At 40.9% G+C, this 144,179-nt stretch overlaps 2 protein-coding genes and 1 long non-coding RNA gene across 8 annotated transcripts; 2 read left to right on the top strand and 1 right to left on the bottom strand.

Moving 5' to 3' along the window:
* Nucleotides 1-54,589: 54,589 nt before the first annotated feature.
* LOC109700883 (N-acetyllactosaminide beta-1,6-N-acetylglucosaminyl-transferase-like) lies at nt 54,590-66,786 on the top strand. Its single transcript, XM_020186229.2, is given in 4 exon segments — nt 54,590-54,655; nt 54,711-54,894; nt 57,165-57,983; nt 66,644-66,786. Coding segments are annotated over 4 exon segments (1,212 nt in total).
* On the top strand, nt 66,570-139,510 carry Gcnt2 (glucosaminyl (N-acetyl) transferase 2 (I blood group)). 6 transcript variants are annotated; one of them, XM_074082910.1, is made up of 4 exons: nt 67,841-67,976; nt 110,888-111,867; nt 135,336-135,428; nt 138,237-139,510. In XM_074082910.1, exons 2-4 carry the CDS (start codon nt 110,943-110,945, stop codon nt 138,425-138,427), a joined length of 1,209 nt encoding a protein of 402 aa, XP_073939011.1. In that variant the 5' UTR covers nt 67,841-67,976; nt 110,888-110,942; the 3' UTR covers nt 138,428-139,510. The 6 variants fall into 6 exon arrangements, with proteins under 6 accessions (XP_073939013.1, XP_073939014.1, XP_020041815.1 ...); XM_074082911.1 differs by lacking the exons at nt 67,841-67,976; nt 110,888-111,867 and adding exons at nt 79,992-87,136; nt 87,388-91,302 and having other exon boundaries at nt 138,237-139,509; XM_074082912.1 differs by lacking the exons at nt 110,888-111,867; nt 138,237-139,510 and adding an exon at nt 69,308-69,408 and having other exon boundaries at nt 66,570-67,976; nt 135,336-135,396.
* Nucleotides 74,823-79,954, bottom strand: LOC141425696 (uncharacterized). Its single transcript, XR_012450744.1, has 3 exons — nt 79,896-79,954; nt 77,828-77,963; nt 74,823-76,698 (listed from the first exon to the last, which is right to left on the bottom strand). It is a non-coding gene; the product is annotated as an uncharacterized lncRNA (long non-coding RNA).
* Nucleotides 139,511-144,179: the final 4,669 nt, after the last annotated feature.

Below are 144,179 nucleotides of genomic sequence, written 5' to 3'. Positions count from 1 at the left end.
GTTGTCGGAATCAACAACAGGTGGTCCTCAGGTGACAGGACTTGAGAGAGCCACGCATTATACACAGTTCCTGCTAAATTCACCTGAGAATATGAATTAATTGTCTTAATACAAAGGAAAAACAAATTTCTCCTTAAGACAGGAGGTAGTGTTGCAACTAGTTAGCTCCCAACCTCCCATAGCAAGTGGGTGGCAGATTAAAAACAATGGGCCAACTGAGCTGCACCTCAGCACCTCCCTGCTTAGTTATGGTAGGAGAGGTGGTGAGACTGAGGTCACAGAGACTTTCCAAGGATGTCTCTACTGTGAACTGCTAATCCACGTGAAAGAAGAATTGCAGAGGCACATGTTCACCTGGGACTTAGCTAGCTCTTCAGTCCCCCTAGCATCTTGACATTATAGACATTCTTTCTTCAGTTTTCTGCAGAACCAGCTTAGTGAGCTTGGGCAGGCTGTTAGGATAACTGTCTCTCAGGTCAGAGATGTGTTTCCCCGAGCACTTCTTTCTCTGTGTCTGTGGTCAGGACATTCTTGTAACACAGAAAAGCTGTGTGTGTGTTGAGGACAGGGTGTCTTTGTGATGCAGAGTGTGCCAAGGGTGAGTGCAAAGCCAGTGAGCACAAGCAGGAGATAAAAGAGTGAGGAGAGGTTACTGGCAGTACACTGGAGACAAGTCTAAAAGCAGCAGCTCCCAGGATGAGAGTAAGGGGTTTTAATTGGGGAAACTTAGAGTCATACAGGAAAGACTCACCATGGTGAAGCAGGATAGATAGAAAGAGTGACAGGAAAATTTAAAATAATAAAAAAATATATATTTAAATGGCCAGATTCTAGAATTAAAAACGAACCAGGAAGTAAAGGCCAAAAATTATCCATGCAGTGAGCCTCCCCTCCCCCTTCCCCTTCTTTCAGTTGCAGTCTCCTTGAGTAGTTGGAGACGCTGAAAAGAAGCCTGTCTGGCCAATGGATGTCCTAAATGTCATATATTACGTCCATGTTTTGAATAATAACATGCTCATCTAGACCCTTGTCTCTATGTTTTGAGTAATAATAAAAATCTTAGCCAGGTTTTAGGTAACAGACCCACCCTAAATCCATTGTCTCTAAGCTCGGAAGCCTAGTACAATGTTTAGAGGTTCCCAGGGGACATGACAATGTGTCTAGAAGGGCACTCAGGATGGAGCCCCCTGCTCAGAAAGTATAAATACTCCTACAGCAAAGACCGCCATTTTGAGTTTCTCTGCTCCCACCTTCTTTCCCTTCTCTGTTTCTCCCAACTTTATCTTCTTTTGCTAAATAAACCTTTGCTAAGCTTCCTCTTTTGTAAAACCCCTCAAAATGTTTTTTGTCATGGATTTCAAAGACTGTGATTTGCATGGAAATTGGGAAGCTGAGGGACCCCACACACACTTTGTCCTTTCCCTTCTCCCAGAACAATCACATAAACTGGCCCAGTTTGAGGTCATGCTTCTTTGTACATTGCATGTTCCAATATGACAGACAAATTGCCTCTGGGGGCGGTGGGGGTGGGGGTGGACAGAATTTATTATTATAACAAACAAAATTTCCTCTAGGTCCCCTAAAAGGAGTGACTCTGTGATTTTGGCTGGTTCCTTGTTAAGTTTTTCTGGAGGGCCTTATCTGAAACAAGCAAATAAGAAACTACTTTGAGGGAGCATTAAAGTAATTTAAGGGGACACCAACTCCCCCTCCCCCTCCCCACAAGCTTAAGCGTTTGTCCCTAAAACTGTGTGCCTAGCAGCTAACGTCTTCTGAAATAAGGAAAATTTGAGCAGGGACATCTTGTGACAGAGACAGGCAGGGGGACGTCTGGCAGGGGAGGGGGTGAGTAGCAAGCTCCCTGTTGCCTATCTGCCTAGAGTTCCCAATGGGCCAGGGCAGGTGTGCCTTGTCCCTATGTATGACTTGTTGAACAGTCCTCCAGGTCCAAGGCCAAAGGGGAACCTAGACACCTGTCTGACACCGTCCCCTCTTCCACTCTCTCATCCTGCTTCCTTCAAGCTTGTCATCCTTGAGCCAGAAGACCAGGCTCTGCTGCTGCCCATTCTTCCTCATCCCAGTCTTCCTCCTTCCTGACTCCAATGTCAAGGTTATTTTCTGTGCATGTTGAGAAGAGTCTGAAATTACACTTCTCTAGACTTAGCCCTTATTATACTAAGTGGGAACCAAAGAGGTTTGGAATAATCTCCCCTCATGTAACACCTGGCTTACAAGTTTATTGTTTTGCTGCAAAACCCCAAAAGCTAGAAAATTCCTCACTATAGATGATCTCTAACTTATGATCCCTCAACTTTGCCATGACGTAAAAGTGACATGCATCCAGTAAAAACTATGCTTTGAAGTTTGTATTTGGATCTTCCCTGGCCTTGCAACTCTGGGCAGCACCAATGATACAAGGCCTAGCTCATTATTTCTTTTTCCAACCCCTCAGTAACAAAGGTTAATCCACTTCTAGAAAATGGGTACATAGAGTTAATGAAAGAAAAGTTACCTGCATAGAAAAACAGGAAGAAGAGGACAAAGAGGAAGAAGAGGAGTGAGAGAGGGAGGAGGAAGAGAAAAGAAAATATATTTATAATCTCCTAAGCATTATCCTTATTACAAGGATGTGAAGATTATTATATTAACTGGGTATTCAGTTAATTATTTTTAGCATTAGGAAATTAGCATTAGAAAAGTTGATATCAAGTGCTTCTCACTGTCCCTCTGACTTTAATCTGTTTTTTTTTTTGTGGTACTAGGATTTGAACTCAAGGCCTCACACTCGCTAAGCAAGTGCTCTATCACTTGAGCCACATCTCCAACCCTTTTTTTTGTGTTGGATATTTTTGAGATAGGGTCTCAGCTATTTGCCTCAGCTGGCTCCAACTTCAATCCTCCTGATCTCTGTCTCCTGAGTAGCCCCTCCTGCCTTTAATCTGGCATCTCTTTGCTCTGTATATTACAAATTTTAGTGACTTTCCTAAAAATGTGACTGAATAATCAAGGATTATCAGATATTTGAGAAAAACCTTTAACACAAAGACAGACATAAATCCAAACATACCTACCTACCCAAAGGGAAAAACTCATAGGAAACAGAAAAAAAATACAGGAAACACAATAATTAGTATTCTTGAAACTGTGAAAAAAAAATGAATGCTCGAATCACACAGTTCATTGTTAAGAGCCACACACATGGTGGCATTCCCACTGAGTCTGCACAGAACCATCCTGCCCTTCAAATTTTCTTTCCCATACAATGTCCAAGTCATTCTTCCTCCATTCAGGGGCTCATGGCCCACAGTGGTTAAGCTGTGGCCCCAGCAGTGAGTCTGAGGACACAGCTGGCCCTCTGAGCTAACTCAGCTCCACCCATGGGGTCAGCCACAGAAAGTTTTCCTCTTCTCTGCTACTTGAGGGGCTTCCTATTTCTGTCTCTCCTGTTCATTTTTCTCCTTGGACTTTCAGTCTCGTTCCTGTCTTCTCAACTTCTTAGTTAGTGGGAGAGGAAAAGCTAGCTTTGCAAATATACATGTGAAAATTTTTATGCAATACTTGAGCCAGTGCTTCCTTCACCTTTTGGTTTCTGATTTGAAGTAGAGAAAGACCTGTCTCCCTAATACCAGGAAGAGAAAGAAAGGAGATTACACAGAAATAACCAAGTTAATTCCTTGAGATATAGCCCTGTCGGAAAGCTACACACTTGTCACAGATTTTGAGAAGGATGTAGTGATTGATGAGCACATAAAAAGTTAAGTAAATGAGCTAAACATGATGGCACACACCTGTTATCCCCACACTAGTAAGGCTGAGGCAAGAGGGTCCTGGGACCCAGGCTAGCCTGTTTCAAAACAAAGAAAACAAACACAAGAAAAAAGGGCAGGAAGGGAGGGAGGGAGGGAAGGAGCTACTGGGGTTTAAATTCAGGACCTTGCACTTGCTAGGCAAGTGCTCTACCATTTGATCTATGCCCCCCAGCCAGAAAGAAAGTTTTAAGTAAATGAAAAAAGCAAGGCAATTATGAACTCTTGGAAAAACAAAAGTTATACAAATTAATCATAGTATACACCACATGGTTCAGCTATGCATTACATCTATATGGTAATTATTAAGCCAATATTGAATAACAAGTCAATCAGAAACTAATATAATTTTAGTGGGAAGAAAGGAAAGGTGTGTGTGTGTGTGTGTGTGTGTGTGTGTGTGTGTGTTTATGGGGGGGTGGAAGAGAACTAAATTATCAACTTACATAAAAAAGCCCATAAATAATGTCTTTATACAAAAAAGGCATGTAAGAATATTAGTCAGAAACATGAGAATAAATAAATATTATCAGAAATAACTAAAATAATTACCTGAGATGGGGAGACCAGAATTTTCATTATATGTCCTAAAGCATTTTCTACTTTTAAAATTATGTGCACACATTATATTGATAAAATAACATTTTTAAATGATAAAATAACATTTTTTAAATGAACAGCAAATGTCCCCTCTTGCCATCCCCTCTCCCGATACCAGAGTGCTTCAGGCATGGTTTGATCTGGGCTTCAACTCTATTTTTTTGCTACTCTTTCTCAAAACCATAACCATCTAAAATTTACAAACCAACAGTATGAAAATGTTAGATTTTTTTTTTTGGCTCAATTCCTATTTGAAACTGCCATACCACATGAACAAAAGGCCTATAAAAAGTCCCGGGTGAGGATTGCAAACCTGTATCAAAAAGCCCTGAAACAGGAAGTGCCATTATTTTTCTAGCTGGGACCTGCTGCTGCTTCTGCTACCTGCTGCTCAAGCCCGAGGTGAGGACATGTCTTAAAGATGGAGAATGCTGGGGCCGCCTGGAGTGGTGTGACTGTCTTGGGTGGAGGGGGCACTGGAAGGTAGAAAGAAACAGAGAAATGAGACTGCAGAAAGAGGAAGTTCTAGAATCATTTTGATGCCTTGGGATCCACTGGCTCATGCAATCTCTTTACGTGAAGGTGATATGTATTGAATCTGGAGCTTGGTTGATGTGTCCGGAAAGTTCTAATTTCTATGGCCATTACATGGCACTTTGCTTCATCTGTCAACAGTAGAACCATGGACTTTCTAGACTACCGAAGATTCTTTAAACCTGAAAAGTTTTCATTTTAATTCCTTGATACAACTTTTCTATATCACCCGAATCAATCCCATCCACCCCAGTTTTTAAATGGAAACACCTTTGAAATTTGGATCTGTGTCCAGGTTTCAAGCCCCACTGGTTGATTGTCCTGTGCTGGAAGCCCTGGTTTCTATTCTATTCCACTAGCACAAGAACTCTGTCTCTCTGATAGAATGAGGAAGAATAAAAATTTATTCAGCAGTTAGTTGGAATTGTTAAAAGACTACTCTCTTTTCTTTGCCTCCTTTAAATTAAAACAGAGTGGGCTGGGCTCAGTTAAGCTTTCTGAGCAACACGGGTGTTTTTTGAGCTGAGTATCTATTGCTGTTTCTTTTCTCATCTGGGCTGTGAGAAGTCAGCAATGAGCCTTAGTCCCTTCTCAGGCCCCTGGAATTTCCTGAATGATCTTTTTGTCTTTCTAGTCGTAGTGAGCCCCTTTCAATCACACCTGAGTTTGTGCTGTTGAGGTGACTTTTGTCCTTCCTCCATCCTCCCCCAGCTTCCAAATAAGACTGATGGTGAGAGGAGCCAAGGTAATCTGAGGGTTGGAATTTTCAGCTCATCCGGACTTCCAAGAAAGAGAGAGGGGTTGGAGATTGAGTGCAATTATAATGGCCAACGATTTAATCAGCCATGTCTACATAACTGAACCTCCACTAAAAAACCCCAAATGACAGGTTTGGGGAGCTTCTGGGCTGGCAGAGGCATTCATGTCCTGGGAGGGTGGTGCACCCCAACTCCATAGGAACAGAAGCTCCTGTGCTCACAATCCTTTCAGACCTTGCCCTGTCCACCGTTGTATCCCTTACAATTAAGGGAAGTGTTTTCTGGAGTTTGGGGAGCTGTTCTAGCAAATTATTAAACATGAAAGGTGAAGGGTTTTGGGAGTCACTCACCCTCAACTTTGCAGACAAATCAAACAGAACTGTGGGTAACCTGGGGACCCCCATGCTTGGGACTGAGCCCTTAATCTATGAAGTGTGCACTAACTTTGGGCAGTTAGTGTCTGAACTGAATTGCAAGAGACTCCATTGGTGTCTGGTGAGTTGGAAAATTAGCTGGTCTGAGGGGAAAAAAAACACCTTTGATGTCAGAATTATAACACGGTAAGAAAATGCAAAATAATCAGAAGCACACTAAAGGTCATCCCTTACATTTTGATGCCTGTCATAGCTAAAATGAAAGGAAGTATTGAATCTGGACCAAGTTCAGTGTTTGGTCCATCTGAGCTTTGACCACTAGCTTCAAAGGTGCCTGCCAAAGAGAAAAATTATTCAGGGATAACAGCACTTCTAAAGCCTCTGCTCACCAGGAAGATCATCAGTGCAGGGAGGAGGGCAAAACAAGAAAGTACTGAAACCAGGACTATGATATGAAGGAGTTTTCTCATTTTGTAGGTTGGTATCATTGGCTCCCCAAAAATTTGTGAGAGTGACTAATTTAGGGGCCATATTGCTTTGGGCCGAAAGTTTGTGTTCCCTCAAAACTCACCTATTGGCCAGGTGCAGTGACTCACAACTATAATCCCAGAAACTCAGGAGGCAGAGATTGGGAGGATTGCAGTTTGAGGTCTGCCTGGGCAAAATGTTTAGGGAGACTCCATCTCAACAAATAAGCTGGGCGTCATCATACGAATCTGTAATCGCAGCTGTGCAGGAGGCCATAGGTAGGAAGATCTGAGGCTGGTGGTAACCAAAAATGCAAGACCCTATCTGAAAAATTACTAAAGCAAAAAAAAAAAAAGCAAAGCAGGGAGGTGGTTCAAATGGTAGAGTGCCTGCTTAGCAAGTACAAGGGTCCTGAGTTCAAACCCCAGTACCACAAACACACACGCACACACACAGGTGAAAAAAAATCAAAAACCTTGTATGTTCAAATCTAACATGATGTAATGAAGAGGCCAGGCCTTAAGGGTGATTTTGTTATAAGGACTCTGACATTGTTGCCTTTATAACAGACGACAAAAGGAGGTCGTTCACCCGTTCCACCATGTGAGGACACATGGAAAAGACGCCATCTCTGAGGCAGAGAGTGAGCCTTGCCATGACTGTTTATAAATCATCCAGTCTAAGGTGTTTTGTTACAGCAGCCCAAATGGACTAAGACAAGTGTCTTCGTGCCATTGCATGGAAGAGCTCACTTGGGTTGATGCAGGACCCACAGCTCACTATGGACGGCCATAGATGGCTGTCTGTGTTCCAGACACAGAGGAGCTTATCCCCAAGACAGTGTCCAGCCTGCAGGCTAGATGAAGCCACTGTGAAGTGTCCTTACCTGAGCAGGGGGACAGCCCTGCTCAACTCTATGAATGCCAGTGGAACACCCCAGAGGCAGAAAGCAATATGCTTGGGTGTTCAAGCCATGTCAGATGGCTTTCTAATGACTGGGATATTGCCACTGAAAATGCTGACCACCCAGGCCATGGTAAATACTGTGATTAAAGCAGCCCCCTTCACATGGGTGCCCCATATAACCTTACTGTTGTAAAATCAATTGAAGAAGCTTCATCAGATTGCTGCCTCTACTTCCTCTTATGGGTCTTAAAATGCAAGAACATCAAAATAGTTAACAAGGAAAGGAGGAGAGACAGGAGAGCCAGGGGACTTGACCTAGTGGGGTAGGAGTCTTTAGGTGGTGATTGAGAAATTAGATGAATTGGTTGTGTTGATATAAAGGTGTCGATGTAGAACTATCAAAGGTTGGTGTCAGGAGAAAGGTGTCCAGGAAAGAAGACAGAAGCGGGAAGCTAGGCTTAACAGCAGAGGCAGGTTTATTTTGGGATAAACCTGAGGAGGACTCTAGTCAGAAAGAGAAACACCGCCTCTTACAGGCTTGGGAATTTATAGGGCTGTATGGGTTGTTTTCAGGAGGTCATCTTAAGGGCAGGTTGCAGGAATTCATTGTTGACATGGGTGTGTTCAGGATGGCTGGCTGCATCGCTTAATGGAAACTGACGGATGACAGCATCACTTAAGAGAAATAAAAACTTACTGTAGGGAAACAGAAGGCAATGTAAGGTGACATCAGAAATAGCAGAATACAGTAGGCTAGCAGGTGAGCCTTGATGTGGCTGCCTGGTTTCAAGATGGCTGTACTCTTGTTCCAACAGCTGGACCTGCTGGTTCCCCAACATTAAAGACCTCAGTTCCATTCACTTCTATTGGAAGTTTCAAAAGCAGGAAGGCAAACACCACCCAGAGACAATGGCTAGGCAGATTAATCAAGGTAAAGATTGATGTAGGGACCAGAGACTTCTGACTTGACCCCTGGCCAAGGACCTGACCTCAGAGGCACAGGTGTGAGTAACATGGCCATGGAAGGGCCAGAGAGAATTTTTTAGGATTACTTGCCACAAGGGCCTCATGTGCTGGGATTCAGAAGCCTGTGAGTAACCTTTTAACAGGGGCTACATTTGGGCTGGGAGGACATTAGAGATGCAACTATTGATGGGATTGGCCAAAGTTTGATGAAGATTGGAATTTTGTGTGTGTGAAAGACAGACAGGGGTCTTGCTGTGATTGCCCAAGCTGACTGTGAACCTCTAGGCTCATGAGATCCTCCTGCCTCAGCCTCCCCCCACCCCTGATAGCTGAGACTTATAGACATGCCCCACCACACCCAGCTTTCAAATGGAATTCATGTGAGGTGGTCATGTGTCCTTTACCTGACTGTATTACTGAAATGGATATTATGTTTGATGGGAATTGCTTCCCTACCTAATATTGTAAAACAAAAAGCTTGCATCCACCTTTCAGCCACTCTTAATTGAACTAAGGCTAAATGAAAACCAGTAGAATTGTTTGAGCTCATGCAAGTGGTTAATTTAAAATGATAGCGTACTAGTGTGCAAAAAGAAATTATCACTTTAATTAATGACCTGATAATAGTAGAGTGCTGACACCAGCAAATTTTCTGTTCAATAGCCATGTATTGCCCGGAAGAAGGCAGATGACTCACAGAGACTAATGGGAGACTTTTGAGACTGAAATAAAGTTGTAGCACACATAGCCTCAGCCCAGACCTGGGTTTAACCATACAGAAAATACTATAGGTTAAAAGACTGGTGCTCAGTAATTGCAAATGTTTTCTCCTCTATCTCAATCTTGGAAAAGAGCCAGCTGAAGTTTTCTGGATCCCAATTTATGTTCACAGGGTGATTTGAACTCGTAGGTTTACTGTCACAGTTTAGTCAGAAGGGATTTGGACTTGACCCAGGCCTCAAGTGTAATAATACACCACATCAATGATGGTATGATAACACCAGAAACTAAAGAACAAGCTAGGACTGACTTGTTCAGTCCTAACCCAGGCTGCTTAATAAATCCAGCAAAGATTTGAGGGTCTGTCCCAATAGTAAAATTCTTGGAAATGACCTGGACAAGGGTCATCAGGAATATTCCTCCAGTGACTAAATGTAAGGTGTTGTTGATACCCACCTCTAGGAACAAAGATAGAGCTTAAAATGTTTGATTTAGTTGGACTTTGGAGAACGCATTTTCCACATCTGGAAATATTGCTAGCTCCTGTCCTTAAGATTGGCCAAAAGAAAGCCATGTTGGAGCAGGCATTAGAGCAAAAGCAAGCCCTGGCTGAATTATTGAAGGCAGTAGCCTTCTTAATGCTGTGGGCTCCTGCAATCCCTGCTCAGATCCAATTTTAGAAGCACTTGCCACTTAAACTAATGTGAACTGGAGGCATGGGAGAAGCCCATGAGTGCTTCCCAATGAAGACCATTGACATTTGGGACCTGAAAACTTTAGGATACTGCTACCTAGCACACACCATGAGGGACAATTCCCATCTTCCTGCTGTGCAGTGATTAAGACAGCCTCAGTGACCAGAGGACATGATAGCCACGAAACCTTAAGTATGCAAAATGCTTGGGTGATGCCAGAGAAACCCTTTAACAATGAAAGCAGTGCCCAGAAGAGTTCCACAATCGAGTGGAAATAATTTACACAGAAACCTGCTACCAGGGGAATGCAAAGAGGGCCCTGCAACGTCCGTGAACAGGGAGCCTCTTTTCCTCTATTACTAACTTTGTAGCCACCTGAGCAGCTGCCAGACCTATTGCTATGCGGATAAAGCAAGCCGTGTGACTAGCTCTTTTTAAAAAAAAAAAATCAACAATATACTATTGAAATCAATTGAACATTTAACATACAATGTGACAGTTTTTCTGGGATTTAATTCTAGCATATGATCATTGCAGTTACTTAACAAAAGGCTTCAGTACACACTTAACACTATTAAAATGCTTTCCTGCAAATAAAAGCACAATTTCAACCGAAATAAACTGAAGTATTTCCCTTAAAAATCACTTTAAAGTTTATTCTATTCAGCCAAACGACTAACACCATAAAGGCAGATATCCTGGTGTAACATAACTGCCTAATTTTACATAGTATTTATCTTTTGGTTCACAAGTATATTAGTCAGAAATATAAAACATCCAGTATAACCATTTTCACAGAACTAGGGAATAAGTTTAAAATTTGTACACACGCTATTTTTTTACAACCTACTGTAACAGTTAATTTGACAGAGGATAAAGCCAATGGCTTTCCTCACATGAACTCACGACTTCAGTTACTTTGCTATCAAAAAAATATATAATTCTGATCCATTCTTGGCATTGACACAAGATTCAAATTCTGCCCATCGCAGGAATTAAAGGTCAACTGTGTCTCCTGCCATTTCTTCCACTGTAATGTTATAGAAAATCGCAATGTCACAAAGAATTTAATATTTATGCATTAAGACCAGTGGATGAAAGACTGGTTGAGGAAGATAAGACTAGATTAACTGAATGTACTGAATTGCGTCCTGGAATTGCACAGTTGCAAACACACTTATGTTTGGGCTTTCACTGAATCATGGGCAGCAGCCAATGGCCTGGCCATATGGTCAGGCAGAAGAGCAATGAAAAGCTGAACTATTAAAGGAATGCCTGTGCAATGTATGAAGCTTAGCCCTAAGGAAATCACTTTGGGTTTTTGGTTTGTTTGTTTTTTGGGGTTTTTTGTTTTGTTTTGTTTTGGTGGCACTAGGTTTGAAGTCAGGACAGCATTCTTACTGCTTGAGCCACTCCACCAGCCCTAGAAAATCACTTTAGAAATTTAAGTTGTGTGTTAAAATAAAGCATGTCAGTGCCCATCAGAAGAGCTCTCTTCTAGGTTTAGGTGCTGTTTGGAGATCATTCTTTACAGAGAATACAAATTTATTTCTTAAAGTTCTGGTAGCTGGCAAGTCTGATGTTAAAGGCACTGGCATTTGGCATCTGTGGGAGTCTTCTTGCTGAGTCCTCAAGTGATGGAAGAACAGGAGAGAGCAAACCCACTTTAGCAGTAGACCATAGCAGTAGAGATACTTCTTAAAGAGACACTGTACCTCTGTCTTTAGACCTTTATGTCAGAATTCCTACAGGCTTCAGAGGGGCATGTTGTACCTCCACCCCAACTGGCAAAGGTGGGTTTGACAATGAATGCTACTGGGTTGCCTTGTGGTTGGGATAACCCACTAGTTCTGTACCTGTGTAGTCCTACTCTAAATGAATAGGGGTAGATCAATGAGGGAGAAAACTAACTAGAATAGCATTGTTGCCAGTAACCTGAACCAGCCAGTGACTGAACTTGACTTCCCTGCCAAAGATCTGAAAGTCTGTATAAAAAAACCAACAAATGGAAAGAAGAAGTATATTATTAGTACCTCAAGAGAGGTAGATTCTAATATACAGAATAATACAATCTACAGCATAATTATATCTGATACTCAGAAGTGTGAAGCCATTTGTTTGCTGAGACCACCCTTGCTTTTGTATCCTGACAAGGTTGAATGGGAGCCTGAGAACCTGGGTGGTGGTTCTGGATGAGATTCGCGTTTGAATTGGTAGACTGAGTAAAGCAGATTGCCTTCCCTGGGGGGATGGGTCTATCCAATTAACTGAAGGTCTACAGAGAACAAAAATGGCTGAGTAAGAGGGAATTTCACTCACCTGACTAATGAAGTGAGATAATCTTAATTTATGTATCTGTATGTGTGTGTATATGTACATTGTGCATGTATACAGTATATATATTTGTCCTTCTGTAACCATGGGGAATTTGTTCCAAGACCCCTTGTGGATACCCAAATAGCACGGCTGCTCAAGTCCCTTATGTAAAGGGGTGTAGTATTTGTGTAGAACTTACATACATTCTCAGGCATCCTTTATATGTAAATAGTTGTTATACTGTGTTATTTAGGGAGTAATGACATGAAAAAGGTCTGTACACGTTCAGTACAAACACAATTTTTCCCAAATATTTGCAACCTGTAATTGGTTGAATCTGAAATGCAGAAAGCAAAGTTACAGAGAGCCTAATGGGCATAAACACACACACACACATGCACACACACACCAAAAGTGGCTCTACAGGAATAGCACCACAAGGATAAGATTTCTGAATTGGTTCCAAGGTGTTGAATTGGCTTTTTAATCTGATTATATTTAAAGACACTAATGACTGTATTCTTACTAGTAAAGAAAGCACTAGGGCTGGTGGAGTGGCTTATGTGGCACAGTACCTGCCTAGCAAGCATAGGCCCTAGCAAGCATAGGCCCTGAGTCCAAAGCCCAGTACCACCAAAACAAAAACATGACAACAACAACAAAATGATAAGAAAGCTCTTGCAGACCATGGCATGATCTGGCAAATGACTCTGAAAAATACCACAGACATAGGCAATACAAGCCCTGGATTCACTGAATCAACTACTTATAAGAAAGCAAGAAGCTAGTTGACTATGTTTATGAAACTTTTGAAAACTTTTTGAAAACTAATGATATAACAAAATTGGGTGGTTGCTCTTAGTGTCTATGAATAATGTGGGAACAGAAAAGGAATTCCAATTCCCAACTCAAGAACCACACAAATGATGTGGAAGCTTCTATGTTTGCCTTTAAGGAGATCCATCTTTCCTTTAGCCACAAGGCTGAGATTGCTGAAAATCAAACCCAGAATCTCATCCAGCAGCTGACTGAATTATAACACAAATTGGACTTTGAGCTTTATAAGGTGCATGTTACTAAAATGAAAGTATCCATTGGGAAGGAATGGAATCTACAAAGTTATCATAGGAATGTGAAGGAAACCCTTAAGAACTTGGTAACACTTAGCTCCCAAATTCTGTGTAGCCTTCATTGCCAGTGGAAGAGAACTACCACGCCCCCCTCCCCACACACACACACTGGCAGAGGAAGCAGTATCTCCATCTTCAGCAGAGGGGATTAATCTTGCACTGTCTGAGGAAACTATAATGGCCTTCTCTGAAGAAAGTGCCATGCAAGATAAAGCTGAGTCTCTTAAGGGCTCACCCCACTACCCCTCCTTGCCTGTAACTAGATTCCAGTCACAGCAGGTCCCTAAAAGGTGAGGTACAGAGTGTGATCCATGAGGAGGTTTGATATACTCCAAAAGAACTACTTGAGTATTCTAATTTATACAAGCAGAAATCTGGGGGATATGTGTGGGAATGGATATCAGGGGTGGGGATAATGGAGGAAGGGATGTAAAGTTAGGTCAGGCCAAATCTATTCATATAGATTCACTAAGCAGAGAGTTTGCATTTAATGTTGCAGTTAGAAAGGGTTCTCATGGTTTGTTTGTTTGGTGCCTGAAATATGAACAAAAGGTGGCCCACAGTGAGTGGCTTAGACATACTGAGCTGGCCTGGGTTTAATATAGAGGAAGAGGTTCAAAACCTTAAAAATATTGGAATGTTGACAGTCATTTAAAATTTACACTGACATATGCAACACCAGCTTTGATACTCTTAATCAACCACCTCTTTATAAGAAGCAAGGAGCCTATTGACTATGCATATAATCAGAAGACTATATGCGCAGTCAGAGACATGTCTAGAAGGTGTATGTTTCACCACAACTATGAGAAATCAAATTTTAAGAGCTCCTTGAAGAGCTCTGTGATTGCTCTTCTGTAAAGGCCAGACCTTATAGTGGGAACTACAGTGATTGGTTTGGGAAAGCTAGATGCAACAGGAGCAACTGGAACCAAGGGTGGCAAGCTCCAAGTAGGAGCACTCAACTACATGTTTTACCCCACCCCCATTCCTATGTAGAGCCCCTAATCCCCAATGTGATGGTATTTGGAGGTGAGAACTTTGGAATCCAATCAGGTTTATATGAGGTCATGAGGGTGGAGTTTCAATGATGGGATTAGAACCTTATAAGAAGGTATAGCAAAAAGATGGCTATCTGCAAGCCAGAAAGAGATCCATCACCAGACTCTTTGGTGTTGACTAAGGTGATTGATCTGGACTATCAAGAGGAAATTGGGAGCTGGGCACTGGTGGCTCATCCCTATATTCATAGCTACTCAGGAGGCAGAAATCAGGAAGATTAAGGTTCAAAGCCAGCCCAGTTTATGAGACCCTAGCTAGAAAAAAAAAAACCATCACAAAAAAAGGCTGGTGGAGTAGCTTAATGTGTAGGCCCTGAGTTCAAACCCCAGTACTGCCAAAAAGGAAAAAAAGAAAAAAAGATAAAGGGAATTCAGAGTAGGTAGTAACAGAATAATGTACTTACAAACACCAACTATGTCCAAGTGACAAGTTACAGAAATGAAGACTGTAATTGTCATGAGTATTTCATATGCATTTTGGCATGAATATATTTATGTATGTATATATCTATGTGCTATAACAATATGATACCTAGTAATCTGCTAGATAACAAATGTCTGATATATATTTGTTAAAATATGTGCTTTTATATAAATAAAGTGTTTATATAGATAAAAGGATATTTGTCACATCAATATATTAAAAATATCTACATATTGCTAACATCTTTACTTTTTTCCCCTCTCCTAGTCCCCTCTCATGTAACATAAGATATATTGATTTTGCATCATAGTATTTAAATGTATGTTCAGAATATCAAAGAAAGCAAATTCCTTATTTGCTCTTCTGGGAAAGAAGTTAGTGCACTTCCAGTTTGTGCAGGATTGTGTCATGTTAGATGGAATTACAGCCTTGTCATTGCTTTTATTTGGAGATTGAGTGCAGAACATGCTCATAAGTTCAAGTTGACAGGGGTGGATTTGTGATTGTTAAGCTTATGTGTCAACTTGACCAGGTCATGGAGTTCCCAGATATTTGGTCAACATCATTGTGGGTGTTCCTGAGGGCATTTCCTGATGAGATTTACACTTGAATTGGTAAAGCAGATTGCCACCCTGATGTAGGTGGACCCAAGAAGTAAAGACCTGAATAAAACAAAAAAAGGGTGAGAGGCAATTTCATTACCTGACAGATTGTGTCTTCTCCCGATCTCAGACTGGAGCTTACACCACAGGCTCTTCCAGAATGGCACTGGAACTATACCATTGTCTCTCCAGCTTGCCAACTACAGCTCTTGGGACTTCTCAGCCTCCATAATCATGAGCCAATCCCTTATACATTTCCCTTTCTTTCATAATATACATAAATGATCGTGTGTGTGTGTGTGTGTGTGTGTGTGTGTGTATAAATGTGTTGTATGTGTTTGTGTGTATATGTTGGTTCTGATTCTCTGGAGAACGCTGGCTGATAAATTGGGATTCCTAGTTGCCCTTTGTTCTCATTGATATTTTCTAATACTAAGAGAACTGTGGGAGAAATAGCTGAAGAATCTCAAAATTCACTTTGTCTTAATTGGGCACCAGTGGCTCATGCCTATAATCCTAGCTACTTGGAAGGCTGAGATTGGGAGGAAGATAGCTCCAATCCAGCCTAGACAATAAATAAATAAATACATACATACATAAATAAAGTTAGCAAGAGTCCATCTCAAAGGAAAAAAAAGCTAAGTGTGGTGGCACATACCTGTCATCCTGGAGGACCATAGTCTAGGCCAGCCTTGGCAAAAGGTTAGATCCTATCTCCAAAATAACCAGCTGAAAGTGTGGTTCAAGTGGTAGAGCACCTACCTAGCAAGTGTGAAGCTCTGAGTTCAAACTCTAGTACCACCAAAAGAAAAAAAATTCACTTATCTTTAGATTACATACTTCTTAGTCCATTCAAAAAGTATCTTATACTTGGAGCAGTTAAAAGAAGATGAGACATTTGCCTCACTAAAACCAGGATTAGTTTTGTGGTTCTGTTGGGGGGAATGTGGATAAGACCATATTAAGGAAACATGGCAGACAAAGGAAGACTAAGGAACAGGTGGAATGTGGGGGATGGATTGGCAATGGGGGCCCAGATGGAATGCGGAAATAAAAGCCAAGCTCCCAGAGGTGTTCCCACCTATGCAAGATTCAAACAATCTATCAGAAGAAGAGAAAACCAATCAGAAATGGCCACAAAAAATGGAGACAGCCAATCAAAAGTGGCCTAATCTGAGGTATAAAACCTATTCTCAACCTTCTCTTATGGCTATGCATAGCAGCCCACCATTGTCTCCCCTTTTCATGGTGTCCTAATAAATCTTTGCTTTCTCCTGAAAAAGAAAATATCTTATATGCTCTAGATTTAAATAGAACTTTTCTGACTATAGTCTGAAACTGAGAAAAAAATAGAAACTATTTGAGAGTAGAAAACTATTTAGTGCAAGATAAATTTGTTCAAATGAAAATTGATAGTATACTTTTTCATCACTGGTATCATTATTGCTCATTTTTGTGAACCATGGAAGAGTTTTATGAATTCCCTCATCACAGAAATTTTCATCTTTTATTTAAAAGCTTGGTAAACTCTGGGGCAAATGTTGGGCACATCTTTTACCTTTTTAGTTTTGTTTTGCTGTGCTCGGGATCAAACTCAGATCCTTGCACATGCTAGCCTAGTGCTCTACCACTGAGCTACATCCCAAGCCATTATGCACATGTTTTAATGTGCTAGTTTTGACACCTTTGACCATTTTTGCCTTTTTCTTACTTATCACTATGGTTTAGTTGTTATATCTGCTCTGAATAACAGCACTGTTTCTGTGTTGTTTCCATAAATTTTCATGTAAAACCTTCCTATTTCTAAGTGAATTTTCTGGAATTCAGAAAATTGATAGAGTCCCTTTTAGTGTGATTTTATACCTTTAAAACAATTTTGAATGATTTCTAAATTGTTGTGCTTTTTAAACTTTTAAAAATGCTAATATCTTACGAATAAAGTTTAAACTACCCAAATAGTGCTACCTAATATCCTGTGCATTGTGTACTTAGAATAAAAGGTATGTAATTTCTTATCTTAGATGCTGTATAATATGAAATGTTCTAAGCCTTTTTATTTTGCATTAGAATGTTAAAATAACAGGTAGCATACAGTATTTTCAACAATATTTAGTTTAAAATGACTATTCTTTTATTTCTGGGACAACTTTCATTTTTAAGGGTTTTGTTTTTTGGTTTGGGGTTTTTTTTGTTGTTTCTTGGGGTTTTTTTGGGGGGGAAGTACTGGGGTTTGAACTCAGGGTTTTGTGCTTGCTAGGCAGGTGCTCTACCACTTGAGTCACCACCCGCCCCTGGCCCTTTTTTGCTTTAGTTGCTTATCAGGTAGGGTCTTATGTTTTTGCCTGGGACTGGCCTCAGACCATGATCCTCCTACCTATGGTTGACCTCACAGCTGGGACCACAGGCATGAGCCACCACACCCAACTTACTGATTGAAATGGGGACTTGCTAAATTTTTGCTCCATCTGACCTCAATCCTCTAAGTAACTGGAATTATAAGCGTGAGCCATTGTACCCAACCTTCAACTTTGTTTTCAACTAAAGAAAATTTTATCAAAATTTTATCAAAACCTGTAATTTGAAAAGATGGTGAAACAGCCAGGAGTTGCATGAGACCTGAAGAAACAGAGAAACATTTGAGCAAAAACTAAATCTGTCCTCAGATGACAGTAATCTTTCCCAGCCCCTCTTCCCTCTTGACCATCTAAGTTTGAGTGATACATAAAGCCAATTTTCACTATAATGTGGGTGGGTCTTAGGTGGAACCCTAAGCTGCATGAATCATCTGATGTATGCCAATGATTTATAAACAACAGAAATTCATTTTCTCATAGTTCTGGAGAGTGGAGAGTCCAAGATCAAGGTGTAGCCAGATTTGGTGTCTGGTGAGGGCCAACTGTCTGGTTCATCTACTGTACCTTGTAGCTGTGTCCTCCCACGGTGGATCAGGCAAGGAGTCTCTGGTGCCTCTCTTATAAGAGCTCTAATCCCATTCATGAGGGCTCTACCCCATGATCTTATCACCTCCCAAAGGTCCCATCCCATAATGCCATCACCACAGGGTGAAGATTTCAACATATGAACTTGGAACACACATTCAGACTATAGCATACAATTTGTACATTCAAAGCCTGGGGTTGGCAGAATAATTTCCCTCCATCTTAGCTCATTTTATGCTGTTATTACAAAATGCCTGTGACTGAGTAACTTATAAAGAACAGAAGGAGGATCCAAGAGGGTGACTAGGGTATGGAAGCAGATAGCCTAAGCTCTGTGACTCCAAAACTTCCCTGAGACATTGGAGCCACACTTGGATAATTCTGACTGCTTCTAGCCAAAATAATAACTGCTGTCAAACTAAGTGCAGGAGGAAATTCAAAGTCTGACCCACAAATCAGCCTTTAATTGCACCTAACAGTTGCGACCTGCTGCACAGACAGCAAGGTGGGTCTAGCCCCAGGGAAACCCTCCTTCCCCACGGTGATTTGTTTTTTCTTTCCTCCATCAAGCACAAATAAAACACCAACCAGAATCAAACCTTTGACACCCTGAACCCCTAGACCAGGAAAAGCTTCCCCACAACACATTGCACTGAGAAAACTTGAGGGCTGCCACTGCTGCTGCAGCCACTGCCAGTTCCAAATCTGCCTGCAAGACATTTGACAGATCAAACAGGTGAGCATCACATGTCATGTGGAATTCTCCCAGCCACCCCCAGGATAAACCAGCACAGACCCTGGGCAGACTGACCACCCCCCAAAAAAACTGAATAACAGACAGTGAACTGTAATCTAGCACAACAGCAGAGGGGGTGGGAATGCTGAAAGTGCACTGGAGAAGGGGGAGCTAATCTTAGCACTAACTATCAGTAAACAAATGCTGGAAAAGCAGGAAGGCCCAGAGTGGGCTGGTGATTAGCCACCTCCAAAGCAGGGCAACTAGTAGACTACAGAGCTGACCTCCTGAGCCTGAGGGAAGCATTCAGACTTAAATTGCCCCACCTCACTGGAGGAGCTGACCAAGCAGCTGCAGCTGAAGGGTAACACAGCTATCAGCTGAGGAAATCAAAATCTCTGACCACTCTGCATGATCTGCCAAAGCTACCTCACCTTACAATTTCAATTTAACTGGGAGACAGAAGAACAAAACACTACTCACAATCCAGTCACCTGGTGAGACCACTCCAGAACTTCTTCATATATGCCAATACCAGGACTGGATGCCAGAGGAGTAACTCCTGAACTTAAACTGAGGCTGAAATTCCATTGTTCCTGAACCTGGTGTTTTTCTTTCTTTCTTTCTTTCTTTCTTTTTCTGTTTGCTTGGTTTTGGTTTTTTTGTTTGTATGTTTGTTCATTTTTTCCCATTTATTTCTTTGTTTTTGTTTGTTTGTTTTGTTATTGTGGGTTTTCTATTTTATTTCTATTCCTATTAACTTTACCATCATCATCTTCTCATCCCTACTCTCACCCCCTTCACTCTCCCTCCTTCTCCTGTGCTAAAATCCATTGCTCCTCTCCCCAACAACTTGTTCTGCCCCTTCTTACCCACTCTCTCCCCTAGCCCTCACCTTTCCCTTCCATTCTCCCCCAACCTGTCACCAAACTACTTCTCCTTCCTACACACTCCTCACCTGCTGACCAAACTACTATACCAACTTTACACAACTCCAAACCCCTGCAATCCCTAACACAAGCACCCACTACTTCAACAACAGAAATACACCCAAACATACACAAGGACCACAAAAACCAGCAGCACCCATACTGCTTCTCCCACTCACCCACTCCACTTCCTACCTCCCCCTTTAATGCCACCCTATCCAACTCCCCAAATTTCTATAGATAGCCTTACAAGCAATAACCCTCAACTCCTACTGCTTGTTGATATTACCACAAAGGGGTCTTCTATATAACATAAAAACTACTGGTCAGGTATTGAACCTGTGAATTAGTTATTACTAAAGTACACCCAGACCAGGGACAGAAATAGCACACCAACCTAGCTAAAAGCCCAAGACAGCCACAAAACAAAAATTAAATCAAGGGAAAGAAAACAGGTGACTGAAACCAAAAGCCAGCCTATCAAGAAAATAGTTGCACAGTACCAAGTGGAATGATAGGAAGAAGAAAAAGGGATGGAAACCACTCTCCTCCAAAAAATAATTTAATACAGGATTCAAAGGGAAATGAAGAAAATGGATACCCAGTTCTGGACTCCAACAAAACAAAAATAAATGACACCAAGGAACCCAGTGATGCCCACAAAAACACCCACAAAGAAGAAATCCTGCAAGTAATCACTGAGAATTTCATGGAGATGATACTAGACACAGTTAACCAAAATGTACCAGATGCACTCAAGAAATTTCAAGACACAAAAATAAAGAATATGAGAAGACACAGAAATAAATCAATGAACTCATAGGAGCCCTAAATAAACAGCAAAGTGAAACAAAGAACACTATAAATAGAGAGATAAATGAATTAAAAATGAAAATAGAAAATATTAAAGAGGATGTGACCCATGATGTGGAAAACCTCAGAAAAAAGAATCAAAGAGAAACACAAAACATAGTGGAAGGCCACTCCAGCAGACTAGAACAAGCAGAAGACAGAATTTCAGAACTTGAAGATAAAATGGAAATTAAAGGAAAACTGAAGAACTGTTAGTCAAACAACTCAAGACCTGTGAAAGGAATATGCAATGCACAGGAAATCCACGTGAGTCAACTCCCTGTATAGCTATCCTTATCTCAACTAGCAAAAACCCTTGGTCCTTCCTATTATTGCTTATACTCTCTCTTCAACAAAATTATAGATAAGGGCAAAATAGTTTCTGCCAGGTATCAAGGGAGGGTGTGGGGGAGGGTGGAGAAATGACCCAAACATTGCATGCACATATGAATAAAAAAAAAATTTTTTTAATTTTAAAAATTTAAAAAAAAAAGAAAGGAATATGCAAGAACTCACTGACTCCATCAAAAGACCAAATCTGAGAATCATGGGCATTGAAGAAGAAGAAGAGGTCCAAGCAAAAGGGATTTGTAATATATTCAATAAAATAATAACAGAAAATTTCCCAAATCTAGAAAAAGTTATTCCCATTCAGGTGCAGGAAGCCTCCAGGACACCAAACAGACTTGACCAAAATAGAACTTCCCCACAACATATTATCATTAAAACAATAAGCACAGAGAAAAGAGAAAAAATATTGAAGGCTGTAAGAGAGAAAAAACAAATAACATGTAAAGGTAAACCCATCAAAATCACAGCAGACTTCTCAACAAAAACCTTAAAAGCAAGAAGGACATGGAGTGAGATATTTTGGGCAGTGAATGAAAATAACTTCAACCCTAGGATACTCTACCCAGCAAAACTATCATTCAAAATAGATGGAGCAATAAAATTCTTCCACAATAAGCAGAAGTTAAAACAATATATGACCATCAAGCCACCACTACAAGAGATTCTCCAAGGAATTCTGCACACAGAAAATGAAAGCAAACAAAACCATGAGAGGACAGGCAATACCAAATCACAGGAGAAGAAAAGATAAGAAATCAGAGAGTAACATTGATTCAGCTGCAGACAATCAAACCCTTAAACAACAAAAACAATTAAATGACAGGAATCACCACATACCTATCAATATTAACACTGAATGTCAGCGGACTCAATTGCCCATCAAAAGACACTATTTGGCAAACTGGATTAAAAAGGAAGATCCAACAATCTATTATTTTTAGGAGACCCATCTCATTGACAGAAACAAGCACTGGTTTAGGGTGAAAGGTTGGAAGAAGATTTACCAAGCCAATGGCCCCCGAAAACAGGCAGAAGTAGTAATACTTATTTCAGGCAAAGTATGCTTCAAACTTACATTGATCAAACAAGATAAAGAAGGACATTCCATACTAATAAAAGGGGAAATATATCAAAAGGAAGTAACAGTTATTAACTTATATGCACCCAATAGTAATGCATCCAATTTCATCAAACATACTTTAAAGGACTTAAAAGCATGTATAGGCTCCAATACAGTGGTAGTGGGAGACTTTAATACCCCCCCATCACTAATAGGTAGGTCATCCAAACAAAAAATCAATAAAGAAATTCTAGAACTAAATCACACTATAGATCAAATGGACTTAGCTGATACCTACAGAATATTTCATCCAGCATTCACACAATATACAATCTCCTCAGCAGCCCATAGAACTTTCTTCAAAATTGATCATATCTTATAGCACAAAGCAAGCCTCAGCAAATAGAAGAAAATAGAAATAATCCTCTGCATTGTAACTGATCATAATGCATTAAAACTAGAACTCAAGAACAAAAACAACAGCAGAAAATATGCAAACAACTGGACACTGAACATACATTGCTCAATGATCAGTGAGTCATTGATGAAATAAAAGAGAAAATTAAAAGGTTCCTGGAAGTTAATGAAAATGAAAACATGACCTACCAGAACGTATGGGACACAGCAAAGGCAGTCCTAAGAGGAAAGTTTATAGCCATGAGTGCATATGTTAAAAGAACAGAAAGATCTCAAAGAAATGACCTAATGCTACATCTCAAACTCCTAGAAAAACAAGAACAAGCAAAACTCAAAACAAGCAGAAGGAGAGAAATAATAAAAATAAGGGCAGAATTTAATGAAATAGAGACCTCCCTCCCCCCCAAAAAAGAATCAATGAAACAAAAAGCTGGTTTTTTGAAAATAATAAACAAGATTGACAGACTCCTGGCAAATCTGACTAAAATGAGGAGAGAAAAAACCCAAATTAGTAAAATCAGAAATGCAAAAGGGGAGGTAACAACAAATACCATGGAAATCCAGGAAATCATCAGAGATTACTTTGTGAACCCATATTCCAATATAACTGAAAATCTTGAAGAAATGGACAAATTTCCAGATACTTATGACCATCCAAAATTGAACCAAGAGGATATTAACCAGCTAAATAGATCTATAGCACAAAATGAAATTGAAGCAGCAATAGAGTCTTCCAAAAAAGAAAAGTTCAGGACCTGATGGATTCTCTGCTGAATTCTATCACACCTTTAAAGAAGAACTAATACCAACTGTCTTTAAACTTTTCCACAAAATAGAAAGGGAAGGAATATTGCCTAACTCATTCTATGAAACCAGTATTACACTCATCCCAAAACTGGACAAAGTCACATCCAAAAAGGAGAGCTATAGGCCAATCTCCTTAATGAACATCAATGCAAAAATCCTCAATAAAATAATGGCAAACCGAATCCAACAACATATCAGAAAGATCATTCACCATGACCAAGTCAGCTTCATACCAGGGATGCAGGAGTGGTTCAAAATACACAAATCTATAAGTGTAATACAGCACATTAATAAAAGCAAAGACAAAAACCACTTGAGCATCTCAATAGATGCAGAAAAAGCCTTTGATAAGATTCAACACCACTTCATGATAAAAGCTCTCAGAAAACTAGGAATAGAAGGATTGTACCTCAACATTATAAAGGCTATATATTACAAACCTATAACCAACATCATACTTAATGAAGAAAAACTGAAACCATTTCCCCTAAAATCAGGAACGAGACAAGGGTGCCCACTCTCCCCACTACTATTCAACACTGTCCTGGATTCCTAGCCAGAGCAATAAGGCAAGAAGTAGAAATAAAAGATATACAAATAGGTAAAGAAATTGTCAAAAAATCCCTATTTGCAGATGACATGATCCTATACCTCAAAGACCCAAAAAACTCTATCCAAAAACTTCTAGACACCATAAACAGCTAAGCAAGGTGGCAAGATACAAAATCAACTTACAAAAATCATTAGTTTTTCTATACACCAACAATGGACAAATTGAGAAAGAATATATGAAAGCAATTCCATTTATAATAGCCTCAAAAAAATCAAATACCTAGGTGTAAACCTAACAAAAGATGTGAACGACCTCTACAAGGAAAACTATAAACTTCTGAAGAAAGAGTTTGAGGAAGACTATAGAAAGTGGAGAGATCTCCCATGCTCATGGATTGGTAGAATCAACATAGTAAAAATGTCTATATTCCCAAAAGTAATCTACATGTTTAATGCAATTCCCATCAAAATTCCAATGAAATTCACCAAAGAGATTGAAAAATCTAACCTAAAGTTCATCTAGAAACACAAAAGACCGTGAATAGCCAAGGCAATACTCAGCAAAAAGAGGTATCACAATACCTGACTTCAAACTATACTACAAAGCAATAACAATAAAAACAGCATGGTACTGGCACAAAAACAGATATGAAGACCAGTGGAACAGAATAGAGGACCAGGATATGAATTCACACAGCTGTGCCCACCGTATCTTTGACAAAGGCGCCAAAAACATACAATGGAAACTAGACAGCCTCTTCAACAAATGTTGCTGGGAAAAGTGGCTATCTGCCTGCAGAAAACTGAAACTAGATCCATGTATATCACCCTGTACTAATATCAACTCAAAATGGATCAGGACCTTAATATCAGACCTGAAACCCTGAAGTTAGTATAGAAAAGAACAGGGAATACTCTGGAAGCAATAGGTATAGCCAAGGACTTCCTCAATAGAACCTCAGCAGCTCAGCAACTAAGAGAAAGGATAGACAAATGGGACTACATGAAGTTAAAAAGCTCTGCACAACAAAAGAAATGATCTTTAAATTGTAGAGACCACCCACAGAGTAGGAGAAAATATTTGCTAGCTATACATCAGACAAAGGACTAATAACCAGAATGTACAGGGAGCTCAAATAACTAAACTCCCCCCAAATCAATGAACCAATAAAGAAATGGGCAACTGAACTAAACAGAACTTTTTCAAAAGAAGAAATCTAAATGCCCAAAAAACACATGAAAAAGTGCTCACCATCTCTGGCCATAAAGGAAATGCAAATCAAAACCTCACTAAGATTCCATCTCACCCCTGTTAGAATAGTTATCACTGAAAATACCACCAAGAACAAATGTCGGCGAGGATGTGGGGAAAAAGGAACCCTCATAGACTGCTGGTGGGAATGCAAGTTAGTACAACCACTGTGGAAAACAATATGGAGGCTTCTTAAAAAAAACTAAACATAGATCTGCCATATGATCCAGCAATCCCACTCCTAGGGATATACCCAAAAGAATGAGACTCAGGTTACTCCAGACCCATGTTTATTGCAGCACTATTCATGATAGCCAAGTTATGGGAACAGCCAAGATGCCCCACTACTGACGAATGGATTAAGAAAATGTGGTATTTATACACAATGAAATTTTACTCAGCCATGAAGAAGAATGAAATCTTGTCATTTTCAAGTAAGTGGATGGAACTGGAGAACATCATCTTAAGCAAAGTTAGCCAGGCTCAGAAGGCCAAAAATCATATGTTCTCCCTCATATGCAGACTTTAGACCTAAAACAAATCCAGTAATATTATTGGACATGGGTCACATGCTAAGGGGAGGACACACATAGGTGGAATAGGGAAAGGTACAAAACCCAAAACATGAAAGTGTTTGATGTCCTCACAGCAGAGGAGCTAATACAGAAACCTTAAAGTGACAGAGGTCAATCTGGGAAGGTGACTGAGAAGTAATGAAGAGGTCTGGTAGAGATGAATCAATTTGGGTTGTAACACACTTGTGCACGGAAGCAATGCTAAGAATCTCCCTGTATAGTTATCCTTATCTCAACTAGCAAAAATGCTTTGTCTTTCTTATTATTGCTTATGTCTTCTCTTCAACAAAATTGGAAGCGAGGGGAGTAGAGGGAAAGGGAGGGGTCGGGGGCAGGGGGAGAAATGGTACAAACAATGTATGCATAAATGAATAAATGAGTTAAAAAAATAAAGAACAGAAACCTATTTTCTCATAGTTTTGGAGATTGGGGAGTTGAAGATCCAGGTACTAATGGGTTTATTTGTCTGGTGAGGATTGCTGTCTGTTTCCAAAAAGGTAAGAAAGAAGGAAGGCTATGTTCTCACATGGCAGGAGACATAAAGACAAAGGAATAAACTGCCTCCATTAAACCCTTTTAACAGGGCTCCTAATCCTACCAAGAAAGAGGAACCCTTACAGTTCAGCTAATTCTCTCTCTAAAGTTCCATGTCTTAATACTATCACGTTGAAAACATCTGACTTTGGAGGAAACATATATTTTTTTTAATTTTTATTTTATTCATATGTGCATACAATGTTTGGGTCATTTCTCCCCCCTGCCCCCACCCCCTCCCTTATCACCCACTCCGCCCCCTCCCTCTCCTCCCTACCCCCTCAATACCCAGCAGAAACTATTTTGCTCTTATCTCTAATTTTGTTGAAGAGAGAGTATAAGCAATAATAGGAAGGAACAAGGGTTTTTGCTAGTTGAGATAAGGATAGCTATACAGGGAGTTGACTCACACTGATTTCCTGTGCATGTGTGTTACCTTCTAAGTTAATTCTTCTTGATCTAACCTTTTCTCTAGTTCCTGGTCCCCTTTTCCTATTGGCCTTAGTTGCTTTAAAGTATCTGCTTTAGTTTCTCTGCATTGAGGGCAACAAATGCTATCTAGTTTTTTAGGTGTCTTACCTATCCCCATACCTCCCTTGTGTGCTCTCGCTTTTATCTTGTGATCAAAGTCCAATCCCCTTGTTGTGTTTACCTTGATCTAATGTCTGCATATGAGGGAGAACAAACAATTTTTGGTCTTTTGGGCCAGGCTAACCTCACTCAGATGATGTTCTCCAATTCCATCCATTTACCAGCGAATGATAACTTTTCGTTCTTCTTCATGGTTGTGGAGGAAACATATTTAAAACATAGCACACACCTCCCTCAAAAAAAACAAGCCCACATCCTAATTCCCAGAGCATGTAAATACGGTGTCTTAGTTAGTAAAAGAGACTTTGCAGATGTGATTAAGCTAACTGTGTTGGGATGGGAAGATGACCCCGGATTATCTGGCTGGGCTCCATGTAATCATAGGATCCTTATGGAGGAAGGGTGGGAGGGAGAGAGTCAGGGAAGAGACGTGACGAGGAAGCAGAAATTAGAGTCACGTGCTGGGAAGATGGAGGAAAGGGCCATGAGCCAAGGAATGTGAGCAGCTGCTAGAAGTTGGAAAAGGAAAGGAAACATTCTCCCCAAGAACGCCCAGAAGGAACTAGTACCATGATTTTAGTCCATTAGACTCATTTTATTGTATTTTTAATATATAACCAATCATGCCTTATTGAAAAAGGTTAGTTTAAGTGGATACAAAATTGCTGTGTAAAATAAGTACTTTCAAATACATTTCTATAGGTAGAAATTAGCTCTTAATAAAAGAACAATCACCTAATAGAAAAAGTGCACGTTTAGAATTGGGTAGCAAAACAAAAGAATCATTTTAGATGTCTGTCCTCCCCAGGACTGTAAAAGTATAAAGTGATATTGTGTTAAGTCACTAAGTTTATGGTAACTAGTTACAGCTGTGATAGGAAACTAATGTCATGCATCAGATAATGATGTTTCAGTTAATGACAAGACCACATGTCTGGTGGTCCTATAGGATTACATCACCTAGTGATGCTGTAACCATCGTAGACTGTGTAAGTAAATGAGTTGTCAGGCAATTTCATTTTTGTGCAAACATCATGGTGTGACTTGGAAACTTACACAAACTAAGATGGCTGTGACATCACTGGATGATATAATCTTATGGGATTATCTATATTAGTCCATTGTTAAATGGGGGTCACATGATCTTCCCATCTGAACTTCCATAGTGGGTAGAAGGCCTTTGGTCCACCATTGCCACAAAGGCTTTTCACCATCAGAAGGGAGTTTGCTGTAGATGCACAAAATAGTTGACAAATACCCAATACATGGGCCTTCCTGAACCACTCTTGTATTTTTAGTGTGTCTAAGAAAGAGTTCTGGGAATGGAAATGTAAGCTTATGGTGCCAGGGGGACTGATTCCTTGCAGGGGATTGATGGTGAGAGAAAGTGGGGTTTATGGAGGCACAAAAATATTCCAAAAGCACCATCCTTGGAGTCCCTTCATGTTGACTTTTGGTCCAGCCATTGATGTTTCAGGTGGCCCCTGAACAGATGAGTCCTGGTCATGTACTTTATATCTTACATCCTTTGCATGGTAGTCTTAACTAGTTCAACAAGGCTTTAATATTTCTGTTGAAAAGGTAACCCTGGATCTTGTTCCACCCTTCCATTCACTTGTGTTCATGACAAACTAGAAAGACTGGGACTGCAAGATGCTCAAATGGCAGCCCATCTTTATTGGCCTTTCATGTCTGTCATCGCAGGTTCCTGGTAGAACTCCCTGGCCACATTTCACACTATTCCATTCATTGAGAAAACACTAATGTGTTGTTTTCTCACATTACCAATGCTGAGGGTAATTCTTTTCTTCAAAACTCCGATGCTTGGGCTGGCAGAGTGGCTCAATGATAAGAGTGCCTGCCTAGCAAGCATGAGGCCCTGAGTTCAAACCCCAGTTTGAACTGCCCAAAACAAAAACAAACAAACAAAAAGTCTTATGGTTAATTCTAGGTGTCAACTTGATTGACTTAAAACTACCTAGAGAATTAGGTGTGTCTGTGAAGGTGTTTCCAGAGGAGAATGACATGTGATTTGTTCAACTCTGGGGAGAAGGTATTGCCCTCATTGTGAACAGGTACCATCAAATTGGCTTGGTGCTGGAAGAGAGAATGAGGGAGAGTTACTCTCTTTGTCCTGGAATTGGGAGTCTTTCCTGCCTTTGGACATCAGAACATCAGAGCTCCAGGTTTTCTGGCCTTGGGACTCCAGGATTTACACTAGTGCTTCCCCCCAGGCCATTCCAGGTTCTCAGAACTTAAGTCTCACACCAAGAACTACACAATTGGATTGTCTGCTTCCGAGATCTTGAGACTTGGGCTACCTGCATCCCAGGGCCTTCAGCATGCCAGTGGCCTGGCCTGTCATGGGACATTTCAACCTCCATGCCTACATAACTCAATTCCCTGTATTAACCCTCTCTAGTCTGTCTGTCCATCCATCTATCTATCTATCTGTCCTCTATTCATGTCTCATCTATCTATCCATTCACAGTATTGGTTCTGTTTGAAGAACCCGGATCATTATCATTATCTGGGTAATTATCTGTGTCACGCTGTTAGTCTATGTCTCAAGTTACCACTCAGATTTGGGAGAAAATGGGAGGAAAAAAGGTGTTGTTTTCACATCTGACAATTCTATAATCCACTACTTCCAAGAACCTTTTCTTGGAGAAAAAAGCTTTCTCAGTTTGCTTTTTTATTTTATAAAGGAAATAAGTGAAAAAAGATACAGATTTAGAATCATATCTAAAATCACTTCTCTGTCCGACACTCAATTCTCTTTCAATAGTAAAAGAATGAGACCTCCTGATCTCTGCCTCCTGCATAGCTAGTATTACAGGTGTGAGCCACCAGCGCCTGGTCTTTCTTAAGTATTTTTTAACACAGACACAAAAGCAGCAGAGGCTTTTGAGGGCCCACACTACTATCTGTTCATACCTTGGGAAAGGTTACTTTCATTGCCTCAAAAAGCAACTGGCCCAATGCTAAGAGCTGCCATTAGCTGGTGATGTAAATAAGCTGCCCAAGGTTTCCTCATTAACTCTCCAGGGATGCTCCACAATTCAGGCCACCACCACAGACATCCAGAGAGGTCCCAAGCCCATCTGTAGCATATCATTTGTCCCCTCAGACTATCTCTATTTTTTCGCTTTTAATTTAGATTTGCTTTCAGCCCTTCAGGAATGGCTACCAGAAGTGCCACCTCCCCTGACTTCTCTTTTTCCTTTTTCTCCTTCTGCCTCCCCAGAGTGCCAACCTTCTCCTCCCCACTCCAGGTGTGTTTAAGCTAACCTCCTGTTTTGCGTCAACGCCTTTTAAATCTATGCTGGCACATTCCTCTTGCAATGGATCGTCACATTCTTGATCAAAGTGTTTGTAGAACAAACAATCCTTCTTGTGCCAGTATCAATAGTTTCTCTATGACTCCAAAAGAACTCTTTCTCCTCATAGGTGAGGACTAGAAAGAACAGAGAAACCAAGGTCCTCCTACATTCTCCCCCAGGAGACCCTTTGGGCCCTCCCAAAGAGGGAAGAAGAGCAGGTGACAGATTACCCTGCTCTGCCCACCAGGCAACATCTCATGCCCTCTGCATTTCTTCTATGGGAGCTGTTCCTAGATCCCCACATCAGCTGTCAAGCCCTGCCTACTTGCAAAGTTTTTTCCACTCTTCTACATCCTGTAGGATGTACATCCTTGAAAACTGTAGCCCCCAAAAAGCCCACCACCGTGCTCCATTTACATTCTTAATGGCAACTGGCCAGTGTGTTACTCTGAAAGTCTGGCCATGGAGAAGAAAATGCAATCAACAAGTGGTTTGACGGGGGAAGCAGATGAGAGTCATTATTGGGTATAAATATTTGATGCCAGAGCCTGAGCATCTCCACACAATGAATCAAATCCTCGGCCAGCAATTCTTAATAGGATCAGAATGTTTTTTCCAGGTTATAGTCAGGTTCTGTGCCCGCCATCTGTTCTACGTTGGCATCATTGCCTAACTCTCAGGGAAATCATTTACTTCCAAATTCTTGGGGGATGGCTCAGAGAAACTAATGCCACCTGTATTGTTCAATGGCTTTTTGTTTTCTGTGGGTTTTTCCCGTGACTTTCATTATTCATATGCTTTTGTCATCAGCTAGATTTGTGGGAGAGGTGCTTAATTCAACCTTTGCTCAACTTTTGTTCTTTGGTTTTGAGTCTGTTTTCCAAGCTCTATAAATGTCTCTGTCTCTCACCATAGTGTTTAGAACAATTTTTGCCATTTTTTCAAGGTGTGGATGCGACTTCACATTTTGTCTGACATTGTCTTTCTGACGAGGTAACCACCTCCCTCATAGACTTAGCTGCATCCCTCCAGGTCCCCAGTCCTGGCTACACAGGAGAATCACCTGAGGAGCTGCACCAGTTGGTTTAGACTTCCTGAGGTGGGGATCCAGCTCTGCTGTTTTTCAAAGATCTCTGGATGACTTCAATGTACATCCACACTGACCCAGGGGACTCCTCCACCTGCCTCAGCCTTGGTCTCAAGCAGAGCTCTTAACCTGGACCCCTAGGATAGACTTTGGAAAGCCCATGATCCCTAAAATTATCTCAGTTTGTATGTTTTTCAAAGGAGGGGGCTCCTGGCTTTCAGCTGATTCTTAAATGGGTTTGTGTCTCCAAGAGAGGGACACTTGCCTTACATACTCATTGTAACTGACATTTGTTTTTTATGGGGCTGGATTTTGGAAAGAAGGTAATACGTGGAACTTCTTACAAAAGAGAGAGCCCCCCCATGTGCATTTTCTCTCTGCTGTCTTCCCAGAAGTAGAGAGAGGAAGGTCAGGAATATTTACTAAAGGATTAGATGTAACAGGAGCTGGACCTCCAGTACATCCTCAAGTTAAATTTCTGAAACAGGGCGAGGATGTAGCTCGGTGGTACAGCACTTGCCTAGCATGCATGAGGCCCTGGGTTTGATCCCAGCACCAAAAAAGAAAAGACAAAAAAAAAAAATTCTGAAACAATCCCCTTAATGCAGCTAACATATCATTTTCCAATGTGGAAGTTCCCTTTTAAAATTTTAACTTATGTTGACAAAAAATTTTCAAGGGTGGGTAAGTGTCTGTCTTGTGCCCTAACACGTGCAATCACTGGTCACCTGCGCCTCTTGCAGAGAGTGAAGCTTTATGGACTACAGTTCTCAATCATTGTGTGCTCTGAAACTGCTCTTTTTCATATTCAACCTATGTCCGTAGCACTTACCACAGTGCCCATACATGTAGGTGTTCGGTCAGTATTTATTGGATGAGTGTTGATTTCCAAGTATGCACCTTTCAGAACACAGAAGATAAACTCATGAGACAGCAGCCCTGGGCTTTTAGAAGAGTCCTTGGAAACCAATGCTTTGCTAGTTTAGTGTTATTGGTACAAGTCTCCCCATCTCCATATCTGCTTGTTTTCATTTTCTTCTCGAAAAATGACTATCCAGTTTCAAATACCTCTAAGATTCTGGATCTTTCTTTCTTCTGGCCTACCCCTACCCCTATGTGGGTTGTTTTTGTTTTTGTTTTTGTTTTTTTAATTTTTTTTTCTGTATTGTTGTGATAGATGGGGGTACACTGTGGTATTTACACAGGTTCTTACAATGTGTCAAATATATCATACATGAGTTCACCTCCTCAACCATTGTCCTTCATCCCCTCCCCCACTCCTGGATTAATGGAGTAGTCTCAACAGGTATCATTTTTACAATTACTTACATGTGTACACATTTTTTGCACTGTATTCACCCTCCTACGCCCTTTTCCCAACACCTCCCTCCTCCCACTGGTGCCAACCCACCCCCCCCTGGGCAGGACCTGTTCTGCCCTTCCATTCACCAATTTTGTAGAAGAAAAAAGAGAAAAGATAAAATGGAAAACATGACATTTTAGCTTGCTTTACCTTTATCTTGTGGGGTTTTTTGTGTGTGTGTGTGTTTTGTTTTATTTTGAGACAAGGTCTAGCTATGTAGCTCAGGTTGGCCTTGAACTTGCAATTCTCCTGTCTCACCCTCCCAAATGCTGGGATTACAAGTGTGAACCACCACACCTTGCTTAACCTCAGTTCTCAAATTCAGGAAACCCCAAGGTCTTCATTCACTCTGCTTGTGCCAGGTTTAGGTGCGTGGCACACAGTACCAGCTGTGCGATGGCTTCCTAAGTCTCATTTCCAATTTGTAGTCTTGTCCTGTTGCTGCTGCCATGTTGAAAAGACTGTGCCAGTATCTGAAGCATTTTCTATTTGGTGTGTTAGTGAGGCTACAGGGGTTATTCTTTGCCTATCCAAATGAACTTAGAGGATGCAATGTACACAGACAGTCCCTTTCTACTTACCATGGTGTGACTTTCAATTTTTTAGTTTTACAATGGTACCGGTGGGAGAGCAATGAAAAACTGCACTTTGAATGTTTGATTTGGATCTTTTCCCAGGCTAGTGATATGCAGTAGGATCCTCTCACTCGAGATGCTGGGCAGCGGCAGGAACCAGAGTTCCTGGGTAGCCCCTGATAATGAGAAGAACCAAGTGCCACTCTGCAGTTGCTGTGTTGCTAAGTTGTGAGGCTTGGGGGAGTAGGTGCAGTCAGTGCATTTTCTACTTGCAATATTTTCAGTTTACAATTGGTTTATTGGGATATGAGGCACATTTGTATTATAGCGAATTTACTTTAAAAATGAGTATGTATATTGTGTATTTTATGAATGATGGTTATCAACTGATTAAAATGCTGGAAGACATGTAAGACAGGATATGACTTGAGAGGAGCTCCTCTTTCCCAGGAGGAGTCAGCACTGAGTGTTTCCTGGGAAGTAGCCCATTCTGATGGTGGTGATTATGAAGATGGTGGTGGTGGTGATTGCGATGATGGTGATGGTGGTAGTGGTGATGGAAAAGGAGAAAAGCCTCTATCAAGTGTTTCCTATGTGCTAGGAATACTTTCAGTTAGTGTCACAATAATCCAAGAAGGTGGGCACTGTGTTACTTTCTCTGGCTGCCATAACAAAATTCCGGACTGGGTTGCTTAAAGAACAGAAGTTTATTTCCCATAGTACTGGAGCTGGAAGATCAAGTTCAAAGTGTGGTCTCTGATGAAGACTCCTCCTGGCTTACAGATGATACCTTCTCACTGCACCCTTACCCTCACGTGGACTTTTCTCTGTGCACATGATTACATTCTCTGTTCTTTTCTTATAAGAACACCTGTCCTTATAAGATTGCATCCTCAAGACTTTATTTAACTTTTTGAGACTCTATTTCCAAATGCAGTCACATTCTGAGTTACTGACTGGAAGTTAGGACATCAGCATAGGAATTTTGAGGGGGCACAATTCAGTCTGTAAGAATCTGTTAGGGTCCTATGAAACTAAGACTAAGATGGGGTACACACTTTGCCCAAGGTCACAGTAGAGACTTGAGGGGACAGGGATTTGAAGTCACCATACCACACTGCCACAGGAGTCAGATGAGAAGCAGAAGTAGCACATGCTGCTTGCTTCTGAGTTCAGGTGGGAAGATGGGGTGCTGTTTTCTGGACCTGTGTCCCTCAAAGCCCTACCTAGGTATTTGGCACAGGAAAGATGTTCTCTTTACACTTGCTGACTGGCTTAATGAAGCAGACTGTAAGCACTGATTACTATTTACCTGGGAACATGTGTTAGGAAGAGAAAGTAGTGGATCCCCCAGGCCTGGTTAAGGTGGGACAGAGCCCAAGCTTCCCAGTGGAAGTAGAATTCAGAACCTCTGGTGGAGGATTTCCTAAGAACTGTCATTCCTGGGCTAATGCTTATGAGGAGAGTAGGACTTTTGTGTAGGTCAATGTTTCCACTCCAATATTTCTAGATCCAAAAGCTCCATGCTTTTTGTGGAGACTTTCCAACCCCTTGACTTCCCACTGCTCTAAGTTCTTTTCAAAGACCCTCCATCAGTATTTCCATCTTTGGCTACTGATCACCCAATACCTTATACTACTTTGCTTACCTGTAAAGACATATTTTTAAAAGGGAGTCTGAGCTGGCAATGTGTCCTTATGAAATAAACATATGAATGAGAAAATAATTTTAGATGCTATGATTTTAGTGTGTTCCCCACAAAAGTTCATATGTTAGAAAGTTAATCTTCTAGTCTCCCCAAAAAGAAAAGTCCAGGACCTGATGGATTCTCTGCTGAATTCTATCAGACCTTTAAAGAAGAACTGATACCAACCCTCCTTAAACTGTTCCATGAAATAGAAAGGAAAGGAAAACTGCCTAACACATTTTATGAAGCCAGTATTACACTTATCCCAAAACCAGGCAAAGACAACTCCAAAAAGGAGAACTATAGGCCAATTTCCTTAATGAACATTGATGCAAAAATCCTCAACAAAATAATGGCAAACCGAATTCAACAACACATCAAAAAGATCATTCACCACGACCAAGTAGGCTTCATCCCAGGAATGCAGGGGTGGTTCAACATACAAAAATCAGTAAACATAATAAACCACATTAACAGAAGCAAAGACAAAAACCACTTGATCATCTCAATAGATGCAGAAAAAGCCTTTGATAAGATCTAACACCATTTCATGATAAAAGCTCTAAGAAAACTAGGAATAGAAGGAAAGTACCTCAACATTATAAAAGCTATATATGACAAACCTACAGCCAGCATTATACTTAATGGAGAAAAACTGAAACCATTCCTTCTAAAATCAGGAACTAAACAAGGATGCCCACTATCTCCACTCCTATTCAACATAGTACTAGAATTCCTAGCCAGAGCAATTAGGCAAGAAGAAGGAATAAAAGGAATACAAATAGGTAAAGAAACTGTCAAAATATCCCTATTTGCAGATACATGATCCCATACCTTAAAGACCCAAAAAACTCTACTCAGAAGCTCCTAGACACCATCAATAGCTACAGCAAGGTAGCAGGATATAAAATCAACATAGAAAAATCATTAGCATTTCTATACACTAATAATGAACAAACTGAAAAAGAATATATGAAAACAATTCCATTTACAATAGCCTCAAAAAAAATCAAATACCTAGGTGTAAACCTAACAAAAGATGTGAACGACCTCTACAAGGAAAACTATAAATTTCTGAAGAAAGAGATTGAGGAATACTATAGAAAGTGGAGAGATCTCCCATGCTCATGGATTGGTAGAATCAACATAATAAAAATGTCTATACTCCCAAAAGTAATCTACATGTTTAATGCAATTCCCATCAAAATCCCAATCACATTCATTAAAGAGATTGAAAAATCTACCGTTAAATTTATATGGAAACACAAGAGGCCACAAATAGCCAAGGCAATACTCAGTCAAAAGAACAATGCTGGAGGTATCACAATACCTGACTTCAAACTATATTACAAAGCAATAACAATAAAAACAGCATTGTACTGGCACAAAAACAGACATGAAGACCAGTGGAACAGAACAGAGGACCCAGATATGAAGCCACACAACTATAACCAACTTATCTTTGACAAAGGAGAAAAAGCAGCCGCTTCAACAAAAACTACTGGGAAAACTGGTTAGCAGTCTGTAAAAAACTGAAACTAGATCCATGTATATCACCCTATACCAAGATTACCTCAAAATGGATCAAGGATCTTAATATCAGACCACAAACTCTAAAGTTGATACAGGAAAGAGTAGGAAATACTCTGGAGTTAGTAGGTATAGGTAAGAACTTTCTCAATGGAACCCCAGCAGCACAGCAACTAAGAGATAGCATAGATAAATGGGACTTCATAAAACTAAAAAGCTTCTGCTCATCAAAAGAAATGGTCTCTAAACTGAAGAGAATACCCACAAAGTGGGAGAAAATATTTGCCAGCTATACATCAGACAAAGGACTGATAATCAGAATATATAGGGACCTTAAAAACTAAATTCTCCTAAAACTAATGACCCAATAAAGAAATGGGCAAGTGAACTAAACAGAACTTTCTCAAAAGAAGAAATTCAAATGGTCAAAAAACACATGAAAAAATGCTCACCATCTCTAGCAATAAAGGAAATGCAAATTAAAACCACACTGGGATTCCACCTCACCCCTGTTAGAATAGCCATCATTAGCAACACCACCACCAACAGGTGTTGGCGAGGATGCGGGGGAAAAAGGAACCCTCTTACACTGTTGGTGGGAATGTAAGCTAGTACAACCATTCTGGAAAAAAATTTGAAGGCTACTTAAAAAGCTAGACATTGATCTACCATTTGATCCAGCAATGCCACTCCTGGGGATATACCCAAAAGACTGTGACACAGGTTACTCCAGAGGCACCTGCACACCCATGTTTATTGCAGCACTATTCACAATAGCCAAGTTATGGAAACAGCCAAGATGCCCCAGCACTGACGAATGGATCAAGAAAATGTGGTATCTATACACAATGGAATTTTATGCAGCCATGAAGAAGAACGAAATGTTATCATTCGCTGGTAAATGGATGGAATTGGAGAACATCATTCTGAGTGAGGTTAGCCTGGCCCAAAAGACCAAAAATCATATGTTCTCCATCATACGTGGACATTAGATCAAAGGCAAACATGACAAGGGGATTGGACATTGAGCACATGATAAAAGCGAGAGCACACAAGGGAGGGGTGAGGATAGGTAAGACTCCTAAAAAGTTAGCTAGCATTTGTTGCCCTTAACGCAGAGAAACTAAAGCAGATACCTTAAAAGCAACTGAGGCCAATAGGAGAAGGGGACCAGGAACTAGAGAAAAGGTTAGATCAAGAAGAATTAACCTAGAAGGTAACACCCATGCACAGGAAATTAATGTGAGTCAAATCCCTGTATAGCTATCCTTATCTCAACCAGCAAAAACCCTTGTTCCTTCCTATTATTGCTTATACTCTCTCTTCAACAAAATTAGAGATAAGGGCAAAATAATTTCTGCCGGGTGTTGAGGGGGTGGGGGGGAGAGGGAAGGGGCAGAGTGTGTGGTGAGGGAGGGGATGGAGGCAGGGGGGAGAAATGACTCAAGCATTGTATGCACATATGAATAATAAAAAAAAAGTTAGTCTTCACATTCATATGTTAAAGGTATTAGAAAATGAGGACTTTGGGATTAGATGAGGTTGTAAAGGTGGGGCCATAGTGATGGCATCAGTGGATTTACATCAGGAGGAAAACAGACCCAAGTCACGTGTCCCATCTCACCCTGTGATACCCTCCACCATGTTAGAATGGAGCTTGAGGCCCTCACCAGACACCAAACAGATGCTGGCACCATGCTCCTGGATTTCCCAGCTTCCAGTACGAAGAGCCAAATAAATATTTATTCTTTATAAATTACCCAATGTGTGGCTGGCAAAGGGGCTCAATTGGTAGAGTGCCTGCCTAGCAAGTGTGAAGCCCTGAGTTCAAACCCCAGTACCACCAAAAAAATAAAAACCAAAACCAAACAAATTACCCAATGTGTGGCATACAGTTGTGTCAACCAAAAGTAGATTGAGACACCAAATAAATAATTTACCTAAAGCTTTTAAAGAACTTCATCGAATAATTTCAAGAGACTACTGGAAAAGCACAGGACCAGGGACAATTACTCTGGTTTGTCAACACCCACTGACTGGTGTTGCTCACTTGGATAGTATGCAACAGAAGGACCCAGGTTTACCATGCATTCAAAACTATTCTACAAGAAAGTCTGGCAGCATCCACCTTCAATGGATGAGGAAAATGAGGCTTTTAGAAGGTAAGTGAGTTTTTCAGGGGCCTTACTACAAACTCAGGGATTCTGACTGCAGAGTCTAACTGGGACTGTGCCAAAGTAAAATTCAGAGCCTCTGGCTGGGGATTTCCTGGGAACTGTCATCTGTGAGCTAAAGTTTTTGTTGTCAAAGAAACACACATGGGCATTTAGGGCAGATTTAGGTTTAGAACAGAGCTGTCACTTTGTGATTTAACATGCAGGGGAGGGAGAGCTCTCCTCTGTGATCAGTTAGTCCTCAGGCAGGCTCTTTGGCTGGATCTAGGAACCCAATTAACATTAGGCTAATTAACAAGTACAAATCATTTTTATCCACTTTATATGTACAAGGGGATCTTCACATAACAATGATGTCCAGTGAAATGACCAAAGCTAGATGCTCTTATACTTTTTAGACAAGGAATAGAGGATAAATGGATCTCCAGACCAGGGTAGTAAATTGCAGGGATGTCACTAAGAGCTATATGGGGTAGAAGTTGTGGAAGATAGGGGTCACTCCAATAAGCTTCTTTATTCAGACTAGTCTCCAGTGATGAAGGCTATTTTCTCATCCTGGCATGAGGAGGACACCTTCCCCAAAGAACCTTTATTGCTTCCTGCATGCAGAAAAACATAAGACAGAGACCCTTCATGAAGGTACAGTTCCTCAGGTGATTTTACTTGAAATAATCAATATACAAATTCCTTAAAGGTTAGTTATTTAACCTCACATGCCTTGGTGTCCTTAACTGTCAAAAAAGATAATAATATCTTTCCCATGGAACTGTTGTCAAGACTATATAAGATTGTTTATTTACCCATACCATATCCATGTTCCCTGGGCTGCTGTCCCTCCCACCACTTAAACATTTTTAGATACTTCTGTAATGAATGACAAAGCCTGTAAATGATTAAAAACAAGATTTTGAGTGAGGAAAAGGCAGAAAAATAAAAAGAGTCCTAATGTTTACATTAGTGGGACTAAGTCCATGGGGAGAAAAACCCCAGTTCACCCAGGCAGAGAGACAAGCTGATCTTGGGACAGCCGTCAAGCTGTCCTTTTGACCTCAGTGTCAGTCTAACAAATAATAGCTAAGGAACAACTCCAGTAACTGGCTAACAGTTACTCCATCCAAAAGCACTAAGACCTTGCCTCCCCTAACATTGAGTGGAGGGAAGGGACATCACTGAGAAGTACCTGAGAAGTCTGGAGGGAGGGGAAAGAAAGATTCACTCCTAACCTGAGTAGATACACCTGTGCAAATTCCCAAGGTCCTACTTTCTTGAAATATCAAGAATCATTTCCTTCTAGTGCAAACAAAATAGCTGGGCAGAGAGGGTGGACAAGTTGGATCTTGCCCAGAGTTAAACTTTGCCTTAAGAAAAATGTGGCCATTTATATTCCCCCCCTTAAAATGATTGACAGACCGTCTCCTACCTATTAGCTCTGGCAGCCACTACAGAAACTTGCCCCCGGGTTTGATTGAGAAGTCTCAGGAAGGAAGGGCTATTAAAGGTTCATGGACCATTAGTCTCCTGCCTTTAGTTAGGGAAGCATTGGTCTCACAATAAATGTCATGCCAAAAGTAGCCCTGCAGACATTTATAGTAGGAAAGCAAAGGAACTGGGTCTGGCTTGACCCAACCCAGACACCCATGGCTCCACTGAGTACCTAAGAACTGGATGTGGAACTGCTGCACCAACTTCCGGGTAGGGGAAAAAAATTGTGTAGTCAGAGGGCAGCACCTGTTTCTGGAAGGAGAGCAAGAAGTAGTGTCCGGATTTATGGGTTTACAGTCTTCTTCCTGGAAGCCAAAAGAAAGCTCAGCCAAAAAAGGCAGCAGAGAGAGCAGCTCTGAATCACGGTGGGTAACTGCAGAAGTCCTTGGATTTGGTTTTCTGTTAGATTTTTTAAAAGATACCAAACATTAGGCTGTTGTCATGAAAACCTCAGTGGTGGAACAGGAAATGTAATTGAATAACGTTAAATGCAAGAATTCCTAATAGCTCCTCCTAAGAGTATCTTAATGGTCATTAAAAGATCTGACAGCCTTAAAAAGCTGTCTTTGAAAGCTTGTGGTGCAGGCAGCAGAGCCTGGCGGGCCTCCCTTCTGCCCTTGTTTTGGCTGCTTTGGAATCTGGTCCCTGCCCTACAAAGCAATGCAAGGCAAGAGTCCTGTGGATCATTGTCTGGGCTGGTTGTGTCTGGTTTGTACCCAATGCTGGGTGCGAGTGCTGATGAATCCTTGCAGGTAATGTCTGTTAACAGCGGTCATTTCTACTTCCTTTGACAGTGAAAGCCAGAAATACTGGGAATAATTACATTATGTTAGAATGACTGGTAGGTTTTACTGAAAAGATATGGCGCTCAGGAAAATTCTAAGATTGCGCCCAAAATGCCTGGGGGTAAAGATAGGGTGTCATCAGAAAGGAAAAAAGAGGGAGTTTATCCAGAGATAAACCTGTTAAGGTGGGTCTGTCTGTCTGTCATCTATCCATCTATCATCAGCTTCTGTCCTTGTAATAAATATTTGAGTGCTCTCTTCAGCAGCACATACACTAAAATTCCCTGTGAAGGATGACACACAAATTCATGAAGCGGTCCATATTTTCTTTCTATTTCTTCATCTTCTAATGGTTACATCAATGGTGAATTTTGAAAAATTATCACTCTTTGTATTGGTTATTTATATAGTTTAGTATATATTTTATTAGTATTATACTATATATTTTATATTTATTAAAAGTTTTTATTTTAAATAAAGAAAAAAAACTTAGGAAAAAATCAACTCAAAAGAACAAAAGTTAATTTTGGCTCAGAGTTTCAGAAGTTTTAGTCCATGATTGTATGGCTCCATGGCCCCTGGGCTGTGGCAAGGCAGTATATCATGGTAAGAGCAAAGCTGCTCACTTCATGGTAGTTGGGAAGAAAAGGAGAGAGGAAAGGGCTGGAACCTCAATAGTCCCTTCTAAGGCACATCCCCTGCCCCCAATGACCTAACTTCTTCCAATTAGGAGGCTCTACTACCTGTCTCAATAGGGCCATAGTTGCCTTTAGCATATCAACCTTTGGGAGGCATTTAAGATTCAAACCCCATAATGTCTATCTATCTGTCTATGTATGTATGTACGTATGTATGTATGTATGTATGTATCTATCTATCTATCTATCTATCTGTCTATCCATCCATCTATCTAATTGGTCTATCCATCATTTACCTATGTAATCTAGCTAGCTAGCTATCATCTCTGTCTCTCATCTAGGCTCCTTTGAGTTCAGAATCTTCTCAAGTTCACATAGTAAAATGCAGAAACCAGGATTCTAGGTTTCAGAGCAGCAACCCAATAAGCAGACTCTTCTTGCTCTGTATTCCAAACTTTCCTGGAATGTCACTGAATCAAGTTTTCAAGCACCACCACAATTAAAGAATGCTTATTCTTATTCTCTTCATGATGTTTATTTTCTATTTAGAGGGAGGTTAAAGCTGTCAGTGCTTAAGCTCTCTGACTTAAGTCACTTGCTGCTCTCTGGACCTGGAGCTTATGCTGGAGACCTCCCTCAGTGATACCTGGCCAGGTGTATCGATGGCACCTCTAAATGCCTCCTACTGAGCAATATGGGATAGCTCTGCTTTTGCCTGGACAGAACAGCTAATTAGATGATTTTAAAATAAATTTTATTTTGGGATTTCGTTTTAATTTACAGAAAATTTGCAAAGGCAGTACAGTTATGCCTATTACCCAATTTTTAGTTTCCCCTAATCTCATATTGCTTGTGTGGCCCATTTTTCAAAAGCAGGAGATGAACATTGATAGATGACTGAAAACTGAGCACAGAGACTATCCATGTTATTTTTACCAGTTTCCACTAATGTCCTCCCCACCCACACCCAGACGCCTACCCATGATACACACTGCGTTTAATTGTGTCTAGTCTTTTCTGGTCTATGACAGTTTCTGTCTTGCCTCCTTTTTCAAAACCTTGACAGTTTTAAGAATACTGTTAGTTTCTAGAAGAAACTTCAATTTGAGTTTGGGTGATGTATTTTCTCATGATTACACTGCAGTTATGGGTTTTGGGGAAAGAATATTGTAGAAGAGAAATGCCCATCTCACCACATCATTTCAGGGTATGGGACACCCAGAGGATGTCACTGAGGTATTAACGTGGCTATGCTTGCCAGGTTTCTCCACAGTACAGACACTGGTTTGTTTGTTTGTTTTGAGACAGAGTCTTGCTATGTAACCTGGCCTTGAATTTGTGATCTTCCTACCTCTGCCTCCCTGGTACCAGGATTACCATACCTGGAAGCTACTGCTTTTCTCTTTTCTCCTGGATTTGGAAGTGAGTTATGGAGTTAGCCTCTCCTTAGGCATGGAGTGGGAGTGTTAGGTGATTTCTTTGAGAACTGGAAGTCACGCTGCTCTATCAAACCCTGTTTATACACTGCCATTTCTTTACATCCTGTGAGAGAGGGTGTATCTATTCTCCATAGCTTACTTAGGAATTAAGTTATGTTCTAGGCACTGGGGACATAGGACAGAGAGGTGAATAGGAATGGGGTCAGACAAAATGAGATTTACACCCAGCTCATGCATAAAACCATGTTGGGACTTGGTCTGAATTTATTTCATCTAAAAAGTGAAATAATAAGAGCTTCCTCTTGAGTAATTATGGAGATTAAGCTATATAATAAGTGAAGAAATTCTGCACTAGTGTTTCATTTGCAGTAGATATTCAATAAAGATGAACTGCCTTCCTTCAAGAAGAAAGTGATGACACATAGATCGAGAGCAAAAGTCCTAGCACCAAACCCCTGTTTTTGAAACCTGGTTTTCCTGATTAAAGCTGTGTGACCTTGGGCAAGTTAGTCAACCTCTCAGTGCCTCAGCCTTTTCTTGAGTTAAAGGGATTGTTAAAGCATCCCTCTCATGAGGCTGCCACAAGCATGATTTATTCTGTGTAATGGGCATAGAACGGTCCAGCGCACAGTGTAACAAGTGTGTGCTAGTCAGCTTTACATCGCTGTGACGGAATACCTGAGACAATCAAAAGAGGAAAGACTTACTTTGGTTTATAGGGTCAGTGGTTTCAGTCCATGGTTGGCTGGATCCATTTTTTTTGGGCCTGTGCTGAGGCAGAGCACCATGGTTGAGGGGCATGGGGGAGCAGAAATGCTTACCTCATGACAGTCAGGAAGCAGAGAGATGGACAGGAAATGGGCAGAGACAAGAAATACCCTTCAAAGCCCTGCCCTCCTCTCCACTCCCCCCCTCCCCGTGACCTACTTCCTCCAACAAGGTGTCACTTCCCAGTTTTTGTCACTTCTCAATAACACCATGAAATTATTATTAATCTGTCAATGGAGTAATCCATTGAAGTCAGAGCCCTCATGGTCCAAGCACTTCCCCAGAGCCCCATCAGCTATCAACCAAACCTTTAACAAATGAGACTTTGGGGGACATTTCAGATTCAAACCATAATAAAGTATTTGCAAATATTTTCTACCACTTAGCACATTCATATCTAAGGCAATACAATATACATTGATTTCATTTTTTTTGACAGTACTGGGATTTGAATTCAGGGCCTCATGCTTGCTAGACAAGCACTTTACCACTTGAGCCATGCTCCCAGCCCTTTTTGGCATTTTTTAGTCATTTTTCAGTAGGGTTTTATGTGTCTTCCCAGAGTAGGCCTTGGGTCATGATCCTCCCTCCAATGTTTCCTAAATACCTGAGATTACAGGCATGTGACCCCAGCTAGCATTAAACTATTCTGTAGAATTCAGTAGATTAGAATTGAATAGAATAGAATGAAATTCATTAGTGTAATATTTAGCCACTCCATACAATTCAACACATACAGATTCTGTGCCAATTCAATCTTTTTCTTTCTCCTAGATCTACTCACCCTTCATTATTGAGATAAAGTTAACAATAATCTGCTTACAATTGTACATTTTATGAGTTTTAGCATATTAACATGTGTTTATATTAATCTGTGATACCATCACCACATAAAACACTTGCACCTGAGAAGGATGTGCATTTTGATATTGTTGAACAAAGTATTCTTCCAATGTCAGGAAGGTCAAGTCTTCTATGTCCTTCCTAATTTTGTGGCAGCCAAGGTCTAGTTCTAATTTTGCAATACTCCATCATCCTACTACCACGTGACCTAAAATTGCACCTTCTGACCTCTCTTGCCCCTCCAGCATCCCAGTCACAGCTGTTTAGATTTGAGATCAACATCTGACCCAATTCTGGCTGGTCTGGAGCATTCTCCCTAAGTTTATCTCCAAATTAGTATTTTTCTTCGGGTGTTTGCTGTGGGAAGCTTAGCCAGAAGTCCTGTAGATTTGCTGGTGGTGCTGTGGATTTAGGGCAGACCCTGTGCAAGGAAGTGAGTGGGTGAGTGAATAGAGAAGGTGGCCAATTTGCAGCGCTCAGAGGGAATCTGCAGGCTCTGTGGGCTCAGGGAAAGATAAAGAGAGAATGGTTAGCCATGGAACCAGCTGCAGCAAACTTCTCTAGTTGGGTCTGACCCATTCCACTCAAAAACAAACCAGGTGACTCCTAAGACCCACACCAACGGGACTGGCGCCTACTCTGACCTTGGGAATCCTTCATCTTTGGCCTTGCTCTTGCTGATCAAGTATGTCGCAGAGTGGATTTTTCCTTCTTGCCTCTTCACTCCTGCATCAAACTCTTAGCCCAAACTCTTCTGATGGCCAAATTCAACAGTACTGGATTCTTCTTGTCAGTGTGTGTGTGTGTGTGTGTGTGTGTGTGTGTGTGTGTTTTGGTGTTTTGAACTCAGGGCCTTCACCTTCACCTTGAGCCTCTCTGACAGCCCTTTTTGTGATGGGCCAACTATTTGCCTGGGCTGACTTCGAACCATGATCCTCCTGATCTCTGCCTCCTAAGTAGCTAGGATTACAGGTGTGAGCCACTGGCGCCCAGCTTGTCACTCTTATTGTATCTTTCTTTTCTTTTTTTTTTAAATAAATCAACTTTTATTTTACATATAAAAGGAAGTTTTCTATATTATATCATATATAACTATGTATATTATAATTATATATTCTGCATTTATTTCTCCTATCCTCATAGGAGAAACAAATTCAGAAAATATATTGGACAAGATGGTATAGCTTGATTTCTAATTTCACACAGACTGCACATATTAAAAACTCATGTTGTCAAAAATAAAATTTTCAAGGGATAAATCACCTGGTTTAGCAAGCAAGAAGTTCTGAGTTCAAACCCCAGTACCACCACCACCAATAATAATAATTTTGTTGGTGTAAATTAATTGTGATATTTTCATGCATGCATATATGGTACTCAGGTAAAATTCACCCCTCCTTTATTCTTTTTTGATCCTCTTCCAACACCCCCTTTTAATAGTTTTTATATTAACCCTTCTTCATCTTCTCCTTGCCCCAGCCCCTCCCACTGGTTTCTCTCCAAATAGTCCCCCTTTTGCAATCATGTCACATTGTTATTTTTTTTAGGTCTAGATTCTACATATGAGAGAAAATATGCAGTATTTGTCTTTTTGAGCTTGGCTTATCTTGGTCAGCATGATGACCTCCAGTTCCATCCACTTTCCTGCAAAGGTCATAATTTCATTTTATATGGCTAAATAATACTCCATTGTGTATACAAACCATATTTTCTTTATCCATTCATTGTTGGGCACTTAGATTGATAGCATAGTTTGGCAATTGTGAATTGTCTGTAATAAACATGAGTGTGCAGGCATCTTTACTGAGGTTGACTTACATTCCTTTGGATATATGCCTAAGAATGATATAGCACGTCATATGGTAGTTCTATTTTTAGTTCTTTGAGGAACCTCCATGCTGATCTCCATGTGGCTGAACTAATTTACCTTTCCTCCAACAGTGTATGAGGCTTCCTTCCCCATCCTCCCCATCCCCCCATCCTCACCAGCATTTGTTTTTGATTGTTTTCTTCATGAGATGGAATCTCAATGTCATTTTGATTTGCATTTCCTTTACTGCTAAGGCACATTTCTCCAGGTTTTTATTGTGCATGTGTACTTCATTTTTTGAGTGCCATCTATTTGTTTGCTAACTTATTAATTGGATTGCTTGATCTTTTGTTGAATATTTTTGAGCTCTTTATATAAGCTGAACGTTAATAGCTTGTAAAGATTGTTTCCAGTTTTGTGGGCTGTCTCTTCAGGCTGGCAATTATATCCTTTGATGTGCAGAAGCTTTTTAATTTGATGCAATTCTATTTGCTAATTCTTGCTCTTATTTTCTGGGCAATTGGAGTCCTATTTAGAAACTTCTTGCCTATCCCTATGTCGTCCAGTGTTTTCCCTAGCTTTTCCTCTAGCAGTTTCAAAGTTTAAAGTCTTACATCAAGATCTTTGATCCATTTTGATTGATTTTTGCACAGGGTGAGAGATAAGGGTCTAGTTTCATTCTTCCACATGTGGGTATCACTTTTCTCAACACCTTTTGTTGCAGAGGCTGTCTTTTCTCCACTGTATGACTTTGGCTTCTTTGTCAAATATTAAATGGCTGTAGCTGTGGGTGTTTATTTCTGGATCTTCTGTTTCATTGGTCTGTGTGTCTGTTTTTGTGCTATTACTATGCTGTTTTTGTTACTATGGCTTTGGAGTATAATTTGAAGTCCAGTATTGTGATACCTCCAGCAAGGCTGTTTTTTTTCAGAATTGTTTTAGCTATTTGAGGTGTTTTATGCTTCCACATGAATTTTGGGATTAATTTATATATTTCTGTGGAGAATGACATTGAAAGTCTGGTAAGGATTGCACTGAATCTGTAGGTAGCTTTTAGTAGTATAACAATTTTCACAATATCAATTCTGCTAATGCATGAACAAGGAAAGTTTTTCCCTCTTTTAATGTCATCTCCAATTTCTTTCTTCATGGTTTTATAGTTTTCATTGTAGAGGTCTTTCACCTTCTTAGTTAAGTTTATTACTAGGGTTCTTTTTTTTTTTTTTGTAGGATATTGTAAGTGAAATTGTTTTCCTGATTTCTTTCTCAGCCTGTTTATTTCTGGTATATAGAAAAGCTACAAATTTCTATATGTTGATTTTTTTTTATTTTGCTACTTTGCTGTGTTTATCAGATCTAAGAGTTTTCTAGTGGAATCCTTAGAGTCTTTTAAATATAGGATCATGTCATCTACAAATAGGGATAATTTGTCTTCTTCCTTTCCTATTTATGTCCCTTTTATTTCTTTCTTGTCTTATTGCTCCAGCTAGAAATTCAAGCACAATATATATTGAGTAAGAGTGGAGAAGGTGGGCACCCTTGTCTCACTCCTTATTTTCAAGGAAATGTTTCAACTTTTTCCTGTTTAGTACAATGTTGGCTATAGGTTTTGTCATACATAGCTTTGATTATGTTGAGATATGTTCCTTCTATTCCCAGTTTCTTCAAAGCTTTTATCAAGAGTGATGTTGAATTTTGTCAAAGGCTTTTTCTGTGTCTATTGAGATGGTCATGTGGTTTTTGTCATTTATTCTATGTGCTGTATTACATTTATTGATTTAAATATGTTGAATTACCCTTGCCTCACTGGAATGTAGCCAACTTCATCATGGCACATGATCTTTTTAACATGCTGTTGAATTGTGAATGTTTTATTGGGAATTTTTACATCTATGTTCATAAAGGGAGTTGGTCTATAATTTTCTTTTTTTGTTGTTCTTTATCTGATTTGGTATCAGGATAATACTGGCTTTATAGAATGAGTTTGGTAGTATTCCTTCCTTTTCTATTTTACGAAATAATTTGAGGTGCATTGGTGCTAGTTGTTCCCTAAAAGTCTAGAAGAATTTAGCAGTGAAAACATCTGGTTCTGGGCTTTTCTCTGTTGGGAGACTATTACTGTTTCAATTTCATTGCTCGTTATAGATCCGTTTAAGTAGTTTACCCTTTTGGGTCAATTTAGGCAAGTCAAATGAGTCTAGAAATTTATCTATTTCTTCTAGACTTTCTAGTTTATTAGAATATAAGATTTTGAAATACTCCTTAATCTTCTGCATTTTGTTGCCATTTGTTGTAAAATCCCCATTTTCATTTCTAATTTTTTTTTGAGTGTTGATCTCTTCACAGTGATCTTAGACTTCCAAGCAGACTTTACTTATCCATCATCTTTGTCCCAATCAGTGCCTTTCATCTGCCAAATATCTTAACTCTTCCATACCCACTTATAGGTTCTAGATCACCTCAGTCTAAGTTGAAGTTATAAGTTTTTTTTTTTTAGAGGTACTGGGGTTTGAACTTAGGGACTTGTGCCTGCTAAACAAGTGCTCTGCCACTGGAGCCACACCCCCACCCCTTTTTGCTTTAGTTATTTTTATTTTTTGTTTTATTTTATTATTCTTTTATTTACATGTGCATACATTGTTTGTGTCATTTCTCCCCCCTGCCCCCTCCCCCACTATCTCCCCCTTCCTCCCTCAGTTCCAGCCAGGACCTGCTCTGCCTTTATCACTAGCTTTGCTGAAGAAAAGAGACAAGCCTAATAAAGAAGAAAAAGCGTTTTTGCTAGTTGAGTTGAGGATAGCTATACAGAAAGATTCCTAGCATTTCTTTCGTGTACACGTGTTATGACCCAAGTTGATTCATCTCTAACTGATCTTTACCCTGGTTACTGAACCCCTTCTCATATTGACCTCTGTTGCTTTAAGGTTTCTGTATTAGCTCCTCTGGAGTGGGGACATCAAACGCTTTCATGTTTTGGGTTTTCTACCTATTTCTGTATCACCCAAATGTGCTCTCCCCTTGTCATGTGGTCCCAGTCCAACCACATTGCTGTATTTGCCCTAGATCTAAAGTCCGCATATGAGGGAGAACATACGATTTTTTGGTCTTCTGAGCTTGGCTGACCTTGCTCAGAATGATGTTCTCTAGTTCCATCCATTTACCTGCAGATGATAAGATTTCATTCTTCTTCATGGCTTAGTAAAATTCCACTGTGTACAAGTACCACATTTTCTTGATCCATTCATCAACAGTGGGCATCTTGGCTGTTTCCATAACTTGGCTATTGTGAATAGTGCCGCAATAAACATGGGTGTGCAGATGCCTCTGGAGTAATCTGTGTTGTATTTCTTTGGGTATATCCCCAAGAGTGGGATTGCTGGATCATATGGCAGGTCTATGTTTAGATTTTTAAGACGTCTCCAAATTTTTTTCTAGAGTGGTTGTACCAGCTTGCATTCCCACCAGCAGTGGATTAGGGTTTCTTCCCCCCCCCCCCCCACCGCATCCTTGCCAACACATGTTGTTGGTGGTGTTTTTGATGATGGCTATTCTAACAGAGGTGAGAAGGAATCTTAGTGTGGTTTTGATTTGCATTTCCTTTAGGGTCTTCTTTTTCTTTTCGTTAGTTTGACTAAGAGTTTGTTAATCTTGTTTATCTTTTCAAAGAACCAACTTTTTATTTCATTGATTCTTTGTATTTTTTAAATGTTAATTTCATTAATTTATGCCCTGATCTTTATTGTTTCTTGCTGCTTACTAACTTTGGGTTTAGCTTGTTCTTGTTTTTCTAGGAGCTTGAGGTACATCATTAGGTTATCAACTTGAACTCCCTCCAAATTTTAATGTAGACATTAATAGCTATAAACTTTTAGCAGTGTCTCAAAGGTTCTAGCACATTGTGTTTTCATTTTCATCTGATTCTAGGAAATTTTTTTATTTCTCCCTTTATTTCTTCAACAACCCACTGACTATTCAACGGTGTTGCTCTGTCTCCATGTGTTTGAACATTTTCTGTAGTTTCTTTCATTGTTGATTTCTTGTTTTATTCCATTGTATTACGATAAAATACAGGAGGTTATTTCAATTTTTCTTATATTTGTAAAGACTTGCTTTATGTCCTAAAATATGATCTATTTTGGAGAAAATTCCATGGGCTGCCAAGAAAAATGTTTATTCTGAGGATGTTGGTTGGAGTATTCTGTAAATGTCTGTTACGTCCATTTGATTTATATTATCATTTTAATTCTGAAATTTCTTTGTTGATTTTTTTTTTGGGGGGGTCTGGATGATCTATCTATTGGTGAGAATGGGGTATTGAAGTTATAGACTATTATTCTGTGGAGGCTGTGTTTGTATGTCTAGTAGTGTTTGTTTTATGGAAGATCTTTTTCCATTATTCCACTTGAAGTCTGTGTCTCTTTTCCAGTGAGATGTGTTTTCTGTAGCAAAAAAATGATTGGGGCTTGATTGTTAATTCAACCTGCCAGTCTGAGTTTTTTGTTTGGGACCATTAACAATAAGGAAAGTGTGTGGTGATTTCTATCATTTTGTTGTTTTTGTAGTGTCTGATTCTTTCCTACTCTTCATTTGTTTTCCTGATCATCTATTGATCAGGAAAACATGTTCCTGATCAATAGAATATGATCAATAGAATATGAGAATAGATTCTCATGTTTTCCTGATCATCTATTGATCAGGAAAACATGTTCCTGATCAATAGAATATGATCAATAGAATATGAGAATAGATTCTCATGTTCTTATGGTTACATTTATCTCTGTCCTCTGTGTGTAAGATTCCTTCAAGCATCTCCTGAAGTGCTGGTTTAGTTGTCATTTATTCATTTAGTTGTTTAGTGTAGGAGGCAAGTTTGCTGGATGCAATAATCTAGGTTGAGAGTTATTTTCTTGAAATACATCATTCCATTTCTTTTCTTTTCTTGTATTTTGTGTTTGTTTTTATTTGGTTTTTTGGGGGTTCATGCTCTTACTATGGATCCCATACTGGCCTGAAACTTGCAATCCTCTTGTTTCTGCCTCCAAAGTGCTTTTATTTTACAATTGTTACAAAAATTTGTTCCTGAGCCCAAATTTTATAGAATGTATTGTCCCCTGGTTTATTTTATTTTATTTTATTTGTGGTACTAGGATTTGAACTCAAGGCCTACACCTTGAGCCATTCCACAGGCCCTTTTTTTTGTGTTGGGTGTAATTGAGATGGGATCCCAAGAACTATTTGCCTGGGCTGGCTTCAAACCTCAATCCTCCTGATCTCTGCCTCCTGAGTTGCTAGGAATACAAGCATGAGCCACTGGCACCCAGCTTCCCCTGGTTTATTTTCTTTCTCAACCTAGACCTCATCCACTCCTTTGTACTTCTGTTAACATATTTGTGTTTTTGTAGCAATTTATCTCATTTTAAAACTTCCTGATATTTCAATGATGCAGAAATGTGTGAAGTAAAATTTAAACTTTTCTCAAAGTGAAGGTAGGAATCCTTGGTCTGCTGGAATGCCTGACTTTTAAAAAAAAAAAAAAGCATGTTTTTGATTTTTCTGAGTGAAAAAGAAGTATGTAATTGTGCACAGTCACACATTCATGCATGAATGTGTGCATGTGTATGCATATGCATCTGTCTAGCCACTATTATGCTAGACTGTGCTCCAACAAGAGGAGAGACTAGCCTACAATGTTTTTTTTTTAAGTAATATTAAGTATAGGAATCAATATATTGAGTGCTTTGGTGGAGTCAATTGTTCTGGTAAGACAGAAAAAAACTCCTTTTTGAGAAGTGTTTTTAAAACAAGTGTGTCTGTGCTCAGGGCATGGCTGAAGCACAAGGCATTGATTCAATCTCCAGTACCACCAAAACAAGCAAACGAACAACCCAAATGTGTCTGGCATTTTCCAACTGAATTCTCTTCATCTGAAAGAATGTGACATCTCATACTTGCTGAATGTACTACCCATCATTGCCCAAGTGTCTCTATGGCACTCTTTGCTTGCATAGGACTTATGAAAAGTACTAGTCTATGTAAAATGAGTTGGGGACTAGGCATGGTGGTGTACACATGTAATCCCAACTACTTGGGAGACAGAGTCAGGAGTATCAACCTGAGACCAGTCTGAGCAAAAAGCTAGAGAGACCTTCACCTCAACAAACAAGCCAGGTATGGTGGTTCATGCTTATAATCCAGCTATGTAGGAGGCATAGGTACTGGACAAAAAGTGCAAGACCTTATCCAAAAAAAAAACCTAAAGCATAAAATGACTGGAAGTATGGCTCAAGAGGTAGAGCACCTACTTAGCAAATATGATGCCCTGAGTCAAACTCTAGTATCAAAAAAAAAAGTTTGGACACACTCTCATTAGCATGGCTGCTACCAAAAAAAAAAAAAAAAAAACTAGAAAAGAACAAGTGCTGGTGAGGATGTGGAGAAATTGGTGCATTGCTGGTGGAAGTGTAAAGTGTCATAGCCACTGTGGAAAACAGTTTAACAGCCCTCAGAAAGTCAAACATAGAGTTACCATATGGCCAGAAACTCCATTTCTAAGTATATCCCCCAAGAGAGTTTGAGATGGTTTGAATGTTTGTCTACTCCAAAACTCACATTGAAATTTAATTCCTTTGTGTTATTTAAGAGGGGATTAGACCATGGAGACTGTTCCCTTTTGATTGGGATTCATGCCATTGTAAAAGAGGCTTCTCTCTCTCTCTCTCTCTCTCTCTCTCTCTCTCTCTCTCTCTCTCTCTCTCTCTCTCTTTGCCCTTTCTCTAGCCACCACGTACAATGCCGCAAGAAGGCCCTCTCCAGATGGCAGCACTTTAATACTGGACTTCCTAGTTTCTAGAACAGTGAGCCAGTACATTCCTGTCCATTCTGTGCCTTCTTTTGTAGCTACATAAAGCAGACTAAGACAGAGTTGGAATCAGGGACTCTAACAAATACTTGAGCACCCATGCTCACAGCAACATTACTCACAACAGTAAAAACAGCTCGTGTCCATGCACAGATGAATGTGACATACACACACAGTAGAATGCTAATCAACAATAAAGCAAAGTGAATTCTAACACATGCTACAACTTGACCTAGAAGTTCTCAAATCACCTTTTTTGCAGGATATATCCATAATAAGAGTTGATCAATAACTAGTAGACACTTAAACCAGTAGACAGTAAAACACAAGAAAACATTGATTTAAGGCACTGTTTTAATTAACAGTCCATGGTTCCATTTTATGAGCACCTGGCCCCAAACGATAGTAAATACAGAGAAAACGTTTGTGCCTCAGCAGCCTCAAGGTCAGAAGTCAAGAAATGGGCAGAGGGAGGAGCTGAGCAGGGAGGATCGTGTCTGTGCCCCCATCAGTCTTTCCTGCAGTGAGATGATGCATAGGAAGGAGGACAGTGGTTTCATTTCCTACTGAATTGTCTTTTCATTTCATTAATCAGAATCAAATTTTCCTGGACACTGAAAAGAATTTAATGAAAACTTCAAATCTTTTCATTAGCATAATTCCTCTGAGGAATTTCTGACCTCCTACCATAGTTTAGAAACACAATACTTTCTCAGGATGCCTGTGTTGAGTACACTGCAATACACTGGGAACAGAGGCAATGTCTATTTTGACATTGCTGGATAGCAACATTTTGCTCTTAAAAATGAGACTAAATAAATTATTTTCCCCTTTTTAAAAGCAAGCATGCTTGGGGAGAGAGTGAAAGTAACAAAAATAATTCATTAGTAATACTACAACTCAAAGATGGCCACTGTTAACATGGTGATATATGCCTTCCAGTCTAGGCATTCACTATGATTGCTGCCAGAGTCAATGGCTTTCCTGCCAGCACATTCCACAGCATCCCACTGTCACCCCACATCCCGGGCCTGGCTTGCTTGTCTTCCTAATCTCATGTGTCCCTTGTCCAGTTTTTTCAGAACCTACTTTGGGTGTCCTCAGTTGTTAATGACTTAACAAAGTATGTAACAACTATTACTATGTCACTCTTCATGGATAATAACCCACTTACACAAAGCGCCTCCTTACAGAATCTTTTAAGTGTCCTTGGGAATACGGTGGCTGCCTGATGGGCTGAGGACTTGGGTAAGCTTTTCAGTGTCCCCCAAATGCCGCATCAAGCCACTCAATACATCTCCAAAGAGTTTTCCTCCCCTCGAGCTGCTCACAGTCTGGTGGCGAATAAAATGCCATGAAGACATGAAAATTCTCCCTTCCTCTCGCCCACAGGTTTTCAGCCCCCAGAAAGAAAGAAAGGACACGTTGAGCTACTCCGTACAGGGCCACTGTGTGGCAGCACCGAATCTTGCCAAAGCTTGGGCCATGATGGAGGCCAGAACAGTGCTATCAATTTCTGAGCATTATCAGTGTGACACAGCCAGAGGTGACCTTGTGCAGGAGCTAGCATTTGAGAGTATGTACCATGTGTCAAAGTTTGCACAAAGCGCAGTTCACTTTTTAACTTAAGGACTCACAAAATAACCCTGATGGTCTTACCTTTATTTTACAAACATGCTGAAATGAAAGGTAAAGTAACTTGCTCAAGGTCACACAGCTAGGAACCAGGAACCAGCAAAACCAGAATCCAAATTCACACATCTCTCTCTCTCTCTCTCTCTCTCTCTCTCTCTCTCTCTCTCTCAGCCTCCTGCATGCTATTGAACTCAACCACACAAGTCTCTCTTTAGAGCTCATACTCTGCTACCAAATATGGCATCATTCTAACAGTCACCAGGAAATCTACAGAAAAAATAAAATTATACCACATCTACAATAGTCACCTTCTTTTTATCAGTACTGGAGCTTGAGCTCAGGGCCTACATCTCAAACCACTCCACCAACCCTGCTTTGTGTTGGGTATTTTTGAGACAGGGTCTTGAGAACACCACGATCCTCCTAAACTCTGCCTCCTGAGTGAGCCACCAGTGCCCTGCTTGCAGTAGTCATCTTGATGTAATGCAAACATGGTACACAGGGCACCCACAGACATGGAGAAGATCAGCAAGCCTTTTCTGATAAGGGTCTGTTGATGACAATTTTAGCTTTTAGTGGCTAGCCTAATATTTTAGGTTACAACAACCCAACTCTGCTGCAATGTGAAAGAACCACAATGTGTAAAAGAAGAGTGTGGCTAGGTTCCAATGATATTGTATTTACAGACACTGCACTTTGAATTTCATATAATGTTCATCTCACAAAATATTTTAATTCTTTGGATTTTTTTCCCAACAACTTAAAATTGTAAAATCATTCTTAACCTCGCAGGCTGTATAAAAACATTGCAGACTCGACTAGAACCCCAGACATAGATTTTCTGACCTGTTGTGTAACGTAAAGAAGGGGAACAGGACTTCATTTACTGATAAGTGTCTACTCTGAGTGAGGTGCTAAGAACACAGTGATCCACAGACAGAAATAGTACTCCAGCTACTGGGAGAGCAAACAGAAGCATCTTTACAGAGATGTCATTGCTGGGGGGGGTAGTGAGGTCCCAGACTTGGGAGGGCAAGCCAGGATCACTGGGAAAGCTGTGTCACATACCTGGAAGATAAGCAAGAACTCAGAAAAGGTAGAGAAACAGAATATTTTAACTAGAAGGCCTGTGGAGTCAGAAAAGTCAGGTCTGAGAGCCTGGTGGGGTGGTATGTGCCTGGAGTCCCAGCTGGAGGCTGAGCGGGAGGGTCACTTGAGCTCAGGACTTCCAGGCTAGCCTGGACAACACAGTGAGACCCTGTCTCAAACAAAAAGAAAGAAAGAAAGTTCAGGTTGAGACCCTGTACTGCTATTAGCTCCTTAGTAGACACCAGGCAAGTCAGCATATCTTTGGGTGCTATTTTATTCATGTGCAAAGTGGATATAAGGTCAATGCTTACCTCACAGGTTGTCAGCAAGGCAATGGAGACAAGGTATGATGGAATATTAGCTATAGTTCGACTTCACTACCCTCCATTGGTAAATTGAGTGAGTTGGTATGAATAATCTATATTTATCCTCCAGCCCTGAAATGCTATGAATTCTTGATCTTTATTTTTAGATCAAGCTATTCAGCAATTGCTACTAAGCAATTCTGGGGCTGTTAATGTCAATGGTGTCCCTGCCTCGGGACAACTGTGACTGCCTGCAGCTGAAGAAACACAGTGTCCCTTGTATTCAAAGGTGACATCGGTGATTGTAATGGTGGCCCTTTCTGGAGGACAAGGGCTGCAAAACCAGCACACATGCTACCTTCACCTCATAAAGGAAGACCACCCTGAGTTGGCAGGTGTGGCCAAATTGGCAGGGTGTTTATGTGGCATTGACCTAGGTGGAGGTGCCCAACTGTGCACAACTCTTATTTAAATGGTCATGTGATCCCAATGACACAGGCCCTCAGGTCCACTCAATTCCTTCAAAATCAGGGACGAACTTCAAACTTGTTACTGATCCCTCTTCCTTATGGAATTTCTTGCTGAATTTCTCTCCTTGCTGAAAATAAAGGAGTTATTGCATTCTACCCAGTCTGGGTATGGACCCATCAACTGGCATTGACAATGGTATGATGTCAGATGGTGACAAATCAAGACGACAAGGTCATAGGAAAAATGAAGCGGAAGGTGTTTGGGTTGATCACAGGGCTCATGGCTGTGTCAGTAACTCATTTGTTCCTGTACACCAACAATTTCGTCCCACAAAAATGCCTGTGAGTGGGAAAAATCTCAAATGTTTCAGTCCTCTCAGAAGTCTGTGACACGATTGTGACAGGAGAAAGAAAATTCTTGGGTGAAAATATACCAGTGACACCATTAAGAAATAAAACTTGCCAAGAATACTTGATCCAAAACCACTACGTACTGAAGCCTCTGTCTAAAGATGAAGCTACCTTCCCTTTGGCCTATGTCATGGTCATTCATAAAGACTTTGATACATTTGAGAGGCTTTTCAGGGCCATCTATATGCCCCAAAATGTCTACTGCGTCCACGTGGATAAGAAGGCACCAGCTGCTTTCAAAGAGGCTGTGGGAAGGCGACTCAGCTGCTTCCCAAATGCTTTCCTGGCTTCAAAGCAAGAATTTGTGGTCTATGGCGGGATCTCCAGACTCCAGGCTGACCTGAACTGCATGAAGGATCTCATGGCCTCTGAGGTCCCGTGGAAGTATCTCATCAACACCTGTGGGCAAGATTTCCCCCTGAAAACCAACAAGGAAATCGTTCAGTAGCTGAAAGGATTTAAAGGGAAGAATCTAACCCTAGGAGTGCTGCCCCCAGCTCATATTAAAAAAAGGACCAAGTATGTGCATTTGGAGCAGAGATTCCCACTGGTTTCCTTCATCCTGGGGACTTGGATAAGAAAAAACCCTTCTCCTCATAGTCTGACCATTTACTTTGGTTCTGCCTATGTGGCCCTTACAAAGGAATTTGCTAATTTTGTTCTTGAAAATCAGAGGGCCCGTGATCTTCTTGAGTGGTCAAAGGACACCTGTTCTCCAGATAAACATTTCTGGGTGACACTAAATCAGATTCCAGGTAGGTGGAACTTGATTCAATTCTACATAAAGTCACCACTGTGTGTGTGTGTATGCGCACACACATGCACTTGCATGTTATATGAAAAATGTCCTGGACAGCATTACCTGTATTTATATGTCCGGAGTTTCTAGACACCCTGGAGATTGTTTTGCATGCCTGTTCGAATGAAGTAATATGAAATAAATGATACTTCTTACATTTCACTCAACAGTTTCCTTATAGAACACGCTTATTAAATATCTCCTGGGATTGTACACCCCAAGTCTTTTGATATGACCCCCAAAACATTTTTTAAAGCAATGATAGTGTTCAACAATTTAGTATCTTCTATATGGATTGATCATTGTGGTCTCGTTTTCTGTGAATTTGAATTATGCAAAAAAGTTTGAGATCTGAAAATGTCAATAAAACCTTTATAGCAATCATTTAAAATAATGCAAATATCTCCAAATTAAAAAAAAAATTCTTTTCAAAAAATAATCAAGAATTCAAGGCTGGGAATGTAGTTGCTCAAGGATAGAACACCTGTCTGAGGTCCTGGGTTCAATCCCTAGCACTGCAAATATAAATAAGTAAATAGCCAGGCATCGGTGGCTCACACCTGTAGTCCTAGCTACTCAGGAGGCAGAGATCAGGAAGATCATGGTTTGAAGTCAGCCCAGGGAAATAGTTCTTGAGACTCTATCTCGAAAAATACCCAACCCAAAAAAGGGCTGGTAAAGTGAGTCTAGTGGCAAAGTACCTAGCAAGCATGAGGCCCTGAGTTCAAACCCCAGTGCTGAAAAAAAAAAAAAAAGAAAAAAACACAACAGCAAACTTGACTGTAAAGATTATTATATATAATTCATTCAAGAATTGCATGACTGGGCTGGCAGAGTGGCTCAAGTTGTAGAGTGCCTGCCTAGCAGGTGCAAGACCCTGAGTTCAAGTCCTAGTATTGAAAAAAAAAGAAAAGAATAGAGCTTGGAAGAAGATGAGAACAAATATCATTGAAACAACTAGTTCATTGCCAAGGGAAAACAGGCTCCTGCTCATAGGATTTGGCTTAACTGACTCTCACAATGGGTGGACTCAAATCCCACTCTATAGAGCACATGTCCTCTTTCCCTGTCTCCATCTCCAAAACACTGATGTACACAAACAGGGCTCCTAGATGTTTTTATTCCTTTATGGTAAAAGGCATAGAATCTCGTGACACATTTTATTACTTTAGCAAAATTCTTACTGACTGGTGGCGATTTTTTTATACTTTTGCCAGGCAATAAAGGAATTCTGAGTCATATGCTTATGAGGAAGTTGAATTGTCTATCTCTGCCTAACAGCAGTCAGCATAGGATGAGGGAAATGATAACCAGGCAAGCCCATTAAAGTTGTTTTTCTAATTGGAAAAATAATTCATGACCATTTTGGGAAGCAGAAAAAGTATGTAAAAGAAAGTAATTTCTCCCAATTCCAATATTCAAAAGAAAACCCTGTTAAAAGGCCTTTTTGTAGTTTTTCCATTTTAAAAATTGGTGATTTGCCTCCCTTTGGTTTAATCTTAGCCCTTGGCTCTACACCTGCAAAAGAAAATGTAACCACGTTGAATTTTGTAAGCTGCTTTCAAACTTCAGAGAGGATCATGAATAAATTCACAGGTGCACATGGTCCCTGGACCATGAATCATTTCATTCCTGGAAGGGGCTATCAAAAGCCTATTTGCTCAAGATATGTAACCTGCCTCCTGACTCCCAGCACAGGGCATTATCTACTGAATCTTACTATTACCACAGGATTTCCCTTTCCCAGCGGGGAGGCATTTGAGTGGAACACACATCTAAGTCTGTTAGATGCCACCCTGGGTGAGAGGCTGTAGGATTTCCTGTCAGAAACTAAACGTAAGGGCAGAATCTTAGCACAAGGAGTCTGAGCAAGGAACCTCTAAAAATTTCCTTTCTGGACAAAGCAGCCTCTGAGAGCATCACTATTCTTGATACTGGATTGTTGATTCCAAGTTTGTGTCTGGCATAGGCAGATTGAAGACACTGGACCACTAGTTAGGAGTAAAGCCAGCACAAAGTTTATTGAAAGGATAGCAAAACGTTCTGATGGATGGGACGTAGAGAAAAAGCTAAGCCAAATAATGGCTGAATGAAGTCTAGGAGATGATGCGGTCACTAACTGGCTTAGGTACAACTATTCTACTTCAAACTGCATTTGTGATTGGCTGGCTTCTTGCTGAACTAGGCCTCCTGTCTATCCCTCTCCTTATCAAAATGAGCATTCCAAGAAGGAATGGTCAGCTCTTCCTGGCCTTGGGGTCCACTTCTCACATTGTGCAGCTGCATCTTGTTATTTTGGTAAGGGGTTTGTTATTTCTCTGAGAGGTCTGTTGTTTCTCAGTCTCTTTAGATGTCTGCTTTTAAAGTGCCTCTCTCATTCAAAATGGAGTCATCTCTGTCATTGCTCCCTTTACATAATGGGCCCACTACTGGAGGGAGATAATGGGGCTCCATTTCCATCCAGGTGTAATCTCCCTAAGCAGCCTGTCCTTGTAATATTGCTGGAGTTGGAAGCCATCAGCTTGAAGCCCTTGCAGGATTCTGTAGGGCAGGTGTTGAGTCACACCTGGTCTATAGTAGCCTGAAGAATCCAGACACCAGGCTGGCTCCCAGAGGACACGCATTTTCTTCTCTGGGGGCAGGCTTGGGGACAGGATGGCAGACTTTGCTCTTTTGCATTCTAGCTTTTATTTTTCTACTTTATAAATACAATGCAGTCATTAAACCGCCTTTACCTTCAATAGGCTAAGAGTGATCCTGTAGAATGCTTCCAGGCAATTTTATCCTCCTGGGAACAGAGAGACCAACTTGAAAACTACTAGGGGAAGGGGGAGGAGAGTAGAAGGAGCTAGTGTCCCCTACTACCTCTGTTTAATCCCTGATGGCAGCTAAAACCCAGTAGGCTTGTACTCATTTGGGCTACACTCACGTTTTATATTTCTAGAACCTAGCACAGTGCCGGCATAAAGTAACCAGACAAAAATGTTGAATAAGTGATTGACTCATTTGGTTGTAGCACATAAGATTTGTTGCTAAAGATTTTTACACAGCAGCATCTTTGGTTGTTGTTTTACGATGTGATTGCCTGAGAGCACCATGGCTTCTCATCTGTCCTGTGAAATCATTACTATCCATATAGATCCTAGTAACATTTAACTTTTTATGAAATGACACTGCTCACTTCTAACTTAATGGTTTACCTTACGTTCTACAGTTTCCTTCAGGCAAGGGGAAATGTTTCCACAATTTAGTAAGATATTGGCACCGTCTGGACTTTATTTTCCTTAGTTCACTCATGGAATATTCCTAGGAGGTATGAACTTTGTTTGAAACAGGTAAAGCTCTGGGCCATGTAGAAAAGTAGTAGAGCAGTGTTGAAATCCTATGAAAACTTGGCTTCTAAAATAAAGACGGACCTACTAAGCAGATCTGTTTTATCAAACTCCGAGCTAATTCTCACTTTCCTTATTTTCAAGGAGGGTCTATCCCTACCTGGCAAAACATTGGCCAAATACAAAGTCGTTAGCAGTATGTTGCTTGAGGAGACATGGGGAGGGTTGGTGACATGGAGACTGCAATTTCAGAGTTTGGGGGCCTAGGGCAGAGGGGATCCACTTCTTTGCACTCAATTCTGCCTGAACAGCACATTGCAACTGGAAGAAGGGAGGCGACATTCCTTCATAATGCTACTTTTTGTGACCACAAGCTCAAGATCTCCCTCTGTCTCTAGCAGTGACTCACCAGTCCTATAACATCAAAGTCACATCGACAACTTGCTGGGGAATAAAGAAAAGAGTGGAAATCTATAAAGGGGAAAATGGTCAAGCTGGCACTGGATTAGGCCCTTGTTCTACCTTCTCCCCATAATACCCAGTGTTTAAAAATATACCTGACATATAAAACACACCCAAATGAAGCCTGAGGATGACTTTCTGCAACAGGGAAAAGTCAGGCTGTTAAAATGTCTATCATTCTTGAGCTCAGACGCCTCCTTTAGCACTTGGCATTTAAAAGCCTGGGGTTGCCAGGGAACTTTCCATGTGCAAATGCAGCTCTAAAGAGCACTCTCAGCCCTTTATCTTTCACCTTCAGCCTCAAGCTTGCATTACCTCAATTAGTTGACTAACTAATTGAGTTTGGGAAGACCAGTTTTCTCTTCCAGTTTCCTGTTATCTGAAGTTAAACTACGCAACCCATCATTGTCTCTCCATACCTTTTTCTTCCCCAAGGCTTTCCCTCAAGGTCTGAAATTAACTCCAACATCACCGGCCAGACCTGAGCTAGATCTGAGGTTCTTTAGTTCCAGAGTCTTCCTGGAGACAAATGTAGTCTTGTTTTGTAGATTGGGATTTGGAGACCTTTGGTGAATTGCACAGTTCCCTCCAGCCTGTGAGATCCGTGGAGGTATTTTCTCAAATTCAATCAAGAGGAAGCAGCATTGCGAGATCAAATGACTTGTTCGGGAGCTCCTTGCCTGTCAAGAATGGCCTCCGTTCACCAGGAGACTTTCTGACACATAATCCAGGAACTTTTAAACCAGGCTTCCTGGCTATTTTAAATCCTGTTGCTTCAGGCTGTTTCCTGTGGTTGTAAAGAAATATCCAGAAGAGCAAAACACTACTGAATTTAACAATAGCAAATACATAAGGGAGAAAAGAAAGAGATGGAAGGCAGGAGAGTAGGAAAATAACTGAAGTAGTGAAAACAAAGACAAAAAGTCAATGCACTTCAGAGTAAAAGATCAGTTTAATCCAAGCTGGTTTTTTTCTGAAACAGCACCAGGCTTTCATAGACACTAAGGAAGTTTCCATTGGCTTTTGTGGTTTCTAATTTGGGCACATGGGTGATGTCATGATAAAATGAATATGTGTAAAGTACTTTGGACATCATAAACTATAAATATAGTTATCTTCGTGTAATAAAAACAAGGCGACGTCCTGGAGGGAGAGTTTATTATCATGCCTCAAGGAGAAATAAAAAGTATAGGTTGACCTATGAAACATGAATACACCCCCTTCTATTTACTGGGTGTCCACCTGTAGGTCCATACTGGTTCCAGACTTTTTCAGAATTCTTTATCCTACCTGATCACTGTCTCCAACCTAGAATAATTTGGGGTTTCAATTTTGATCTAATGTTTAAGCTGGAATGAACTCTCTCTGTTCTTCTGAGTTATTCATTATCATCACCTAAATGCAAGAGCAGAAAGCCCAAGATTTAGAAGAATTAGTTATAGAGTGCAAAAGGTCATTGGGAAAGCCAGAGGGAAATGAAAACCAGCACTTCCCAGAGCACCAGCCAGAGGAGCATGAAATAGCTCCAGGTTGATGAAAAAGAAAATAGGTTCATAGTCATTCTTTTAAAAATGGCTTTCATTATCAAATACACTCCTGTAAACAATCATGAATGTTTCCAGAGCTCCAAATCAATGGACCCATTTGAGGTAAGGCCCAAGTCAACTCCACTGAACTGAAGCATTAAATGCAGATAGATGTTCACTGTCCTGTAGCCAAGCCTAGTGAGCTGTGAAGTCGAGGAGCAAGCAGATGGTTTGAGATACTTTCATGTCTGCGGTGTCTGGAGGGATAGAGCTGGACCAGGATTGAGATGACAGCAAAAATAAACAAAGCAAGTCAGTAAAATCATTTGATTAGTTCAGACAAGCATAATCAGGCAGTGACTCCTTCATTTAGTCACCCTTGTAGTCAACTTCATTTGATGTGGGCACTTCCTACATAGAGGGATATTAAAAATCAAATACAAGCTAGAGAAATTTTAGGTTATTTTGAAAAAAAGTTGTTTTTATCTGTATTGAGGTAGTGGTTTGTTCAAAAGCATTCTAGCTAGACATATGATGGGTATTAAGGAAAAAGATATTTGGGTTGACTGAATTCTGTGTTGGGATGATGTAGATAAGATTGTGTACAGATGAATCACACTGTAGAAACTGATTCCCAGAACAACTGAAGACTGATGGCTCTGGAGAGTTTTCCCAGAGTTGATGACGGAAATGATGACAAGTTTTCATGTGAAATAAAGCTGGCAACACTTTCAGAAATGCATTAGCTCTCAGCCGAGGTGAAGAAATCAAAACCAAAACTGACTCCAGTCTTATGAACTGGAATAATAATTTGAATAATATGAAGGACAAGTAACACTGTGGTCGATGTTATGCAATAGTTTCAAGTGTAAAAAGCAGGATGCAAATAAATAAATGAACAGACAAATGAATAAATAACAAGATATACAATTGCATCTTTCCCTGTGGGACTTCAGGGTTTTTTTGTTGTTTTTTTTCTTTTTTTTTTGGTGGTACTGGCATTTGAACTCAGGGCCTCACACTTGGTAGGCTGGCTCTCTACCACTTGAGCCACTCTGCCAGCCTTTTTTTGGTCTTATTTTGGTGCTGGAGATTGAACCCTGGGCCTCATGTTTACTAAGCAAGCACTCTACCACTGAGCCACACTGGGGGTTTCCCCCTTTGTTCTTAGGACAATCAAAATATAAAAGGCAAAGGAAAGTACAGGATGTGAAAACAGGGTTTTGCAAACTACTTGTAATATTATGCAATTTTTATAATAAAGAAGATGGATTGGAGAAATAAGCACATTGAATGAGGTACATCCATAGATTCAAATCATTATTGCTTGGAATCTCTCACTAATGTGAACAGGGAAACTGAGAAATGAAACTTGTGAAACTGGAGTTTTGGACCCAAGGCCCAAACTCCTGAGATTCCATATGCCAGGTCTGGTCAACTGCCCCTAAATACCAAATAAAGAGGCACAGTGAAGGCAAAGAAAGGAGGTTTATTACAGCTTGTGACATGCTGTGGGGAGAGGCAGAGTGTGCACTCAGCTCATCTTCAGCCACCTTCAGGGGACAGACATGAGATATAGGTTTAAGCAGACAAAAGAACTGGGGGCAGGGGATAAAGGTATACATAGTTAAAAACTCTCAGTCACAAATGTTCTGGTTGACCACTATCTCAGTCCAAGGGTTCCCGGAGAGGTTCCAGAGAAGATGTTATCCCTGTCATCACTTGAGGGAAGCAATCTGATTTTTATGAGATGATTACTTCTGCTCCAGGACACAGCCTCATCATTATAATTAATGGTCTTCATTTGGAAAGTGGTCTGTCCTGCAAGTCTCCGCTGTCCCTTATGGGAAGTTTTAGTCACTTGTCGTGAAGATGTTATCAGTTCTCTTTTCTGGATTCCAAGGTGATTGCAAAGTGACTGCAAAGACAAATACAAAATGGAAGCAGGGATTCCAAGCTTCTCTAGTTCTTAGTTAATTCATGTGCCCAAGTCAGTGCTTTTCAGCAAAATCAATTTGAGTGCCTCTTACACTTGGACATTCTTTTGGTAAATATCTGATTGTCTACTATGTACAGACAATGCTTGGAGCAGAGAACAAATGAGAGACATGTAAGTTCAGTGCTATCAGGGACATGGGTTTCACATCCCTATGCTGCTGCTTCTCCCATAATACAGAACTCACCAGTGCTAGTTGTGTAATCTAATTGACGTGGGCCCATGGAGGAAGGTGTAAGGAAGAACTAAGGAGATTTCGAAGGAGAGCCAGTAACTGGGTCATTTTCTTGAAGTATTAAGTGTGAGTGCGGAGGGGAGGGTGCGTGTGTAAATGGGTTTATTGCCACTCTCATATTATTCTGCCTCATCTTTCTCAACCTCATCTGTTGCTGTACATCTCATGTTCATTGTCATGATTGACCGACGGCAGTAAAGTCATTCTCTCTCTCTTTCTGTCACACGCTCTCTCTCTCTTCCTCTGCCACCACTCTTAGCCTGTTTTCATTCTTTATACATAAGGAAGTGCCTTTTAAAATGTTTATAAATCAGAGCTGGATGTGGTTTCTTGTACCTATAGTCCCAGCTAATCAGGAAACTGAAGCAGAAGGATTGCTTGAGCCCCAGAGTTCAAGTTCAAGGCTAGCCTGAGCAACACAGTGAGCTCTTGTCTAAATAAATTATAAATAAACAAAAAGATAGATTGAAAAATAAGTAAATAAATAAAAGTGTTTCTAAATCTGAATCTGAGAGCCTCTCTCCTTAAGTTCTGGAACATTTGAAACTGAGACAGATCTTCTCTCCCTCGGTATCCCACTTGAGCAAGGGCAAAATGAACTTGACATTCACTGATTTTAGCTTTAGTTTCCATGCCATTTTTGGGTGATAACAAGCTGTTAGTTCTTTTGGTGTTTTTGTTTGTTTGTTTGTTTTGCTTTGTTTTTTAAGTTAGCCTCTATCTATGAGAATACCCCCATCACTTTGTATAGTAAGTTAGATGGTGAGGTCAGCTTGCTAATTAATATGTCTGTTTAAGGACCTTCCCTAGCAGCAGAGAAAATTAAACTGTGGGAAGAATTTGCTCAATAGCCAATCATACACTATGCTCTAGAGTATACCCAGCCAATGTGGGGGGTGGCATGGAAAAAGACAAGGTTAAGCGATTTATTTTCAAGCATGACTTTTTTTTTTTTTTGACAGAATATCTCTCCAGGCAGTATTCACATGCTTCCAGCTGAAGCTTTTAACTTGGCAGTGCTGTTTAAGCAAACAAACCTAGTCAGTTGAATGCAATGATTAACAGGAAGCTGGGGCGCAGGCACAGTTACCAGCCTTCGGCTGGAAAAAGGGGCCGGCTCTGAAGCGATGACTTGCCGATCGATCGGTCAGGTCACCTCACCAGCTAGTGATTTCACAGTAGGGACAGAAAGCCTCATCAGCATCTGAACCTTCCTGAGGAGGTGTGTTTTTGTGTAGTAACAGGTTGCAAGTTAGTGGGAGATCGGGCAAAGAAGCTACTTCAGAAACATGTCAGAGAAAAGTGAAAATGTAGCAAAGTCATAAATGAAGAGGAAAAAAAGACAAGACCTGTCAGCAGCTGAGCGAATCACAGCTATGACAGGATGATGTTGGTACCTGGAGAAAATGTAAGTTGACTCTGCACCCTGATCATAGCTCAGGGGACCTCTCACTCATTTCCTGGTTTTGAATGATGGGCTCTTGGAAGTTCTGTCTTTTTGGCATGTCTCTTGTTTCTGCCCTGACTTTTGTATTTATTTACAATAACAAGTTGTGCGAGAATAATATGCATTTTCTGAGGGCCGCCCCGGCCAACGCTTCACTGTTAGCAGAAATCTGTCTTCAGATGTTTGCTGGAGAGGGCTTTTACCCAACAGAAAACACCCTGAAAACCACCCTCAATGAATCTACCTGTTATCAGTACAGGGTTCAAAGTCATTATATAACACAAACACTCTCTCAAGAAGAAGCTGGCTTCCCTTTGGCTTTCACACTGACTATCCACAAAGACTTTGGCACATTTGAGAGATTGTTCAGAGCGATTTACATGCCCCAAAATGTCTACTGTGTGCATGTGGATAAGAAGGCAGCAGTTGAATTCAAAGATGCAGTGGAACAATTGCTCAGCTGCTTCCCAAATGCTTTTCTGGCTTCTAAGATAGAACCAGTTGTCTATGGCGGGATCTCCAGACTCCAGGCTGACCTGAACTGCATGAAGGATCTTGTGGCCTCTGAGGTCCCGTGGAAATACCTCATCAACACCTGTGGGCAAGATTTCCCTCTGAAAACCAACAAGGAAATCGTCCAGTACCTGAAAGGACTCAAAGCGAAGAATCTAACCCCAGGAGTGCTGCCCCCAGCTCATGCAATTGGGCGGACTAAGTATGTCCACCGGGAACTGTTAGACAGCAAAAATTCCTACGTGCAAAAAACAAAAAAGTTAAAAACCCCTCCTCCTCATAATCTGACCATTTACTTTGGCACTGCCTATGTGGCCCTCACAAGGGAATTTGCTAATTTTGTCCTCCAAGACCAGCAGGCACTGGACTTACTCTCCTGGTCCAAAGACACCTATAGTCCTGATGAACATTTCTGGGTCACACTCAATAGGATTCCTGGTATGTATATCTCTGTTTCTCTACTTTTATTTTGTTGTTGTGTTTTAAAATACCAGGCCTCACAATGTTACCCAGGTTGGTCTTGAACTCCTGCACTCCTGCCCTGGCCTCCTAGGTAGCTGAGCCTACAGGTATATGCCACTAAGCTTGGCTTCTTTTTGTTTTGATTCATAAACATGGCATGATCAACACAGAATAAACTGCTTTAAAGACAGTAAAAATAATTTTAACATTTTGAATTTATTTTTGATGTTGTTTTAGATTTTTAATTTCATGTTCAGTCATTTTTAGTGACTGGGCTACAGGGTGATGTTTTGGTGTACATGTACAATGTGGAACGACTAAGCCAAGCTAACTAACATATCCGTGACTGCTTACCTATTTTTTTTTTTATGGTGAGACATTTGAAACTTATTCTTTTAGGTATTTTGAAATATATATTACATTAACCATAGTCTATGCTATATAATAGGTCTCAAAACCTATTCCTCTATCTAAAATTTTGTACCCTTAGATCAACAGCTCTCTATTCCTTCCCTCCAACCACCATTCTATCCTCTGCTTCTATGAGTTCAATCTTTTTACATTCGCATTTAAGTGAGATCATAAATATTTTTTTTCTGTGATTGGCTTCTCTCATTTCTCATTATGTCCCCCAGCTTCATACAAATGTGTGATCACAAATGGTAGGATTTCCACTTTTTTTTGGAGGTTTTGGGGTTTGAACTCAGGGTCTTACACTTGCTAGACAGGTTCTCTTACTGCTTGAGCCACTCTGCCAGCCTTTTTGTTTTTTGTGATGGGTTTTTTCAAGATAGGGTCTCTTGAACTATTTGCCTGGGGCTCACTTCGCTTCGACTCTCCTGATCTCTGCCTCCTATGTAGCTAGGAGTACAGGTGTGAGCCAGACACAGCCAGTTTAGGCTTTCCTTTTTTTTTTTTTTTTTTTTTTTTTTTTGTAGTACTGGGGCTTGAACTCAGGCAGGGCCTTCACCTTGAGCCACTCCACTAGCACTCCACTAGCACTATTTTTGTGAAGGGTTTTTCAAGATAGGTGTCATGGAACTATTTGCCTGGGCTGGCTTTGAACTGCAATCTCCTGACCTCTGCCTCCTGAGTAGCTAGGATGACAGGTGTGAGCCACCGGCACCGAGCTCCAATATTCCATTTTGTATGTATACCATAATCAGTGTCAATTTAAAACACATCTTACCAGCAGCTCTGATCACAAACAGGGAGATTCAACTCATCTATATTTTATAAATGAATGAGAAAGCAAAGCATAAATTAGTAGAGGCAACTCTCTAACTTGATTTTGCTGATATACTCAGCTGCCTTTCCAGAAAACACAGACCCACCCAAGAGTCAGCTTGGCCTTGACACAGGGCAGAAGACTGAGGGAACATTGGCCACTTGAAGGAAAAAAATTAAGGTCAGTTCTCCTTTAAGTGTGATGGCATTTAATATCAGGGTAAATATTGTGAATAACATTTGAGTAACAAGTTGAATATTTTAATAGTTTTACCTCTGTATGTTCCCTAACTAAATTTCCATCCTTTTGAAATGGAAGCAGGATATAGCTTTACATGTTTTGTTTGTTTGCTTGTTTGTTTTTTTGTTTTTTTCACTTGCAAGTTCTTTCCTGGAATTAATCAGAAATTTGGAGCATCTTAGGGATTTCTATACCAGGGCCTTCATTTTATAAAGAAACTTAATCTGGTTGGAGTGTGTGCTCTCAAGTCACCCAGCTATTAAATGAAGACTTGAATTATATCTTCTTTTTAAACCGATTTTCAATTAAATCTCAGGTGTCACTAAATTAACTCCACTTGGTCCAAGTTCCAAATGATTTGAATAATCTCAAATTGTTTACAGTTAGCCAAATCAGTTTTGCTGCTTTAAGACAAAATAAAAATTCAGATTCACAGTTCAAGGAAAAAAGTGACTGTAATCAATATGGGGTGGGGGGGTGTTCAGGTTTCTTTAGATTTGGTAGTTCAATCCTGGATGCATATTTTATCACCTGGAACCATAAAAATCACCTGAGGCCAGACCATTCCCCTCCTGGCACAGGATCCAGCTAACAGTATTAGTACACTTTCCAGGCAATTCTCAGGCACAGTTAAGGGTGCAAACCATTGGAAAAGCTTCCTAGACATAGAATGCTTTCTAAATCTGATTTTCTCAGAGCAGGAAAAAGTAATGTAGTGAGAAGAGGAAGCAGGATTCAACAAAGTCAGGTCAGGGAAGCTCCTACAGTTCTTTAAATAGAACGGGAGTAACCAGAATAGGGAAGGCAAAAGACCCACTTCTCTCTTCTGTGTAACTTAGACAATGACATAGACTGTTCAAGTCTACACCATACTGTAAGGGGAGACGCTGACAGAGCAGGTTCCCAAGAGGGCAGCCAAGGAGGCTAAAAAGCTAAGCCCCATTTTATTTTTAGAAAGGACCAAGATAAACAAAAAGGATATTCAATCTGAAAAAGACTTGAAGAGTCTCAATTAAAAGACTTTTCTTAGGAAAGAAAAATGGAACCAATAACTGCAATTTTGGAAGAAGAATCTAGGGCCAGTGGGCAGGAGACACGGAGCCCAAGGAGCAGGGAAGAGAGTACACAGCTTCAGTGAGCAAAATCAGGGATGCAGAGGCCAGGGAGGGAACCCCACGTGTTGGACAAGATGGCTCCTAGTCTCTTCCCACACTGACAGTACATGACTTTAATCAGTTTACTGAACAGAAAATAAAAGTAACACCATGACTTCTCAATATGATTCAGACAGTGGAACTGGATTTTTATACCTGTGGTCAGCGGTGATATCATCAAAGTAATAAAAAATAAATGCACCAATATGTGCATTTCAAAACGTTACAAGAGTTAGCCCCTGCAATAGTTTCTGTAGGATGTGTATGGAGGCTCCTTCCGTGCTAGAGGACCCCAACTGGTCCGTCAACTGTTGCCCAAGCTGGAGAAGGCCTGCATGAAGACTGGGTCACAAGGTGGTGAGGGAACTAGAAACATAGGTGGCTGTCTTATTTAAATGCTATGCTGCCTGTGTGGAAATCTGGGTCATTTCTGTGGAGGAGGGTTCTTCTAGTGGTGTATGGGGGTTGGGTGTATGGGGGGGGATTATTAAGATTGTTCTAGTTGATTACAGTGATTGGAGACTTATTATTAGAATTCTTAAAGAAGTGATAGATTAAAAAAAAAAAAAAACTTCACAACTAAAATGGCTTCATGGGAAGCTAGAACAACACTGCCCAGAAAAAATACAATGTGGCTACATACCTCACTTTAGAGTTTCTGGGAGCCAGACTAAAGAAATAAAAAGAACTGGAAGTAGTGGCACAAACCTGTAATCCCAGAGACTCAGAAAGAGGCAGGAAGATTGAGAGTTTGAGGTCAATCTAGGTAAAGTCAGCAAGCCTATAGCTCAGAAACAAAATAAAAACAAAAGGGCTGGTAATGTAGCTCAGTGGTAGAGCACTTGCCTTCTAAGCACAAGGTGCTGAGTTCAATCGCCACTACCAGGAAAAAAAAAAGTGAAATTGATTTAAATAATGTATTAAATAAGCATATTAATCCAAAATATCACTTTTACATGTGGCCAGTGACTACTACAGTGGGCTGGGATGAAGGCCATGTGTCTGTCCTCATCGCTCTGGGACAGTAGTTAAACTGTCCCAGCTCTGCACCGAGTGTCGTGGAGAAGTTGGCCAGACTGTGTTTCTATCTGCTCATTTACTTTGCCTACATCTTCTTCCTTATCTGAAATTCTTGCCTTTGCTCCAGAGCTTCTGCTCATTTATGGGATTTACTACCCTGTGGGTCCTACTTTCTCCATCTTCCCCTGTCTCCCTGATTCTATGCTGTCCTATTGACAATAGCTCCTCTGTGGGTGTCATTCAGACATTCCCACTGTGCACTGAGTGCTCTGTTCTCATTTCACACCACCCCGCAGGCTGATGACAACCTCTCTGCAGACAGCTGCCTTCTCATAGGATCCAAGTTATGCAGTAAACGGTGGCCAAGGTGGCCAGAGTCATGAAGTTTTAAAAAACAAAATGAAACATGGTTACCTGCACATATGTCCCTTAAGAGTGACAGGCTTCTGGAGGCTTCTCAAAAGTTAAGATTCTGCATGGCCTACTCAGGTGAAAGTGTCCATGAGGAGAAAAGTGTTACAGAAAGGGAGCTCAAATGAGGCATGAAAGTTTTTGCCCAGTACACCTCAGTGGCCATTGTGAAATTAGTTTCCTGCCCTCCCTTCTGCCCTACGCTTCTTCCTTCCTATCCCACTGCAGAAAATTCACTCCTCCTCACTCCCGCTCTCTAATACAGTCCACAACAGAATGATGTCAGTTTATTATATACCTCTGTTAAGCATGATTTCCAGTTAAGAAAAAAGAACCATGTGCAGGCCTGAAGTTCAAGTTCATCCTACCTGCTACTTTCCTCTGAGTTATTGATTATCTGGGTTGTATGGTTCACATTCTGTGGGTTTGTTTCATTGGTCATGTGTCCCTACACTTAAGGACTTCAAAACTGACCAATGATTTCTGCTTCTCTGACTACAAAGGAATATTTTGAGTAGGAAAATAAAATGTGAAAGAAAAAGCCTTCAGAGCAAGTTTTGTTGGAGATGGGAGAAACAATGAATTCCAAGGTGCCTGTGTTATTTGGTTTTCTGGTGTTGTAGGAAAAAAAACCCAAAAACCTCAGAAAATCAACTTAAAGGAAAAAAAATGTAGTTTCACTCATGGTTTCAGAGGTTTTAATCCATGATCACTTGGTTCCATTGTTTCTGGGCCTGTGGTGAGGCAGAGCGTCATGGTGGGGAGTGTGTGGTGGAGCAAAGCTACTTACCTCATGGAAGGTGGGAAGCAGAGAGCAAGAGGGGAAGGGGCAATGTACACAATATATCCTCTTCAAGGCATGCCCCAGTGACCTACTTCCTCCAAGCGGGATCCTCCTAAAGTTTATATCACCTTCCAATAGCCCATAAGCTATGAATCCATGGATGAAGTCAAACTCTCATAAACCAGTCACCTCCTGGAGGCCCCACCTCTGAACATTGTTGCATTGGAAACCAAGCCTTCAATATATGAACCTTTCGGTGACATTTCAAGGACAAACTAAAACAGTACCTGAAGGAGGAAGAATAGACAGCATAAGGAAACTGGAGATGGTGAGCCTAAATAGAGACCCTGTCTGTTCCCATGTGGACCAGCCCTGTTAAATTCTGTGTCATGAATCTCCCACAGGACCCTAGATATGGAAGACTTATTATATTTCCATTTGCAGTAGAGACTGTGCTGACCTGACTGGTTGTCATTATTTGAGATTGGCATATTCTTTTAGCCCTCCCTAGATATGTGAAAATGCAATACTGAGGAGCCAGGAGCTGAGATCTGAGAAGATGTCACTGTACAAGCAGGAAATGTCAATCTGACCAAGGTGGTCTCAAGGATGCAACTTGTGGCCCAGAGATATGTCCAGAGGGAATTTATGTTCTCCAAACCGATCAGGATCACAGAGCTGCTGAGATCGCTAGGTATATGAATGTACCAATAGGGGAGAAAATTTGGGGACAAATTTTATAGTTAGCTATGTTTGATCAATCTTCATTTCCTATCTCCCAGGAAAGCAATCAGTAAGTTGGCCAATCTACCACTTGGGAAGGTGGCAAATTGCCTGACAGACTTCACCTTTCCTATAGGTAGATTATCAAAGAAATAATGACAATAGTTTTATAGTTTCTCTGGAAGAGGAGAGGGAAGTGGACTGGCTTGTGAGTGAGCTCCTTGCTGGGGCTTCGTCTCCTCTCTTCCACCATCTCTGCGTTTGTCTTTGAGCATGCTATAGATTGTACCTTATCCTTACTTCCTTTTTTCTCCTTCCCCAGCTAAGTTGAAGAATTCTTTCCTGGATCTTTTCTCACAACAGAATAATTCATACTTATGTCACCTTGGGGTTAAACTCTGATAGGAGGGCACTTACGTGTTGTTATGGTATAGTAGTCTTAATTGCTGGAAGTTAGAATGTAGTTAGAAAGTGACTCAGCAGAACTGAGGACTTCCGGAAATTTTGACATCTTATTGAGGTTTTGAAAAGATTGTAATTTCATCAAATCGGAAATTGCCCTGATAGTTGAATTGATTCATATTCACTTTATGTATCCACATTTATTACCATGGAAAATGGTAATAATGATGATGCTGTTGATAAACACTCTTGTCTTGTTAATTACATCATCTTCTAGAATCTTGGAGGAATCAGCAGAGACACGAACCCATTTAGTATTTTGTTGTCCCTCTGAGCAGCAATTCCTTTTATTTTTTAAACCAAAGAATAACATGTCTTCCTATGGTGACCTATCTTAATTTTATATTAAGGAAGATAAAAGTAGATTGAAAAGAAGGAAGAAACGGAGTTGGGTGCAACTGAACTGGAGTCAGTTGGCAATTGGAACGAATTTTTAGACTTCAGTGGGCTGTTGAGTGTGTTGAGCGAATGATCCATGCATCTGCCTGCTCTGTGGCGTCAAAATGTTGCCTGTGCTTAATAATGTCCTATGTCCTTACCCCTCACACACCCAGGGTGCTGAAGATTGAACCTTGACCTTTCACATGCTAGGCAACTACTCTACCACTGAGCTATACCCTCAGCTCTCAACAGTAGGATTTAGAAGCCAGTCTGCCTAGGCTTAAAGTCTGGCTCTTCCACAAAGAGTCTGTTTATCTTTGGGCAAGATGCCTACATTCTCTGAGCCTAATGCCGCTTTTAGATCCTGGGGATAAAATATCTCCTTGTAGGTCCAATGGAAGGAGTAGAGAGTACAAGAATTGTACCTGGCACATTGTAGGAACTTATTTGATGTTAAAAGATAGATGGAACAAACAGATGAATTTCTTAGCTACTGATTCCTGTGGTTTTAATATTACTGTTCTAAAACTTCTATGTGCAACTGAAAAAACAAAAGCAAACCCACACACATTTGGTTTTGAAGGCATCAGGTATAATTTTTGTTTAGAAATTGGGTTTGTGGCCACATAGTTCATCTCAGAATATTTTTTCTTAGAAATGTCACCTGTACATAGTCTTCTTTTTTACTGTGAAGTAACATTCTGGCAGTAATTAACAGCCTCTCATAAAAGTCATTTTAAGCTTGGTCAGCAGTCAAATGGTGTCCATTCCCTTATGCATGCTGTCTTCTTGTTCTGGAATGTTCTTTACCTTTGCTGCTTGTTCTAATCAGCTGAACTTGAGATCTAGTTGAAATGTCACATTTGAATTCCTTTAACAGCCCACAGGACCAGCCCCCCCCCACTTTTCTAACACCTCCTCCATTGCACCTTAGCTGTTGTGTGGTCCCCCTCTGCTCCTTGTACCCGAGCCCCCCAACACCAGGTATGACAGTGAACCGAATGGTTAGAGCCAGATCCTATACTTTTGCCAAACCTCATTGTCTAGTGAGGTTCTAACATCATGTGGAATGAGGAGAAAATGATGGAGTGAGGAAGGAAAAGATTAGTCATGCCTAATAAGCCTTCAGGCAGGCTCAACATCCAAGAATTCAACCAACCTCCAGTGGAAAAAAAATTGCATCTGTCCTGAACGTGTATAGACTTTTCCCCTTGTTGTTATTTCCTAAACGATGCAGTGAAACAAGTATTGACACAGTATTTACACTGTGTTTCCTATTATAAGTCATCCAGAGATGATTTAAAATGTATGAAAGAGGTGTACTGATGATAGGCACACACAATGCCATTTTGTAGAAGGGGCTTGAGCATCCTCAGAACCAACCTCCCATGGACACCAAGGGACAAATGACCAGCTCTGCTTCTCTCAGAACATGTTTTCTACCAATAAAAAAAAAATTTCCTTCTACTTTGCAGAAATTTATTTTCAATTCTGGGTCAAGGCTTGAAGCAGTCCACAGGGCAGGAGTCCTAACCCTCACATTCGCAACCCGGTGGACTTTTCAAAAGGTGACACCCTTTGCCACCTACACTCTCGGGAGTGTGCCTGAGCTGTGGGAGTTATTAGTCATTGGACTGCTAAGGTCAGTGTAAATTACCCACTTGATGCATTTTGAGAATCGAACCTGTGTGTTTTGTTCAAGTCTAGAAAAGTGAAACCAGGCACCAAGGGAATTTGCCCTGAAATGCTTGATTTAAAGTGTCCAGAAAATGTAGTTAATTTGGCTAATAAGTGGCTTATATTTGGTTCCTAATGGAATTCCCTGATAATTACATTCTCCAAACAGACTATTTTGCCTTTATTCCAGGTTTTCCCCTAGGCCTTTCCTTATCTGGAAAAACCCCAGTTACTATTATTTTTAAATTATTATTATTATATTATCATCATTATCATCATATTACTATTATTATTTTGTGCTGGTGATTAAATCCAGGCCCTTCTGCAGGCTAAGCACTGATGTCTCCCCATCCCAGGTGCTTCTTGCTTTCACTTTCCTGATAATCTTTACCTCCTGGTAGGGGTGAGGTTTAGACATCCGTTAGTGAGCTCTGTATCTCTACAAGCCTCTGCTATGCAGTGTTATGTTGAACTGAATTGCCCTAATTTGCCCTCGGATGTAAACATGCAGCTGCTTTCACAGGGATCCAGAAGTTTTCACTATCCGGGTCTGAGGCTGCAGCTCAGTGGTAGAACTCGCGCTTTGCATGTTTGAGGCACTGTGTTCAGCCTCCAGCACTGTAAACACAAAAAGAACAAAAATACTTGCAACTGACAGACAGAGCTGCAGCTGATTTCTGAGTCCCATTTTTGGGCTACACAGCCTCTCTAGAAAGCATGGATAACATCATCATCGCAGACTAACTAAATCTTCACAATGCCAGACAAGTTTACAGCTTATTGGGATACAATGTACATACCACAAATTTATTGAGGCATAATTTATTTTTTTAACTAATTTTTTTGATAGTCTGGGGTTTGAACTCAGGGCTCACTTGCTAGGCAGGTGCTCTTCTACTTAAGCCACTACGCCAGCGCTATTTTGAGAGAGGTTTTTTTCAAGATAAGGTCTTGAGAACTATTTACCCGGGCTGGCTTTGAAAATCACAATCCTCCTGATCTCTGCCTCCTGAGTAGCTAGGTTTACAGGTGTGAGCCATTGGTGCCCGTCTAGGTATAATTTATATAGCATAAAATTTGCTCGTTTGAGTGTGAAGTTCATTGAATTTTAGTGTATTAAGAGTTGTGCAAGACTGAGGATGCTGCATGTGCAAGGCCCTGGGTTCAACTACAATCTAATTTAGAGTATTTTTTTATCACCTCAAAAAGAAACCTCACATCCATTGATAACCACTTCCCATCTCCTTACCCAACCCTTAATTTTCTGTCTCTTTGGATTTACCTTTTTTGGACATTTCTTATAAATCAAATCATACACTGCGTGCTCTTTGATGTCTGGCCCTTTCACTTACACCATGGTTTTGAGGTTCATCTGTGTTTCATCATACATCAGTACTTCACACTTTATATGGATGAATAATATTGTTCCATTGTACAGATACACCTCATTTGCTTATCTATTCATTCTTTCATGGACATTTGGATGGTTTCCACTTTTTGGTTATGGTCAATTATGTTGCTACAGACATTCCTGAACAACTCTTTGTGGGTCCTGTGTTTTCATTTCTCCCTAGTAGATACAAAGAGTGGAATTTCTGGACCCTATTTAAACTCTCCAGTTGACTTTTTCTTTTTTTTTAGTGCTGGGGATCAAATCCAGGGTCTTATATATGCTAGGCATGCACTCTACCATTGAGCTAAACCCCCAACCGCCAAGACAGTAATTGCCCAGCATCAATATCATTACATTTGTGTTGAAGATAGGATCCATTAAGAGATGAACATATCAAGCTGGGCATGGTGGTGTACACTAGTGGTAGTCCTAGGTACTTGGTAGACTGAGGATAGAGAATTCAAGCTCGGCCAGGCTACATAGCAAGACCCTGTCAGAAAGAGAGAGAGAAGTTATATGATCAAAACGTTAAATCTCATTTCTACCCTCTGTATCAAGCAATCACCTAAGATTCACTTAATAAATAAATAAAGCAGCCATGTAATCCTAATGCAGTATGTAGCAGCTGTGATTAGACCCCTTTTCTGGAGTTTTATGGGAATCAAGTGACCACACCTTCCTCCTTTCTGAAAGGGCGACCTGTCTCTTATCTCCAGCCTGTGTCCTTTTGCTCCCAACTCGTTTTGTCGCAGTGAGCAGAGGCTTGTCCTGGGGTCCTAATTACCGTGTTTGTGGCTTTTCCTTTTTGATTTCTTTCATTTCACAAGGTTTGCTCCTTGGTTGTGTGTGCTCATTGGTCAGTGCTGCCTACATGTAACCACTTAAAACATTAGGCAGGGGGTTACTTAAATCCACATTCGAGCTTCTGGATCAATTTTTGTTGCTTTAAATACTAATTCTTAGATCATTGAGCTTGTCACATTCAGGACAGTGTGTGACAGGGTTTCATAACGGATTGTTTTCACCTCAGATATTCAAAAATGCGTCTCTTCCTAGTTTTCGCCTTATAAGGCACAAAGTGAACTGCAAATTCCATAACTGTTGCAATTCTAACTAACCTCCTTGTAGCCTCGAAAAATCATAACAATTTTTATAGAGGGAAAGCCAGTCACCCTTGTAGAATTTTCATACCGCGTCATGCAAAGCTGTTTTTAGCTACTTTTGTGAGCAGCTCAGTCCTGCTCTGAGACAGCCCAGTGTCTTCACAATCAGGAATCAGGCAAAAGCAGGAAGTGGCATAGGATGGAAGTTTTCCTTTGCTTTCAGAGTAGTAAAAGGGAAGGTTAAGACAGAAGGGGAAAGGAAATCAAGGAAAAGGCAGGGTTAGGAATGAAACCAACTGCGAGGAGAGGTCACTATTGTTAAGGTATGGGACCTGAGGATAGAAACCTGGAGTTGTTCTGAAGTCGTAGGTCCCCACATGGCCTAATTCTAACCGCAGCTATGAACAGCTTTGTCTTTTCCCAATGTGTTGGGTGTTTATGGTTTATTCCACAAACTGTTTCCTAGAACAGGAGTCTTCTTCCTTGCTATACCTCATGCCTGGTTGCTGAACCTCCCGCCCGCATCTATGCATGCTATCGTGATGGGGATGGCTACAGATCAGCCAGGAAGTGATCCCGGCAGGCTAAGCACAGGGTAGTTGGACTTTCTTGGTCAGACAGCTCTGGATGAAAGCATCTTTTCCCATTTTTTGTATACAAGTGCCATAAAAAATGATTGTTTTCAATGTGTCATGGAGTGAAAATCACCATTGAAAAGGGTCCCATATTTAAAACTAAAATTTAAAATCTCAAACAGGCCAAGCTTCCATTGGTTCATAACAGGAAGGGAAGAGCTGAATCTGGAAAAGAGCATTCATCTTAGGTGGAATCATCTCTTAATGAATGTCTTACATTAACTTCACAAAATAAGATAATTTCTATATCCTAGACAACTCCAAACGTGGCACTAGTTTGTTCATGCTGTAATGTAAATTTTTTCTAAAGAAGAAACTCTCCAGAACAATTGCTTTTTTCACAAAAGAACAGACAGACTAACACTGGTGCTTAATTTGATCAAATCATTTGACCTTCAGAGAGAACCTCTGAGTTATTATTATCTTCCATTTATAGATGAGAAAGCAAAGGCTCCAGAGGTAAAATGTCTAAACTCCAGCTTGTTGAACCCCTAATTCATCATGATTTTTATCTACCAGATTGCCTATCAGAAGTTCCTGTAGCTCAATCAACTTATTCCATGAAAGTACTACTCTTTGAGTATTGGTAGAATGTTTCAAGATATTATGAGTTTTCAACCTTTTATTTCAAACTATTTCAAAATTATTATACTTGCAGGAATTGTATAGGATTTTGGAACCTACTCCATCCATTCTGTATCCACCTGGTGTTTCAGTACCTCCAGAAATGGTGCATCCCCCTTGAAAGAAAGGAAGGGAGGGAGGGAGGGAGGGAAAGAGAGAGAGAGAGAAGAATATGATGAGGCAGTGTGGCAAAAAAACATTATGGGTTAGGGAATGTGGGTAAAAAATATAGGAAAGCTCTTTATACAATACTCTCTCTCTCTCTTTCGCTCTCCTCCTCCTCCCTCCCTCCCTCTTTTTCTCTCTCTCCCTCCCTCTGTCACATATAAACAAACCATTTGCAAATTACCTAACAAAAGAGTCTCCTACATGATCATACCACAACCATCAAGAAACACCCATTACTATTTAATTCACAGACCCAATTCCAGAATCACTGGTTGTGAAGGACACCAATAAACTCCTTTATAAATCTAAAGATCGGGCTACACTTAGCCATCATGTCCCTTTAGTTTCCTTCAATTTGGAACAATTTCTGTCTATCTTGGTCTTTGGTGATCTTACCATTTTTGAAGAATGCAGGTCTAAGGATTTGTCATGACTAGATTTAGTTTAGCTTTTGGGCAAAGATCCCAAAGAAATAATGCTGTGCAGACTTGCAGCGTTGATTTGTCCTGATAGTGATGAGGTTAGCTTTTTTATCACTTGGTTTAGTCAGAGCCTGCCAAGTTTTTCCTCTGTAAAGTTAAAAAGTTATAAGATGTTTTATATATTTTGTGGGAAGACACTTTAAGGGCTCTCGGATATCCTCTTTGTCAAATTTCACTTCCTACCCAGTTTTCTCTTCCATTGATGATTCCTGCCTGACCTAATTATTACTGTAATGATTGCAAAATCATAAACTTAAAATACCTCACACAGTGTAACTGTTATATAAATAGTTGTTATACTATATTGTTTAGGGAATAATAACAAAAAAGTATGAACATGAATAGTACAGGTGCACCTTTATTTTCCAGAATATTTTCCATCCAAGGTTGGTTGAAGGGATGTGGTATCCACAGATACAGACTGCTGACTACATGTTTATGTCCCCAGAATGTCAGTATACACACAAGACACATGCCTGCCTGCTAGCTCTTGCATGCTTTTCAAACATACATCTTATACTCACAGTCTCATACACAAATATTCACATACACATACATATCTCTATTTTAATTTTAAAGGCTATATTTAAAGCCACAAGTACACACTGACATCTCTAATTCTAATCCAACAACATGGCATTCATGCTTTTCACTTCCTTCTCCAGCAGAATAAGAAATCTGGCTTTCATGATCCTCAGTATATCTACTTATGCTTTTTTTCTCAATCCCACTCTGGGCAGCCAGGCTCCCTCCACCACAGTCTCTAAAGGAATTCCCAGCCCAAGGACATGCTGACCCCTCCTCCCAATGGCTGGGTGGGGAGAATAAATTGTCACACTCTAGTATCTAACTGTGCTAGAGGCAGCCAAGCTAGGTCTTAGATCATGAATGTGAATTCAAAGTCTGGCTCCAGTGATACCTGACATCATGACCTTGGGCAATATGTTAGATCTAAATTTTATTTGCTCATCTATAAGATGGGGATAATTTTGCCTTCTTCATAGGGTTGTTGTGAGCACTGAATGACAATGTACATGAAATAGTATCCAAATACCTGGCATATAAAAAAATATCTTTTTTTATTATTATTGGTTTTCTGAGACAGGATCTCTCTGTGTACCCCAGGTTGGTTTTGAACTTGTGAGCCTCCTACCTCTGCCCTCCAATTGCTGGGATTACAGATGTACACCACCATGCCAGCTTCATCCCTATCTTCTCAATGTCATCTCTTATTGTATTGGTCAGGACCTAGCAATAGCACAGTCAAGTTAGGCTAATCAAGAAGGGCTTTGTAGGATGTAGCTCAATGGTAGAGCACTTGCCTAGCATGTTCAAGGACCTGGGTTTGATCCCCAGTATTCACACACACACACACACACACACACACACACACACACAAAAGCAAGGTTCAATAAAGAAACGACTTTTGAAGATGTGGGCAGAGAGACTATTATAAGGACTGTTGTGATATCCAGGACCAATAACAGTGGATCTGTTCCTACTTCACTTGAACTGGACAGTAGTCACAAAAGTGCTGTTAACAGAACCCTTAGAGAGCTGGGACTTTGGACTTCAGTCCAAGGATGCAGCTGCTCTGATGTAACCAGCAAGAAAGGAGCTGGTCTGTGATGACCAGTGGAATGGGTATTACGAAAGAGAGTCAGGAAGCACTAGTGGTCAAGTTGATAGCTGGCTTTGGGGGCTACCATGACCACCATTTTTCTGGTAAGGAAACTGAGCCTTCCCCCTCTCTCTCCTTCATCATTGGCAAACCTAACAGAAACCAGAGCCTGTTGGCACATTCCATATATTCCAGCCATCTTGTAGGATGGCCAAGAGCAGGGAGAGGATCTTAGGGCCATGTGGAAGCTGTTTAGTACAATTATTTAACTTTTTTGTAAAACTGGTAACTGAACCTGATGGAATTCTTCTGTCAATATATTTTTCATCTGGATGGTCCTAGACCTATCTTCATCTGAAAGGTTCTAAAGTAAACAAATTTAGCAGAAGTGATCAAGAGAGTAGATATTCTGAGGATGGTGAAGATTGAGCCTCAGAAGCATGGGGCAAGACCTGAGCTCCAAGTGTGCCAATGAGAGGAAGGGATACTTTGGTTTGGTGGGCTGTTTTCTGGATAGGAGAAGTTGGAGGGAAAGAAAAAGAAATTTCTTAGCATCTCTGGCTTAGTTGCATCCTAATAATCATGTTGATTGGTTGAATATGAGAGGAAGAAAAGTCCTATTCAGGGAAGGAGTGAATATGGCTCTCAGGATTTTTCCATGAAACCCATCTGGTCCTAATGCCAGGACATTCCAGCCTGGCCTCCCAGCAAGGGCACAGGATGGCACAGCAACTAAAAGCCAGAGCTAGGGCAAAGCTGCTCACATTCAAGTTCCAGCCAGCCCTTCCTGGCTGTGTGAATCAGGCAAAGACAGCAACCTTCTGAGTTTTGGTTTCCTCATGAGAGAAGTGGGGGTTATGATAGCTTCTAGTGGCAGCTATCAGCCCCAACACTCATACTTCCTGGGCACTCATACTTCCTGATTCCTCTCCTTCCATTGACTCTGCTGTCATTCCAGCCCCTTCCCCTCCTTATGTATCTAGTCTGAGTGCCTTGAAGGATTGGAACCTTCTACGTTCACAATCAGAGTGGGCTTTTGAATGAGGTTTTAACTTCCTATTTTGTCATGGCTCCTTTTCTGTTTGACACTGCTCACTGGTAAGAAGGAGAGATGGTTATATCGTGGCTGGTGTCAGAGGAACCAGGGTGGTTCTGGGAGGTTCAAGGAGGTGGTATAAGAGTATTGGACCACAAGTGATATCCATAAATATTAATTATTTCAAAAGGGCTCCTGATTCCCACTCATCTTGACAACTGCCTTAAAAAAGTTTTTCTGAGAGGTACCATTCATTCATTCACTCATTCATGTTTGGTAAGGTATTATATAATGTGGAAAAGTGCACATACTACTCACGTTCAGCTTGGTGCATTTTTACAAACCACACACCCACATAATCAGCACCGTGGTCAATGCCCTGGGGTTTGACAGCATGGGTTACTTTCACCTGCTTTTGTCCTTGTATAAGTGGAAATATACTTCATGTCATCTTTTATATGTCTCGCTCTTCTTGCTCAACATTATGTTTGTAAGATTCACCTTTTTATGATGGGCAGTTATATTTCATTCATTCTCTCTCATTACTGGGCTGTATGTGGGGTGAGGCACACTAGCATTTAGTGGGTAGATGCCAAGGATGTCCCTAAACATCCTACAGTGCACACACAGGCCCTTATGACAGTGCATTTTTCAGTCCCAAATGACAATAGTGTCAAGGTTGAACAACCCCGTTATGTAATAACTGCTAATGGAAATGTGGGTTGTTTCCAAATTGGGGCAATTATGAATTGGCTATAATACATATTGAACTATACTTCCTTTGATAACTAAGTATCCATTTCTGTTGAACAAGCACCTGGGAATGGAATTCCTGGGCCATAAGATACAGATATGTCCAACTTTTGTAGCTATTATCCATTTTTCAAAGTTGTACCAATTTACACTTCCCTGGAGCACATGAGTGTTCTGGTTGCTCTACATCTCATTAATATTTGGCATTTTCTGCCACATTCTCCTCATTTAAAAAAAAAAGTCTTTCTTCTGTGACCTGCTCTAATTCAGGATTTTGGAAGACTAGCTATTCAATACAACAGTGTTGTTAAGCTATCCTATCTCATAGTTTGTGAAAGATGGATTGTGCACAGGTGTGGCTGCTGTGTACAGTAATTACAGACAGCATTTGGGGAAGGACGATTTGTAACTAGGGTTTGAATAACAGCACCAATGCATTTCTGCATACCCATTTTTTCTCATATTCTTCTTAGTATAGTTGGTTCATGGTTCTGAATCCATGGATGCAACAAATCTCAGATCGAAAATATTCCCCCTCCCTCAAAAATCACATTTATACTGTGCAGTATAAATATGTACAGTATAAATATGTGACTTTTTCCTTGTCATTATTCCCTAAATAATATAGTGCAACAACTATTTCTACAGCATTTCTATTGTATTAGGTATTATAGAACATCTACAGATGATTTGAAGTATACTGGAGACTATGAGTAGGGTATTTGCAAATATTGCACATTTTACATAAGAGACTTGAACATCTGTGCTTTTGGTATACTGGGAGGGGGATTCTAGAACCAATCCCTTGTGATACCAATATGAGGTACAATTGTTCTACCTATTCATTTCCATAGTAAGTTGTGCTCTGAGGATCAGCTTATTCGTCAGTTAAGTTAGTGTTTATTAATTACTTCCAAACTGTACAGTATTGCTTATTCCAAAACATTGGCTTTTCTTATAGTGATAGGTGCTTAGGTATAGGAAAGCAGACTGGTTGGGGCCATCTAAGAAAAATGAAGGAATTCTAGTCTCCAGTACACTGATTCTCAAACTTTGCTCTAGGGGCTCAAAGTATCAGCACTATCTTGGACGAAGATGCAAATTGTGAGACTCACCTGGAATCTACTAAATTTTGGGAGTGGGGACTTTGCAGGTATTTTAACATCCCCTCCAGATAATGAGATGTTAAGTAAAACGTTGATTTGGACTATCCTTATCCCCAAATTACAGACACACCCAATTTGAACATTTGTGGAAACAAATGTTTTGGTAACACAATTAATGAGACAGTTACCTTCCCAAGGTTAAACAATTACTTTCCACACATGAGTTCAGTGGTAAGTTTCATCTTGAAATTGTGAACTGGCTGTGATTTATTTTTGGTAACTTAGTTTTGTTTCGAAGCCCCCAAAAGTCAAGATTTTCCTGTTGCGAATGGCTTGAATGTGTGCCACTACAACAGGAGGGCTGCCACCTAATTGAATAGTTCAGCATTTGCCTATTTGAGTGCTTTGTGCACTGTGTTTTGCAAGTATTTGCTTAAATTCATCCAGCATACAGGAAGTATTTCCATGGTATCTTTGCTGCATCAACATCAGGTGCAGCTCACTCCAGCTCATGGTGTGATGACATGACCACATGACCTGCAGGGCTTGCTGCTTGGGTCTTTAAAATTCTGCCTGTTAAACATCTTCACACCCCTGAGATGAGAATTTAAAATAATGGTCTGGGTTCTGAGATCTAGATAACAACTTCTCCTATTGCTCATTAGATGGAAGGAAAAGAAAGTGAAATGATTGGGCCCCAGGAGGAAGATTTTCCCCAGTGAACCCCATTGGAGAACTTTGAAGTTAAGGGTGAAGTGTTGTTTCAGTTCAAGATGTGTTTTGGAAATGCCTGCTTCCATTTTAGCATTAGCATCATGACTGTCATCATCAAAAAACAAAATAAAGGCACCATTTACAAACCATCAGGCTATCTGGAACAGAATTCCTTAATTGGCTGGCCAAAGTGAATTGGAGTGCCAATCTCCTCTACTTTTCCTCGTATTACTTAGTTCAAAGGAAAAAAAGTAAAATCCCTGTATCTGATAATTAAGCATGAATCCCTGAGGGCTGGCAGCATGGCTAAAGTGATAAAGTGGCTGTCTACCACACACAGGGCCCTGAATTCAAACCCCAGTACTTCCAAAACAACCAAAAATGAATCCCTGAGTCATTTGACTTACTTCAATAACAAAACAAACAGCATGCTGGGAAAGGTGGTAAAACGCCTATATTCCCAGCACTTGGGAGGTAGAGGCAGGAGAATCTCAAGTTTGAGCCAGCCTGGGGACATACCAGGAAACCGTCTCAAAAACCACAAACAAAACGAACTGCATAAAAATGCCCTTCCAAACAAAAGCCCTCAGGATGTCCAAGAACCGGATACAACTTCTCATTTAGACAACTGTTTCTGCCAGTATAACTTAGCCCCTCAGAATAGTTCAACAAACAATCCAAACCAATCCTCTCTGTGCTCTTTTGCTATTATTTGACTTTACTAGTCTGGTGTTACAGTTCAAGTAGAGGATAGTGATTAATTGGTAATGGAGAAACAAGTCCCAGAACAATTACTAAAGCTAACGAAGTGTGGACTAGTACATGCAGCTGAGCAAGGAAAGCCACATGCAGAAGTGTTCCAGAAGTCTTCCCGAGTTGCTGCAGATTGCCTGGAAGAGCTCCTCCACTTAGTCTTTTGAGTGCTCCTCTGACAAGATCAAATCCAAGTTTTTTCCTGCAAGTTCTTCCTGGCCTCCAGCTTGTTTTTTCCCCAGATCTTGTAGGGTCAGGTGAGCGCATGGGGAAGGAGATTCCTTCCCTTCCTTCTTTGATTGTTTTCCATATTTTCTGAGATTCCAAATCTTCCATCACATGAAATAAAGGACTCTCTTCATTTTGGAGCCGTGCTCTACATATCTTTATAACTGGGAAAAAAGTCTTGAATAGCATACAGAATATAAAGACTTCTGGAGTAGCGAAGAGAATGAGATGGCCCCAGGGAAGGATAAACATGTCTAGCCTGATTAATTGGCTAGTTCAGGAATAATTGCTTCCAAAGTGTGAGCCAAGGCATGGGTGCTAGGCCCGCAAGCATATCTTCACTGGAGGAGGAATGGGGTTTCCTTCAGATTCCCAACTTGAAATCCACACACGTGGAAAGAAATTCAAGGTGTCTCACACAAAAAAGGAGAGTTTCAAAGGTGGAAGCTTGGATGTGAGGGCGATCTGGCTGCGACATCTGTCACCCCATTGATCGCCAGGGTTGATTCGGCTGATCTGGCTGGCTAGGCGGGTGTCCCCTTCCTCCCTCACCGCTCCATGTGCGTCCCTCCCGAAGCTGCGCGCTCGGTCGAAGAGGACGACCATCCCCGATAGAGGAGGACCGTTCTTCGGTCAAGGGTATACGAGTAGCTGCGCTCCCCTGCTAGAACCTCCAAACAAGCTCTCAAAGGTGGAAGCTTTAGCAAGGATTTATTTTAGTATAACAGAAAAGTAGGAAAAAATGCAGAGGAAGGAGAAACACTTACTGCTCCCCATGCAGGAAATGGGAGTAAAGACTCCAAATGGTGGCTTTTATTCTGTGGCTTTTATACTTTTTGAGCCAGGAGAGTATATGTGACATCAACTAGCAACCCCTAATCATTAGACAGTGGTTCTGGGTGGCCAGGATGGGTGCTGTTTATTGTTCTAAAACATGGAGATGGGATATAGGCCTACTCAGGAGACAGGTGACTCCCTTTACAGACATGCCTTTTATTCTGACTTTCTATTCCTTTCAGTGCCTTAACATCTCAAAAGAGAAGGCAGGTGCAGAGAGCCCAGCTGTGTTTCCCTGTCTTTGTAACTTAACATCTAAAAAGGTGATGGGAAGGGAGCTTGCTGGCTGTTTCTCAGGTCTTACATGCTGGTTCTAACATCTGAGTCTGGCCCTTGTAGTACTGACTAATTTTAATTTCCTGGTCTCCTCATCTATCTATCCTGCCTCAGTATAAGGCTGGTAGGGAAGGCTGAGCCATCCAGTTGCAGTAATTGTAAAGCTTACCATGTCTTTTCTGGAGAAGGAGACAGAAAGGAAAGGTAACAGGTAGCAGCCATCCTCTAACAGAATAAGCAGGGTTTTAAAAAAATTATTATTTTATTTTATCATTTTTACATTTACTCACATGTGTATACATTGTTTGGGCCACCTCCCCACCCAACCCTCTTCCCTTCTCCCCAACCCTTCCCCTCCCCCCTTCCAAATAAGCAGTTTTGTTAAAAGGTCTCCTATAGGGATTTTAAAAACACCAGATGTGAGAGTGAGGGGAATTGGCCCAAGAACAGGAAAAATCGCTGAGAAGAAAAACAACTGTATTTTTAACACATAAACGATGCCATTTAAGTACTGGGTTGAATACAGAAATACCATGAAAGTTCCTATTTTATCTAGTGTCTGTATTTCTTAATATAGTAACATTATATCCCTAATCCCTTTATAAATCTGAGCTTGGTACTGGCCAGTTGGAAAAGGTAATGTAAACAGATTCTGTTGCCCTAATTAAGTTATGGATCTGTACACTGAATGCTTTGTCAAGCTGCAAATATTTTAATAATCACTGTAAGCCTCGAGGCTTTGCCAAAAGAAGTGTTGTTTGGAAATCGCAGTTATAATAACCTAATATTTAAAACTGTTATTTGGAAAAAGAAGAAGCTTGGGTTTGAGTTCTCTTTTATTAGGAATATTATTCTCTTTGCTCTATACCACAGAAAACATTAAGACTTAGATAGATCTCTTCATCCAGTATAATAACTACCATTTCTTTTTCTACAGGGGAGGATTACATAGAGTTTGTTTGTGGTGGGTGCAGGGAGAACTTAGTAAAGGAGAAAGAAAAGTCATTTCTAGACTGGAGAAATAGAAAAATGTAAAGAATGAAAACTATATGACTGAGGCAATGCTGGGTGCAGGGAGAACTTAGTAAAGGAAAAAGAAAAGTCATTTCTAGACCAGAGAAATAGAAAAATGTAAAGAATGAAAACTATATGACTGAGGCAATGGCATGTCTGTCAGTTGGAGTCAAGGTACCCTGAATCATGAGCAGCAGCCCTGGTGAAAGCAAGCGGTCAGCGTGTTATCTTATCAATTCCTTTGGCAGCTGGGTGTAGACTTTTCCAGGAGTGGGGACTCAGTTCCACTGTGAGTCAATGCTGCAGGGTAGAGGTGCTGAGTTGCAGAGTTCAGATGAATTAGTGAGAATGAAAAGGTAGTCAGTAGTTAGTAGGTGTTTAGAAAGTACTATTTTAAGAGGATATCTGAAAATTAACTTATTTTCCACTTAAAAATGAGTCAGGGGAAAAGTGGAAGATTGAAGATGAGAAACTTCTAAGTAAAAGACGTTGGTATTTTTTAGGCAAAACAATATTTACAAGTGTGTGTGGGAGAAACATTCATTTCCTACGTGGTCCATAAAATAGTATATGGCTACTTCTCTGAGCATTCAGTCGTGCTCTTTGGGTTGTTAAATCCCGAATGTTCTTTAGATCCCTATCTGAAAATCATTTGTGATCATTTCAAGCTCATTCTGTGATGCCTTCAGGTGTCATCCAAATTAGGGAATGTGGCTCAGGCCTTGCTCATTTGACCCCAACACTCTAAGACAAACCCAGAGCCGATACTAGAAGTCAGAAGGTTCATTTCAAAGTCATGGTCTCCATGACCCTGCAAACAATTTCAGATCTCCTAGGACCAAAACTCCTTCTCCTGGCAGCTCTTGTTTTGGAAACGGGTGGGGTGGGGCTAGGAAACACTGCGATCGAGAGCTGGGGTGAAAGACATTTTGTTTTATTTTACATTTTGCCATTTGAGTCATGGCTCATGAAACAGCGCCTTGCAGAACAGAGGCTATGTTATATCCCGTGGGTTGCACTGGAACAGCCGGGAAACCAGGCTGTGGGTCATTGCCATGAGCAACCGCGAGCGAGCGAGAACAGCAGCCTGCTGGATGACTAGCAGGGAGCTGCACGCCTGCCGGACTCCATCCCTCCAGCACTGGCTCTCACTGGGCTAAATCGCTGGCCCCCGGCAGCAACGCGGGAAAAAAGATCCGGGAAACTAAATCTGTAGGAAGGGAAACAAACAAACAAAAAGAACTACCGGGGTTTTAGTGAAACAGGAGCAGATGCAAACAGGCAGGCAGAGGGAGGAGGGAAAGGCTGGGCTTAAGCAACCTGCTACTAGGATTTAAACAAAGGAGGCTCGAGAGAGGCGTGATCAGTTTCTAATATCAGCTGGAGGAGAGAGAGCCAGCTGCTGGACTCTGGGGATGGAACCGAAAAAATTCACAGCATGTCCTTCAGGACAGGAATGAGTGGAGTATGTACCACAATAAGAACTGGAAAGAAAAAGTAAGTCTGCGCGAGGATTTACAGATTTTTGATGGACTTTGCCATCCTGCCCCTATTTGAGGCATGCCTTCATCCATGCGCTGTCTGTTTATAGTTTCTGTCTCTACAGTCATTGTTTTTATTATATTCTATGTGTTCAGTTTTGGGGGAGATCAAACCTACCAGAGGCTAAACATCTCAGACACTTTGATGCTGACTCAAATCTGCACATCCTTTATCAACGGAAAAACTCCTTTCCTGTGGAGGAATAAACTGATGATCTATGAGAAATCATCTTGCAAGGAATACTTGACCCAAAGCCACTATATCACGGCCCCTTTATCTCAAGAAGAAGATGAATTTCCTTTGGCATATGTCATGGTCATCCATCACAATTTTGACACTTTTACAAGACTCTTCAGGGCCATTTTCATGCCCCAAAATATCTACTGTGTTCATGTAGATGAAAAGGCAACAGTTGAATTCAAAGATGCAGTGGAACAATTGCTCAGCTGCTTCCCAAATGCTTTTCTGGCTTCTAAGATAGAACCAGTTGTCTATGGCGGGATCTCCAGACTCCAGGCTGACCTGAACTGCATGAAGGATCTTGTGGCCTCTGAGGTCCCGTGGAAATACCTCATCAACACCTGTGGGCAAGATTTCCCTCTGAAAACCAACAAGGAAATCGTCCAGTACCTGAAAGGACTCAAAGGGAAGAATCTAACCCCAGGAGTGCTGCCCCCAGCTCATGCAATTGGGCGGACTAAGTATGTCCACCGGGAGCACCTGGGCAAAGAGCTTTCCTACGTGATAAGAACCACGGCGCTGAAGCCACCACCTCCCCACAATCTCACCATTTACTTTGGCTCTGCCTACGTGGCTCTATCAAGAGAGTTTGCCAACTTTGTTCTCCATGATCCACGGGCTGTCGATTTGCTCCAGTGGTCTAAAGACACTTTCAGCCCTGATGAACATTTTTGGGTGACACTCAATAGGATTCCAGGTATGTGAGATTTCATGTTTCACGCAAAGAGAAGTGCTGTGCACCGCACATCCGCGGGTTCGACCAACCGCGGATGAACATAGATTTAACATGTACAGACTTTTTCTTGTTCTGATTACCTAAACAGTACAGTATAGCAACTATTTACATGGCACTTACATTGGGCAGGTATTGTAAGTCACCTAGAGATGACTGAAGTGTTCAGGAGGCTGTGCATAGGTTGTATGCAAATACTATACCATTTATAAGGGACTGGAGCATCTGTGTCTTTTGTTGTCCAAAGGGGGCGCTGGAACCAATCCCCCAGGCATTCTGAAGGGTGACTGTATTTGAAAGGCCTTTTGAAGACTCTACCATTTTTAAAATTAGGAAGTGGAAGATAAAAACTGAAGTGTATAGTCCTCACCCTGGTCCTTTCTAAATGCAGCATGACGCTCTTTACGTGATCACTCAGCTATGCTAGCGCTCCAAATAGTGCCATCCCATGGTGCCACTTCGCAGTTTATCGTGTGCTGTCTCCTGCCTCATCTCATTAAATCTTGCCACAATAGATGTTACTATTCTCAGTTCACACTGGTGCTCTTTCTTTTCCCCAAATTGTCAGACTTGCTCTTAGCCTAGGATCTTTGCCTGGCCCATTCTCCTGCCTGCATCTAGAGGCACCTGCCTCCCTCTCCCTTGTCAGATCTCAGCTGGCAGAGCACAGCAGCCTGACCACCCCTCCTTTCCCTCCACCTGCCATCTACTGCACATGGCCCACTTTCCCTTCAAAGATTCTATCACCATCTGGAATGATAATATTTCCTATTTGCATGATTTTTTTTTTTTTGGCCAATTCTACATGAGCACCATGAAGTCGAGGTCATTTTCTGTATATCGTTAATGCTCAATGCTCAGAACACTTAGTAAATGCCAAAGGAATACATATTAGGTGAATGAATGAATGAATGAATGAGCAAGTGAGTGAGTGAGTGAATGGCAAAACACACAGCTTTCCTACAACACCATAGCTGTCCCTAATACCAGTGAGCTGACAAATATTTGGACTCATGCTTGTATCCTAGTATGTGTTTTTTACCAAAAATACCTTTTACTTCAGATAAGTAATGAGGTTCAGGAAAAACTCCTTTCTTTCTCACCAAAAATGTTTCCACCTTTATCAATTTACCAGATAGATTTTTTTTTTAAGTATATAAACTATCACAGGATTTCTGAGAAGGAAATAGCGTGCTTTGGACTCAATGAAAAATACAAAATGGATCTCTAATGAACTAGACAGTATTATTATAGCAAGAGAAAAGCAATCATTGTTCTGGTTGTTGGGGGGCTGCCAAGTTGGAAATTCTGGTAAGTGCTCTCGGGGCTACAGAGCAGGGCTTGCTGGGCGATAAACATGCCCACATTCTCTGGAAAATACCGTGTTTGGTCTCTGAATCCCAGGGTGACTTGTCTTCTACTGAGCATTCTTTTTTGTCCTCTCTTCCGCCTCGGGCCCTGTCATTTCACCCTTGATCTGTTGTTTCTTTTATTGATGTGTAATTGGGGAAACATTAGGTACTTAGAGGCTGATTTCCATATTTACATATTTGTTTCCTTTCTATTTCCACTATTCCCTTAAAGTAAGTTTGGGCCTAACCATGTGCTGCCTTAGGTATTGTACTCAGTAGAAGTCTGGGTTGTCAAAAGGAAGAAAGAAAAAGAGAAGGAGAGAGAAAGAAGGAGGAGAAGGAAGAAAAAGAGAAAGAAGAAAGAAAAACATGCCAGGCACAGTAGTGTCATCTTGTAATCATAGCACTTGGGAAGCTGAAGCAAGAGAATACCAAGAGCCCAGGAATTTGGGACTAACCTGGGCAAAATAGCCAGACCCCATCTTTAAATAAATAAGTTAATTAATTAATTAACTTGGCCCAGGAGAAGAAACGTTTTTGGCTGTTGTCTTGTGGTATGACATGCAGTCCCTCTCACAGAAATAGTGTGACCCCTTTAAATCACAGAAGTTCATCAGCCCTCAAATAGCCCCAGATACAAGAGGACGGGCTAAGGTAGGAATCCCTTTTGTTGCTGCATGCACTTTTCTTTGCAGGAGAACCCCATTCACTACCTAGGAGTTCCTAGTGAGAAAGGTGGCCGCACTTGAGCCTGGCGTCCATGTTACCCATTAGCTCTGGCAGTGGCATCCTGTTTCCCTTGCAAGAGCTGGAGTGCAGAGCTTCTCTAGAGGGCATCTCCCAGAGATGGTGCCCAGCGCCAGCCCATCTGTGGCCTGTCCATGCCAATTCTGCACACGATGCATTTCGCGATAACGTGACATCTCCTGGAGTTCTGTCTCCTTCCTTTCTTGGACTGTTGGCAATTTCCGGGTCAGAGACAAAGGAGATCCTGCTTGTAGGTGGGACCTTCCCAAGTTACAATGAACTGAAGAGAACAAATCAGCATATGCTCTATCTTCAAAGGCAATGTAAAATCTAATCAGTAACACCAGCATTATTTGACACTTGAGTGTTGCTTGTGATTTCAGATTTCGGGTGTACATCTGATTCTTTATTCACAGTCAGCCTTTTATCACGTTTGTTCTTTTCAGTCTCATGTTTTAAGGGGAGAAAACGCTTCTGTAAATATAGCATCAACATGTTTTTTTTGTAAAGGTACAAATACGAATAGTACTGTTTGTATCTTCCCTCCCAGTCACCTCCTCCCTGTCTCCTAAGCACTTCAGTCAGAATGGATGTGTTAGAGAGACCCTGCCAGGCACCTCAGCTTCCCCAAAACATTCCTAAGAAAAATTAGAGAGACTATAAACAAAGGCTGCTCATAGGGGTACTGTAGCATTGGATCATGAAGTTTTACACTGCCTTCATTTATTTATTTTTATTTTATTTTATTTTTATGTCGTATTCATATGGAGAAAATGACTTCTTTTGGTTTTCAGTACAGGACTAGGGATGTAGCTCAGTCGTAGAGCACTGCCTTAGCATGCAGGAGGTCCTGGGTTCCATTCCCAATACTGGGGAAAAACACAAGACAGTGTCACAAAGTTAACCACTTTTTATAAAGTCATCCTCCTTCTAAAAATCTTGGGAAAACTAAATTCACCTAAAAATGAGCCATAGCAACTATAAGAAAAAAATTAAAAGTGTCAGAATACCATCCTAAAAATAATGAAAGCACACCAGAGCAGCAATGCACACTTTCAAAACAAGCTAAATTGATAATAAAAATAAAATGATATAAGACAAGAAAGAACATGAATTAGAATTAGAACTCAAACATGGAGGGATAACACTTGCCAAGTTACTTTTAGATAAAAGAGGGCTGGGGGGCGGGGCGGGGTTGTAGCTCAGTGGTAGAGGGCTTGCCTAGCATGCATGAGGCCTTAGTTACAATCCTCAGCACTGCAAAAACAGAAGAAGAAAAGAAATGGTACCAGAACATATCTGAAAGAGGCCCAGTCTCACGCCCCTCTTCAGGGGAGGTCAGATACCATGTCTGTCCTTCAGATCAACATGGCTCATTTAGGGATGGCATGGATGATGCTCTCGCTTTTGGCCATATTCTCAGAGGAAGCCCAACAGGACCCCAGATTTCTCTGCCCTCATAGAGAGCAGCAGGCTCTGACATCAGCAGCTTGCCCCAACTTCCAGTGCTTCTTTACATCTTCTAACTTATCAGATACCCTACTTAAGAAAAGCCCATTCTCTCTGCCTCTTCTGGTTATTCTTCTTTCCATTTGCCTACCTGCTCCAAGGTAGAGCTCTGGAGGCCATGTAAGCTTTTTGTTTTGTTCTGTTTGGGGTGCTGGGGAATGGCACCAGCATCCCACACATACTGCACAAGAGCTCTGCCACTGAGCTACAGCCTCAGCCTTCACACATGCTTTTGCTTCATATTTTAAGAAATTATTCACATCTAGGGTAACAATGGATGGTCTTATGTTTTCAGAGCCTATTCCCATCGCTGAATTGTCATCTTTCGCCACCTCAGTGTAGGCTGGTTTCTGAGGAAATGACAAAGCTAATGCAAGCTTTGGTTTTGACTACTTTATCCCCAGTGTGTTAAGTCTGTTCTTTTGAATCCTTGCCCGTGAATCACTCCGACCTTTCTCATGCCATGATGCTGTCCTTCCAGAAGACTGTTTCATTTGCCTCTCTCTCCTTTTCCATTTTCCACACATTTTTTTCAAAGTCTCTTTGTCAAATAAATTATCTTGACCTTAGAAGGGACCATGTGATCATATTTGTTCATTTTTTTTAATTCTAAAAATAATGTTTCTTACTTTTGTTTCCTACTTTGATTTATCTTGCTGTTCTGACTGTAGCCTTTATTTATATGTGCAAATTCTTTGGGAGGGGTTATAACTTTCTAAGTTGTGAGTGTCAGAAACTCAAAAGTAGCTTAAACAAACAGCAGATCTTACTTAAAAAGTCAAATTATTGAGATGGTTCAAGGGGGCTCCAAATCAAGTTAGATCAAGGGTTGAAACAAAGTATTCAGAATCTTTCTTACCAAGTGGTCCTCCTGTGATGTCTCACTGCCCCTATTTGCCCAAATCTGGGGGTTGGGGAGGGTGGGCTGTGCTGGGCATGGGACTTCCATGGCTAGAACCAGCAAGTTAGTCTCCCCACTTTCTGCCTCTCTGGGTTGGCTTCATTCTGGTAGATTCTCCCCACATGGTGTCAGAAATGACCAGTAGTTTTGACAACTGATATTCCTGTGGGAAAAGGAATTCTTTTTCCTGATAGTTCTGACCACAATCTGATAGCTCTACCACAATCTGAGGGGAGACCTCAGATTGGTCCTGCTTGATCCGGATTCCCATCCTTCACAAACCAGGGGGCTGAAGAATGCTGACCAGACTTTCTTGGGTCACTTTGTCCCCTGGAGCAAAAGACTAGGAGCAGGTCCTGGTGGAGGGCCACTCCTCAGAGGGATGCAAAGCAGGTATGTTGCCTGCTGCAACATGGCTCCTTGTCCTACGTGGGGAGGTTGTTAGTGACATTTCCACATTTTAGATGGGGAGAGATATACATGATTTTAACCACTTGAGCAATTTAAAGTTGGAAAATACTGATTAAATTTACTTTTGGGTGAAAGGCATGATCTTAATAGCCATTTCCTGCATAAAATCTTTTTTATTTATTTGTTTGATTCTTTGAGACAGGGTCTCCCTATGTAGCACAGGCTGACCTTGAACTTGAGATCCTTCTTCCTCAGCCTCCCAAGTACTAAGATAACAGGCCCAGTATAAAAACATTTTTAAGTAATAATGTTGTTTCATTTTATTTGGACTGTACTTAGTTTGCAAAGGGATTTCTTATGTTCATCTCCTTTGATCCTTTTAAGAATCCTACAATAGAGGACTTATTCCCATGGAGCAGATGACAACATTTAAAATTAAAATACGTGATTTGTTCGAAGATAAACATTGTATATACCCAGTAAGAAATCAGAAAAAGCAGAAGAATTGAGGGGAGGGAGAATTAACACATATTATGCACTAATTTTAAATTGAACCTAGTTTTATCTTCTACCATTTATTTTTTTGGGAGCCTGGGGTTTGAACTCAGGGCCTCATGCTTGCTAGGCTGGCACTCTACCACTTGAGCCACTCTGCCTGCTCTTTTTTTGTGTGTGTGAGTATTAGATATTTTCAAGTCATGGTCTCATGAATTATTTACCAGGGCTGGCTTTGAGATTCTCTTGATCTCTGCCTCCTGAGCAGGAACCTAGTTTTATTAACTCTTAACTATTACAGTAACTGCAAGAGTTCAAAAGATGAAACAGCAAATTCTAGTTTTATTAAACTTGAATAATTGAACTCACCCAAGAACTTTCACTTTCCTACTGAGGGCCCATTTTTCCCAGAAACTTTGGCTTTTCCATTAGAGCAGAGGTACAAGAAAGAGGAAGGGAAATAATGTTCCCTGAATATCTAACTGTGGCTTTAGATTGTCTTAGTTGAGTCTTCACAAGGATCCTGTCTGATGGGGACTTAGACATTTAGCAAATGTGAAGATGGACTCAGAGGAGTTCAGCAACGTGTTCTGTTCCAAAAGTTGGAAGCAATGAAGAGTGAAGCAAGCAGGCACTCCAAACTCTTTGTGCTCACAGCTGAACTCATGCGTTCCCCTCTCTGTGTCCCTGAATTCAACACCGTGAGCTCAGACCTGCAGTTTGCTTCTCCTTCTCCCCATTACCTGTCACCCCTCATCCCTACTAATTTGGCTTTCCCTGGAGTATAGAAATTTAGGGCTCAGGCTCCAGAGTCAGAGAGAAGCAGGCTGAAATCTGGCTTCTCCATCCCCAGCCACGTGACCTGACATTTGCAGAGCTTGGTCTTCCAGAGGGGATATAGGACCCTAAAGCCCAAAGGTTGAATCCTGGCTCTGCCATGTATAAGCTGTGTGACCTTGGATAAGCTAGCTAGCTTCTGTGTCCCAGTTTCCAAACTTTATAAATGGAAAAATAATAATATTTATGTCAAATGGGTGTGGCTTTAATGAGTTAGACCAGCGCCTTGGACATATTTTGTGTTACTGTTAGTAATTGTAGTACAAGTTCAGCATGCCTCAGCTGAAATACTTGAGACCAGAAAAACTTCAGATTTTGGATTTCTTTTAGGCTATGGAACATTTACATAGATACAATTAGATACCTTAGGTATAAGACCCAAGTTTAGGCATTAATTTTGTGTGTGTGTGTGTGTGTGTGTGTGTGTATGGTACTGGGGTGTGAACCCAGGGCCTTCACCTTGAGCCACTCCACCAGTCCTTTTTTGTAATGGTTTTATTTGAGATAGGGTCTTGCAAACTATTTGCCTGGGCTGGCTTCAAACTGCAATCCTCCTGATCCCTGCCTGCTGAGTAGCTAGGATTACAGGTGTGAGCCACCAGCACCCAACATGAAATTCATTTATATTTCATATACTTCTTAAACACATAGGCTGAAGGTCATTTCCTACACTATTTTCAATAATTTTGGACATGAAGTCAAGTCTCATGGTGTTAAAATTTTCCACTTGTGGTGTCATGCTGGTGCTCAAAAATTCAAATTCAAATGGATTTCAAATTTTTGCATTAGTGATGCTCAGCTTATAATATATTTTCATCTAGAAAATGAGTATTAATTTGATAGCTGTTTATAGAGTGTCTGGATGTTGTGCTAGGTGCTGGGACATTGTAGTGAATATGACAGGCCTCCACATGGAGTATAGACATGTTCTAGAAGGGGAGACAGACAGTAGGAAGTGGAAGGTTAAGCAAGATGGTTAGAGGTTGGATATGTGCTATGAAGGAAATGTACATCCCGACACAGGAAGGGACCTTCTGTAGATCAGGCGAGCAACGGAGTCTGGCTTACATTCAGTAAACTCACACAAACTCAACTATATGCTGTTGCACGCATGATTTTATATAAGTTTATTTATTTGGGTTTTTGTTTGTTTGTTTTTGAGATAAGATCTTGCCATGTATCCCACGCTGTCCTTAAACTCAAAATCCTCCTGCCTCTGCCTCCCAAGTGCTGGGATTACAGGTGTGTACCACCATACCCAGCCTTTATGTACATTTAAATGGCCTCCATTCCAGCCAATGAATTTGAGGTCCAGAGTGAGCCAAGGATTCTGCTTATCCCCATGCTGGGGGTTGGTTTCTACTCACCAGCTAGCTGTTTCATCTGGTGCTCATTAAACAAAACACAACAAAACAAACAAACAAAAAACACCCCCAGGAATTTGGCTCTTAGGTTGTTTTCCTGTAAGACCCTGACTTTACAAAGTAACCTCCATGAGGATGTGTAAGCTGCTCTAAATATTTGCTGAATTTGCTGAACAATGTGTAACGGCCAAAGTCCGGGCACCAGTTGCTGTCTTTTTGCTTCTAGCCCAGTGTTCTTTCTCCTGTCCTCAAGGTAATGCACAGAATCACTCTTTTCTAAGAGTTGTGGGGTTTGTTTGCTTGTTTGTTTTTACTTTAAAAAGCAGACAGGTCAAAGTACTAGAGAGAGAGAGAGATAATTACTAAGGCCTGAAGTGGACAGTCTTTGAATTTTAAGTTTATCATAGAAATCTGAGCTACAATGTCAAGATTACAAAAACGGCTATTATGTTGCCAAATGTGTCGAAGTTCAAGGCTTTGCTAGTCCTTCTTGAGAAACTGTTTTCAAATGGAGAAATCTATGCTTCCCTCATACTATGGTTATCAGTTCTTGGAAGAGTCTTGGATAGCAGTTGAGTGTCAGAACCACTCGTGTTGGTGAAATTCAGAAAGTGAATAGATTCTTTGCTCGGTTCACTCTGGGGCTCTTGCTGCTGTTTGTGATCTTGACATTGAAAAGTGTATTGCCGTCTGTACACTGACACATCACAACCCTGCTTCATGCTCCCAACCCTGTCTCACGTTTCTCCTTGTGTTTTTTTGTTTGCTTTTTGACAGTACTGGGGCTTGAACTCATGCTTGCTAGGCAGGTGCTCTATCACTTCAACCACTCTACCAGCCTTTCTTTTGTGTGTTGGGAATTTTAGATATAGGGTCTCATGAACTATTTGCCCCAGCTGGCTTTGAATCATGATTCTCCTAGTCTCTGCCTCCTTAGTAGCTAGGACTAAAGGCGTGAGCCACCAGCACCTAGCTCTCCTTGTGTTTTGAATGTCTTGTCCCAAGTTTCTACCTGTATCTGCTGCCATGTCCAACTTCTATCTGCCTCCTCCTCACAAACCTACTTCTGCAGTTACTGCCATTCTTCATGGTAGCCAACTTCCCCTGCCACAGCTCCTCCCCCCACCCCCAATCTAATTGCAAATTTGCAGGATCATCCTGGGATGGAGATGGAGTGAGCTCCACCTTTCCTGTCTTCACCATTAGGCCCTTAACTCTGATCCTTGATGCTCTCCAGTAGATCATCCTTAGACCATCCTAGTGGTCTCTCCGGTCCGAGTCACCCTCTTCAAAACATTCTGTAACTCTAGATGCACTCCTCTTCCTCCTTCTCTCCCTCCCTACCTCTTTTTGGGAGTCCAGGAGATCAAACTTGGCCTTATATACAAGGCACTTTACTTCTTGAGCCACACTCCCAGTTCTTTTGCTTTTGGTTTGTTTTTCAGATAGGGTCTCCCATTTATCTAGTCCGGCCTTGGACCTTGATCTTCTTCCTTCTGCCTCCTGCAAAGCTGGGATTAAAGGCATGAACCACCAGACTTGGTCCCATACTTTTCTTCTTAAGGCATAACTTTGAGAATAACACTTCCCAATTGTAAACATTTCTGTGAATAACAGCAACTTGTTGAATCAGGAGCAGACCTTGGTTGTTATAAGGTTGGTGCTTTAATGGAATTAACTCATCATCTAATGAACCAAAATAACCTTGCTATGATTTGGGGTGATTTTTCCTCCCTGAGTTTTATAGTGGACAATTTTTAGCTTTGAAAAGCTATAGCTGAAGCAAAAGAATCTTCATTACTTTCCTAAGGAAGCATTTCTTAATGTGTTTCTCCATGATTGGTGTCCTCATGAACCTCCCTTTTTCTCACCCTCTGACCTGCACAACACATGGCATTCTTCCTTAATAGCCAGGAGTGGCAGAAGGTTTTCTTCCCCAAATACGGTGACTTCTCTTAAATATCAAGTTTCTAGAAAATGGATGAGTGGGGGTTACACTTTCAAAGCCTTTGCCCTGGAGCTCTGCACTTCCATGGCATTCATTCCCCCATTATCTTTCTCTGCAGCCAGATTGGAAAGATCAGAACTTGACCTCCTAGGATAAAACTTTGATCTTTTCTCAGTGAACTGGAGACACTCAGGTCATCCTAATGGATTTAGCTTCAGGCCAGCCCGTCTCCTCTTCTGAACATTTCCTGTTTTCATCTCCTTTTCAGCCGTCCCCTTCCTTAGCCCCAACCCTTGCAGAAGTCCTCCTCTGTTGTTCTGCCCTCTGTCCAAGCCTGAGCTCTATCCACAAGCTCTTGGGGGTCTACAGAAGGAAGACTGCTGCTTTGAACTTCAGACCTCCTCTGGTGTTCCATGTGAAAACTGTTTTCCCCAGACCCCAAAGTCCCCGAGAGTTGTCAGGTAACCTCTTGAAGAGAAACTTGCCTGGTCTTGTTCTGGGACATTGGTCTGCCTAAGCTGACCACCCTCCATCCACTTCCCAGCCTTCTTGATTTGTCTCTGCTCTGTTATCCTACCACTTTTTGGGCATCCCCTGGCAATTACTCAAGATGAGCCAAGCTTCCCAGTTTTAACTGTCCTATAAAAAGTGCCTTCTCTTTATGCTGAATTGAGAATAATCACAGCATTTCAAGATAAAAGGGGGCCATAGAAAGTCCTTAGTTCCAATCCTAATATGTATAGATTTGGAAATTGTGAGCCAGAGATATCAAATGGCTGGTTGATAGTTCTGCTTGAAGGAATGAATTCCTAGACTCTCTGTCACTTATTATACATCTTAGAATAAAGATCCTATATTTTTCTTTTAATTCCACACTATATAGATATCCCCAGTGGTATAGAGGGAGGGGATTTTAGAGGCTAGCAACACTTGTAATAATTATTATCTCTTTAAGTTCTCCCATTGCTATTTGAGTGGTGAGTAAAACCTTGTAATATATACTGAAGACCATCTGTGTAGTGGGTCTGACTCCAATGCACTCTTTTGAATTCACTGTAAAGCCATCCCATAAGTATCAATTGCTCTATCACCATGACTCAGTGGTTCACCTCCATATGAGGAAGGGTCACATAGGGTTTTTTGCACTATAGATAGATTTAGTGATGGTCTGTGTGCTTCCCCCCCACCCCATTAATGGTTTGAGTATTTCTTTCCTTTTCATACTGATCAATTAGTTAATATTCAATAATCAACAGTACTTCCCAGTAATGATTCTCAATCTTGGAGTGGGTAGGACTGATAGTATCTAGGGTGACCAATTCTTCCTGGTTTGCTTAGCACTTCTCCAGTTTTAGTTCTGAAAATTGCATGTTCTGGGAAATTCCTGAGGCCTGGGCAAGTGGAGGCACCTGGTCACCCTAAGCATCTCCCACCCTAGTCCTGCTCATGGTTCTGCCCCCAGGGCATGCCAGAATCAAGAATTAGTGCCCAAAGACATGGGACAGCACTGATCAATAAGCTGGAAAATGATAGTGGAAACCACTCATTTACATAGGCTATCACACAGTGAAGGGAAGTGGTCAAAGCTGTAATTATCAGCTGTGAGAGTCCAATCAAAGTGGACCACGACTGGGCTACTCTACATATGAGGAAAAATGTGTAGGGTTTAAGACTATCATCTAAAAGGAAGAATGGGTGAATATATAATTTGAATCAAACACTTTAACCAGTGGGAGAATCAAACACAGGGCCTATCTTGCAGGCAGATTTGTTCCAGCTTTAATTTCTAGGAAAGCAGAAGAAACACCTGTTCTGGGGGGGATTTACTCAAGAACTCTGCCCTAATAAACTGTCTAAGCTGAAGCAAGTGACAGCCTGTATGGGAAAGCAGCTGGTTGAAGACTGGGTTGGATAAACTGAAAACAAGTCAAGAATGCAGTCAGGGCTATTCAAGATAGAATTTGGAGGAAACTACCACCAATCTCTATTTTAAGACTGTTTTGTTTCCATTTCTTTGAAAATGTCCAGAAACTAATGGGATCTTCAAACTTCATATCTCTGCCAGCAACTGCGTTGTAAATACTGTCTCTGGGGGTCCAGGTGCAGTTCAGTGGTGGGTGCGTACTTAGCATGTACGAGGCCTGGGTTCAGTTCCCAGCACTGCAAACAAACTTTAGCAGTAGGAGCCATTTGGAGGAAGTTGTCATGAGAAGAGAATCCAGAAGATTATCAATATTGGACAGGAAGGTGATCTCCTCATGAATTTGCAATCCTTGGTTTTTCTTCCCCCCGCAGAGGAGACATTTGCAATTAGAAGAAGAGAGTTGCTTCAAGATAAATAGTTACCTTACCTATACTGTTTCTTGAATTTGAACTGAATATAGCCAACAATAAAATGTGGGGTTGTGGTTTCTTGTGTTTTGTTTCTGCTTTCGTGTTGGCTACTAGAATTAACATCGGGGCCAGGAACCCTGAAAGGGGAAAAACCTGCTATTCCAATGAGGCTGCTGGGGAAGTAGAGTGTGACCCCAAAACAATGAGCAGACTGGGGCAAGGGTGGATAAAATTGTAGGAGGAGAAGTCATAGAAGGCCTCTTAGACACATTTACTTTCTACCCCATGGGTGGACTTTCTCTGAGTCCTTTTGTAGTTTCGGGAACTGAAGGCACAGTGAAAGCAAAAATTTTCACAGTGCAGGGCAGTAAACTGCAAAGTCAGATTTAAATCTGGCCTTCAACTCCAAATCCAAGGTCTTCACATGCAGCGTGTGTATTTGTCTCCATCGTTAGTTTTTTGTGGGGTGCTCTGGCAGGCTGGCTCTCTGAAGAAGTAATCAGAGCGGATGCAGTTTGGATAAACAGCGCAAAAAGCTGCAAGTGGGAATGAAGGAAAAGTCCCTGTGCTGTGATAGGGGCGGGGGGGGGGGGCGGGGGGGAACAGGAGAGACTGACACTTGAGTGCTCTGGACTGTGCTTAGACATCTTCTAGGTGGCAGACTGACCCCCTCATGCACAGCTGTTCTGCATCACCAAACCTATCTAGGAAGGTGGGTGGGGTGCTTAGGGTACTTAGTGTCCTATATGAGCTGGGTTTGATAATGAGAAAGAGAGAGAGAGAGGTTTTAAACTTTGTCATGTAGCAATTATTATGTGCACAGCATTGTCCCAAGTTTTTTATGTGCTTGCTTCTTTCAGTCTCATAATCCCATGGGGTCACTCTTCCTAATATCTTCACTTTGTAGAAGAAAGGAAACCGAGGCACAGAGGGGCCTGCCATAAAGGCAGCATCTGACTTTGCCCTGACATGTCTAGGGCTGGCCAAAAGAAGTCTGTGTGCCCCTAGGTCCCTTGTTACCAGCAGCAGAAACCAGCGGTTGGTGAACACCTGGATGTATACAGGAGACTCACCGTATTCTCAGATGTTTACATGTGGCTTGGACCAAGCACAGTGAATAAATAAAATCAAAAGAGATTTCAGAGTGCGGTGGCCAGCTATAAACCCTCTAAATGCTCAGGAGGTGGAGATTAGGAAGATTGCAGTTCAAGACTCCACATCACCCAATGGCTGGGTGCGATGGTGCATGCCTCTCATCCCAGTTATATAGGGAAGCACGAATAGGAGGACAGTGGTCCAGGCTGGCCTGGGCATAAAGCTAGGTCCCATCCCCAAAATAATCAATGCAAAAAAGGACTGGTGGCATGACTCAAGTGGAAGAGTACCTGCCTTGCCAGCCCTGAGTTCAACCCTGTACTGAAAAAAAAAAAAAAGGAAATTTCAAAAACAAAAATTATAAATTCCCACATGTTCATCATGCAGCTCAGTTGATGTGAAGAAGCTCCCAGTCCGGTGTGATCCGCTGAGGGTTTCCTTGTCTTTAATTTTGTGAGACTCACCCCCCCAAAAAGCAAATGGTGCCCAAAAAGTCAGGTAAAAGTTATAGTAATCCTTCCAAACCAAAAACGCCACATAATGTGCTTGGTTGAAGTGCTAAAGTGACAATCTGAGATTTGTTGAAAGGTGGCATGTCTTTAGCAGAAATTGGGTGGCGTTCTGGGAAAAATGAATTGCACATCCACAGTGCAGCCCTGGACATTGTACCTCCTGAGCATGCTCAGTCTTCTTCAGTGGTACCCTGTATTCGAGAGACTAATGTACATGCAGGTGCTTTCGCATTCACTATCAGTGGGCGGGAGCTTCTGTTACATTCATTTTACAAAAAAGGAAACTGAGGCTCAGAGTGTAAACTACTTACCCAACTCTATAAATCCAGCATTTTGCCCTGCAATCCAGATGGCATATGTAAAAGGACCATATGTGGAGTAAATTTGATCAACATCAAATTTTCCATCATTTTATACTTCCTCATAAGGAAAGAGGCAGAAATTACAATAGATTGCAACAATCCTGAAGTTTTAAGACTTAGGCCTGGAGGAATATAACGAAAATCTAGGTGAGAGATCAGATCAGCAAACTAGGCACTGGGGTTTGAACGCAGGGCCTCAAGCAGTAGCTGCTCTCACTGCTTAAGCTATTCCACCAGCCCTTTTTTGTGAAGGGTGTTTTGGAGATAGGGGCTCCAGAACTATTTGCCCAGGCAGACTTCTAACCATGATTTTCCTGGATCTCTGCCTCTGCTAGGATTAAAGGGGTGAGCCACTGGTACCCAGCTTCTGGCCTGTTTTTATATTGCCCTCAAGCTAAGAGTGGTTCTACATTTCCAAATGGTTCAAAACAACATCAAGAGGAGACTAGTTCATGACATGAAGGATATTAAATTCAGATTTCAGTGTCCATAAAACATTTATTAGGACAAAGCTACGGCTTATTATGGCTATGCTTATGCTACAATAGCAGAGTTGAATGAATAAATGGCCCATAAGTCTAAAATATTTCCTACCTGGCCTTTTCCAGAAAAAGTGCTGCCACCTGAAGTAAATCATGTGGTGAACATATTTCCCTAGAATTTTTGAGGAAAACCTTTGTTATATTGTGAGTTCTGTAGATAACTTTTGTGCACAAAATGATTAATTAAGAAAGTTTAGGAAGCTGGGAATGTAGTTCAGTGGTAGAGTGCTTGCCCAGGATTCTGGGGTTTGATGCTCAACACCACATAAAAATATTTAAGTAGCCAGGTGCCAGTGACTCACACCTGTAATCTTAGCTACTTGGGGGGCTTAGATCAGGAGGATCTCAGTTCAAGGCCAGCCCAAGCAAACAGTTCACAATGCACCCATCTCCAAAATAACCAGAGCAAAGTGGACTGGAGATGTGACTCAAGCACCTGCTTGGCAAGTGCAAAGCCCTGAATTCAAACACACCAGTGCCACCAAAAAAAAAAAATGAGTAAACGCATTTCAGAAATGCCTTTTAAAACAGAATGTGCAGCTGGCAGAGGGCTCAAGCGGTAAGACCGCCTGCCCAGCAAGTGTGAGACCCTGAGTTCAAACTCCAGTGGTGCCCAAAAAACCGAAAAGCAATCTAAAATAGACCATGTCAATATATGTTTATCTTTTAACTCATTTATATTTCTATGTTACTTTTTTGAACTCCACTTATTTTCAAAGAAAGTCTGGCATTGTTCTAGACTTGTTTATGTTACTCTTCAAAGTTTTCAAGTCTTTTCAGACACTAGCATACATGATCTCTATAAATACTGGAGGTGTTGATCTTGTAAATTAAAAGATGAGCATTGAGCTAGATTAGTGCTGGCTATCCTGAGTCCAAGCAACATCACACAGCCGTGTCTTTTGACTGGAACCTATTTCATTCTCAGGCCATCACCTGTTGCTGACAATAGTGTAACTCGGTCTGCCAGTTCCACATCCCTCTTCTAATTTGTGACTTCTCATCTGCTTAGCTCTGAGAAAGTTCAATATGACTGTAAGTAAATGAAGAGTTAACACACCAAGTCTCTAGAGGGATTGAAAGTACCTGAGCATAAGCCAAAGCCTCAAATGCAGGCTCCATGTGTATGTATGGCTGGATGTGTGGTCATGATTTTAAAATCTGTCAGTAATTTGATAACATTTGAAAAGTTTGAAACCTTTTCTGATGAAATTTAGACTTTCTCACTAATCTTAAAATATCAGAAGAGCTAGTGGTATTAGTTCCATGATCTACCCTGGCATTAGCTACTAGCATAGAGAGGAAGCCCCTTGCTTTGGGGATCTGGGGAGCAAGTTCTCATTCCATCAGTCCCCACCCTCCTCAAAGTCCACAACACCTTGGCCAGGTATTAGCTGCACCTGCCAGTCCTGTTTTCCAGCCCTGCACCAGCTTCTTTCTTGCACTCCCTTACCTGTCCGTGTGCATGGGAGAGTCTAAATCCTGCCCACAAGGTGCCATCATTATTTTGGTTGCTTAAAGATCTTTGTTTACTTTCTGTATCTCCTTTGTGACCAAAGGATTTGAGGTTGTCAGACAGACACAACAAAAGCCTTCCTCACAGAGCAAGATGGAGTGATCCTTCTGGAGTTCTCTGTGCAGGATTTGTCCTTCTGCACGTGGCTAGAGGTGGGAAGTACTTCTGGTGTTGCATAACACAGCAGAGCAATCACACTCTAAAACAGTTCATTCCATGTTTCAGAGTAACCAGCTGAGAAATCTGAGGATTCCTAACACATAGAAATGATTCACACAGAAATAATAATTACCCTGATTTTATCATTACACATTAAATACATGTGCTGAATGGCAATACCATGCCCCATAAACCTGAGCAAATGTTAAATGTCTGTTAAAAATAAATAACTAAGCATTGCCTTGATTCAACAGCCATGAAGGTCTTGCCTTTGTTAACCCAGCTGGGGTGGAGGCAAAGACTCAAGGAAGGTTAATAAGAACTAAATCATCGTGGGGTGGGGGAAGATCCTACCAGGCTCAGAAGGTCTCCCAGAGAGCCCAGCTCTTTGTTTTAATGTTTGGGCTGGGCCAGTTATGTGCTGCTGGCTGTAGTCCTTTGTGTTGTCTTTTGTTCGTGACCATAAAGGTTATCCTGGGTATACAGAATGTCCACTTGAGGACAGTTTTCCATAGGTTAAGCCAACTAGAGTGAATGGAGCAGAAATAATGTCCTGGTTAGAAGTTAATAGCTTTGCTCTCCCAACTATTTTCTAGAAGAAAATGCCTGTTCAGTTACTGGAGACCAGACCATAAAAAAAGCATCACATTGTAATCTTGGTCTATTCATCTAAACCACTGTAAATCAGCCAGGACAACTGTAGAAGTGTTTTCTGGGTTTTTGTTGTTTTGTTTTGTTTTTATACTGCTGTCTTGATTGTGTTGCAATACTCTCATATGCAATTCGCTTTGACTAAATCATGATGAAAGATTTCTAGAGTTTGGTTTATATTGGCCTCAAAAGAACTCCTATTGTAGGATCAGGGGTGGGGCAGAGAAAATGGGAAAAACAACTGAACCACTGAACCTGTAATGCAAGACAGCCTTTTGCTTCCCTTCTTGCCTCTTACTTTCCCTCTCCTGTTTACTATAGTCCTGCTCAGAATATATTTTTCAGAAAAAGAAGCAAAGCCAAAATAGACTATCTGATTATTCTCTTCCTGTAGCCACATTTCTGGGGTGTATAATTCTTTTTCTGGGCCAAATACCCCGGGGGTGAGGCGTAACAAAGAAGGAAAAGAGTGGGGGTTTTAGTTTTCTTTCTTTCTTCTTTTTTTTTTTTTTTTTTTTTTGTGGTACTGGAGCTTGAACTCAGGGTCTACACTCCACCAGCCCTTTTTTTGTGAGGGGTATTTTCAAGACTGGTTTTGACTTGCGATCTTCCTGATCTCTGCCTCCTGAGTAGCTAGGATTACAGGCCTGAGCTACCAGTTCCCAGCAAAAGTGGGGATTTTGTTATTTTAGGTTTTTTGTGTGTATTCTTGATTTGTTTTGTTTGAGACACAGTCTTGCTATGTAGCATAGGTTGGGCTTTAACTCACCATCCTTCCACCCCAGCTTCCTGGGTGCTGGGATTATAGCTGTGAATCACTATACTCGGCTAAGAGTGGTATTTAGCCTCTAGGAATAAATCAGCCCTTTTAAAAGCCTTAAGGTAAATGTTTTTCTTTTACATGACTGAGAACAAATCAAAATGGCTGTCCATCAGCAGGGTTAGTTGGATATTTTCCAAAAGAGAAAGCAGGAGCAGTCATTACAGGCAATGCTCTTCAATACACACCCATACCCAGATTCCTGCTAAACCACAGGCCACGGCTAGCTCGCTGAATCTTCCTAACAAAGAGTGGAATGGGAGCCACTATTGACATTTCCCCCGGCAGTGGAACCGTTAGGAACTTTATCCTGATCACTGCTACTGACTTGAGGATTGGCCAAGTAGACTGGCTTCAGTATCCAGACTGGAAGCTGCAGAAGGGAGTCTCTGCATTCAGTTGGTTTCCATCCAACTGAATGACTTTGGGAAGAATATTTATATTGGCCTCAGTTTCCTCAACTGTAAAATAAAAGGCGATGTCTGCCAACTCTTTGGCAGCTCTCCAAAGTCATTATCGGTCTCATCTAATCTCACTGTATAATGTGGGTACTCATCAGCACAGTTGAGTGAGGGTAGTGTGAGGCAGGGAGGGGCATGGAGACAGCTGCATTAGGCTCCCGATATTTTCCTAATGGGAGCAGCTTCTTTAATTGCCCATGGGGGCAGGCAGGATAGCTACATAACTGCAGGGGTGAGATGGGAACAGAGCCAGCTTTGAATCCATCTGTGGCTTCTACACTGGATCTTTCAACCGCACCAGTTACTTCCCCACCCCCCAGAAGTGGCCTCACCACCAGCATCAGTCCCCGATGCCCCTCCACATCTACTGTGGGCTCACTTGCAACAGGTGAGCTGTTCGAAGCCCTGTGCAATGTCACCGGACCTGCTCTTCCTGACTCCCTGAGTCACGCTGACGGATACTTCCAGGAATTTTGCAGCAGCCAGAAGCATTTGTTCTTGCTTCAGAGTCCAGGAAGTGGAAGAGGAGGAGACTGAGAATCCTTTGAGACTTAGAAAATGACCTCAAATCTGGCGATATCCGGCTGTTAAGAGACCCAGTAGCTGGTCCCCAGCAATACTGTTTGACAGTACCACATCCACAGTTCAAGTCATCTGAAGCTCTGTGTAAATGAGAACCAGCTTGTGCTCTCTGGGAACAGTGACTATCACATTTCTCTGCAGCACCCAGAGGTGTGCTTACTTCATTACATGTCATGGACACCTACCCTTTTATTGTGAAAAGTCACCTCATCCCATGTCCCCACGGGTGTGAGTCTTAGTTCACACACGCACTGATCTGCAATGCCATACATCAGAACCCGCCTGATTTCATTCAGCAAGTCTGACCACCAAAGATGTTTTCGCTGCTGCTGTCTACTTAGACATGTTGCAAAAGTGCTTTTCCTTATCTGTGTCTGTATGCACCCAGAGGCAGAGATAACACTGATATGAGAAGAGGTAGCAAAGAAACAAGAAGGAGGAGCAGATGTCTTAATACTCCTGTGGCTTCCAAGGGCTGCTTTGCAGGTCGAGGGGCTGATCAGAAAACTAGAGTCACTTCTCATTTGCAAGGCACGGGGGACGGCGTGAGAAGAGAAGGGAGCTCAGATGGGAATAGATTGCATGGGAGGAGGGGTTGTGGGTGGGAGTGGTGCTAGAGAACGTGGGATCCGGCACTCCGGTCCCGTCCCAAGTGTAATTTGCTAAGAGCCACCGCTTGCGTTTCGTATGCAAACGAGGCGGCTTCCCCGGGGCTGGACGGCACGGGGCGGGGCGTGAGCGGCAGGGATTCTACACCTCGGGCAGCAGACCCGGGCACCGGGCAAAGCATCACATCTCAGGCCGACCCCGGGGAGGATGGCCACCGCCCTGAAGCGGAAAATACCGGAGGCTTGAAGGACCTGGAGATGGCCAGCCAGCTCCTCTGTAGAAGCTTCTGAACTTGCAGACTGACTCGAGGAGTAAATTCAGCCTCTCATCCTTGTGTTTCAGGAACTGACCATTTCTCAATCTGTGAAGAGATTCTTTTCCTCGGGAAGTGAAAAGAATGAACTTTTGGATGAATTACTTTTTTGCTTTCACTGTGCTCGGTGTGGTTATTTTTGTGATAGTTTACAATAGCCAGTTAAGCCCGCCCAAAAGTTACCAGAAGCTGAACAGTTCCAGTGAAAGCTCCTACAGAACAGATGCCTGTGATTACGCCTTAAAAAAGAAGCTGACCTTCTTGTGGGGGAAGAAGCGGCCATCACTTTTGGAAAGAGTCCCTTGCAAGGACTATCTGATCCAGAACCACTATGTCACGAGCCCCCTGTCTGAGGAAGAAGCTGCATTCCCTCTGGCCTATGTCATGGTGATCCATAAAGACTTTGATACATTTGAAAGGCTCTTTAGGGCCATCTATATGCCCCAAAATATCTACTGTGTGCACGTGGATGAAAAGGCCTCACCTGAGTTGAAACACTCTGTGTGGCAGTTACTCAACTGCTTCCCAAATGCTTTTCTGGCTTCTAAGATGGAGACTGTGGTCTATGCAGGGATCTCCAGGCTCCAGGCTGACCTCAACTGTATGAAGGACCTTGTGACCTCCAAGATCCCGTGGAAGTACCTCATCAACACCTGTGGGCAAGATTTTCCCCTGAAAACCAACAAGGAAATCATTCAGTATCTGAAAGGATTTAAAGGGAAAAATATTACCCCTGGGGTGCTGCCCCCAGCTCATGCAATTGCACGGACTAAATATGTCCATCAAGAAAATACAGGCAAAGGTGGGTTTTTTATGAAAAGAACAAATCTTTTAAAAACCACACCTCCACATCAACTGACCATCTACTTTGGCACTGCCTATGTGGCCCTTACCAGAGACTTTGTCAACTTTGTTTTGAATGACAAAAGGGCCCTTGATCTACTACAGTGGTCAAAAGACACCTATAGTCCTGATGAACATTTTTGGGTGACACTCAATAGGATTCCTGGTAGGTACCAGTTTCAATTTCCATTTCTTTTTATGGTACATTGACTTTGTTAATGGTATACTCCAGAGAACTGACTCATTTAAACTATGTGAAAAAAAATTTAAATACTTAGCAAATGATTAGTTTGGTTGCTTTTAGTGACACTCTTGTTCCAGCTCTGGTCTGAGAAATTCCGGCAGTAACTCTAGCAAAATTACCATTGATTTGCATAGCACATAGTTGCTGACTCTCCTCAGTCTTTATAATTAATACTTTTTATAGTCCTTGATAAGCACAACTGTAATACAGTGAGATTGGTGATGTTCCTTTCTGAGGGGTTATGCAGTTTGCATAAAGTTGACAGAGCTATTCGAGGTACAAGCTGTTTTAGAATCTTGGAAACTCTTTGGGTGTTCACAAATTATCACTCTGGCTAAAATGTCTCTGGTCTAAGATCTGAACAAGTGCCCAGGTTTCAGTTCATCTCTGTTTAACAAATCTAGCTTGACATTTCATTGCCTAGAGGAGTGGGTGAGGTGACGCTGAGTGGAGACATAGACAGAGATTCCAGCTGGAATCCATCCAAAGACAATTCTCACTTTTCAGTTCACAGATTTTTATTAGAAATTCCCATTTGTAGCCTTCTGTTTTTACATTCTGTGAAGACTTTTTTGTTATTTATGATGTTTTGGGAATAGGTCCCAGGTATGTGAAGACTTTTTTGTTATTTATGATGTTTTGGGAATAGGTCCCAGGTATGCCAGGGACCTATTAAAAAATGGGTTTCTCATCAAAATTTTGTTTCCCACAATCTGTGACCTGCAGTGCCTCTTTCTGGGGATGTCCCAATACACTTGTTTGCAATGTTGCACCAGTAGGGCCGGAGGTGTTAGTCCCCTGTGCCTGCCATTCTTGAAATAACTCCTGGCTCTTATATGTTGGCACATTCTTAAGTGCTGTTTGATGCTGCCTTCATATCTGAGAGTGGACTCAAAAGCAGTAAGAGATATTTAGGATCCTGATAACTCAGCATTCCTGAGAGCTAAACTAGAGTGGTAGTCACAGAAATCCATTTAGGGGCAAAAAATGGACAGGCAAGGTGGCTGGGGACAGACACATAGGCTATCCAAGAAGAGTTTATTCTCAGAGATGCTAAGTCGTCAGGACACAAAGATTTGTAGGAGGGGGAGTGAACCAACGTTTATCATGGTATAGCGAGTATTAAGCCTATTATTTATAAATGCCTATTTTAAACATGTAGATATAATGCAGGTAGCACCTGATATTGTTTCTGTTTTTGAGTTTGTGCCAGATGTTACAGTCTGCATCACAACCCTGGTTATCCTTCTATACAGATGGGAGAAATGAGGTTCAGACTGAAGCTTGATGAAGTCCAAGCTGAGATCTAATCCTGGATTTTGTGGCCTAAAGTTTGATCTGTTTATCTTGCAGTAGGAAAAGAAGTAATAATCCTTACTTCTTTCATGCATATTATAAGCAAATTCCCTGCAGAATCCTAGAAAGGAGAGACAGGATGAGAAGAGCTGTGAAAGTTAAATCCACCTGACCATTTTACCTGCAAATTTGACCTGCAAATAAGGTTAGCAGGGGCATGGAGTGTGTGTATGTGTTGGAAGACAGTGAGCACTTGAGGATTCTCAGGGCCACTGTGCTAACAAGAGTCACAGGGTGTCCTTTCTGGAACTGACTGCCACCACTCCCTACAGGCTCTGAGTTTCCTTATGTCCCCATGTGGAGCAGGTCTGGCTCCTCCTTCTCTGAGCCAGTGGACATGGGAAGTGTCCTTCAGTTAATGTTCTCAAAGGCTAAGATGTTAATCACTGTTACAGCAAAAGAAAGTAAAGAAAATGCAGTATGTTCTTCTGCCTGTTTTCCCTCTCCCCCATCCCCTTTTCTTTGTCACTGTGGTGTGTGCATTTGACTCTATTCCTCACCATGTCTTCTCAAATAACTTTCAGGATCAAGTAATTCTTAGTTAAGAAAGAGAAACAAAGTGCCCTTTTGCTCCCCACCTCCCCTCCACCCCCCTTTTTTTTAACAGTGCTGGAGATGGAACCCAAGGTCTTGGTCATGCTAGGCAAGTGGTCTACTACTGAGCTATTCCCCCAGGTCCCCATGGGCAGGTGAACACTGGTAATAAAATCAGGTACAACTTCAAGAAAAGACATTGGAGAAGAACAATGGGTCTATAAAGAACTGCACATGAACGAGATGATACAAAGATTTGTGCTGTAGCACAGTCACCATCATCTTACCATATCAAGTTGAAAATGCCACCACTGTCTAGACAATTGGACATTTCTTGGGGTATATGATTTTTCTCTTTGTTTCTGTGCTCTGCACTAGTAAGTTGGTTCAATAAGAAATATGGGAAACTAAAAAACATGAAATGTCTTGAGGCCTTTGCTTTCACACAGAGTAGAAAAGAAGTCTTTAAAAAATCTGTCTTGACTTACATTTTCAACAATGAGAACATATTTGTTTAACCTGTCATTGGTAAGAGTATTTGGGGCTTATTTCCCCCATCTCAACCCCTCAAAAAATTTTTTTTCTGAATATCTGTGTTTCTATTTAAAAATATATTTTTAAGTTGGCTTAAATAAAAATAGGAAGGGTTGGGGATAAAGCTCAGTGGTACAGCACATGCTTGGAGTGCACGAGGCCCTGGGTTCAATCCCCAGCACTAAAAATATAAAAAAGCAAAGAAAAAAATAACAAGGTTCAAAATTTTTAAAGATTGCACCCATCAGCTACTGATGTTATTGTTTCCTTGTACATTTTTCCATAAATATTTTATTGCATTTATGAACAATGACACTATCATCACAGAAAAACACAAATGAATTTTTTATAAGATCACTACAAAAAATACTCAGTAAAAGAAATGGTCCTTATTTTAGATGTCTTCTTTATTTAAATAAATCAGATGCAGGAAGCTATTTTTAATTTAAAAGCCATATATTTATTTTGAAGCATTTTGAGATGTAGGTCCAAGGAAGCAAATGAGATGTTACCAGGAGACCTTCATTCCATACTGTCCTGCAATGATGAACACCCAGAACTCTCAAGCAGGCTGGTGGAATACCTTCAACCCCTGCTTAAAGTTTTGCCACGGCTTCTCATTATCTTCCAGGTCATGATCATGCAATGTAGCTTGACCTCCTCCACCTGAACCAGTTCACTGTTCCACCCTCATCTCTTTTTATACTGTGACGCATACTCTATGTTTCAGCAACCACTTGGCCCTATATACCCTTCTGCAAATTGCATCTTTTCTTGATGGCTTTTTATGCTGTTCTGTGAGAAAAGAATGACCTTCCTACCATCTCTATCCAACCCCTGCTTATCTTTAGGGTCCTTGTTGGATGCTACTTTCTCCTTTGCCATTTCTGACCCCCTGCCAGAGCTGGTGCCCCAGCTCTGCTCCTCTATACACAAGGCCGGCACTGAATTATAATGACCTGTTAAGTAAATAGTTTCTGACCCCACCTCCCAGCATTTAATCTCCTTATGAGTAAGAAATGTGACATCCATTCCCCCTCACAACCTCCACACTGCCATTTACCCTGATTAGAGAATCTAGAACGCTGGATGGTTGGGAATTGGGTTTGGGGAAGGGCAGGAATGTGATGAATAGTTAGAGAAGATGGTAGGACCATATAAAACTGTCAACAGGGCCTGGTGGTGCACACCTCTAACCCCAGCTATTCAAGGGACTTGGGCAGGAAAATCGAAAGTTCAAGGCCAGCCTGTATAACTTACAGATATCCTATTAAAAAAGATAAAAGGTTAAAAGTGTCCTTATCTAGGGTGGGTAACAAATTTTTTTGTGTGTATGGTACTGGAGATCAAACCTGGGGCTTTTTACATGTAGTACACAAGCCTTCTACACTGAGTATATTCCCAGCCTGTGGTTTTTTGAAACAGGGTCTTGCTATGTAACCCAGGTTGGCCTCAAACTCAGGATCCTCCTGCTGTATTCTTCCAAGTGCTAGGATTATAGATCTGCACCACTATACTCAACTAGAGGGATAATTTTTGATAACAAGGATTAAAGAAACAGTAAGTAAAATGTCACATGGAAATATATATTCTACCATAGCCAGACCAATAAACGATCTCAGTCAATGAGAGAGAAAGACCATGTAGAATTAGCAAGTGTCAGAGTTCCACATGGAATGTTAATGGGACAGAGTTCTTCCTTAAAAATCCGGGTCCTGGGTAGCCAACCCGGGCCCATCATGCAGTCAGCATTAGATGCCAAGAAAAGCACCAACAGGCAGCGCATGTAGACATCCTAGTGAGTTTCTGCCTTACACCCACCTGACTTGAGTTTCTCTTATACTTGGCACTGGGTCAACCCTGCTGTTAACACCATTCCTGAGCTACTCATGGTTCGTACAGCAGCTGCGCCTGACTTAATTTCATCAAGAGTGTTCCTTAGGAAAGAAACTAAGAATATAAGACTAGGAAAGGTTAAAATGTGACAACAATAGAAAGAAACTTAAAACATCTCTCCAGGTGTAGCTCGTAACAAATGTAAACATCCAGCTATTTGGAAGGTATGTGCTCCACAGAAAGGTTAGCAGGGCCTTAAACCTGGGCGTGGCTGGATCAGTCCCAGTCTTTTTCAAAGTATGCATTGTGTTCTCTGTACATTAGCCCAAATTTAGAACTCAGTTTCTAAAGCCACAAAGGATGTATTCATTCATATATATTGTACTCCTGGCAGAATTGTAAACACTGATGGACTGGTAAGGGTCATGTCTCAATCAACATTGCCAGAACATTCAGGTCTACTTTTGTGGCCAGAAGTCCACCCACAATGGCACTTGTTTTGTTAATGTGGACATAAATTCTAGATAAAGAGGAAATTTTACAACATTTCTATCCACTGAGCAGAGTTTTAAAATGGTATCATTTTTGGATAGCCAGATAATATTAAATACACATAATAAGTGTGAACATGATTTTCAAAATATTATATTAACAATATTGACCTGTTTGACTTGTTTGACATCTAGTAAAGGGCTTTAGGCTATTCCTGGGCTAGAAGTTCAAGTAGGATCATGGGGCAGGATTTATATCTACAGTGTTCCTGGCTCTTCAGTACGTAGACTGATGAGTTTACTCAGAAAGATGTGAATGCCTGGAAGAGAAACCTTAGGTTATAGAGTATTTGCATAACCAAACCATGTAAAGCTATCACCATTCGTAGAATCATTTGTGATATTTCCAGCCACTGGCTCCAATGGAATATTTAAGCTCAGCTCCTTCAGAGGGGAACCTGCGCCCAAGCATTTATGTCCCCTACCCTTCAGAAAGAATTAGAAAACACTACTCTTCATTAATTTTTAACTCCTAATCTCTAGCACATTTTGTAAGATAAGAAAAATTAAAGTATATAAGAATATTTAAGTAAGTGTAAATACAATTATGATTGGCAAACATCCACTAAACTGGACTTAACATGAATTTAATCTTGGCAGAAAGGATTAATCTAGCTACTACTTTAGAACTGGCATGATCATTTTTCCAGCTCCATTCAACTGTTCATCATATCCTGATAATTGTATAAAACAAATCTTTTCTAGAAACAGTAGAAGTCATTTTTCAAGCAAAAACATAGTATTGTATTTCAATGACTACTTTCAACAGTAAAATATTAATTGAATATCAAAGTCATAGATGATTGATAATGTGTATATATCAATGTATATAACAAAATGATCACTACATACTCAATATGTAAATTATCTTGTCACATGAATAGGTCTACCCTATTTCTTTGGACATAATGCCAAAGCATTTCCTTATATCCCACTTGAGCTCATATTATGAAGACTTTGGAGTCAGACAAATATGGTGTAATACCTTCTGCCCCATATTTGCTAACTGGGTGACAGTGGCCTCAGTTGACACTGAGTCTGTGTAAGCACGGTGGTTATGCTTACACCTCTGTGATGCTGGGGATGATAGAGAGGTCTTTGTTCCCATGAGAAGACATGAGTATTAGTAAGATAACACGTATCATGCAGGACTTCCTGGAGCCCTGCTGCCTCAGAGTTCCCCTGACGAGCCTGTTATAGCACAGATGCCTGAGCCCCACTCAGAGTTTCTCATTCGACAGGTCTAGAGCAGGGCCCCCAGTAGTACTTCTAGCAAGTTCCCAGGTGATACTGGTGTGTTTGGGGAATGCACTTTGAGAACTACTGGCCTTGACCTTTTTTACAGACACTGACAAATTTAGATTTGCAGCAAATGTTGGTTCTGTTCACTTCCAAGAGATTCTTTTTGAGAAAAAGACAGCCAGCAGATAAAAATGGAAGTGAGTTGATATAAAGAAAAGCTTTATGGTGTCGATTGCATGTGGCAGGCTTTGTGAAGGGCACAAATGACCGATATGTGGGAAATCCTCATTGAGGAAGTATAGTTATATCAACCTGATGATGAGGCTTAGCTTTGTCTCTGTTACTGTCGTGAACTTTGTAACCCAGACCTCAGACTCCTCATCTTGTACAGTCACAGTAATGACATTAGTAAGCTTGTTTTGAGAATTGAAAAAAAAATGGGTATAAACTGAGAGGTTAAATATTGATCCACTTACTAGTATGATGATATAATAAGAAAACCTAAATGTAGTCTAGTGTTCCTACAATGAGATCCTCAGGATGCTGGAAAAAATCAATTTCAATCTCTTTTAACTACAAAAGGATGTCTATGCCATGGTTTACCCATCACATAAAACTAGATCGAACCAAATTTAAACAATTTGACATGTTCCAGTGAGTAGTTGTTTTTGATACTTTTGATTTCCCTTAGTGTTCTTGGTGTCATTTTTAAGTCTACTAAAAAGCGTATGAGTCTTCGTAGTAACAACATGAAGTGCATATTACCCACCAAAGAGCATTTCCTTAAAAACACAAAGAATGCCAGTAGTATCTTCAGAACTCTATTTTTGAGGTCACATTACATGAAAGTACAGGAATTGGGTTTAACTAGTTTTTTGGGGTTTTTTTGAAACTATGTCATGTTCCAGAAAAAGACTTAAGAGGTCTGTTTAGAACGTAACATAATTTCTTGGAAAAGGAAGTCACCACAGCCAAAACTTTAAAGAAGCGAGAAAGCCTTTTCATAATCGTTCTACACAGGTCTGTGCTGGCTCAGCCACGTGTTTCCCATTTTGGGTGTCCGGCTTCCTCAATATTAAAAAGAGTTTTACCCATCCTAGCTACTCATGTAGTGACAATTTTTAAACTCTATTATTAAAAAAGCATAAACACAACGTAAAGAGAATACTACAGTAATCTTGTGCCCATCAGCCAGTTTCAACAACCATCAATGTTGCACAAACTCAAAACAAGAAAAATTTATGACAGTCTTTGACTTGACTCTATAATTCTCAAAAATGAATAGCTTCTCTTTTCAAAGGAAAGGTAAAATTCCAGGATTCCAGGCTAAGTCTTTCTACAAATCCCATAATAACAATTTGCTGAAAAGTGAAAATATTTTCATCCAACTCAAATTTTTAGGGTGGACCACATCAATGAGGCTGAGCTTTATTTTCTTTTTTTAAATCAATAAAGTTAAATCTCCAAGCACAATATCTTTAGGCATTAGAAAGAAGGGTTAGAATTCTGCTTGTTAAGATTTCCATTCTCACCCAAAAGACTGTGACACAGGTTCCTCCAGAGGCACCTGCACACCCATGTTTATTGCGGCACTATTCACAATAGCCAAGTTATGGAAACAGCCAAGATGCCCCAGCACTGACGAATGGATTAAGAAAATGTGGTATCTATACACCATGGAATTTTATGCAGCCATGAAGAAGAAAGAAATGTTATCATTCACTGGTAAATGGATGGAATTGGAGAATATCATTCTGAGTGAGGTTAGCCTGGCCCAAAAGACCAAAAATCGTATGTTCTCCCTCATATGTGGACATTAGATCAAGGGCAAACACAACAAGGGGATTGGACTTTGAGCACATGATAAAAGCGAGAGCACACAAGGGAGGGGTGAGGATAGGTAAGACACCTAAAAAATTAGCTAGCATTTGTTGCCCTTAATGCAGAGAAACTAAAGCAGATACCTTAAAGCAACTGAGGCCAATAGGAAAAGGGGACCAGGAACTAGAGAAAAGGTTAGATCAAGAATAATTAACCTAGAAGGTAACACACATGCACAGGAAATTAATGTGAGTCAACTCCCTGTATAGCTATCCTTATCTCAACCAGCAAAACCCCTTGTTCCTTCCTATTATGGCTTATACTCTCTCTTCAACAAAATTAGAGATAAGGGCAAAATAGTTTATGCTGGGTATTGAGGGGGTAGGGGGGAGAGGGAGGGGGTGGAGTGGGTGGTAAGGGAGGGGGTGGGGGCAGGGGGGAGAAATGACCCAAGCCTTGTATGCACATATGAATAAAAAAAAATGCTAAGTTTTTTAGGGTGAACTATTAAAGAGTGAATGGCATATTCAGAAATGACCACACTCAAATACATCAAATATAAAGGAATAAAAATATGTAATACAGGAAAATGAGGAAATAAATAAATAAATATTCTTAAAAAAAAAAAAAGATTTCCATTCTCAGTTGGGTGTCAGTAGTTCACGGCTATAATCCTAGCTACTTGGGAGGCAGAGATACGGAGGATTGAGGTTGGAGGCCAACCTGGGCAAATAGTTCTCGAGACCCCATCTCCAGAATAACCAGAGCAAAATGGACTGCAGGTGTGGCTCATTTCCTCAAGTGTTAGTGTGCCTACTTTGCAAGTGTGAAGACCTGAGTTCAAATTCCATTCTGTTGGCCTTCCTCTTTTTGTAGAGGAAATGGGGAGTAGTATGGGACTAAGAGTAGTAAATTGTCTAGTGAATTAGGCTGTTCCAGGTGCAATATTTGGGATACCATTTTTCTACCTCTTCTCAATATTGAATAATTGAATATTCTACTTCCTCTTTAGTTGTTTTGGGTCTTTTTTTTTTTTTTCCAGGGCCTGGCATACACTTGGCATATGCTCTAGCACTGAACTACCTGCTCAGTCCCCTACTTCCTCAATAAAAAGTACAGTTGATAATCTTATTGAGTCCAATGGGTGTTTTTAACGTCAGATAGACTTTCTTACACTAGCCCATAGGCATTTTGGGGTGTATTTGTTACAACTACTTGTCTTTCCCTAACTAATACACAACTTGATTCCTGGGGATGCATATTGACTCTGTAATAGTATTATGTGCTTCTCACAAGCTGGCTGAGTGTCTCATAAATTTTTTTGTACCCACTGGAGCACTTAACCTGAGGCATAAACAAAGCATAAAATAAAAAATAAAGTAAAACTGGTATAAGTATGGAATTGACATGAAGAAAATCTGCCTTTAAACACATCTTAATGTATTTTTTATTGTCACATTGTCCCATCGATTCTTCTCTGTTAGGCCCAATCTTCTTGTTAATTTTTGTCTTTTTTTCTTTTTTTTGGTGGTACTTTTTTACATATGTAATTTAATTGTAGAGGCCCTGTTATCAAAGTTCATTGCATTGAATGAGGTTTCTATGATCTGGCAGGGTGATGTGGAGAAAAGAATTTAGACTTTGGAGTCTAAGTTCAGTCTGTCACTTAACACTTGTCTGACATGGAGAAAACTTGGAAGGTGTTTGAGAATTTATTTAAAAGGAAGAATTGAGCATGACATAGGATTACAATGCCAGCACTCCAAAGGCTAATGCAGGAGGAGCACAAGTTTGAAGTCAGCCTGTGTGCCTGTGTTACATAGCCAGACACTGTCTTAAAAAAAAAAAAGAAAGAAAAAGAATTGTATGAATTCAGTTTCATCCCTATACAGTGTATTTGGAGAACAGTGAGCCTTACAGCAGTGACTATGGGATACAAATATTTCTTTTCACAGATGTTTGTAGAAGGACTGGAACAATCTCTGAGATGCCCGAAGGATATGAGTTTGTTTGTTTTGTAGCACTGGGGTTTAAACTCAGGGCCCCATGCTTCCTAGGCAGGCACTCAACATTTGAGCCACCCCATTAGTCATTTTTTGAGATGAGTGTTTTTGAGATAGGGTCTTACAAACTATTTGCCCAAGCTGACTTTGAACAGAGATTCTCCTGATCTCTGCCTCCCAAGTAGCTAGGATTACAGGTGTGAGCCATCGGTGCCCGGCTGGATATGAGTTTTGATGACTGGAAAAGATACTCAAGATTGGAACAGTAGCTTATGAACTTTGACTTTGTATTTTTATTAATTAATTATCATTATTGTTATTGTTATTATTTTCAGTGCTAGGGATCAAACCAGGGCCCTGCACGTGGTAGGCAAGCCCCTTATCACTTAGCTACACCTTTAATATTTTACACTTTTCACGCTGCTCAGCTAAGGATAGTAGACTGTTAAGCATGCAATAGGATTACAAGCCACGGGTGAGTGTTTTATTCTCCTTTCTTTTTGACAAGTGCTTCAAGCTCCAGCCATTGTACTGTGTGAAAGGGCCAGCAACCTGAGTATCCATGCTATAAAATTACTTTCTGAGTCCTACCTTCCATCCTGAAACAGCCATTTGACCTTGAAGATGTCACTTAACCTCTCTGGGCCTCAGTTTCCTCCTCTGTAAAATGAAGAAACTGAGTGAGGTGATCCCTAGAGAGGTTTCCTTATCATGGTCAGTTGACCTGTCTTAGGTGGGCTTCTGTCAGTGCATCTGCAAAATGGGGACAGGATTGATTTCATAAAATTGTAAACTGTTACAAGATCATGGGAGCAGAGCTCTGCACTTAGCCAGTATTAATTCAAGTACCATCTCCATCCTCCCCACTTTCCCACAATAATAAATACAATAATAAATGTCATGACTTTCCTGCTTATATTACTCTGTGGCCAGTAGGATTAATGAAACAATGGATTGGTAGTGAATTTCTCCACTTACAACAATTGGAAATGGTGATAGTACCTATCACTGTATGCAAATTATGTGGAATAACACAAATGAGTGCCTAGAATGGTTCCTGGTGCCTAGTAAGCATTGATAACTATTAGCTGTTTTTATTTCACTCAGTTTCCTTCATGAAGGGCAACAGGAAACTGGAAAATGCAATTCTCCAAATTGCAGAGGTTTCTGAGATTATTACAAGGATCTGGAAGATTTTTCTAGAATTCAGTAGAAATCATCTTGAATTCCTTGACTTTCCATACCACTAGGCTCGTTCTGCTCTGGGCAATGACAGAAACAGAGCAACTGAGAATGTTGCATTGGTGACCAGGATCCACTCCACCATGCAGTGTTTGTTTAGAAAACAGGTGTCTCAGTGAGGGCCACCTTGCCCATCTGAACACCAGCTTCTGTCCTTGTGTTGCAACAGGAGTAAGGACAGGAAGGATTGTGTCCAATGAATTAGACATGGCTTCACTTACCTTTGGAGCACCAGTAGTCCATATAGAATTAAAAACTAGGGTAGAATGGAGGAGGACCCCCCTCCATCAGAGGATGGGGGGCTTGAGTCATGGCCACTTCTAGCTCATGACCTTGGATAAGTTCCTTCAACTCTTCAAGTTTAATTTCCTTAGCCAAGGAATGATAAATGCTAATCTCATGGTAGGGGTACAGGACAGGGAGAAAGAGGGCATGTGTTGTAAGAAATGATCTATTAATGCTATAACTAATAACTTATAACTCTAACCACAACTCTAAAGGCAGTACCACCACTCCTGGCACATAGGAGGTACCCACTGAATGTGGTGGTGGGGATGGTTTTTATTTAAATGAAAGAGAAGAAAATTAGAGTGGCTAATTCAAGAACAACAAAATGATTTTGTGAAGAGGAATGGGTGAGTTGTGCTCAAGTTGGAATGGGAAATCTCATGACTGGAGATTAAGGAAACCAAATCTAGAAAGACTAAATCACTTTTGTCACATGACTTAGCAGCTGAACTGAGTCAAAAGATGGGACCTCTAAGTCATAGTACAACACTCCTTAGTGCTTCTCACAAACTCTCTGAAATACTCTAGATAATAGAGCAAAGGAAAAGTACAAAATAGTTTATTTATGTGTGTGATACTGAATAATAGGTTTTAATGACAGGATGCTATACAAATATTCAGAATTCATTACAAAAAGATGGTAATGATATTTCTCAAATGAACAATTCCATAGGAACACTACAAAATACAATTTAAAACTTTCATTCATTTGCCATGAAGGTGATCCATTCCATTATACACTGATGTTGAATTTAAGGCAGCCTCCTTTTTGTTTTCAAATTTTATACAGTAAAATCATCTCCTTCTGGGATTTAGTTCCATGTAATTTTCGTTTTGGTGTTTGGTGGTACTGGGGTTTGAACTCAGGGCCTTGCACTTGCCAGGCAGATTCTCTGTGCCTTGAGTCATGCCTCCAGTCCTTAGTACCATATTGTGTTTGGCTAACTGGTTTTGTTATTTTGGTGGTAGTGGGGTTTGAACTCAGGGCCTCACGCTTGCTAGGAAGGCACGCTACAATTTGAGCCACTTTACCAGTCCTATTTTGTGTTAGGTATTTTTCAAGATAGGGTCTCACAAACTATTTGCTTGGGATGGCTTCAAACTCTGATCCTCCTGATGTCTGTCTGCTGAGTAGCTAAGATTACAGGTGTAAGCCATCAGCACCTGGCTCTTATCAACATTATACAGAAGAATCTCTGCCTAGATTCATAGGTGGCTGAAGAGTTTTGTTTTTGTTTTTTTTCCTTAAAGTTGAATATCTTAGTTGTTAGTCTTGATCTGAAGATGTCTGTAATTCAGAGTTTCTAAAATATTGAAGTAATTATTACATAAATCAACCAGGACTAGGTGCTTATAAAAAAAGCTCTCAAGACCTGAAAACTGGCTACTCCAAACTAGGACTGCAGGCTCTCAAATGGCTCCGTGTAGCAAAGAAGACAAGGGCAAAGAACTGAAGACACCAGTGCTTCTATGTAAATGCTGTATTCCTGTTGTCCACGTAGGGCGTTCTTAAACTTTTTTTCTGAAATATAATAACTACATACAGAAAACTATACATATTAGAATTGCAGAAATGAACAGATCACTGAATTTTTCAAACTACTTCTTACCTGGATGGCCAGCACAAAAAACTCAGAGGGTTCCCATCCAACCACTTTTCAGAGTAACTATAGGAACCCTATAAATTGGTTGGTTGATTTTGTGTTCTGAAGAAATTCTAACTGAAGGCCAGTGCTTTTCATCTAAATGATCAGGTGTGGGCCTTGGTTTCCGGCGTTGCTGCATACTTCATTTGAACAGGGGATGAGGAAGGGCACCCACACATCCCATGGGAAACCTTTCTCCTATGTTTCTTTCTTTTTGGAGGCACAGGGGTTTCAACTCAGGGCCTCACGCTTGTTAGGCAGGTGCTCTTACCACCCTTTTTTGTGATGGGTATTTTCAAGATGGGATCTCAAGAACTATTTGCCTGGGGTCGGCTTCGAACCCTGATTTTCCTGATGTCTACCTCCTGAGTAGCTATATAGACAAGAGCCACTAGTGACCGGCTTTATCTCTTTTCAAAGTTTATTTAAGGGTTTCTTATATATACAGAAGACTGCAAACAGAACTGTTCTGCTGTTCTGTATAAAAGATCAGGCTTGTTATAGATAGGGACTTAGTTTTCAGAATTAGCGACCCATCTCTACCCCAGGACATGAACAACACATGGAATTTGTCATGGACCTTCCACAGCTTTTGACCTGTCTTGGGCTGTAAGTAAGTTTAAATTAGACAGCAGTCCGCGGTGAGCATGACCTCTTATTTGGCTGCTAGTACATGGACTTGGAAGGAAGGTTTTACAGGTTGCAAATGAATTATTGATTTACAGCCAACTGGGTGGAGCCTGGTGCCTTGTTTTGAAGGTGAAGAAGGCACTGTGTGTACAGCAAATGCCTTTGTCTAATGGAGTCATTAAGGACCTTCCCCACTCAACAAATAAAACAGTACAGTCCACATTGTGTCCTTATGGTTTCCACAAGGGAGGACCTAGCCATGAAAGCAACATCAGTACTATACTTTTATTTGACACAGTCACGTAAAATCTGGGAAATGCCACTGGAAATGTAAAATGCCTAATTCAAGCTGTAAATAAATACATTGAAATGACATTGCAAAAAAAAACCTTACTACTAAATGTTTGAGTGCTCAAAATAACAAAAATCGCTCAACTTTCTGGAATCCATTAGAATATAAGTCCTAAGGGAACAGGTTTTTGAACTCATAAACCTATCAAAGTGGCAAATGTGTACATAAGTGATACCGAAACTCACTTGACCTAGGGAAATCCAGCATGTGCATCTCAATGGTCAAGGTGACTTGTGAAAGGTTATTTGCAATCTATGCTCCAGCTAGGTTGGTTAGCTGCTTATACTGTTTCTACAGTGGTAGACGTGTGCTTGGTGTGCCCTGGGTTCCATCACCAGCATCAAAACAAAAACTTATGTGCTGATCTTAAAGCAACATGGAAGCATTTATTTGTGCAAAAAGATGCTCTATTAAACAGTGGTTTCCATCATTCTCTTCTTTCCTTCCTTCTTATCCTTTCCTTCCTTCACTCTCTCCCTCCTTCTTTCTCTCCTTCTGTCTTTGCCATCAAAAGAAAATTTTAATATTTCCAGTTCCCCTAAAAACCAAGAGTCATGTACTCCGTGCAGGCCCACAGGGGAAGCCCTAGAAGTGTGTTGGATTCAGAAAGGGAGAAAGGGAAAGCATAAGTCACACACTTTTTTTAAAGTTACTTATAAATATTAGTTTTTTAGACTATGTATTTTTTTACTTTGATCTTTTCTTTTTGTACTTTTATTGAATTCATTCTACTAACCAATATGCTATTGTTCCCAAATTATAGAATAATTGTTTTAAGATGGAAAAAATAAAGATTCACAAGAGTAACATGAGCTAATTTGGGTGAGGTTGGAAAATCAACAATTAGCTCTTTTGAACTTGACTTTTAGACTACTTTTTTTTTGGCAGCACTGGGGTTTAAACTCAGGGATTCACGCTTGCTAACAGGCACTCTTACCTCTTGAGCCACTCTACTGGCTAACCTTTACTTTTAAAATCCCTGAAACTTACATTAGATCAAGGGCAAACACAACAAGGGGATTGGACTATGAGCACATGATAAAAGCGAGCGCACACAAGGGAGGGGTGAGGATAGGTAAGACACCTAAAAAATTAGCTAGCATTTGTTGCCCTTAATGCAGAGAAACTAAAACAGATACCTTAAAGCAACTGAGGCCAATAGGAAAAGGGGACCAGGAACTAGAGAAAAGGTTAGATCAAAAAGAATTAACCTAGAAGGTAACACCCACGCACAGGAAATCAATGTGAGTCAATGCCCTGTATAGCTATCCTTATCTCAACCAGCAAAACCCCTTGTTCCTTCCTATTATTGCTTATACTCTCTCTACAACAAAATTAGAGATAAGGACAAAATAGTTTCTGCTGGGTATTGAGGGGGGGGAGCGGGAGGGGGTGGAGTGGGTGGTAAGGGAGGGGGTGTGGGCAGGGGGGAGAAATGAACCAAGCCTTGTATGCACATATGAATAATAAAAGAAAAATGAAAAAAAAAATTTAGAATGCCCTTTCTGTCATCTAATTTGGGAAATGTGTGCTGACTCTGCTAGTCCTATTAAAAATGTTATCATAAAATTAAAAAAAAATAAATAAATAAAATCCCTGAAACTTAAAAGTAGAGACAGTTGCCATTATTTGATGAAAAATTAAGTTCCTTATTGAGGTTCAGTATTTGATGTTGGAGAACATTAGACTAGGTGATATGATATAAGGTTTCAGCCCTGTGAAGACATGTCCAGTGAAAGATCTATACGAAGAACTGGTGCTTTCTGTCCTGAGTAACTACATATTTCAATCACTTGTGCATATAAAATAACATGTCTTGGGGGTCTGGCTCAAGTGATAGAGTGCATGCCTAGCAAGCATAAGTCCCTACTACCACCAAAAAAAAAAAAAAAAAAGAATAAAAAACTACGACAGTGCTTGGCTCCTGACCCTGACCCAGGCATTCCTGAGAGAGAGAGAGAGAGAGCGCCAATGCCTTGGTATTTTTTTGTTGTTGTTGTTCTGATTTGGTTTTTTGAGACAGGTCTCCATATGTGGCCTAGGCTGGCCTAGAACTCTGGATCCTCTTGCCTTAGCCTCCCATGTTACAGGGATTATAGGGATTCACTACCACACCAGGCTTGTATCTTTTTATTTTGAGAAATGACCCCAAAGCCTACAAGTTACTACAAGTTACTTTGTACTAAATTTCCCTGTTAATTATTAAAGATAATCAGCAATGAACATTTTGTGTACTTTTATTTTGTTAAATTATTCTTAGCATACTCACAAGTATGATTTGCTAAATGAAAAATATGAGGCAGCTATGTCAGTAAACTTTTAAAAAATTTCAAGGCAATATAATGTACAAGAATGTTTTATAAGCCTGGCGTTGTGGTGCAGAACTGTCATCCCAAGAGGCTGAGACAGGAGGACTGACAGTTTGAGGCCAGCCTGAACTACATAGTGAAACCATTGCAAAACAAAGGGTGGGGCGGGGACAAGCATGGCGCATGGGTCTGTAATCCCAGCTGCATGGGAGGTGGAGCTATAAAGATTGCTGTCCTAGACCAATACTGGCAAAAAAGTGAGACCCTATCTGGAAAGCAAAAAGGGCTGGCGGTGTGGCTCACTCAGGTGGTAGAGTGCTTTTCTAGCAAGTGCAACACCCCCACGTTCAAACCCCAGCACCGCCTACAAATAATTTTATAAATAAAGAAAAAACTAAAAATTCCTCCACTCATATTTCATATACATGTATTTCTACATGGTTTATTGACAGCGTGTACAATTTCATATTCATGCTTTAGGTCAGTGGTTCTCACCCAGGGGTGATCTTGTACCATAGGACATTTGGAAATATGTGTGGAGATTTTTAATGATCACGCTGGATAGAGGCCAGGGATGCTGCTATATCCTCCAGTACCCAGGACATCCACCACAGCAAAGTGTGATGCCCAGCTGTCAGTATCGCTGAGGTTGACACATCTGCTTCAGATTATAGTAAAAAACAGTTTATTTCAGATATGAGGTCTCCATGACTTTAATGGGGGATTGTGTTTTTCAAGCATTTACTGATTAGCTAATTGTTAAGCATGAAACATGCATTATCTCCTTTAATAGAGTGCCCTCTGTCTACACTGGTTCTGTATCTGCAAATCAGCCAACCGCATGTCAAAAATACAAGGAGCAAAATAACTGCATCAGTCCTGAACATGTGCAGCTGTCTATTCCCTAAACAACACATTGTAACAACTACTGACATGGAATTTACATTGTATTAGGTATTATAAGTAATCTAAACATGACTTAAAGTATACTGGAGGGTGTCATAGGTTCTATGCAAATACCATGCCATGTTATATAAGGGATATGAGCATTCTTGAATTTTGGTATACAAAGGGATAGAGAGAAGAGGCTCTCAGACATCCCCCAGCTCCTTTTCCAAGATACCAAGGGATGACTACAGCAACAAGGTCCTGTTAAGATTTAAAGATTATTGCACCACATCTTCCACACATTAAGTAGTTTTTTAGTCATACAACTAACAATATCAATGACAGAGATTTGACATCCTGTCTATCTGATGTCATGTGTAACAATGCCACAATGAAGAGCTTCATATACAGATGTTTGCATTTGAAAACTCCCTTATTATATTATATATTTTTTTGGCAGCACTGGGGTTTGAACTCAGTGCCTCACACTTGCTAGATGGGCACTCTACCACTTGAGCCACTATACCAGTCCAGTTTTCTGTTGGGTATTTTTGAGATAGGGTCTTGTGAACTACTTCCCAGGGTTGGCTTTGAAATGTGATCCTCCTGATCTCTGCCTCCTAAGTAGCTAGGACCACCGTTGCCAATTTCCTTATCTAATTTTGAAGGTATTGATTTAAAGAGCCAAAGGGGGTAGTGTCTTGTCCCACATGTTACCAAACTCATTTTCTAGGATCGTCCCAATTTCCAGTAGTGCCACCATTAAATGGTGAGAAACCTCTTTCAATACACTCTCATCGGTATTGGCTATTTGACATTTAAAAACAAAATTCCATGTTTATTTCATAAGTGAAAGAATATATATCTGAGCTTGATCATAAGGAACTATCAGACCTTGTTATCACACACAGGTCTCCCAAAATGAGGACCAAACCATGTGAGAAAGGTAAGGAGAAGTTAAGTCAATATAAACAATGCTTGCACTTCAAAGAATCATATTCATTTATTTAACAAATATAGTTATTAAGGCTGAGACCCAAGAAAAACATTCCTGGGTTACTCTATAAACTTTATCTCAAATGTTTTATTTACATACACCCATGAAGAGCAAATGAGAGAATTGTATTTTTTGGTTAACATGTTTTCTCTAATAATATTGGCAGTCTTCTGGTTGCCCTACCCTAGAAATAATGAAAAAATAGGCTCTTCCGAGAATGCTTATGAATTAAGGGTAGACTCATACCCATAGTACCCCATAACTACCTCAGAGACGCCTGACAAACAAGAATAATAGCGATCATAATAGCAACAACAATCATGGAACTGGGTCTGGTATGTCTCGAGTAGGAGTTATAGCCCATTGGAGGATACAGAAATCACGTTAGTAGTTTCTGACCAGAATTTTAAAAAAGAAACTAGACAGCAGCATAAAACAAACAAGTATATTGCATGTAATAAGCCTAAGTGTTGTTTTATGAAACTTGTGTTTGCTTTCTCTGGGTGTGGGAAAGAGACATGAGGTAATGAACTGAAAACCACTGATCTAATCTACACGTATCATTGGAGAGGTGATGTTCAGAAATGCTTAAGCATACCCAGCTGGTTAATGGCAAAGCTAGGAGGAGCAGAAAGTTCCCAATCCCTAGGATGAGTCTAGTCCATCAGAGGTTTTGGCTTGCAGTCAATCTCAGAGAGGAAGAGAGAACGAGTTAGGGAATAGAAGGTGCAGCTGGATGTTGGAGCAGGGATGGGATTGGTACATTTGGGGTGCATCTTTTAACCTAAGCCAAGTTAAACTGCTAACTGTACTGTGGGCATATTGTACATTTGGGATATTCAGGTTTTTTACTTGTTATTATCTCCTCAAAATAATAACCGAGGAATACCTACAAAGTATTCAAATTGAGTTGTCACCAGAAATCTTTTTTTTTTTTTTTTTTTTTTGGCAGTACTGGGGATCTAAACTAGAGCCTGGTACATGCCAGGTACCACCGGCCTAAAAGTTTCATTGAGTGTCTTATTTCATCCCTAATCCAGTTGTACCAGGCAGAATAGATGGAAAATGAATGACTGATGGGTGCCTAAGCTACTGCTGTAAGGCAGCGTGGATTGAGTTGTCCTTGCTAAGAGGGTAGAAAAAATACTTTTTGATACTAGGAAATAAAAATATTATTACACCTTAAGTTACTGAGGCCTGTTGGGAAGCCAGGGCAGCACCCAGGCCTGTCTGACCCTCAGGCAAGCCAAGTGGTCCTCACCATGGGTTCTAAAGACTGGGTTGGTGGGCCAGTGTGCACTGGGAGTGGGCACTCATTCCCTCACACTGATTGGGAGTCGCCTGATGGCAAAGTGCTAGGATATCAAAAGCACTCTAAGAAACCAGGGATGCAGCTCAGCTCAGTGGTAGAACTAGTCCTCTGCTGAGCACAGCTCACTCAAGCAAGTGGGCTGATGTCTTCAGGAAGTGATTCCAGTGATCTGTTAAAATGCAAGGCGTAGGGCTGGTGGAGTAGAGTATCTCAAGCAGTAGAGCACCTGCCTAGCAGGTGTGAGGCTCTGGGTTCAAAAGAACCCAGTACCACCAAAAGAAAAAAAAAAAGTTAAATAGCCAGGTGCACCGGTGGCTCACGCCTGCAATCCTAGCTACCTAGGAAGAAAAGATCAGGAGGATTGAGATTCCCCTAGGCAAACAGTTTGAGAGATCCCATCTCAAAAATACTCAACACAAAAAAGGACTAGTGGAGTGGGTCAAGTGATAGAGCCCCTGCATAGCAAGCCTGAGGCCCTGAGTTCAAGTTCCAGTACTACAAAAACATATGCAGGGCTGGGGGTGCAGTTCAGTGGTACAGCTCTTGCCTAGCATGCCCAGGGCCCTGAGTTTGATCCCCAACTGGAAAAATAATAAAATAAAAAAAATGTATATGTTCCCAGCACTGGGGACAAGTTAAGTTAGCTAAATGATGTAATGGTACCAGATTTAATCCTAAAAGCAGATTGGAGTGAGATAGCAGAGCAAGGACTGATCTAGAAATTTGAAGACTGATTTCAAGAAGAGGAGAGAAAAAGGAAGGTGCTACTGTTGCTCAGGATGAGCACCGGCCTCTTCACAGGGTCACTCACTCTGGGTCATGCACAGAGTTCTCTGGGAAGCCTGTGAAGATGCTGACTCTGGTACAGAGGTCTGGGGTGGGGCCCAAGATTCTGCATTTCCAGTAAGCTCCCAGACTATGCCAGTGTTCCCAGTCCAAGAAGCACTAGTATAGCCAGGTCTGCACCATTCCCACCAGACCTTCTCTGTGTGCCTCAGGACTCTGAGGGTAAAAAAAAAAAGAACAAGGGGAAGGTTGGCTCAAATGGTGGAGCATGCTTGTTCCAGGCTCTGGATTCAATCCCCAGTACAGCAAAAAACAAACTACAACAATTAAAACCCAAAAGACAAAGTAGAATTGGTCTGTTTGCCCCTCTCTCACCTTCTGCTCTAATACATGTGACATTTTTCTGCATAAAAATGGGTAGTATTTAAACATAGACATGTTGGAGACCTGTCATCAAACAAAGTATAGAAATTGACGTTTGTAATCTCATTAACAGGAGGCTACTAGAAGTGTTTATTCAAAAGATAGTGGGTCATTAATAAGTGTCATAAATAAGTCAGTTTGTGATAATATAAATGAGAATAAAAGAGGAAGAAAAATATCTTGGTTTTTTTTTTTTAAAGAAATGTAGTCACTTAAATGTTAAGAAATATCTTGTCATGGGAATGTTTTAAGCACACTTTTCTGATGCATTTAATCTAAACAGACTCAAAAACATCACACACGTCAGCCAGTCTTGTTGACGTAAGTAAAATAAACCAAATTCTCTCTTTGCTTGCCAGACTCCCCTCCCTTAACCCTCGACTTAACAAGGCAAGTTTTCATTTAAATTCTTTTAAAGTGTGTGTTAAGAACAAAACAAGGAAGCTTCTTTTTGGATAGGCAAGCATTGAAATAATTTTTTAAGTATTAAAATGCAGATTAAAGCAATAGGAAGTAATATACTTTTTTTTTTTTCTTGAATGTTTTCAAGTTTGGGAAGCAAAATTAAAAATGACCCTGACCTTATAGAGAGCCCTTAGGGTTAAAAATCCATGCTATTTACAGGAAAGACTGTGATAAAATTTTAGTTGGGAGACAGGTACAATTCTAGCGTTAGATCATCATATAATTATCATATGACCACTGGGCAAAAGAACAGAGCTGTTTTTCTTCTGAAACACATGTTTTTATTGATGTTCTTAAGTAAGAAAAGTTATCTGAATGCCCAATCCCATTAAATGTCTTTCCAAGTTTCAATGTTGTCCTGAATTTTCTTTTTTCTTAATTAAAAAATGGGGCTGGTGTAATGGCTCAAGAAGTAGAGCACCTGCTTAGCAAGCAGAAGTTCCTGAGTTCAAACCATAGTACTGCCAAAACAGAAAAAAACAAAAAACAAAAACCTATTTTCTTAAGTAATTTTTTTCACATTTGTACATGAATTAGCTTTGTTTGTTACTGTAAGAAATTACCAAAAACTTAACTGTTTAAACGTTACTTGTATTGTGTTGCAGTTTTCAGATAAGAAGTCTGACACAGGCCAGACTTCAAGGCACTGGGTGAGGCCTGTCATTTCTGGAGGCACTGGAAACAACCCATTCCCTTGCCTTTTAGGCTGCTTGCTAGCGGAAGTCACATTCCTGGATGGTGGATCCAACCCCACCTTCAAACCTCAATGGCTGAATGGCCCCTACTCTTCTGCCTGCCTCTCCCATTGTTACTGACTTTGTGGTTACACTGAAATCACCCAGATAATTTAGGGTAGTCTTATTTTAAGGTCAGCCAATTAGCAACCTTCAATCCCCTTTGCCATGCAGCGTAACATATTCTCAGCTTTAGGATTAGGGTGTGGCTGTTTTTTGTATGAGTGTGTGTTGGAGGAAAGAGGGACAATTCTGCTGACTACACTAAGTATTGCCAGTATTTTAAGAAGAATCTAGAGAAGACTGTTGCAGTTTGAGTACATTATGTCAAAAGATTGCATTAGTCACTGGTGAAAAATGCAGCTCTAATGAAGCAAAGTATGCCTCTTTCGGTACGATTTTATTGACTGCCATATATAGAACTCCTTTTCCAGGAGTTAAGTGAGCCCTTTGATTTCTGTGACTTGTCCAAGATTTATGGAGTAGATTATTTGAGATGGCTTAACACAGTTTCTCAAATGGGATGATTTTGTTCCCCATGGAAAATGAGGCAGTGTCTGTAGACTTTTTTTTTTTTTGGCAGTAATGGGGTTTTTTTCTTTCTTTCTTTCTTTCTTTTTTTTTTTTTTGGCAGCACTGGGGTTTGAACTCAGGGCCTCATGCTTGCTAAGCAGGCACTTTACCACTTGAGCCACTCCCCAGCCCAGTAGTGGGATTTGAACTCAGGACCTTGTGTTTGCTAGGCAGGTGCTCTACTACTTGAACTACACATCCAGCCTTTTTTGCTCTGGTTATTTTGAAGATAGGGTATCACTTTTTGCCTAGGGCAGCCTGGACCTCAATCCTCCTATTTGAAGCTTCTTGCTGTAGCTGGGATGACAAATGCACACCGTGCCCAGCCCTTTCTGTTTAGATGGGGTCTTGTGAAATTTTTTTTCTTTTTTTTGGCCTGAGCTGGCCTGGAACCAGATCCTCCTGATCTCAGCCTCCTTCATACCTTGGGATGACAGGGGTGTGCCACCATGTGCAGCTATTGGTTGAGGTGGGGTCTCCCTAACATTTTTGGAAAGATGGCAACCTAAAGTACCTCTCCCCCACCCTCTTGTTTGGAGACTTAACTCCTTACATGTCAGAGAATTAGATATAATGCTAGTATCTAACTAGTGATTTGATATTAATATATTGATTAGAATTATATTCACATATTTATTTGTATATTGATTAAGTTAGGTGTTATACCAATTAGGTAATAATGAGTTGGCAGTTAAAAATTTGGTCAAAAGATCAGTTGGCAGAAACATGATGGTGGATCAGTACACAGCAATCTGAGTGAATGTGAAAAACAACAGACCAAAAGAAAATAAGCAGGATTTGGAGACTGAATGAGGAAACTGACGCCCTTTTTTCTGGTGGTTCTCACTCTGCTTTCTCTACATTGCAGGAGTCCCTGGCGCCATGCCAAATGCATCTTGGACTGGCAACCTCAGGGCTGTAAAGTGGATTGATATGGAAGACAAACATGGAGGTTGCCATGGTGAGACATTTGTGTCATGCTCTTAAGCCTTACTACTGGTTGGTGTTGGCCTGAGGCTATTTGTGGACCAAATATGGGGGTTCTTGTGTAAAGAGAACTGTTGGGCTGCCAATCTGCTGGGTATTGAATAGAAAAGCCAGAGACTTCAGCACATAGTCTCTTGAAAATAAGTTGAAAAATCTCAGGCATTCTCCAGCTTACAATTACTAGGGAGATGGAGAAGTAGTTTCAAATTATAATCTCTTTCTTCTTGCTAGTTTTAGCTTTCTTATTTATTATTATTCTTTTTGGGATTGCAATGGCTAGAAAAAATGTCATGTTCTCCTAGCAGAGTATTTCATATCAGCCTCTGAACTCTGCACATATAGGCTTCCAAGTGGCTTGGAGAACAGGACAGCAGTAAGTGTTGACCACAGCTCTGGCACAATGGCAGGTAACATTAAGGTCAGAGGGGTCTCCTCCCTTCACATGGACAAGGAGTAGAAGTCCTAAGTCACTTTCATTTCTATAGACTCTTATCATATGACAATAAATCAGCCCTGTCAATGATTCCATTCAGAACACTGCCTGCTACCTTGTGGGCATGGGTAACACTCTGCACGAGCTGCCATAACAAAGTAGCACAGACTGGGCAGCTTAAACAACAGAAATTCATTTTCTTAAAGTTCTGGGGGCTGGAAATCCAGATCAAGTGTCAGCAGAGTTGGCTTTTCCTGAAGCTTCTCCCTTGGCTTGTAAGTGACCATCTTCTACATGGGCTCACATGGCCTTTTCACTGTGTCTGTGTTCTAATTTCCTCTTAGACCAGAGAGCTCTGACCCAGTCAGAGTAGATTAGTTCCCACCCTAGTGACTTCAGGTTAATTTAATTACCTCTATAAAGACCCTACCTCCACTCTGAGGTATGGTACATTAGAATTCAACATATGAATTTGGAGGAGCACACCATTCAGCCTATCTGAGCACGATAAAAGAGTTTCACTGAACATTTATTCAGTGAGTGAGTGATTCAGAGAATGAATGAGTGAGCATATGGAGGTTTGGCCTTTTCTCCCTGTGCTAACATGCCTTCGCCTCCGCTGTTCAGTCAGTCTAGCTTTTGCTCATCAATCTGTCATATGTACACCTGTGTCAGTTGAAAACCTTCAGGTGCTGCTTGCTATGACTCCCCAACTTCTTTCCTCATGTCTGTATCTTGATAATCCCTTACCACTGTTGATACCGATGTTCTGATGTCACTGTACAGAAATGTCTATTTACTGTATTTACCTTACTTGACCCATATTTTTCCCAGAGGACAGAGCATGCTACCTGCTCTCTCATCATGGCCTGTCCTCTCTGTGAAAGGAAGAAAAAGGATAGGAGATTATTTTGCTCTTTGATCTCCTGAAACTTCTTCAGAAAACTGATTCTCTACCATAAGTTAGGTTCCCAATATTTTCATTATGTCCTCTTCTCCACAACCTTTCTTCACCGACTGTCCCCCTCCCACTAGGACCCTGTAGTCAGTCACCCCTCTGGTCCTGCTTCTGCAGCTGTAACACTGGAGTACTTCAACATCTGTACCAGTACCCTATGTGGCATCATTACCTTACAACTCTAGCCTCCCCCGACCAGAGAAACCCCTATCCCACTAAAACAGCAGATCTGTGTAGGATCGAGAGCCTCCAACTCAATCTTGCTGGCTAAGGTGTTTAGCTAGAGGGAGGGTCAGAATTCTGGGTTCTTGTCTCATAAAGAGACATGAATGAGAGCAAGTAAAACGGAAGAGTTTATTGAGGTAGAAAAGTGTAAAGTGGAAGAGTAGAGCTCCTAGACTTGGGGGAGGAATCTCAAGAGAGGATCCCAGAAAAGTGATATACTCTGAGGTTTTTATCCATTTTCTCCAGGGCATTGCTAGATCGCTATGCTAATTAGGTGTGTAGAAAGTAGCATTCTGATTGACTGTGCCTGCAACTGAGTGACCAGAGTTAGGAGTCTTAATGCTGTTAAAATCTGTTAGAATTTTTGAGTGGCAGAGACATGTTCCACTTACATTTTAAAAGAATCACTCTGGCTGTTGTCCTGAGAGTATACTCCCAGGTGTAAGTTAGGGTTGCTTCTTCTATTTTGAAGGTTGAGCAGACAGAATGGCTGATGGGTTGGATGTGGGGTGTGAAGCCCTGAGGCACTAAGAATAAAATTACCTGGACTCTGATGGCAAAAGCTGGGAGAAGAGCAGGCTTGTAGGGAGGAGATTAAGAAGTTTCCTGCTAGCTGGGCATGGTGGTACACATTTATAGTCCCAGCACTAGCGAATCTGAGTCAGGAGGATCATGAGTTCCAGGCCAGCCTGGGCTACATAGTAAGACCCTATCTCAAAAAAAAAAAAAAAAAAAGTTCAGTGCTGACATATTACGTTGGTGGGATTTATGACACATCTAAGTGGAGGTATAAAGTAGACACTTGGACAGACTAGACCAGAACTCAGGGAAGAGACTTCACCAACACAATGGATAAAGATTGCATCTAGAACTTCTCACATCCCTGATTCATTCCCTGACACAAGGGTTGCCTTGTGACACCTACCATACTACTTCCTTGAATTATTAAACTCTCATCTTATCCAGATACATATTTCTACCTTTTGTTCTCCTAAATAGAGTTTAAGTTCCTGGTTGGCTGGGACTACCCGGTCATATTTCATTTGAACTCATAACACTTGGCATAGTTTTTGCTGCTCTGTAGTTAATTCTATTACCGTTCTGCAAGTTCACTTCCCTAGACTTTTGAAAATAAGCATGTTTAGACTGTTTCCTCTCCTTTGCAGGTCATTATGTACACGGCATTTGTATCTATGGAAATGGAGACCTAAAGTGGCTGATTAATTCACCAAGCTTGTTTGCTAACAAGTTTGAGCTGAACACATACCCCCTTACTGTGGAATGTCTGGAGCTGAGGCTTCGAGAAAGAACCCTTAATCAGAGTGAAACTGCAATACAACCTAGCTGGTATTTTTGATGGAAGCCAACTCGTGCCTCATAGGCATTTGCAATGGGAAAGAAGAGCCTTTCTTTGTAAGAGACTTTTGCCTTGGTTATATTCCGGGTTTCAGGTCCTGAAAGCTACAGGACCTTGGTACATAACTGCACCTAAAATATCCACTGGACACTGTGATGTATACTACTGGGATGGCTGGTACAGTGATCCTGGCACTTTGGCCAGTCTGGCTGTTTTTTAATGCTCATCTCTGTGTTAGGCTACTGTTACGATTAATGATCAATTCAAATGTCATCAGATCTTTGCACCGAATACCATCATATAAATATATCCTAATAGAAAGGAAAATGGTAATACTATTTAGCAAAATAAGAATTTGGTTTCTTTGAAGGCAGCAACTTCTGTAACTCATTAATAGTCACTTCAGTGCTCAGCCACACACAGGCTCAGAGACAGCTTTCTGGGTAACTCACCAATTTCCTTTAAACAAGAGCAGATCTTGAAAGGCCAGAGTGTGGCTCAATTTTAGAGCACTTCCTTTACTTTAATGAGGACACTTGCAAAACAAACAAAAAACCCACAAATAAAAACAATTTCAATTTCAAAAACAACTTCAGTTTACCTGTCTGAAGTTCTGTATTCAGTATAAAGCCATCAATAGGAGATAACATACTTTAAGACAAGAGCCACTGCCTGCCGCTGCAGGTCTCTGGGTGCCGAATATCTCTCTAGTATACTCCAGAATGTTCCCTGATCTCTCTTCCATGTTCTCCACTGAGAACACAGAAAGTCCTCCCAAGAATGAAGGTGTCCCACAGGAGAGAAGCTATGCATGGGTCTAGTCTCAGATCTGAAACATCTTGCATGAATTACTTCTGGGATTCCCTCCCCTCCCAGTGATATCCTATTTGCAAAACAGAGACCGAATTCTGCCTTGCCGGGCTGTTAACTACACCATAATATTCTCTGGGTAGCTTTGCAATGCCTGGTACTGATTGGAGTGCCTCGATTTTTTTTTTTTATTGTTTTAGTATTCATATGTGCATACAATGCTTGGGTCATTTCTTCCCCCTGCCCCCACCCCCTCCCTCACCACCCACTCCACCCCCTCCCTCTCCCCCCCACCCCCTCAATACCCGGCAGAAACTATTTTGCCCTTATCTCTAATTTTGTTGTAGAGAGAGTATAAGCAATAATAGGAAGGAACAAGGGTTTTTGCTGGTTGAGATAAGGATAGCTATACAGGGAGTTGACTCACATTGATTTCCTGTGCGTGTGTGTTACCTTCTAGGTTAATTCTTTTTGATCTAACCTTTTCTCTAGTTCCTGGTCCCCTTCTCCTATTGCAGTGCCTCGATTTTTAAGAGCTTTCAATTGTGAGTGAACCTCTCTGTCATTTATCTCTCATTCATCCATCTTTATTTGTCTATCCACTCACCCATACATTCATCCCACCCACCCAGCCAGCCAGCCAGCCTATATTCAATGAATGTTTCTTTTTTTTTTTTCTTTTATTCATATGTGCATACAAGACTTGGTTCATTTCTCCCCCCTGCCCACACCCCCTCCCTTACCACCCACTCCGCCCTCTCCCCCTCCCCCCCCAATACCCAGCAGAAACTATTTTGCCCTTATTTCTAATTTTGTTGTAGAGAGAGTATAAGCAATAATAGGAAGGAACAAGGGTTTTTGCTGGTTGAGATAAGGATAGCTATACAGGGCATTGACTCACATTGATTTCCTGTGCGTGGGTGTTACCTTCCAGGTTAATTCTTTTTGATCTAACCTTTTCTCTAGTACCTGTTCCCCTTTTCCTATTGGCCTCAGTTGCTTTAAGGTATCTGCTTTAGTTTCTCTGCATTAAGGGCAACAAATGCTAGCTAGTTTTTTAGGTGTCTTACCTATCCTCACCCTCCCTTGTGTGCTCTCGCTTTTATCATGTGCTCATAGTCCAATCCCCTTGTTGTGTTTGCCCTTGATCTAATGTCCACATATGAGGGAGAACATAGGATTTTTGGTCTTTTGGGCCAGGCTAACCTCACTCAGAATGATGTTCTCCAATTCCATCCATTTACCAGTGAATGATAACATTTCGTTCTTCTTCATGGCTGCATAAAATTCCATTGTGTATAGATACCACATTTTCTTAATCCATTCGTCAGTGCTGGGGCATCTTGGCTGTTTCCATAACTTGGCTATTGTGAATAGTGCCACAATAAACATGGATGTGCAGGTGCCTCTGGAGTAACCTGTGTCACAGTCTTTTGGGTATATCCCCAAGAGTGGTATTGCTGGATCAAATGGTAGATCAATGTTTAGCTTTTTCAGTAGCCTCCAAATCTTTTTCCAGAGTGGTTGTACTAGTCTACATTCCCACCAACAGTGTAAGAGGGTTCCTTTTTCCCCGCATCCTCGCCAACACCTGTTGTTGGTGGTGTTGCTGATGATGGCTATTCTAACAGGGGTGAGGTGGAATCTTAGCGTGGTTTTAATTTGCATTTCCTTTATTGCTAGAGATGGTGAGCATTTTTTCATGTGTTTTTTGGCCATTTGAATTTCTTCTTTTGAGAAAGTTCTGTTTAGTTCACGTGCCCATTTCTTTATTGGTTCATTAGTTTTGGGAGAATTTAGTTTTTTAAGTTCCCTGTATATTCTGGTTATCAGTCCTTTGTCTGATGTATAATTGGCAAATATTTTCTCCCACTCTGTGGGTGTTCTCTTCAGTTTAGAGACCATTTCTTTTGATGAACAGAAGCTTTTTAGTTTTATGAGGTCCTATTTATCTATGCTATCTCTTAGTTGCTGTGCTGCTGGGGTTCAATGAATGTTTCTTGAGTGTCATGATTTCCCCAGACATGTGTGAAGACAAGAAGGAAAATAAGGCTTTTCTACTCTAAAATTCTTGGGAATAACGTCACCATTAGAAAGCCTATTCCAGAGAATCTTTTTCCTTCCTTCCTTCCTTCCTTCCCTTTCTTCTCTCTGTCTGTCTGTCTGTCTGTCTCTCTTTCTCTTTCTAAAGCAAGATTTATTTTAGGATTTATTTTAGTATGACAGGATAAAGGGGGGCAGGGAGGAGAAACATTTCCTGCTCCTCCTACAGGAAATGGGAGTAAAGACTCCCAGAGAACCTTACAAAATGGTTATGTTTAACACATCCCTAGGGGTGTTATATACTGTGATATTAGGTCAAGAAGATCAGTAGTTACAAACTGAGAGTTAAATCAGAGATTATTCAAAAGAGGGGGGGAAGGAGGAAGCAGAGGCAAAAGCCTGCTGTGTCTTAGGTGCTATGCCTCTGTGTCTCATTTCATTCAAACTTGCAAGGCTCTGGTGAGGGTCACAATGATTATACCCATTTGACAAATAAATAACTGACCCTGGGAGAGATTAACAAGCATTCGGAAACAAATCTTCTGTCTGAGAACTGGGATTCTCTTGCTGGTCTGCTCAATCCATTTCCTGAGGTAGAATATTGAAAGAAGGTAAAAATAAAGCCATTTCTAGTATACCAGAGAAGGCAGATTTTAAGAATGGTCTCAGAGAAAAAGTCCTGTCATTCAGAGAAATGTGAAATCTACTTTAGTATTGCTCTAATCCACTGAGTTCCTAAATAGTAATTTATTTTAATGAAAAACTTACTACAAATGATTATTTAATTAATTAATACAATTTTATTCCTTTGCTATAATTGTACCTGCTGAATGTCAATCATACTGAAAGGGAATGACTTTGATGTAAAATTTCCTATTACTAAAATAAAAATGGAATTGTATTGGGTAATAAAGGGTTGAAAGGTAGGGAACACAGCCAGGGGCCAGAGTGAAGTCTAAAACTTGCCTCTTTTCTACTTACCGTTCAAATGATGGCACCTGGGAAGAAGATATGCTTTACACTGGATCTTCCTCATGCAGAATGAGAGATTTTTCTGGTAGAAGGTGTTTACATGTCTGTTGTTGGTTGTCTGTTCTCTATCCTAAAGGCTTTCCTATTGGAAGAGTGTAGTGTTCGAGCAACTGGATTTCTGCTAGCCAGGGAATGCTCTGAAACTACTGTATCCATTTTTGGTTTTGATGATGTTCTATTTTTTTCTTGGAAATAAATTAATATATTGTTTTCCATCTTGGGGATATTGTGTATATTTATTTGATAGTTGGTTAAGATCCACTAAAGAGCACATTCAATAATGCAATTCTTTTAGCATCAGGAAAAAAAAAAGAGGCCAGGCAGGGTGGTGCATACCTGTAATTCCAGCTACTCAGGACTTGGAGATTGGGAGGATGGTGGTCTGAGGCTGGTCCCCAGGCAAGAATTCAAGACCTTATCTAAAAAAGTAACTAAAGCAGCTGGAGCTCATGCCTGTAATCCTAGCTACTCATAATCCTAGCTACTCGGGAGGCAGAGGTCAGAAGGATCAGGGTTTGAATTCCGCCCTGGGCAAATGGTTCATGAGACCTTATCTTGAAAAAACACATCCTTAAATAGGGCTGGCTGAGTGGCTCAAGTGGTAGAGCAACTGCAAGTGTGAGGCCCGTAATGCAAACCCAGTGCTGCCAAAAAAACTGAAGCAAGAAAGGGCTGAGGGACACCGTTAAAGTAGCACCTGCTAGCAAGAGAGAAGCCCTAACTTCAAATCCCAATGCTGTCAAAAAGAAGAAGAAGAAGAAATACGTACATACATGCATACCTGTCTAAACAACATCCATCTACTGAAAAATAATTGACCTTTCCATTTGTGGGGTGTTGGGGAGAATAACTGAGAATGATAGAGAAAGAAGGTAAAATGGAAGATCAGTTTTATTTAAACTGAGTACAATTATTTTACAACTAAAGGCAGGAATAAGTTATTTTAGTATTTGCCCAACTTATGCATTCATTTTAAACTCAAGATACTAAAAAATATTGTAATTATTTAATAGTATTATATTTACGTTAATATTATAATTGCTTGGCAAATGACAAAGTTTTAAGCAGCAGTTCAGCTGTTTGCTGAGTGAATATTGTCTCGAATGGACAAAAAGAAAATGATAACGGTTGAGGGAAATAATTCACTTAAAGGATATCTTACCATTTTAAATGAAAAAAAAATGGTGGTACTGGGGTTTGAACTCAGGGCATCCTGCTTGCTACACAGGGGCTCAGGGCATCCTGCTTGCTACACAGGGGCTCCACCACTTGAGCCACACCTCCACCCCTATTTTCTCTGGTTATTTTAGAGATTATGGTGTCTTTTTCTAGACTCTTTTGGTCTATTCATGTGCCAATACTGTGTTTTTAAAAATTACTATAGAACAGGCACAATGGCTCACATCTATAATCCCAGCTACTCAGGAAGCAGAGATCAGGAGGATTATGGTCCAAGACTAGTTCACAAAAAAAGTTAGTGAGACCACATCTTAATAAACAAGCCAGGTGGGTGGCTCATGACTGTATCCCAGTTAGGTGGGAGGCATAGGTAGACGATCAAGGTTTGAGGCCAGCCCAGTGTGACACCTCATCTGAAAAATAACCTAAAATAAAAAGGACGGGGGACCTGACACAAGGGTACAGCATTTGTCAAGCGCAAGGTCCGGAGTTAACTCTCTACAACAAAATTAGAGATAAGGGCAAAATAGTTTCTGCTGGGTATTGAGGGGGGGAGCGGGAGGGGGTGGAGTGGGTGGTAAGGGAGGGGGTGGGGGCAGGGGGGAGAAATAAACCAAGCCTTGTATGCACATATGAATAATAAAAGAAAAATGAAAAAAAAAAAAAAAAAAAAAAGGTCCGGAGTTAA

Source organism: Castor canadensis, chromosome 8, assembly GCF_047511655.1.
Source record: "Castor canadensis chromosome 8, mCasCan1.hap1v2, whole genome shotgun sequence".
NCBI classification, from domain to species: Eukaryota; Metazoa; Chordata; class Mammalia; order Rodentia; family Castoridae; genus Castor; species Castor canadensis.
Note: the sequence above shows the minus strand (reverse complement) of the source record. Positions and strands in the feature narration are given on the sequence as shown.

Excerpts from the sequence above, each read along its gene's own strand:
- Gcnt2 (XM_020186226.2), top strand. The coding sequence starts at position 67,049 with ATGATGGGCTCTTGGAAGTTCTGTCTTTTTGGCATGTCTCTTGTTTCT. Across the intron at positions 67,977-135,335 it reads CACACTCAATAGGATTCCTG|GAGTCCCTGGCGCCATGCCA; the intron begins GTATGTATATCT and ends TCTACATTGCAG. Across the intron at positions 135,429-138,236 it reads CAAACATGGAGGTTGCCATG|GTCATTATGTACACGGCATT; the intron begins GTGAGACATTTG and ends TCTCCTTTGCAG.